General features: G+C 41.5%; 2 protein-coding genes and 2 pseudogenes across 2 annotated transcripts; 1 reads left to right on the top strand and 3 right to left on the bottom strand.

The window, feature by feature from the left end:
* Nucleotides 1–8,276: 8,276 nt before the first annotated feature.
* On the bottom strand, nucleotides 8,277–21,917 carry LOC8036254. Its single transcript, XM_029987324.2, has 4 exons — nucleotides 21,869–21,917; nucleotides 18,756–18,805; nucleotides 12,003–12,392; nucleotides 8,277–8,510 (listed from the first exon to the last, which is right to left on the bottom strand). Exons 2-4 carry the CDS (start codon nucleotides 18,790–18,792, stop codon nucleotides 8,299–8,301), a joined length of 639 nt encoding a protein of 212 aa, XP_029843184.2. The 5' UTR covers nucleotides 18,793–18,805; nucleotides 21,869–21,917; the 3' UTR covers nucleotides 8,277–8,298.
* Nucleotides 21,918–36,970: 15,053 nt separating this feature from the next.
* On the bottom strand, nucleotides 36,971–56,836 carry LOC120848824 (annotated as a pseudogene).
* On the bottom strand, nucleotides 45,104–91,143 carry LOC115326465 (annotated as a pseudogene).
* Nucleotides 50,648–55,416, top strand: LOC115326444. The gene is made up of 3 exons (XM_029987322.2): nucleotides 50,648–50,750; nucleotides 53,330–53,441; nucleotides 55,323–55,416. The coding sequence occupies exons 1-3, from the start codon at nucleotides 50,648–50,650 to the stop codon at nucleotides 55,414–55,416; spliced, it is 309 nt and encodes a 102-aa protein (XP_029843182.2).
* Nucleotides 91,144–102,999: the final 11,856 nt, after the last annotated feature.

Here is a 102,999-nt window from a genome sequence, read left to right on the forward strand (position 1 = left end):
TAGTTACTGAAGACGAAGAATTGGTCGTACCTTGGCGAAAAGAACCTCTACTTGCTTCCGACTTCCCTGACTGGCTCCAAAACGATTTCCTCCAATGAATGAACTATTTACAACAGGCAACAAAATTACCGCCAACTTAGGTATACAAAAGGTTAAGAATCCAAACTTCGCAAAAAGCCCGCGTACGGAATGCCGTTTCACAGCCGGTGCATGACCTTCCATACAGTCCGCCCGAGAAGTTGGCGTACTCGATTTCACGCCGGCTCTAGCTCCTTTCCAAAGTCCATCAAGCGACATTCGCGGTTGCCGCTATTTCTTGGGCATGAAGCGTGTGATTGGATCCGGGTCCTCCCCGAACGCTGACGTCACACTCGTTCTCGATGCGAGCTGAGCCGAGTTCACGCCGAGCGCTAAAGCAGACTTTCTGTCCAGTTCATGCTCAGAGTAGGTGACCAAGCAATGGCGGACAGGCCTTGGCGCAGACTTTTGAAAATGAGCCTATGGCCGAGTTTCCCGCAATCGCGCTGACGAACGAATCGCGAAGCAAGGAGCGTGAAAATACTAGCAAGTCCTACCCCCTACGTTTCTTCAGCTGTCGCTGTTTGTAAACGAATTGATAAAGCTCTAGGGCTGGCTAACTCCCGTCAACGGCTTGTAAAGATGGCGAGCGATCGCACTTTTATTGAATCTCAGCGCTCTCTTGAGCCGCTGAAAATTTGAATATATATAAGGTGTCTCAAGTCACCAGGCTCGATCTAAAAAAGACCGTGACCATCGACGCGTGCACGTAGCAATATAAACTTTTTGCCAAACGTGTATTTCAGAGGTCGTGTTTTTCTTGTAAAATTACAAAGCGTAGCCCTCTCTCTGTAAAACCTAGGGCCAAGAAACTTGCCAGGGTCAATGACCAGCGGCGACGTAGACGACCAAGTCGAGTAGCGGGGCCTGTTTGGAACTCGTATTGATAGATGGCGCTACTTCCTTGTCGAGACTGTTCGCGACTGCCGTGGTCTATTAAAATTAACATACTATTTTTGTAATGTACCTTTAGTTAAATAATATATGCCGACAATAACAGCCAAACTGAAAGGAAAAAAAAAACGATTTTGCATAACGACGGCGCATTTGCTGCCAACGGATTTCGTCTGCGTGTCGTCTGCTTTCTTTCACTGGTCGGCTACACCATCGGACGCTGCTCCCAACGCCATCTATCAATACGCGCGCCAAACGCACCCCGCAACTCGACTCGGTAGTCTGCGTCGCCTTTCGCCGTTGACACTGGCAAGTTTTTTGGCCCAATGTTTTACACAAATTGAGCTACGCTTTTAAATTTTGACAAGAAAAAACCGACCTGTTAACTACCCCTCTCGCGAAAAGTTTAGATTGCTACTTGCAGGCGTCGATTTTTAGGGTTCATTTCAGATCGAGCCTGGTGACTTGGAACACCCTTTACTACTTTCAAGACACGAAGCGCCGCCCAACGTCACCGAAAAATGTTCTGGGAACTCGTTATACAGAAACAACTACAGAAGACGACAAATTGTGTTGTATAGTCACCGACAACATTAAGAAACACACGGCGGGAAGAGTACAGAGCATTTTCTTATCGCAGTCAATGGTATTGCGGGATTTGTCGATTAGAAAACTCGTGAGGCAATCACAAAGCGGGAAGCGGGAATTTAGTAAGCCACTCCCTGCTTTCCTTATTAAGTTTCAGTGATTATAATACGCAAGTATAGTAAGTATAGTTTAACTCTGAGTACGCTGACTATACTCTTATTTTAGATTAGACTACATACAGAGATACGTGATGCCAGACCTTTCATCAGCCTTCTAGGAACAACGTGGTTTAATATTTCTGACCTAAGTATCAGTGCGCCGCTTTCAGGCGCACGGCGAAGCAATATATCATGTGTTTTTTAGCTGGTGCGCGATTGGACGAGGAGGTCCAACTCTGGCTGGTATGGCGGGACATAGCGTGTACCATTCTGAAACTCGCATTATGGGAAAGGCCTTCGTTTTTGACAGGCCTGTGGAACGCGTTTCCAGCATACGCAGCCGTTCTTTTCTAGGAAATATTATTTGACGCGCACGCATCTAAACGCCTTATCCTTAAGACAAAAAAAGAAGAAAGATGCCGGGTCACATGGCTGTTGACACATGCGTGGTGTCTGGTGCTTCATAAAATATAGCTGTTAAATATTAGTGTTGTACTGGTTCTACAGCCGCCTCGATGGCTCCGAGGCAAAGCGCCGGCCTATCGGCCCCATAGGTGGTGGGTTCGAATCTCTCGGCCGAGGTGCCCGCCATCTGACGGGGGCCCATTGCGGAAAAGGCGCCGTGTAACCGAGATTTCGGTCGCACGTCAGGAGGTACCCAGGTGGTCGAAATTACTCCTCAGTTCTCCGCTGGGGAGTGTCAGATGCCCTTCGTTGGTTTGGCACGTAAAACCCCAAAATTTGACTTTAAATACTCCACAATGAGAATACACTCTACCCCGCTCATTTTCATTAGACAGTACGGCTACAGGACCAAATCCTCCCTCGTCGGAGTGTACAGACAGCGTCCGAGAGATCGCGCCTACGCATCGCGCCCTTGACGGTCTCACGCTGTAGTGTTACGCAGACGGAAAGAGCTGCCGCCGACGCTACGAGATACCGGATTCGCCAAGACAGCAGAAACGGCGGCCTTCGCTGTCTCAAAGGCTGTCCACAGCGATAAATGGCGGCAGGTGCATTTCGCTGGATGCTCAGCAGCCTACACTTGAGCGGACTCTCGAGGTGACAGTGTTGACCTCGAGGGCACCAGCGTGGCCCTGTCCCTCGCTAAGACTAATCATATCATGGTAGCTGCCCATCAAGGACTTGGGCAACCGATTCAAATTACAACTTCATGGAGCTCCCGTCGAACGCCAGCCAGCCTCACTATCCTGGGACTCACCACTGATCAGAACGGTACAGTGCTAAAAGCTGGCGCGCTACATTTAAACCCATCGTAGACAGTCTCTACATCATCCGTCTCACCAAATGTAGGCAAACCCTGGGGTGCACAAGAAAACAACTACGCCGGTCGGTCCGTCCACTTATTTGTTAAGCTGTGTACGGGCAAATCCATCTGCACTTGACCTTAGCGAGCGAAGAAGAACTCGAAATCCTTAATCGTGAAGCCATGCGGGTCATCACTGTCACAAATGACACCAATCGCACAATTCCCTTCGGCGACACAGATTATCTCCATCAGGGAGATAGCAGCTGAAATGCTCAGCAGCAAAAGATATCTCCTGCAGGGGACCCGTGATGTAAGTAAGGTGTGGCACGGCTTGGGGCAGGGGCATGTGTTCCGCACGCCACATAAGGGTTGCACCCGGCCAACGAGAATCCTAGTAGGAAGCCCTTAGTTAGATTGTAAAAAAGGCACTGCGCTGCTCGCAATGTCTTACGTTTCTATTTTTCAGTGAATGAGCGAAAAGACTTACAAATTAAAGATGAAACATCATTTTTAGTTTACATAGCAAGAGTGAATTCGACTGGGCAAGGAACCATCTCAAAATAGCAACACAAACGCGTATCAACCGGGATGACTGCTCTTAATGTCTAGAGTTAACTTGTTTGTTTGGCCCCTACAGTTTCCCAAACGAGGGCTGAGTTTAGACACCGGAATTATTAGTTCCTGCTTGATGTTGAGCTCCGACCTGTATTTGGTTTTTATCGACGTCACAGCAAAAAGGACAAGCTTGAATTGTTTTCGAGTTCCCGAACCGCTTCAACGACCACCCATTGATTCTGTCGAGACCCACAGTTTGTCAAACACTGCTCTACTGTGTTCTCACTTTAAAAAAAATACCAGAACGTTCTCTGCTCGATGGTCGCCGCCATGTTTGTGTACGCTGGCGCCACCCCACAGTAAGGGGACTGTGGTATAGTTGCACGGCTGCGTTCTTTTGAGAAGCTTTGTACAAAGTGTAGTTCATAAATAGCAGAAATACATGGTGAGAAGGCCAAGAACAACAACGTTGCTTGCTGTGCTGCAAAATCCAAACACCTATCACCCCCCCCCCCCCCCCCCCCCCCCCGGTTTTCCGCTCTTCATAAAGAACTGCGAGCGCCTCGGTTTCTTTTTGTCTTTCTTTGGAGGTACTTCAATAGAAAATAATAAATACTAAACTAAAACCAGCGAGAAGTGACGGAAGAGTAGCTCTTGTGCAGCCGGGTGGGGAAATTACGAGCTGCTGATATTTCACGGCTTTTGGAACAAAGTGCTGATTCGCACAAACCGCGTTTAAAAAAAGACTGCAAAATTAAAAAGAAAGCTAACTTTCACGATGGAGCCTTAGACATGAAAGCGCCCTAAGATTATTTTTATGGTGAAAGAGAAACGCTGGCAGGCGAGTCACTTGATAAAGAGCTTTGTATCTGAGAAGAGTGGGGAATCTATTTTGGGAGGTGTGCCAGATGAAATAACAAGAAAATGCTGGGAGAAAATATTAAAGGAAACGGCTTTGCGACCGAGCAGGAAATAAAAAAAAGTGGCATAAAATGTAGACTCGATCGTCGTCATATAAAAATCAACGAGAGGTTTACTCGCCTGCACGACGCCGATGCCGTGTTTGGTTTCCTCCTGGATATCGACGGACTGTGCTACGGTACCGACAAGGTTGACTTTAAAAAATTGTGCAGTTTCGGAGAAGTCTACAACTGTGACGTCAACGCACATGATTTGTATAAAGAAATTTTAGAGTGCACATTGTTGCTCTCAAAGCGAACTGACCTGGAAGTATCAACACCCGAAGAACTCCTTCACTTCATTAAAGATTTGAGAGGGTCTTACCCTATCGTCCTGTCGTTGCATCACCATTTAGATACTGATAACCAGTACCACTAAGTAAGCCACGCTTCAAAGTAACGACACATAACCATCTTGTGGCTTAAAATCGGGGTTGCCAGTTATGTGAAGCTTTATCTGAAATGACAGACAACGATTTTCCTTCCTCCACAAATGTTTAAACAGTCTGCGACAGAGCAAAGCAATATTACATGAGCTTTTTAACATCCAATCTAATGCTGAGAAAGTTGCCCTTTTGAATCCCGACGATCGGCAGTTGCGTCCGCTCTGGACAACCACCAAGATGTGGCGCCCACTACAATATTGGGGAACAGAGTGCCGATAAATTAATACTCTTCTATTTGCGAGATTATTTGCGCCAGGAACGATTTTGTGATATCGCTCTGCTAAGCTCGTGACGTTTTAAGAAAAGTCATGTTGTAGTTGTTATACAGTCTCCCGATGCATTACTTTCTGTTTTAAACGTTTTCTTTGAAGAATCATTGGTGGTAAATAATGTGTACTCCATGGTTTATACATTTATCTAAGTGTATTCAAGATTTATAAAACTGTTAACACGTCCACTTTGCTTTAATTTTCAATCTGGTTAAAAGTTATTTAGAGCCAATGCTGCTTCTAAAGGGGTACTCCTGCCTTTTCTTCGTAGTCCTCGATCTCCCTGAACATTTGCTAGAAACACCATCAAACATCGCTGAATTTGTAAACCAAATATTGAACCAACGTATCTTTCCTCGCGAAGTTGTTGAATTTAAAATTTTGGTCGTCGCCGTATTTTTCTAAATTGAAGTCTCTACTAGCAACAAAAGAAACCTGTTCTAATGGGAAGGCAGGGGTTCGATCTTTGGAATGTAGACTTTGTTGCCAACTAAATACAAGCAGCTTCACGGTTTCAAATAAAAGCTCTGGAAACTCTCTCCACCACCCATGCAGCATCACGAAACAAATGCTCGGCATAGTCCATTTTTAGACTCTCCGGATATATTTGCGGGAATATTTGAACGTTGGTTTTGGAATCACATTTATTTGTGTATTTCTCAATAACTATTCGTAATTTCATGCTACTAAATAATATACCAGAAAGTGTAAAAGCCGGTGACTTCAAAAGTATAGTTTATTAGGGTAGCGCAAAGAATATCGTGGGAGTACTCCCTTAAATATCAACTTTTTTTTCGCTGAGAGCAGGAAGACGTTAGAATTCCCCTCTCCCTGTGTGTAAATAGAGTTTCGTAGGCAATGGCTACGTCGCTAGCGGGAGCTCGTGCCGTCGCTTTGAGCATGGATTGAGAACGCGCCTGCAACGCTCGCAATCCTTAGCGTACGCTGTACTAAAATGTTCTAGTATATTGAACGAAGTGCATTGAAAGACTCGGCTTCACTCGAGTTAGGCAAATAAAAGACTCCATAACGCGTACAAAACCAGAACCTTTCGGAAATTTTCAGCATTACAGACCGTTTTGCCAAACCAGTAGCTTGGTTTAAATCGTACACATTTTATAAGCGACCAACACTACCTGCAACTGTGCACATACGCCCGAAGAATATGCGACGCCTGCTATCTACACGCCTCCTGCATTTAACTATCTATCAAATGCACTTATTTGCTTCTCCTCAGGTAAAACAAAATAAAAAATAGCGCGTGTTCGGTTGCCTTGCCAGCGCGTTACCTCATGCGTCTCATTTATTAACGAGCCTTCTTTCATCCTGTGTTTCGAGATATTGTTTTGACGTTCTCACGCGCAAGGTACGTCCTTGAGTTCACTTGCAAAGCGTATTAGACTTGCCGCACACCCGCGGGCGTTCTGACTGCGTGAGTCACAAATGAGGACAGAGAGTTCCTTCAGCATAGCCTTCAAGAGACAAAATCACTTTTTGTCATCAATGAACAGTCTTTCATCATTCACACAGGACAAATCACATACAACGATGAAGACGACAAACGAGTTATTTCTGGTAGAAAAGCCCAGAGACAAGCAGCTAAAAGGACAGAACAACACCGTATCATAACCCGCACAACAATGATTTAATTTGACGCAGTCTTCCTTCTTCTCTTCACATCCCCTGGTCTTTTCAAGAAAAGGTATTTTCAAGGTCATCTTTTCAAGAAACACTACTGTTCAACTCGAAAGACATCCGTAACAAAATACCTAACGCACATTTCTCACCATACACGACCTTCTACAAAACAAATCCCAAGCACAGCGAAACAACCCTTTTTGTTTAGGACTTCGTCATATATCGCACTGTTCTCATCTCATGAACGTATTAAGCAATCTTCATGAGCGAGACCGAAAGAGACAGGTAATACGACCCAGAGGTTTAGAGACTTACCTCGCAAAGCCTCCCTTAGAGGCAGTCGGTAAGATAGCTTAGCGTCTCTGGTAAGAGAGCTTGGCGTCTATATTGATAGCATTCTATCATTCATTGCGCACGTTTCTAAGATCGTTGGATCAGCGATAAGAAAGTTAGGTATGATCACTTGGTTATCACTGAGTTCTTTCAATTCACCATAATCTGTAGTGCGTCTGTTCTCTAGCCTTCTACGCTCAAGCCTGGAATTTGGTGCAATTAGTTGGAATTCACTATCTTTAACACAACTGAAATGACTGAGCGTGTGCAGAAGAAATTTATGCGAATTATTTATATTATTTATGACAGATACATTTGTGGGAAACTGTTTTTAGTTACGATTTGTTGCTGTCTTTATTTAGCCTTGAAAGGCTATCAACGAGGAGGGCTGTTAGCGCCATTCCTTTTTTTTAACAAGGTATAGTGCATGGCACTGTTAAAACTGATAATTTACTGATGATAATAGACCTTCTTGTACTCTCCAGAGCTAGTCGCTATTTTTTAATATTTTATTATAATATAATTTGTGAATCATCGCTATTATGCCGTATGCAGCCTCTCTCTCTAGTATTATATACGATTGTGACGTAGATGTTTTTCTTGATTTTTTGTTGGTTTCAAGTTGGGCTTGCAAAAGTGTATTCTTTCTAACCAAGAGTTAGTGTAAGGCTGTATTCGCTCTGAAAACTTGTATTTGTGCCCTTACAAATCTCTGTGGAATTGTTTTCATGTTTGTATTTTAAATTGTGTTGACATGTAAACACGAAATTACAGTGCACCCCACAAAAGGTGTTACAGCTGTTTGTGGGCACTAAAGAAAAATAAAATATTAATAATTTTGTTATTTTTATTATACCTTTCAGTACCTTAGGAAGTTGTCTATTCAAAGGAGAAAACCCCGAGGCTGTACTCGTTCAGCCAATTCAACTACTCAAATCTGTCGGATCCAAGGCCTTTGGATTTTCGTTCAGTAAGATGTATTCCCTAGTGCCATATCCTGGCTCTGTCTTCCCTCCTCTGTGTTCTCTAGTCACACGTGGTAAGTAGTATCCGTAGTTTCGCGTGGATTCAGGCGCAAAGGAAGCAACTGGAAGGTGTGCATCAGCTTTATTAGGGGAGGGGGAAGTTCACGTGATCCATCGCAAAGATTATTCGGTCAGCCAGAATTTCGGGGATAACGTTCGACAGCGTCTCGTTCATTTTCGACTGCACCGCATCTCGAAACATGATCTCTTGGGGAACGTATTTCACATATGGCATCAGGTGTCCCAGCTGTATGCCGACTTCGTCCACAGTCACTCGCACTTCCTCTGTCTGGTTTCCTGTAACAAGATAAAAAAAAATGGAACAGGGAAATCAGCACCTCTAGTTCTTGAAACTATGCCATTTACATGGAGCTGTTAAAGAACACATATTTATATTTTATTCCAAAAGTCAAATCGGACGAAATAATTTGTAACGGTTCATAACGACAGCCACTTTTGTAGAAACTAGAAAGGGGAATTGTCCCCTGAAGTGGTGATGTCAAAACATGGCATGATGTGCTCAAAACAAACCGTTGCTATAGTTAGTTTCAGCATAAGTTCAGACGCAGCTGAAGCTACGAGCTAATCGAATTAATCAAGCTGCATCAAGAGTGCCAATCACTTGGCTTTTTTGTTTATGATTGGCTCAGCGATGATAGAATACGTACAGAAACATGATGAACATCATGACGGTTCATGATGATGCGCTTGATGAAACGAAGCATATTAGGCCCTTGTTATAAACAAATGCATGAGGGCTGTACCTGATATTATAAATTGTCTGATAAAAAAAATGTTCGTAACTGTTGTGTTCTTACGATATCTAATCATGAAGAGCTTTTAGGTTGTCTCACTGTCATAAAGTGATGATAAGCGCCCGTAACGAAGTTTCAGAGCCGGTTTTGTCTTGCTAGCTGACGACACGATGGCTTCGCTGGCTCAGTGGTTCCTTCTGAAAGATTACTCGACCGGGTTCAATGAAGTTGCTGACGTGCGTGCAACGAAACTTCTATTCTCGTGGTCAACTTTTTGTGGGCGTTTAGAAGTGAAGAGGTGCCCGTGCACATCGTTAATCCACGCTCGAGGTGTGTGCGCGCGCGAACGCCTGTCCGTGGAGGGTTCCGCAAAATTTAAGAAAGGTGAAAACTACACTGTAATGAAAACACTGTGAAGCCGAACCACGTAGGATGACGATGTGAAGTGTATTAAGGTCGCAGTGCTGGCCAAGACGCATTTCGAGAAGTTGTAATAGCACAAAAGCTGCTTCACCGCACATTTCAGTGATCAAACGAACAGTCCGTAAGAGGTACTTAACGAACCCGATGTTATTCTCCGCCTCTTTCGCTACTTGTTATCTTACTGAAAACGGAAAGTTTAGCGAGATTTCTTTTTTGTGTGTTTAATGATAACAAGCAGGTACGAAACACACTCATATTGCATGACTGAAAAATAAAGCTTGATATCTCAAACCGTCAATGTCAAAGTCGAAAAAACTGCTCCTTCATTACAATGCACGTCAACTCAAAAATCAAAAAGGGGGCCTGACGCTACTTTTATATCATGTTCTAAAGAGATGGTTCCCTCGAAGCGTTTTTAGCAAATCTCCGTAGGTGTGGAGAATTTCTTTAGACAGTATCCCGCATCGCACGCCAATGCAATTTGTTTTTATGAACCTAATGAGTTTTCTTAGACCCGCCAAATTCCCAATAAATGAAGGATCAAACTCGTATCATTATGCAAACGATTCCATCTGTTGTAGACGGCATATTTCAGTCAATTCCTATGCGTCCATCATGCGTTCGTCGCCTACAGTAGGCATCTCGAGACCTGTCAAGAAACGGACGTTTCCGTCGCAAATGTTTGAAAAACGGCCGATTCTCGAAAAACTTTTGTCGTAGTAAGTGTGAGTGAGTGAGACAATACTTTATTTATCAGAAAAAAAAAAATAGAAAGACCGGTAAAAGGGGGGGGGGGGGGGCGCAACTTTTGATTTGAAGGCTCGTTCACACACGTCGGTTACATGAGACTGCGTCCGTTGCAACCGGAGTGACCGGAACGACCGCTCTGCGCCGCGCGTACACGCACCTGCAACCACTGCAACAAGCGCAGCGGGTCGTCAGCACGGCGACCGCTTCTACGTCGCCGTCAGCTGTTTCAGTGGTGCCTCTAAAAGGGGACGCACTGCCACTCAATGCAGTAACAGAATATAGAGAGACAGATTTTTATAGCCTAAAGCTTTATTATTATTTTTTTTCATGATAGGCTTGCGGGGTATAGAGTATGAAAAAAAGAAAAGAAAAAGATGCAGTACGCCGTCTTGGACGTTCAAGACTCTAATACACGACTTTGCCAATAGTACAAATCTCGCCACACGCCTTTTCAACGATTATAATAGACGATGTAATCTTAGCAGTGATATACCAACGTAAAAATGTGATTTCGTGATCAGATAGACGTTGCGAGCGTTCAGGATTGCTAACACTAATCACTTTTCTCCGGTAATGAAAACGCGCGAAAATTCGCATCGTTGTACGCGCCAGTAATACCTTGAACTTGAGCACACGCATGAAATGCGTTAAATAAGAAATCCGGGCGATGTTCGAGGACACAAATGCTTAGAAAGCACCACCGTAGTCGAAGTAAACAAACGCGACGGCAAGGGCGTTTCTGCTGTCTTGAGAGTGCCGCCACGACATCGCCGCACGAGTAGGTGAATCTTCCCTTCTAGTACGTGCTGGGTTATCATAGCGACACACGACGAAAATTCACAGTCAAGGATAGCGCTTTTACGCGGAACGATGAGCTTTCACCACGCCGTCCACGTCGACGATCACCACCAACGCCGTGTTTGCAGATAGAAGGAGCGCGGCACGACCGGCATGCAACGCGCGCGACCAGTTCTCTTCGACCTGCGATTGGTCTGTCGTTGCGGTTGTCTCGGTTGTTTCCAACGCAGCGGAAAAAGTTGGGCTCGCTCCAACTCCTTGCGTCGTGAACGACACGTGCAGTGCGTCTCCCCGTCGCTATGGCAACTGACGGTTGAAGACCCTTTTGCAACGGTCGTTTCGGTTTTGCCTGTCGTCGCGGTCGCTACGGACGCATTTGTGTGAACAGGCCTTTAGTCATCGCTTACGGCGAGGGAGTTGAGTGCCTTCAATAGGGAGTATCCACTGGACGCCGTATTTGTGGGTACTGTTTAGAGCGCATGCTCAGAACGAGCTCACATTAATAGGCTGCTAAGATGGCCCGTCTTGATGGTGTGCAATGCAGGTTGCAAAAGAACTGTAAAAGCTCGCCCTTCTCATGCTCTCAGCAGTCGCGCACACAGCTATGGCCGCCAGTGAATAGTCCCTATGAGCCCGGCCTACTTCATGTAGGCCGGGCTTATAGGGAGTGTTCACTCCCTGTCCTCGACCCGACACAATATACGTCACGATTCCGGCAGATGTCACGTGCTCTTCGCTGGCTGCTCTCGGAGCGCTGGCCAGAGTGGGTCGTTTATAACGAAAAATACAGCCATCAGGCTCAAAATACAAACGTGCGATTGTCATTTACGGATCTTGTAAATCATTTTCAGCCTATTTCTGAACGCGGCTGTTATATTTCAATTTCGTTGAAGTATACCGGTGAAACGTTGTATTAACCTTGCCCTAAATTCAGAGTATGTATTGCAGAACTTTCGGCGGTCTGGAAATGCCCACTGATAATGCGTAGCTATTCTACAAAAGCACGCGGATAGGCTTTTCCTCGGAACGAAACAACAAAAACAAATGCCAAGGTAGCCAGTACCTTTGAAATGACGAAATTCCACTTTGGCCTTGGTATCGAGAATGCTTGCATCCACGCTTGCAGGCCCTCCTATTGACGTCCCAAAATGGAACGTGTATTCGCCTCCGCGGTAGAGTACTTCGAAACTTCGCAGCAGCACTGTGCACTTGATGTACGCCGATCCGACCAGTCTCACCGGACCCTCGCAGTCGCCGCGGCGTTCCAAGGTCCCACAGTTTAACAGACTTCCGTCTCTAAAAGTTACACTCAACTTCGGGTTCACAACTCCGTACTTCCTCACGGTTACATTAAATTCGGGGACTTCGAAATAATCCTCATTTCCCGGGGGCCCGTCGATTTTCAGCAATGTGTCCATGTACAGATTGCTTACGGAAGTTTCGCTCGCCGTACCTGCAAGCAGAAAAGGACAGTAGAGAGTGTTAGGCAACCGTGTTACATTTCCTATCGGTACGAATACGATCGCCAAACGACGTGTACAAAAACGCGTCCTCGCCTCGATCACTAAAATGCATATAATTGCTCAACGAAACAGGACGTAGAGGCTGGAAATACGACGGACACGAACCGCCGTTACGCACATAAGGAGCGGCGCCTTCAGTTTTTGCCGAAAAAGATTGTAATAAATGGAGATGTACTAAAAACAAAAAGGTCATATGCATAAATCGGCGAAGAATGTTAAAATCAAAGAAAAAGTCGTTAATTGTTTATACAGCAGGTGTTTAGTCTGCCAGAACATGGTGACGTTGTTATCCACTGTAGATGAGCAATTTTGCCAGTGCAGTACATCTGCTAGCCTGGGGCGTTCGACGTGCACCGCGCAGTAGTGATACACGACCGCACGCCGGTACGGCGCTCATCCAGATCAAAACGGCGAGGAGTGGGGATTGAATACCCGGATCCCTGTGTTCTGCAGCGCGAGCTTTCGCTCTACGTGTTCCAAGCTGGTGTCAATTGACCACTCGGCCACCGATCTCCTAAACAACTGTAAAAAACGCCTGCGCACTGGCCGAGGAGGAAGACGTGACCATAAGTCAACGTAACTAGAACTTCAGTTAGAGCGCTCAGTTCGGAACAAGAATGTTAGAAGACCTCAAGAGGCCATGGCGTCATCCTTGCAGCTTTTGCAAGCTACACACTCTTGACGCTCGCCCCTTTCGCACGTTTTTTCACTCCCCCGCGCCAAACCAAAACAAACCTTCTAAACTGAAGGCCTCTATCCCGTGACTCTCGCGGTCGTAGATGGTTCTACAGTCAGTCACGTAGCTTCTATCGTCCTTGCCCGCGCCAAACTAAAACAAACCTCCTTGCAGATGAGGTCCTTCCCATGATGCTCGCGGTTGTTGGTGGCTTATAGTGGCTCTCGACGAGTGCAAGCATGCGTGGCGTTCGCTTCTCATCGCCTTTGTTGATAACTCGACAATTATCTACGATTGTCTTCATGCTCTTAGTGGACGGAGCAAGGCTGTTGATAGGTGCGCTGTTGGACACCCACGCAAAGCATGATCGCCATGAATTTGCTCGCGTACGTCGACTGGTGCTCGCGTTGGTAAGCTATCGCAACCGAAGAAAAACATCGAGCGCCGATTGCGTGTGACCTCACGGATTTGCGAATGAACTAGATAGTTGTTCCGAAACCAGAGCGGAACAAGCGTGTGGCTGTATAAAGATATCATGACTGGCGTAAAATATGTAACTCGGTTTTACGCTTCACATATATTGATTCCTTAGCTGAGTTTGAGACGTTTAGCCAGCCAACGACTGAAAGTCCGGAGCGTCAGCTTCCTTTCTTTTGTAATTTAGTTTTGTGTGTGCGTGTGTGTGTGTGTGTGTGTTTCAGTGCTGTACATGTGTCATGCCGTCTGGGAAGCGCGAACCTATCGTGTTCGCACCCGATGTATTTTTGTAAGTAACAATTACATCTTTCTCCATCACCCAAACGTCCCAGATATGTTATTTATTTACCATCGGGTAGGGGGGAAGCGTTCCTGAATAGAAGAAGTGAACGTATAAACTGTCCCTAAAAGAGTCCGGCTCTACAATTACTTCGATACGCTCTTGTAATCTGTATTGAAGTGCACAGGGCCACGGAGTCCACGCACGGGGATCCTCTTCGATGGGTAGTCATTGCATTGCAGCGACGGCAATCGGGGAATGAAACTCATCGCTTACTCAGTTCGGCGAGCGGCGGAGGATCACTAATTATTTCAGCTCAGTGCAAAATTCGGAATGTAATGCACGCGGACATTACCGATGAAACGAAATCCCTGCGGAAGAACAGCCGATTCAATTTTTGCTGCCGCTCACACAGCAAAGCCTCATCACGGCAACGCGCAACGACATACAGATTCCTTTCGCTCCACAGCCGCCCTAAATACCCCGTGCGTCTGGCCGTAAACGAAACTCAACTAAAACAATATATATATATATATATATATATACATATATTTACGCGTTATTAGCACCAGGCCTCATGGTGTTTAACGAATTGTGTTCTAGTGAATGTTCGCCTTGTTTACTTTCTTTTTTTCGTTTTTTGGCTAAGCTTTAAAGAAACGACTTCCTGCCCTCTTCATGCCTTCTAACCTTCTGGGTTGGAAAACGCACCCTTGAAACCCGGAAGGTTTGCGTCCCAAGCCTATATGTGAGAACAGAACAGCCCGTTACGGCGAGTCAAAACATGAAAGTTGCTTTATATAGCTACTGCGGGATGGCGCTCCGAGATGGCGCCACCTAATGTAACTGTATATGCAGAGTATCGCACTGGTGCCAGTCTGGATATGGTGCCTGGATCGCGTCTTCGACTGGTTTGTTTAGCGTCCTATCCCGCCCATACATCAAAAGTGGTCCCCGAGTGGCAACAAATGACGTCACAGAAGCCGGAGTGTCATGTTGTTGCCTGCCGCGATCCTGGCGGTTGGCCGTAGAAATGCTGGGGAAAAGCACGAGCGAACGCGAGTGTCGCTGCCATCACGGCGTCCCAGGCGTCCCAACTTCCGGCTGCTCTAGCTTCCATGAGCTGTCACAGTGGAGAGCGACCTGCAGCAGAACAGGCGTCTGCTACTTGTACCACAACTGTTGAGACGCCGCCAGGGTCGCGACCCGCGACATCATGACACTTCTATGACGTCATCAGGCGGAAATCGGGGGACCACTTTTTTGGCCGCGGTAAACACACCAGTCGGAGAAGCGTTCCAGGCACCATAGCCTGGCGCCAACCACTGCGGGAAGCCACGGTCGGTTTTGCAGGGGGCACGAAGGCACAGACGCGAGGTGACGGGATGCGGCGTGCTGCGGCGTGCTGCGTCAGGAAATTAGTGCGCCGTGCGGTGACAAGCCGCGCATGCGCCATCATCGTCGTCGTCTTATTGTTTCCTGTTTCCCACTCATTCGCAAAAAGCGTGCCCGCCGGTCGCACGTCGTCGTGGTGTGTGGTCAAGGAGCGGATGCAGGAATTTCATGAAAGGGGGGGGGGGGGGGGATCAGGTGTTGGTCAGCGTACCATATGTTTAGGAACCCCCTTCCCCTCTCCTTCGTTTTACGCCCTAAAATTTACACAAGCAGAAATCTAGAGGGGGGTCAGGACATCCGGACCCCCCCCCCCTCTAAATCCGCCCCTGGTGGTGTCCACGGCTCCGCGGTCGTGGTGGTGCCGTGTCGTGGTGAAATAAAGTCGTCAAGTCGCTGTTGCCAGAGCATAGCATAGTGAGCCCGCTGTCTGCCCAATGTTTAGAGGACCTTCTCCCTCCAGGCGATTCTTGCGTTTTTGGGAGTTGGCTATCTCCTCGGCCATACGCAAAAGCCAGACGAGTCGGCCGTTGGAATCGTGTACAAGCTTTTGCCACTTCCTCAGCCAAAACGTCACGCATCGCTCCTCAAGCACGCAACGATGGTTTATTTCGGGCATATTTCCAGCCTCTTCTTTCTGTTTCAGTGAGCGGAATTGCATATCTGTGGTCGAACCAAGAGCCTGTTTTCGCACACGTCGTTTGGCAATCATATATGTACCAATCAGAGATGCAAAACGGTTCCTTAAATTTCTGCTAATTATATACGTTTTCAAGTCAGTAGTAAAAAAAAAAATTGGGTTGTGTGTATGTTTATACAGCCTACAACTTGGTCTGCCTCAACAGGCGACGAGTCTCCCAGCTGTAGAGGAGAAATTTAGCCAGTGCAGTACAACCGCTAGCCTGTGGTCTTTAACGTGCACCACACAGTAGTGATACACGACCGCACGCCGGTACGATGCTCATCCAGATCAAAATGGACAGGGGTGGGGTTGAACCCAGGGTCATGTGTTCTGTAGCGCGAGCTTTCGCTCCACGTGCTCCGAGTTGGTGTGCGCTAGCCCACTCGGCAACCGATCTCCCAGTTCAGTATTCACCTGACCTGTGGACAGAGGGCGCTGACACTTGCGGCGCCATAAAGTGGCTTCAAATTGGTTGGTTTCGGGTTCGGCGGGTTCGCGGCTTTGTTGTTTGTGTTATGTCGTTTTCGCTTAGTTTTGTGAAATAAAGATATTCCTTGTAGTACAGAACCAATGATACACTGGTAATGGGACACCCTGAGAACTACAACGTAGTTGCGAGCCTAAATTGTGAACGTTATTACTAACGCCTCCATTTCATCATATTCTTCGTTCGGCCAGGTTCAACGGCGAAATGACTGAAATGATGCCGGGGGAGGATTACAGTTGTCTACAGCCATACTGGATGGGCCCGCTAATACCAGTTTCTATAAAAATAAACTAATAAAGAGGCTAACTCTGAAGGCACAGCAAAAAATCAAGTCGACGACCTGACTAAAAATGTGCTCAATCGCAGATACCTGATGTACTCGCACCACCATTTTATGCTCACTTTTCGGTTTCCGAGGAACACTAACGTTTTGTGAAAATTGCCAACCGGTGAACCCCCATGTGAGGACGCATTGTATGCAAAAGAGAAGTGATATGGTCTACATCGGTTTCTTTAAAAATATTAAGTAGTCGAGAGATGTTTTGAGGGTCCATCCTAGGCCCTGTTGAAAAGTTTTAACTATCAGGGTTCCTAAAGTATTCATTAGCAGCATTTCACAATGTTGACCTTAGAAACATATTTGTTACACGGACATTTTCTTAGAACGTACCGAGAATATGAGATAAGGGACAAATCCGCCAATTGAAGTCTGCTCGTCTGTATTCCGTATGATTTACGAAATAAAATAAATTGAGCAAGAAAATTAACCTCCAGCAATCTTGACTCACGTCAAATGCCATGCACCACGTCATAAATTTGTGTAGGCAGAACTTTATTTCTTTGAACAAATACGCTGGTTACTTCTGGCGACGTCGAGAGTAAATCTGGCATCGACAACTCTGCACTCGAGCGATTTCCATACAAACGGCTTCTTTTCGGCGTCAAATATTGCGTGCCTCAAGCGCTTTTGTCAGGCACTCGGAAGCTGTTTTTGATTTGAAATTGGGCAAAAAATTTCCCCACTAAATTTAGCAAAAACTTTTACCGCTAAATTTAGCGGGCAAATTTTCCAGCTAGCGGCGTTGCCGTCGGCGACGGCGTAACCGTGCATTGCATTATGGGATCGCATATTTTTTTGCCGGTTTCGAAACGGGTCTTTTGTGCAGTTTATGAATAGAATCTCCGGATTAAGAACTTCTCATTTTCTAAGTCCACCACTTTTGGTAGACCGTGTCTCTTGTCGGGGACTTGGTCGTGGAGATTCCTTGTAGCGAGGTTGTGGAAACAAACAGAGCCATAAGGAAGGGGAGAGGAAACTAGGAATGGTCAAAAGTAATTTTAGAACTTTTAAGAGTATTCCGACTAGCATCGTGATTTCAATGTAATAAAAGTGCTCGACTGATCACAATACTACTCCCGGGATTAATCAATTACAAGTAATTCGGTTACTTGTAGTCAATACCATACAAGCCTGCGTATTGCTTCTACCCGGAACAAAGTCCGCGCTTCGCTTTCCTTGAGACTGCTTTCTTTGCAAGCCAGATTGATTATCTGGTTTCATCCTCTTATCGGTACAGGGGCGTTCTCTGAATGTGCGGATAACGCGCATGTTCCCTGAATGTAGGGAGATCCTATGCCCGTGATCTGTTTTATCGGACAAATAAGCCCCAATAAACGCCAAATCTTTCCGACGCCAAAAATGTACACCGGAAAACATCACATCTATGGGGAAATAAACTCCACAGAAAGCCCCCCGAACTAAACAAAAATAAACAGAATCCCCAAAACACGAAACTCTATTTAGGGTTAAGGCTGTTGTTTTGATAGCGTACGCGACCGTCTTTCTTTCAAAGACAAAGATGATGGGTCTTTTGGGCGTTTTTCTCATTAATTGTTCGTTAGAAAGGTGGAGTTCAAAATTTATTGCCACTAAAACAACTAAAAATTCGTACGATCTGTTTGCATATAGAGTAACTTGATGCGTTAGATGACTATGAAGCAACCTGAACTCGTATTTAAGATGACATAGACGTGTCATTGAAAATACGTAAGGTACGACAACATAGTCGTGCAATATACGCACGATGTACAGAGACACGCAAAGACAATACCGTATATTAGCAATCAGCCTCGAATTTTTTTTTTTTTTTACTTTCTTCCAGTACCGTTTAATTTGCATGTTTGGCTCTTATAATATTAGATAATACTACGGGTCACTTCGATAACTGAAAACCAAAAATAAACTAAATGATATTCGACAATATGTTGTTTCAAGATCACTGTATCTCTGTGTACTTACAAACAACGAAACAGCAGAACACAATTATCATCCACATTTTGCGTGCGAATCTGCAAAGGAACAAATAAAATTGTATTGCAGGCTTTAAATGCGAGTCAAGAACAAAGAACGCGCACACAAAAGACAAAACAGACAGAACAGCGTAGTTTAGAGTTCCATCATGAATAACCAAGCTTCCCGGTCTCAAAGAAAGTGAAGGAGTTTTCAATCATCATAGTGTTTATTTGCGGCTTTGCAATCATTTATATGTCATCATTCATTTTAAGATTTAAGTCGCATAGTATAAAATAACCAATTATAAAAGTAATGTTCGTTTACCAGTTTTACGTTAATTTACAATTAAAATTACATTAATGCCAATTATCATGTCCTCCTCAGTGCTCGTCCCGAGAAGGAAAGTGGGCATGGCCTGCGTGTCTTTACTTGAAACATTTGGGAGTGTGTGAAGCGTTATTTTTGCGTTCTGGTGCTGTCTAACCTGTTTTATTAGATATTGTTTTATAGGATCGAAAATATTTATTTATTATTTACTTCAAGATACTGTTAACCCCTCTTGGGGTCATTACAGGAGAGGGTAAAAAAATGAACGGTAATAAACAACAGCACCAAACAAGAACACCGCATACATTACAGAAGAGTGCAAAAATATACAGAAATAAACAGCTGCAGGAAAACGAGAAACACCGCGTCAACAAGTATAATTTGCAATCATATTACAAATACGACATTATTAAACTAGCAAACGGCATGCACCACTCAATAGTAACATGAACAAACTAGTTCTGCAAGCGCTTCAAATTATTTAAAAACTCTGTAGGGGAACTTGAGTTTACAATGGCCTGCGGTAGAAGGATCCATTCATCCATTGTTTTAGGAAAGAGAGAACAGTGAAATACATTAACTTACTTTGAAAAGGCTGGGTCATTTTAGAATGGCTATTTCTTAGAATGCGAGTTATGCGGGGTTTTATATACAGGGTGTAGTCAATGTTGAAAAACCATGATACATCATAAAAATATACTTTAGTCTTGCATTCCTTCGACGCTCAGAGAGAGGTATAAGGTCAAGCTGTTTTAAGATGCCGGTGACAGAGTCCGTTCGTCTATATCATGAGAGTATATACCGAGCTGAAAGTCTTTGTACGTTCTCTAATTTCTAAGTGGGATTTTTCTGACGGTCCCATATTACATTTGCGTACTCTAATACTGGTCGTATGACTGTTTTGTAGACCATCAGCTTAACACTCATAGTCGCATATCTAAAATTCCTTTTCAAGTATCCTAATGTACGCTAAGCAGAACAGCAGATGTTGTTAACGTGGCTCCCCCAATTTATGTTATTTTCAATTGTTACACCCAAATATTTATAGCTATTCGCTTCTCTTAAAGGAGACCCGTTAACTCTGTAAGCATAAGGTAGAATATTTTTCTTACTGGATATCCTTAGAAGTACAGTTTTGTCAATATTAATTACCATCCCCCATTCTTGGCACCGTGACCCAATTTTTTATAGAGCGCTGTCCAAATTAGTTTGATCCTCGCTAGTTTTGATATCTGTGTAAAGAAGACAGTCATCGGCAAATAATCGTATACCATAATCGAATCATTATTGGCTTGCGCAATGTCATCAATATATATTAAAAATAAAACCGGACCCAAAACGGAGCCCTGTGGGACTCCCGATGATACTGGTAAAGCGCAGGATGCGGTACTATTGATTTCAACAAATTGTCTTCTTTCCTTGAGGTATGCACTTATCTAATTAACCGATTCCGAGCTGACTCCAATTAATTAAAGTTGTTTTGTCAAGTGTCTATGCGGGACTCGATCAAAAGCCTTCGAGATATTTAGAAATATTGCGTCAGTTTGTCCCCCGGCATCAATAGATTTGCAAAAGTCGGGAGTGCATTCACTTAACTGGGTAACCGTTGAAAGTTTTCGTCTAAAGCCGTGTTGGTTTTTATAGAGAAGTTTATTGTTTTCTAAGTGGTCGTATAATGACTTTGAGACAATGTGTTCCATTATTTTACAGCTGGCACTAATCAGTCGTATTGGCCTATAATTGGTTGGGGATGATTTGTTGCCAGCTTTAAAAATAGGCACGACTTTAGCGCATTGCCAGTCGGAGGGTACGGAACTTTGCGATAACGAAGCTTTAAAGATAAGCGTTAGATATTTTGAAACCCACTCAGCGTACCGTCTTAAGAATGCGTTTAGAATGTTATCGGGTCCCCCAGACCTCTGCACTTTAAGTTGCAACAAAAGAGAAAAAAAAAGAGCCTTGTTCTGAAATAGAAATATTTGTCATTATAGGTCCGTTGTATCCAACACCGCCTCTCACACCGTGACCAGGAAGTTTAGGCACGTTACTTGAGAACACGGACCGAAAGAGAGTGTTGAATACATTGGCCATAACCTGTGGATTATTAACGACCTCACCGTCAACTTCAAGATTTGATAAGGGTTTTTTTATGGGACAGAGATAACTCCTAAATTGCTTGGGGTCCGACTTCATGAAATTTTTCATAGTGATTTTGCATTGTTTTCTGCCTTATGTAACTTTGCCTATGAAATGAAAAAGCAGCTCAATATAAACCTGCAATTATAAGTTCGCCAGCCCCAATAAACGGCTGGTGTCTCAGCTTTAGCAATTTAGCCAGTGCAGTGCAACCGCTAGCCTGGGGTCTTCAACATGAATCACTCAGTAGTGATACACGACCGCACGCCAAAAGCCGCTCAACCAGATTGAAACGGGCAGGGGTGGGTATTCAACCCAAGCTGCTCGTGTTCCCAAGCTTAGGCTCGTGTTCTCAAGCACACGAGCTTACGCTTCGCGAAGATGCAGCACCGCGTTATTCTGATGTAAATACCATATCCAATGCCTATTTCAAGGATTTGATATAGACCTTAGTTTTGCGGGTATTTTAGACTCTGAATAGACATGCGAAACATACGTGATATAAGCCAAACAAAAGAGGAAGTTCATTGTAATAGTTAAATTTCAATATGTTTTACGCCATGGTTTAGTTTTTATCTCCCTTCGGAGAGCTTGTAGGCTTCCCTTTACTGCGTTAACAAAATATGTTTGTTCGTATAGCTAAAATCAGTACGTACCTTGCGACCGTCACGGTGTGTAATATGGGCACAATTGCTGGGGAGCTGAGGTGTCACCGAAAGATAGCATTCAGGACACGGTGGGGCTTGATATGGAGCGCCATATCATATCTTTGCGGTAGGAGCGTGACCGGAACGGCCCTGTCAGAGATAATACGAAAAACAGAGACCTTCTTCTCGAAACTATGCATCTTCGCAGATAGTTATATTCAAATTTTCGCCACTTACAATTTGGCATGACTAAAATGTCAATCATGATTAAACTTGGTTTCACTCCGAGTTTCAGTGCAGCCGATGCGACGCTCCGATGAAGTGATTCGAGCAGCTCTTATAATTGCATCGTCAAGGCGCTCGTGGTTTTTGTGCGCTTGCCCCATCCGGCCTCGCTGTAAAACTTCAATTCACTGTAAGGCTGGAGGCAGTCGACGCTACGAGCGTATTGGACCAATCAAACAGCGTCAAAAGAGCTCCAACGTGGCGTTCGCCTTGATACGATGAGTGTTCTGTCATCGTTGAACCAATCAAGTACATTCAATGCCCGCCGACCTGCGGTGATGACGTCGTTACCTTCGTCACTCCACGTCGTAGCGTCGCCAACGTCCGGACGTAAGATAAAACGAAGTGTGCGAACAAGTTATGGTCCTTGAGTTGTCATACCTCGGCCGGGTTAGTTGTTTTTTCTCACTTTCTTATGTACTATTCCGCAGGGTATCGGGGCGCTCTTCTACGTAAATAAAAGTTGCTTCAGCGGTGTGCCTGCCAACGTGATCGGAGGTCGCCTCGCGGATGCGCTGGACCAAATCCAGGTTTCCGGTAAGGAATAAATGAAACCCCGTAAAAGTGCCAGCGAGAGGGGCTACGAAGGGCGAGTCCTCTAGTTGGTAACAGGTTAAACAGAAAGTGGAGGAACCTCTCATTTCATTCCGCTTTAGTAGAGCGAATGGTGGAGAGGCGGCCGCCTCCTCTCCAGCGTTGGGTCTACTGGAGTGGAAAAAAGATGGGAGGAGCTTCCACTTCCTTCTTCATCTGTTACCGACTATAATGGCACTCCTCAGAGTCGATGGTGTGGGAGTTGAATACCTGCACAGTCAGCGACTGCGCAGGGGATTATAAAACGAAACAAATCACTTAAAAAACATGAGTGCCATTGATTCTGAAAAATTCATGCAGAGCACTTAGGTTTTTCATTACTGATACAACAAAAACGAAAGAACATTACGAACCAGTACATCATTTATTAAAATAGCTCTACGATCTGAAAAAAAAAAGAAAGAAAAAACATTTAAAAGTAACCAACTTTGCGATGTGCCATCACGTCAACCTTTTTATTGTCATTTTATGTTTGGTTCGACCTGACCATCTAATCCGCTTGACGAGGTGTCATGTTAGGAAGGGAACTCTATTCTATGCTCACTGACCACGTGAAGCGTGGCCGGTCCAGAGCATGTCCTTATCCCTTCGCACCCGACAAGATTGCAGAGTTTGCCGATCACGGTATCGAAGAGCAAATCACGAAGCAAGGTCTGTGAGTATTTTAATAAGCGGCTCCCTGTGTTTGTTAAGTTGTCGGCGATTATAAATGAATTGACAGGACTCCAGAGCCGGCACTTCGGTTAAATCTCAGTACTCTCCTTGGGCTGCTGTAAAATGCACAGAGATGCACGGCGAAGTGGATCCCACTATACGTAGCTCGCTGTCGAAGACTGCTGTAGACTCCGATGGAGTGGGGTCGACTCAGCAACGCAGTGATTCCGAAGAAGCTGGTTTTATTGGCGCTTCGCCACCAAGCTTTTCCCGTTGGACAAGTGATAAGAAATAAACTAAAAGGATTGGCGCTGCCTTCCTAGGGAGCGTGATGACGAGGCGAAAGAGATGCGTATGACATTCTGTGCGTCTACTTTCCCGCACAGCACTCGGAGAGTCAATGAGCGCAACTTACGGAGGCAGCTAAGCGAATGACGATGCCGAAACATATGTTTAGACCAAAAGAAGCAGTCTGAGCTGTGACATTAAGCAATGTTTAAGCAATGCAAACAATGCTTGCATTGCTTGAAGGGCAACTGCACTCCATTTTTACAAGTTTTGGGTTATGATCTGTGGAAAGACCAGCCAAAACGTCTTTATCGTTCCTGCCCGGCCCCAGCATCGTGCAGCACGCTCTTCCTCTTTCCTCGCCGGCTGGCCCACGCCAGCGCCTCGCTCGGCCGTCCTCTCCTCCTGACGCCCACAGACACTAAAATAAGATGTGGGTAATTAGAACCAAACTCTGCATACTACAGAACCGTATGCACATTGCAAAGTCTGGTGTAAAGAGGCGACAGGCCACAAAATGTACGTGTGAGAAAGATATTTACGCTTCGCACGAGATTTTCTAAAGAAAAACTTTAGCATCCTGCTTTCTGCACGCCGTCACATTTGTTACCAGACTCAGCATTACATTTCGTTGCTGAAACAAACGAAACTTTGTGCTACTAAAATCCGCTATTGGAAAACTCATAGGTTTGGAAGGTTTTGGTTGCGACCACACGTGCCGAACGGCATTAGCAGTGCCGGAACGGGCCTCGAGCCTTTTGCTACAAAAACCTGATCGCCCGATTCTTGACGTCACAGCGAAGCAACAATCGGCTCGATTGTTACTATTGTATTTTCCTATGTGGCTGTCAAAGCGACTCGTAATACAACTTGTATAAATATGTTATTTTGCCGAGTAGTCTGAAAACGAGTTCGTTCGACCACTTTCCGAGCCTGCACATATATTTTCGTTCACATCCCCCCAGCAATTTCTGCAAAATTCACTTACTTGATACGTCGCACCGCAGTAATCCACTTCTGTCGCCGTGCCGCTTCCCAAAATCTCGAAGGGAAGCGGTGAAGTTTGACGCTTGAGTCACCTTCGTGACTGTGGCCATCTTTCACGTAGCAGAAGCAATGTTTATTTTTCGGGGGAACTCTAGGAGTTGGCGAGATGTTACAGGAACCCGGTGAGGCCATAGAGACGTGAAGTTGGAAGTTACTTTTACGAAAAACGGTTCCAAGAAGCACACGCCGATCCGAAATGCAACGTTCACACGTGGTTTCTGGATGCACCCACCCGGAGCCCCCGCGAACCGCGCAGGCCTAACCTACCCAGTTTCTTTATTTTTCAGCCGCTAGATGGCGCAACGTGTAGCGCCAAACTGCATTACAGGTTGTCTATGTTTGTGACACTTTTTGACTGAATTATACCACGCAGAGTTCCAATAAAGAGTTCCCTACGTGAAAAAATGCTTTCTTGTCTGGATGTGATCGCCTGGAAATGGTGTTCTGTGACGGGCGCTTCAAATTAAAGCAATATGCAACGGGAGAACGCGAGGAACAAGGGAACCAAAATACCATGGGGGCCGCCATCTTTGAAAGCAAAAAAACAAAACAGAAGCATAAAAAGCTGTTTAGTCCGCGATATGTGGTGAGGGGCGCTGCATGCAAAAATACTCTCAACACCATGTCTCCCGATTACCACAGGCTTAATCTACAGTGGGCAAACTGTACATGATAAACTGTGGCCAGTGTTGCTGCATCTGTAGGTCGTCTTTAAAGGGGCACTGACACATCAAAATCATATTTTTTTTATTATCCGAAACGATTGAAAACGATGCCGGGACATTACCCTCAAAATTTGAAATTTGGGAATTCAGTATTCGTGAAGTAAAAAAACAATTTCCAAAGTCCGAATTCGAAGTTCCCGCGCGATCGGCGCCGGTGCCTTGACGTCAAAAATTCCGGAGACCTGAGAGTCCCCTTTCTTTCACCACTCCCTGCTGTTGCCATGGCGACCCAAAGTGAGGGGGAAAGGAGCGAGCGGCGGCGTTCCGGCGGACCGGTTTTGAGCGGTGTCGCCTGTTTTCCGCTGGAGGATACAAATCCAGGAGACGGCACCACAACGGACTCCCGATTTTTGGTATTTCAAAAAGAAGGGCCGTAGTGCGTTCGCAATTGCGTTAAAAAACATGTTTTAGGATTGCCGTAATTAAATGTTATAGAGATGTCGCCTACGAAGCTTCTAAATTTCATGATTCTTGACGTCACCGATCAAAAAAAGCGAGGAGGCGAGAAGCGGGAAAATCAAACGCCAAAAATAAAAAGGCACGCGCGCGTGCGGGAAAATATTTTTGCGCGAAGCGGTTTTTTTTGCGTGTCTATGACTGCAACTTGCATTGTTTTAGACAAGAAAAATAAATACGACCTTTGGGGTGTCAGTGCCCCTTTAAGTTAGAGCTGACAGAGAAAATCTGGCCACGGCGCAACGTCCAGGTACGCTGGAAGCTAGAGCCGGTTTGCTTTAGTTGTTTTTATTTGGTCGGAGAAAATCTAACAACGCACGTTTAACATGGCGCCGGTATTGTTTTGGTTGGACGGGAAGGGGGGAAGCTGCTCGGTTTGCGAGCACATGCAGCGAAGACGTGACCGGAGAAGTGCCCCCGTGATATTCCCGGAAGGCGGAAAGTATCACCCGTAGTCATCGTGTGTGCTTGGAACGCGAAGGGAGTCACTGGGTCCACGAGTGCGCAACCACAAGTAAAGGTTCACGACAGCGCTGCGTTGACTTCGGCGATCTCGTTCTGTTTAGTGCAACACGGCGATGCGAAAAAGAACTGAAACGTTCGTCGTGCGTGGTGCGGTGCTTGAAGGTAGAAAGCCACGCTGACACGGAGCGCGAATTGGTTGTTGTGGGGTTGTTCTACGGGTTCAGTCCCGTCGTCGTCAGCTGATCCGGTCCAGCTGGTCCGGAGGACGCAGCGAGCGTCTTTAAAAGTAAATCTTCCTTCGTTCCGTTTCAAAATGTGGAAGTATCCCGACGCATACCGTGAGTAAAAAGCTGCGGGCGTTTTCAACAAAATTACGTCTTTTAAATTGAACAATGGACTCCGGATTGTTGTCCTAGATCTTCCGCTTTATGTTTCGTGTTGTTGGACTGCGTTTGCACAGCGACGTGTTTGCACAGCGACGCACACCGCTTGAGTAGATGATTCGGTCCTGCAAACGAATGGTTAACCAAATTTCAGGGAAACTTAAGTTATTACCGATATCTTCCTGTAGATCTCGTGCGAGTTTGTTGCGCTCACCATGCGGTGTGAATAATTTAGGGAAAGATTTCCTACCTGCCCGCAGATGCATGAACTGAGATCATTTTTTACGTAGTGAACATAGTGCTTTTTCTTTATTTTGGAATGAGGCGTTGTTGCATTTATTACTGTACAATCACCTGAAAGTTGAGACATTGGGGAGAGCGAGCAAGCTTTCCCAACTTTGTCGCTTTTCTCTCTGGCACTGTCCCTAGTTTCAGTTTCAGTAGGTATTTCTACTAGCAGGTACAAACTGCTCTAAAGCAGGTAAAAGACAGGGGAAGTCAGGACGGTGCGGACTCCGTATTTTGCGCTTTTCGCTAGGTGACTGGGTAAATGCTTTTGCGAAATGTGTGAAATATGCAAACGATTTTGTTTTGCCCGTCGTTTGCGTCTCCAGCAAAACGAAGAAGATGATCTCCAAAGGCGCAATCACAAGCCAAGATTTACGATAACTGCGTTTGGTTCGGTGGTCCATGTAGTTGTATTTTACCCTGCGCTCTGCAACACCGTGTCATGACGAAGAGCTGGAACGGTCACGGTTTGTGCTTTCCTACCGTTTGACAGAAACCCGCATCGCCCGCATCGGCACCACGAGTGCACTTGGGCTGTCGATGCTTAAAGGGGCCCTCCAACAGTATTTGAGCGTCGACTTTTTTTTGCGGTTTCTACACGCTAGTGGTCCCGGAAACCCAGTGGACAACGAAAGAGTTTGAAAATATTAGCGCATCGTATTTTAATTTGACAACTCGGAAACACCCCCTCGGACGGTGGCGCCGTGAGATGCCGAATGCGCGCGCAGAACGGCGCTCCCTTTCACTCATAGAGATCATACATACTAACTCTAGAGGAAAAGGTCCGCCATTTTCCCATACATTCTGGCTGCCGCAAGCGGCGGATCATGCAGGCAGACCCTCGGGGTCCCAAACACGGTTACATCATCAGAGCAGTTTCGTGAACTTCAACAATCCACGAACTTACCGGTGGAAAGATATTCGCGTTCCTTTCGAAGCTTTCTTTTTGAAAAGCGCGCAGATGTACGGCCTCGCGTTAACGCTAAACTAAACCATATACCCGGCTTCGCCGGTGGGGCGCGGCTGGGCGCGGTTGAGGAATACGATACTGCGCAACCACCAGATTTCCGAGATTTCGACAGAAGGGAAGTTAATGCAGCGTAATGAGTTTATTGCTTTTTATAAGCGTTAGAATAGCTCATAATTTAGTTTACAACGTTAAATTATCACTGTTTATATTGATGAGAGTTTTCACTCTTTGCGTTTACCATGGCAACGTTGCTTTCTTTCTCTCGTGTTCTGTCGCTCTTTTGCGTTCGTTCACTCGGCACCCAGGATGTCGGCGCACGGGATTTGCCACTCCTCCTCACCCACCTTTACCCCCCTGCTTTCACTATACGTCACATTCTCTGGGTTTCGTGATTGGCGAGAGCCGTCCCAGGAATTTTGAAGCGAAATAAAGTATATCACACGTTAACCGTCATTATTTCTCTAACAAGACATTTTTATAGAGCTAATAAAGTTGCAAAGTAAAGTTCAAAAAGGGCGAAAACAACGCCTCGTACGCCTCGTCAGAGCGCCATGCGCGCCTCCCAGCGGCGTCCGCGACGTACCATCGCGAGCAGACGACAAGTGATCCGTGCAGACAGCGCGCATCGTATTTTTCCTTGTGCGCCACCGGTCCCGGTCGACTAAAAGCAGTAAGAGGAGCCAGGGGAACCCTTATTTTCTTTTAGTGCTGTGACAGACTATTCACTGTTCGAGTGAAGTGCGGCGACGGGACCCAGTTTATATGGTACCCAACGGTGCCGCTCACCAGTTTGTACCTCCTACTCGCCGAGGTGGCTCCGGCGGCGGAGTTGCGGAAGACGAGTCTTCCGCGGCTGTCGAAGCGGACTGAGGCAGAGACGCTGCGCTTGCGTGAAGTGTCCTCGTACGGCGCGACGCCCAGATCCGCACTCAAAATCTGATAAGCCCGCTAAATTCATCGATGATGTCAACCCGATCCCAAAGCTACGATGGTTGCAGCTAGGCCTAATGGCCGACGAGCCGACCGGGCCGACAGGCTATCAACCAAACTCGCGTCCAATTGGCCAACCGCTTTGCTCCAATCGCCAAACTGTTTCATTTTACGTCATGAAGCGCAATGTTTTGCTTATTTAAAGTTGTTTTCTGCAATATTTAATTTGCTAATAACTCACAAAATATCGCGAATTTCTGTAATATTTTTTTTTCTCGGTGTTCCTGCTTTCATGGAGCTCCGTTTAAGCGCGAACTTCAAACCGGTCAAAAAACTGTTGGTGGGCCCCTTTAAGCCTTTCATCTGCGGTTTGTCGCCAGCTGATCCTGCTGGTCAACGGTGAAGAAGCGGCGAGAGTGACCTCTGAAGTAAATGTAAATCCTTGTTTATTCAGTTATCCGGAGTCAAAGGGTGGAAGATGTCCACTTTGTACTGAGGGCGGAAACTACCAGCGTTTTGCCTTGCTTTTATAACCGAAACCAGAGCAGCGAGCTAACTGCATGCCTTGCGTAGTCCAAAATTACGAAGCAATAAGTTTCAACAGGTCGAGTACGTCACCGGGGATGTTGGCGAAACGGTGCACCCTGTTTAAACGCTTGCAGTATTCACGAGTGGTACCAGGAAAACGACGTCAACGGAGAAGGAGTCCGCGATTCAGCATAATGCAGTGCCACGGGCCCGTAACGTTCCGAAATTCGGGAAAATAACGGTATAAAAAAAAACGCATTAGCGTTACACCAGTAATCACGACTAACACCGGTCACAAACTCCCAAACCCCACCGCTCCACTCAACACCGACACGACATACGACAACAAACTGCATCAAAACGCCCCAAAAGTGAAGGCGTCTGCTCCCGTACTGCAACTAGCGGAAGTGAAGTGTTGGGCGGATGTCCTTCACAAGAATATATAAAGAATGCTTTGCGCAAGGATCATTTTCATTTATTATTAATTACATAATGATAAAATCCCAATAATCTGTTTATCGGATTCAAGCTAGTCGGACCGCTCCTAACACTGGTCTAGCAAGGAAATAACAAAAATTTGAACTTCTTCACGACCGGTTTAAGATTTATTGTTAATACATCGTTATTTTTTGCAACGGACTAATATTATAGATTTTGCCTCCATACTTTTTAAATGCAAACAGTTCTTGCATACGGCTGTCCATTGCGCCGTGATTTGTGTCTTCTTCTATAAATCTGTAACGATCAGCGACTAAAGAGCTCACCCGCACATGTCAAGCTCATATACGCCGCGGGGAGGAAAGTACGTTGAGTAGGAAGTGTCGGGCGCTGTTTTGGGGGTGTTGTGTTTGTCTATAACTCAGGGGTGGCCAAACCTCGGCTCGCGAGCCGCATGCGGCTCTTTGCTATTCCAAGTGCGGCTCGCGAATCCCTCGTAAGGGAACCCCCCCCCCCCCGCCTCCCCCCCCCCCCCCTTCGCCCCTTTCCACGTTTCCCCAGGAAAAAAAAAAAGAAAGGATTCCAGAATAATGCACACTGCAGCTTGCAGTTTGGCAGCCTTGTAGTCCCATACGTACAGTCGTACAGCCTTGTGCCCCCATACGTACAGTCAGACTCTGACCAAAAGTTAAGTTTGCCCCCCCCCCCCCCCCCCCTCCCCCCGCGGCTCTTAGAGGTTCCGTGGATTTGTTTGCGGCTCTTAGGCCAGGCCTGCCTGGCCACCCCTGTATGTAGGGTTGCTGTCTCCTCGTGATCGGTCGTAGCGTATTAACAGACTCGTTTTTTTTTTTTTTTTTTATTCTATAAACTGCTAAAAATCTCTCTAGGTGGCGCCAAGTTACCTCCATTCCCAAATATTTTGCTCGAGTTATTTCTCCATGTAAGTTCGCCACTCGTTTTTCTGTCTAGAGGCTCTGTCGCACTGCCGCACTGCGTCGTAGCTACCGACGCCGCCGACCGCCGACGACGCACGTACTTACTTTTGCACGTAGCTACGTCCGCCGCTTGGTGACTGTTTACTGTGTATGAAAGACATCGACCGAAAACAAACGCGTCCTGTGTGCCCTCATTTGAACTGAAATGCGCTCGGCTCGCTGGGCTCGTCTCGCCTGTTCTCGGCTGCTGGCCGCCATGTTTTATGAGCAGCACGCTCAGCCAACACGATCAGCCGTGTTTAGCGGAAGAAAAACACGGTGTAGCGTGTTAAGTTTACACGGCACCTCTTGTGTAGTAGAATAACACAGATGGCTGCGTGTAAAACGAACACGTTATGACGTGTCCGCTATGGGACAGCGGTTTAAACGTCTGGGCGTGTTATTTTTGCTAACAGTGTATTGAGGAGTTTCAGCGAATATAGGGGGCGCTCCGATCGTTCCAACATGGCGGAAAAAAGGGGGATAGATTTGCGACGCCCGTAGACCGGTAGCGTATAAATTAAACAGAGCGTGTCGTTCTCTGTTTGTCGCCGTGTGCGCGACGATCATCGCTTCAACCAAGACCTACCGTGATGCAACAAATGAAATGTTCAAGCCAGTCAAAGGCAAGAAATCTTGCCATAGTCAAGATATGTGTGCAAGTGTTCGACGTGAGCTCTCACGCTGGTGCAGCTGTCATCAAGTTGAACCGAATGTACGCGGGTCCAAAAAAAGGTACAGATGGTACAGATCAACAATGCTTGGGCGTTGAAACTATGACGCGTACTTTATCTAAAACTAAACTTATTGGTCTGCGGCTACAAACATTTTCGTTTACGTTGCTTAGATGATGTAACCATTCAGGCCCCGCATTGAACGGTGTTGCGAACTCTTCGGTTGTTCTAGTTAATTGTGCTGAAAAGCAGTTGGATGGAAAGTATGACAGCTACAGCATACAAGGGACGATTGAGGTCTTTATCCTCCGTTCTATGTATCGAAACATCGGTATCCTTGTTGTTATATTGCGATCAGCTGGCCACCGATCGTCTTGTTTTTACGCATTATTTAAACAAGGCCCGGGAGCGCCAATCTCATTTTGATGTGTTTGTGCACCCCTACAAGCCTCCTTTTGGCTCTTGTGGAAAGCTTTATTGTAATAGCAATAGTCTCATCGGTCGTTCGAGTTGTATGTGCCACGGTGATATCTGCTGTGTGTGATCTGCTGACAAACAAGCCTGTATTAAATGGCAGAAGGAAACAAAGGTAAAGGTTTTTTTTTACTTTTTTCTTTTTATGAAACAGGACAAAGCTTCTAAAACAAGAGCAACCTAAGCTGATATTTGAGTCTGCCCAAGAATGAATGGCAAAAGGTGCTTATGCTAAGTGGTCGATGTGCACAGTTGGTTTTCTTTTTGCCTCTGCATTGTAAATTGGAATATATGTATCAGCAGAAGACACGTGTCCTTTTGAAAATGTCCTTTATTAGGGCAAAAATAGGTTTTCATTAACAATCAAAAAGTTCGCAACACCATTTGATGAGAAGCCTGAATGGTTACATCATCTAAGCAACGCCAACGAAAATGTTTGTAGCCGCAGACCGATAAATTTAGGTTTAGATGATAACGTATGCGTCATAGTTTCAGCTTCAAACGCGCAAACGTCGTTGACACGTACCTGTTTTTATGACAACTGCGCCAGCGTGAGAGAGCCCATGTCGTCGAACACTAGCACACATATCTTGACTATGGTATGGCAAGATTTCTTGCTTGAAGTGAAGATCATCTCGCTACGACTAGCTACGACCACCCACCGCAGCGATGCAGGCGTCGAAGGGGCGCAACGCAGTCAGTCGCCGTCACCCGACGCTGCTCGTTTGGCATTGACGACTTTCCGCCCAGGTGTTTCGTTTGTACTTGGCACCGAGTGTTATTTGCTGTGCTTGTGTGTGTGCTCAGGAGTTGAATATGGGCCTCAAAAGCAGTTCTTCAGGCTCCATAGCGTTCGCTGAAGAACTTCTGAATAAAATGCCACACAGGAACAACAGCACAAAGACACAACGCGCTAGCTTGACGGACACTGGGCGCGGAAATCAGGCCCTGAGGATTATACACCAATGCAAACTATATAAACAAAACAAAAACATTTTTAGGCTCAAGTTGGCTTCTGCGGACTATACGCCTGGACACTGGCGCCTGTTATTATGCATTGTATATTGACTGCAGTTTGTTGTGGCTTGAGGCTGCCTTCCTGTAATGATGTAGAGGGGCCAACTGGAACCTTTAAATAAACATATTTAAGCACATTTAGATGCGATGTCCCTTGAAGCCACATGGTCAGGGAAAAGGTGCGCCTTTACCTTATTTGCCAACAGTACACCAATGGTCACGATCAAAAGTCACCGAGTTAATGAGCAGTTTTCCACCACAATATTTATTGCGGTGTAATCACCAATTTGGTCCGTTAAAAAACCTTGAGGCTGTAGCCTATAGAACACCCATTCTGAATCTGCAAAGCTTATGCTGTAGACATGCATCTTCACGTGAGCTTAAACGTAAAACGCTAGTTATCCAACGAAATTCCCAGATCATCACACTTTTAGCAAATTGAATGGTCCCACCAGTTACACATTTAGCTTTGGAAGTAAACTGATTCAAAATACCACCTGTGGCATACATCGTGCCAAGCATTAGCGCCGCATGTGGCAGCGAAATGTCTTAAGTAGGGAAGCAAATCTAATCGATCATGTGGATTAAAGCACCTACATACGGGAGAAACTATCAGTCAAAGACGGTCACTCGAAAGGGAAGTTTTCTCGCTGAACGAACAAGACTTCTTATTCGGCGTTCCGCAATGTAAGACCGAAGACATTCACTCCGTGATCGGTACAGAAGCATTTGCTTAGTAGTCGGTCGTGCGTTATAAAAACAACAACAAAATAAAGGTGGATTAGGAACGCGATAGATTCGCCTTTGCACGGAGTACTTACACTTAAAATCGTGTCAACATAAAGCGACAAAAATAGATTGGGTGGTTCATTTGAATTCCAATAAGCTTGCCGAAAGTAGGTTTCGATTTTCTAAAAACAAATGTAGGTGCAATATTAGCCCTTGCCAGCATAAGGCACCTTTTAAAAAAAATTGGGCTATGCACTTGTGGAAAAATAATATAAGGAATCTCATGATATTTTACAACTGCCAAGTTTTGTAATTATTCCTATAAACAAACGCTTTACTAAATCAGGTAACGTCTATTTATGTTCGAGGAAATATTGGAAAATATTACTAAGCGAGAAGTTGTTTTTCTAATTTTACACTGACTTTTGCAAAATCAAAACTGTCAGGCCGACAGAATTTTTACCTCGAAATAGACTGTCATCCAAAAACAGACATTTAGGAACTATCACATGATGGAACATTCATTGTTTCGATCCAAATATTGTAAGCTGTCAGGTCGTAAACTCTTATCTCGGTAATAATAGCAATTATGTTACACAAACAATTCATAGAACACAAAATCTTACAAAAACCCTGAAAATATATATAAATTTTTAAACAGTCTGTGTGGGACACGCGTGTCAAAAAATTACCTTTACGTGAAAAAAAAAAACTGCAATATTGACTGCGCGAGACGTAATTTAGTCGGTAGTCACTTCCTTTCCACTTGTTTTCTTCCTCGGCTTGGCCATCACGTTGAGGGGGGGAAGTGTATGACCATCTCGTTGAGGTGGAAATACTGTATGACCAATCTGTTATATCATAAACTTTGCGCTCAGGATTTAAAATAAATCTCGTGCCGCCAATATTGCTCTAAATTTCTTTTTCGCGAAAAAATAAATGCATTTGACCGCCTGTCCCAACTTTACTGATTATTTTTTTTTTCTGTTGAGGGGCTTCTTAAGCTATTTTCTATTTGCTTTGTCGGACAGATGTCTGTTTAGTTTGTTCATGCCTTTTGTTGGTTAGCTATATGTTCAAAAATAACTATATAAATATTGTTCTACTTTTTTGTTTTATTCATGAAACATTAAGTTTAATAAGTTCCAGTCAATCCTTATTTGGTTTGGTTCGGTTAGCCAACTTTGATCTAACACGTGTTACACGGGCACCCTTAACCGCAGTTAACTCACTTTTAGCTGCTCTTACGTTGCTTCACAGTTACGACACTATACTTCTGGACTGCTATTTCAGAAGAAGTGAAGACTGCGCGTGCTCTGCTTTGATAGGTGCTCAAGATGCTCAAGCGCACACGGGACTAATAGCTTTGACTCCATTGACACAAAATGTTGTCCGCAACTATTGTGAGGAAGCAGTGGCTTAGCGTCACTGCCGTTCAGTGTGCCCATGTAACAAGGGGATACATGTCTTTCACCTACGTCACACGATGGCGTCGAACACCGGTATCCACCATGCTGGTGGTTGACTCGACGGCTCTTCGCAGCGAGAGCAATGGTAAACTGCGCCGCGCTCGGCTGTAGTAATTAGTACATATACCGACGATCGTCCGACTATTTCGTAAACATGCCACGCGAGACAGAGTATCCGTTAAGTTAGAGAAAGTACGAGCGGCAGGAAAGGGATGCGGCCGCGGATTACCGAGTTTGCGGCACGGATTTCATAGCGGCGAGCCAAGGCACTTTTTTACCGTTGTTAACGAATTCACGCACGCCTTCACATCGGCTTTTGCCCATTCGTGGTGTAGATGGCCTCCACCTTTCGTTACATTAGGCCGTTCCCACGCTTCGGGCGTACCTTCGGGGCTCCCGATTGAGTACGGGCGATTGTCGCGCCGCGAGCCCGGCCAGACGGCGATCGGTCGGCGGCGGCCGCCGTGTCCTAGTTCGCCGAGACGCCGCCGCGGGAACATCCCGGTTTGTGCCTTCCACGAGAGGGTAACCTTCGCAAGGAGCGAAAGTATGTGGGTGAGCCGGTTAGGAAAAGACAGTGGGAGTTGGCTTGTCCGTTATTTGACGTATCCTTGTCTCAGGGTTTAGATGACGGTAACCTTGTTTTGTTCATCAGTGTTTCGCAAAATCGTAACAATTTCTCTACAAACGACTCCTAGAGCCGCTCGTCAAATTTGGGGCGTGCAATCAAGCTTCTTTTTATTCTTTTTGTGACATGACAGCTTTTTTCGTCAAAACTTCGTCGGCGGCATATCGAAACTTTCTGCTCGCAATCGCACCAATGCCTAAAAATTCTGCTTGTACTGGCTAAACGTCGTAATCGTAAGCTCGGTCCGCTTCTCCAAGTTCCCGTGTAGCACAACCAGGTACCCCGTCCTTCCCTAGAGTGACGTCACTTGCCAGGCATGTAGAAGTGATCAGAACAAATGATGTCGCAATTAACTACTTTAATGAAGCCATTCCGAAGTTTTTACTTATCACAATATTGTTTTCACGTCTGACAAAGACGGTCAAGTCCCATGGTCTTCAAAATTTAAACAAAAAGAATCACGAAACTCAAATTCTGACTGCTGCTCCCAGTTGGAGCTGCAGTCAGAACTTGTGGTGGTAAATATGAAACACCGCTGTCAACAGGGCTGTAATGTACCTAGTGAGCCTCAATGAAAGCGCCACGTTGAAATGTGGTGGCAGCTTCGATCTGCGCCGGGACACCACCCTTGAATCTCTGTACAGAGGTGTACTCTGAGCACCACTGCACTCCTAATGCATGCCATCCATCGAACGCTCCATACAGATTTGTCCATCTGCATGCGAACGATGTATTTCCAAAGCTATCATCATTTTGCGGTTAGTATGGTATACTAACATTTATTGCTACACCAGTTAATCGTGATATTAGAGAAATCCCATTTTTAAATTTGCGGGAATATGCAGATAAGCTGATGAACTAATTTCATATGAACAACCCGAGACTGGGAACACATACAATGCCGAACAAGCACGCACTTGTTCGTTATTATATTTGTTCCCAGTCTGGGGTTTTCTTATTATGCAATTTCAATTTTTATTGGATTCAAATATAAAATTCCCCAGTTGCCCAATAAAAGAATAAATAAAAGTGCACTCGATTTTCTTAAATGTTTTATTTAAACATTTCGCACTTTCTCGGTCAACTAGAAGACCGTCAAATAACCAGATGAACTTCATAAGGTGGCAGACCTCCTGCTGCAACTTGAACCTGGAACCCCAAGAAGCAGCTCCATAGGGCAGGGGTTCAGCACCTGATACCATGTCAGAAAACATTAAATATGAAGACATGCTTTGGCCCTACTCGTTATTCTATGGTCTATGTCCTTAAATCTTCCAAATGTGGAAACATTACATACTACTGTCATTAGAATGTGATAAGAAAGTCATACGTGGTAGTCCATTCTTGATAAACAGACAGTTCTGCATCGAAAATGGTTTGTTCATAAGTGATGGCGGAATATGTAAGTGTAAACAGGTTTTATGCGAGTTTACAGCTGTAAAGCAGCCGTTAAAGCGCATAATTCTATTAACATCAAACGTAACAGCGTGGCTAACAGGCTAAGGACATTTCATGTGTGAAAATAAAATATTTTATACTTATTCCTGCGCGAAACGTCGCTTTAATATCGACAGCTGCACTCATGCCATGGCGGAAGAGAAAGACAAATCTGCCAAAAACTCAAAAGACATCCAAATAACTAAGAAGTGGAATGATACACCCTGTGCAAGACAATCTATGCAGCGCCAGTGTTAGTAGGAACAGGAAATCTACGTTTTTTACTGGTTTTCGTGTTTCTATAATTAAATATCTCCAATTAAAACTAGCGTAGTAAGAAGACTTCGTGCTTTTCATTGCGTTGTTTGAGTAAAAAAGTAAGAAAAATGTTGATAACAACAGATCCTTTATTATATAAAGATCCCTCGGGAAGATTTTTTTTTTTCGAATATGGAAGCATTGTAATTGAAGAACGTTTTTGTTTCAGGGAATCAGAGGAAAAAGGAGAAAAAGAAGAGAACGAGGAAAATAACCAGGTCAGAGAAGAATTTCGACACACGTGCATAACAAAATAAGAGTAAAATATACAGGGACAAAAATGCACAAAATGTACACACACAGAAAGCAAAAGGAAACAGCCAGCCAGAACGGAAAGGACGAAACATAGAGAGAAACGGAGACATACACACCGCTGACTGTGTGTACACACACACACACGAAAAAAAAAAAAGAAACATGAAACACAGCAATAATTGTTTAAAAAAAGCGTTTTCGACTCATTCCCCATCCTCCCTATAAAATTTATGTAGGTAACGTTCGTGCTCTCCTGTTCCTCATTTCGTCCGTGTCGTACTGTAGCGATATCAACAGGTACGAACTCGCCATGTTATCCATTCTGTTATGTAAAGAATCGTCGATGTCATGTTTGCACTAACTTTGTCGGGTAGTGTACAATCAAAGAGTAGATTTTGTTATCTGGTATAATTGGCTGATTCTTGAACAGTAGTACTTAATTTTATGCTGCGTCAATTTAATTTTGAATGACATGCTCTTAATAAAATCGCTGGAAAACATATTAATGTAAAAATGGGCTTCCAACTGCAGAAACGGTATCGTGGGTTATCGGAGCACTTTGCTCAGAAAACACATAAAGGCCGTAGAATTAAATTCCTGAGAATTTTCTCGCGTTAATTTTTTTGTACAATCAAACACCTCAATGGGCCGTAGACAGAAGGTTTCGTGTTTACTTGTGAAAGACTTTACTATAGGATCCCGAGTAAATAGCTTGTATTTTGTTCTCCAGACTTTTGCCTGAGGGGCGTCATTCCCTTCATATCTTCGCAATGTTAATCTACCTCGTAACCGCACGTTCCTGCGGTTAGGAATTGATAGTATGATAAATGAGGTGCGGTGAACAAACTGTAGAGCTCGTACTTCACAACATGTGTTTCGGGACGATCCTAACTCGGCGATATGATTTTTAAGTTTTACTAAAAACGTTTTAGATTCATTTGGCTCGATCGATATGAAGGTTACGTCAACTCACCCTTGAACTAGCAGCTGAGTCTGATTGGCCAGGCACGTCCATTTGACACAGGGATTTTGCAGAGTTTTTACTTCTCCGTTTCCCATTTTGTAGCCGAGGTATCTGCACTCGTGATCTAGTTGTGAAACGATCGAGTTATTAAGAAAAGGATATCTCACTATGAACAGAAGTAACTGCAATTTACGATAATCGTACAGATACGGGATCAGTGTAAATATCTGATCATCGCATTATTTTTAATATTGTAAGGATGCACCAATATTTACACAATTACAGCTTTTCAAGATAGGCAAACCCTACGACAGGAAACGTACTTCTGAGGCAGCTGAATATTACATTGCCGTAAAGCCTGTGAGATAGACTTGACCATTACATATGAGTAACGTTTCCAATGAGGTCGGTCATATATATTCGATTGATCACTAAATTGAGTTTCTCCATGGAAGGCACTCGCTGGTATGTGAAACTTTTGGAATGGTCGATTAAGTTCACGTTTATCTAAATTAAAGAAGACAATTAGGATGCCTCCTGATTTCAATATTGCAACGAGGGCGTCCAGGCTCGGTGTAGAAAAGTCTATTACATTGCGCAATTGTGTATATTTCCAAAAAAAAATAAAACTTACGGTCAAATATGAGAAGTGATCGTTCTTGAATTTGAAAATTGTTTCTTCCCTCTTCCTCCACATTACCTTGGGATATTACTACGTTGGCTATCACAATGCAAACAATCAGAATATTCATTGTAGCCACTTGATAATCTGTAAATGAATTGATACTGGATATCAGGAAGTGTATTTCTACGCTAATATTATGTTTCAGATCACTTAGCACATTTATTTTTACCATGATGTGCCCAGCAATATGATGTGTCATTTTTATATAAGAATATTAGGCGCCTTTTTAAAATTATTTTCAGCGTATAACACAAAAAACAGATTGCATTTATGGTTTCATCAGCTTCCTACATGAAGATTGTAAAACTGACTTCAAGATGTTGACTTTACTGCCATTTGTAGAGTTTACTTTTGGTACAATGCCTTCATTACTCGATAAGCACCATTTCAAACAAAGTAGGCATACTATATATCGTACGATTTATCACATTTATCTGCAATCGTGGCAAATGTAATTCAAAAACCATTGAATGCCTGTGACTGTTATCTTACCTTCAAGGCAAGAAATAAAACTAAATAATATATTCAGGCACTGGTCCACAGGTATTTGTGCATAGTTCGAACGTAATTAACTTTCGGTTGTTATACCCATTAGTAATTATACAGCAAACATTCAAAGTAGGGCGCGGCCATGGGGGGGGGGGGGGGGGGGCTTATGAGGGCCGAGCCCACTTGATATGTAGTTGACTCCTTAAGCATATGTATGCCCTCCCCCATACACACGCGCACACTAAGTCACATTGAAAGTCCCAGCGAACCCCCTCTTTCCCGAAAATATTCCAGGCTTCGCCACTGCAATCAGACTAATATACGTTAGGCTTTTAGTATTACAAACCGCTATAGTAAAATACAGTATAGAACGAACCAATATTAGGCTTGCATAAAAGTAAAAAAAAAAAGTTCGCAAAGGAGGCAGTTAAATAGAATATAATGATATTACCACACGTTGACGATGCGCCGGTCTACGCTTGTGCCTGTCGAGAACAAACTAAAGCAGGGCATTTATATCTTAGTTGTTGGTTGTACGTGGGAAGAGGTTTCTGAATTTCGACCTTTCACAAGATTTTGAAACAAAGATGTTTTTAAACATCTAGCCTGACGTTTGACTTTATCTGTTTTCTGCCATGCGTGAGCAACATATAAGGCTAACCGGATATGTTTTTCATCGTGACATTTTATTTTGAGTTCTTCTAAAAGTATTCACCCGGACGTACACGCATTACAAAAAATTAGTCACATTTATTTTCGCTTTTTTTAATATTATGCTTTCCTTGTGTCGAGAGTCAAACATAGGCTCACATTTGCGTCATCGCGAAGTACTAACTGCATGTGTTTATTTAAAAAAATATTTTTTTTTATATTGCCGTTTTTGTTGGTTTATTCCAGAAGTGACGAAAGGATCGTGCAAAACATTAAACAAAATGAAACAATATACAAGTAATAAATAGAAAACATCCGCAATAGTCAACTATGGTGGACAACAATCCACGCAATGGTAATAAACGAACATCACCGGGCAACTACTTCCAAATTTAATGGCATAAGGAAAAATCATTTTAAACACACTGGCACGTGGATGAAGATGTGAAATATTTAGTTCGCGGCATCTTCTGCTAGGAAGTGCTTTTGCAAAATTTAGATGCATTTTTAATGACGCAAAATGTAGTTAGTTAATTCAACTGTGTAGGGTTTTCAAGCATCCGGTTTACTACGCCCGTGAAACTTTTCGCAAGGGAGATAAACCTCAGGTCAGGCAACACCACCGGTTTACTGTGCGTGGAAAGGGGGCGAAAGTGTTAATAAAAAAAATTAGAGGGGGAAATATCTGGCATACCGGTGAAACATAAAACGTACTGCTTTCTTCTGATTAGCTTCAAGCTTGTTGATATCAACCAACCACGTGGAGCATAGCCTAATAGATAATCAAAGTGTATCTGGTGAAGCACTTGCCGAAAAAATAAATCAGCACTTTGTTGATATCGGCAAGTACGCTGAACAACACGACTACATAGCTGAATACACAACGACCGCTAATCCGTCTGGGTCTATAATGCTAGCTCCGACAACGCCAAGGGAAGTTAATAAAATAATTGACAGCTTAAAAAATAATGTTGCCGCCGGTGATGACGAAATAAAGGCACTGCCGATTAAATATAAAGCAGCTCTGCTGAGTTCATTACTATCCGACGTTATAAACAAGATGCTTGTGAGTGGTGACTTTCCTGACGAACTAAAATTAGCAAAAGTTATTCCTGTATACAAGGGAGGTAGAGCAACAGATATTCATAATTACATACCAATTTCTCTTCTGCCAATATTCTCAAAAATTTATGAACGCGTTATCAATGATAGATTAACTAGCTTTTTACTGAAGTATGACATAATAACGAAAGAGCAATATGGCTTTCAGAAACATAAATCAACCGAGCAAGCACTCCTAGACATTAAGGACAAAATTGTAGAAAACATTGAAAACAAACAGCTCACGCTTGGTTTGTTTTTAGATTTTAAAAAAGCATTCGATACTGTTCAACATGATATCCTGCTAAAAAAACTTGAGAGATACGGTATAAGAGGAATAGCGCTAAAACTAATAGAATCGTATCTACAAAATCGTCAGCGGTACGTCTCTATTAACAACATAGCATCTAGTAAATTGAGAATACAGCACGGCGTTCCTCAAGGTTCCATTCTCGGTCCTTTATTATTTCTAGCTTACGTGAATGACATAACGATAATACCAGGCTCCCCTGAGTTAGTAATGTATGCTGATGACACAAATGTCTTTTTTACTGGTGTGACTAAAGAATACCTAGAAAATGCTTGCAATGCTTACCTCATTAATTTATCGAATTCGTTACGAGTAAATAGATTGAAGCTAAACGCAAGTAAGACAAAATACATAATCTTCAAACCTGTTAGTAAGCGAGACAACAGCTCTATTAACATTATATTTGAAAACACCGTTATAGAACAAGTTGCAGAGCAAAAGTTCTTGGGGGTCTGGTTTAGCGAAGAGCTCACGTGGTCCACCCATGTAAATAGAATGAAGGCAGAGCTGTCTCGAGTTGTTGGTATTATATATAAAATGCAAAATTTGATACCCACTTGGCTTAAAATGACGTTGTATTATTCTCTCTTTTATTCTAAGATCAGTTATGGTTTGTTGGTTTGGGGTACAACCACTGCATCTAACTACAACAAACTAATCATCCTTCAGAAAAAAATTCTTCGTATTTGCGAAAATTACAGAGGTAATGTCAGAAATTTGAGCACTCCACCACTTTTTGTTAAATATAATATATTGAAGGCAGACCAGATATATCACTTCAAATTATTTCAATGGATCTACAAAAACAACCTCTATTTGACACAGACACCTCCTTCTAGTGCCTACACATTACGAGACCCGAAACGTAGAATCCCAAGCATACGAACAAATTATGGCAGGCAAAGTTTATCGTACATGAGTACTAAATTATTAAATTCCCCTGGCATTGATGTTAATTTCACTTCCCCTTTTCCAAAGTTCAAAAGAGACTGCAGACGAGCTCTGGTTTGCAGTGATATCGCATTTTCATCTATTTAAGGCATGCATATCTATTTATATTTATTTTCAATAAAACGTAACGTACTACGAAACTTCGGAATACTCAATTTTGGCTCTGTAGCCTGATTTTTGGTTTTGATTTAGCTTGTTTTTGCTTTCTCTTATAAGTCCTTGTTTCTAAATGTTTAGTGGATATGTAAAAAAAACGGTGTCTATTTTTGTCTTTATCTTTATTTTTATTTTGTTTGACTTCTGGGTTATGATAAGCATATCGCCCCGCATTATTCAAGCAGTGCCGCTTGTGTAGTTGTTTGAGCTGAGTCATTGTATTTCATGTGCTTTCAGATATTTCTATAATAATTGTTTCGATTTGTTTTTATGACGATGGCTGTCTTGTTATTTATTATCACTATGACTTCTTTGAAATGCAATTTCCGCTGTATGAACTGCAGGGGGCAGAGGCGCTGTCAGGCATCATGCCTTTATCTCTGCCCCCTCTGCGGATTGAAATCCGCAAAACCAATAAAGAAAAAAAAAAGTTTTTTAAGGGTTCCAACGACAGAGCAATATTCAAGGGTTGGTCGTTTTAAAGTTTGTAATATCAGAAGCTTTGTATGTTGCATGACTTAACGTAAAGTACGCAGCCGGTATCCGAGTTTGATAATTGTTTAATGTGAAGTCAAAATGATCTATCAGGTCACATCAGGCGTAAAAAGAAAAGACAAAAGGTACATCTAAATTCCCTTTAAAAGAAACAAAAATGGGTGACTAGAGAGATACGGATGTGAATGAGCGCTTGGAAACTGATTTAAAAGCGGATTTTGCGAAAAGTTATTGACATTTGCCAGGTGTTGCACCACTCACAGAAGCTGGCAAGGGGATTGTTAAGAAAACAGAACCCCGAGATGACTTGTGATATAATACACGATCGCCTATTTATAGACTATTTTAGTGATATTGTTACGTGGAAAATCATCGATGTAAATAAAAAAAGGCAGAGCTCCAAGCAGTTTGCGAACCACCCGATGACACATTTGCCTCCGAAGGATTGAATAAATTAAAAGTTGCACACTCTGAACGAACGGAAAAAAACTATGCACCCAGTCAGTCAGGGATTATTCTTTAGTATAATGTTAAGCTTATGTGTGAGTATAGTTGTCTTATTGGTAGGATGATATCATTATCAAGGTGTTCTACAAGAGGCTATTGGAAGCTTTATTTTTGAATGATTTGATTATGACACCACAGCCGTTTTACGAGAACCTCAGACAAAGTAATTAACTATCCTCATCGTGTGAACCCAGAGCTATGAACAAAAATGAACATCTTTGGAGGTTTGATGCTATTACGACCGACTTCGCGTGTCCGAGCTCGGTTGCGGGTCTTTCTTATATCGGTCATTCAATACTCGCCTTCTGCGCACTGCCGTCTTTGTTTACGAGACTGTGGAACGCGTTCTGAGCATGCGCAATAGCTCACCTCTTCCAAGTAGCAGGGGAAGCGCATGGCTCAACAGCGCAGTAATTCGGCATTTTTCACTTGGGCATTAAGCTTTGGTATAATGTGTAAACCAGAAAGGGAAAATAGGAGTCATAGTTGAGCTTTGTACATTTGTGTGCTTCGTTCCTATTTTTGTTCAGCGTTGGCTTTCCAGAAGGCCGAAAGTTCACCAGTAAGACTCTATATTTTCTTCTGTTTCAAAACTTACACATGGGTTTCGTTCTTTCCCACATTTGGACTTATTCACTCGAAGGGTTTTCTTTCGTGTTGGTGTTATGACCAAAGAAAAATAAAATCTAATAATTATCGTTAAAATTGTGACACTGAGCGCAGTAACGAATGCAGCTTTTTTTTTTTTTTTGACAGAATAATACGCTTTGAATTCACTGAAACGGAACTCCAACTTACCGAAAATTTAGGTTTTTCTTAGAAAATTTATAATATTTTTTAGAAGAGAGCCTGACATTATCGCATTTACTGTGTTGTTTTTAATAATAGTTGTTTGAAATGAGTCTTGATTTGGTTAGGTATACTTCTCACCTGTGTAACAGCTTCAAAGGTGCAAGCAGCATGAATAAAATGTATTATTTGCTGTCCCCAAAGGGCTCTCAAAAATGAAAAAGTCAAAATCAATTATATAGGCGTCTAGACAGCTAGAGGCTAGCTCTGTCAAAAAAGCGTACCACATGTTTGCCCTAAAAGTCCAATTTTCGCGGTTCAGCACGACAGTACTGGCAATGTTGAAATGGAATATGGGATGTATAAATACCTATGCATTATAGCATATATCGAATGTCTGATATGCCTCTAACTCGGAGAAAGCATTACTGTCTTTTTGTGTCTAGTTCGGAAAAAAAATTAAAATGAAAATTCGCGTTTAGATGTTTCGATTATAGATCTACCATCTAAACACGAAGATTTCTAACGATTTCGTGTACTGAATGTTTACCTATAAAAATTTAGTTCATAAAATCAATGTAAACATACCATGAAATAAAAATAGAAATGCCATGTATATCTGGAAGTACAATAAAAAACATAGACTGGGTAGTTTGAGTATGGTGTTTTTATAAATTCGCTTTAAAATAGTATGAGCTGGCCAGGTATTTAAGATGAATAATAGCCTTTCAGAGTAGGAATATATAAGGTGCCACAAGGTGGAATGTTTCAAAATGTCAATTCTACTTTCTCTTTTTAAAACAAGTTAAAACTTCGGTAATAATGCTTATGTTTATTTATGTGTCCGGAAATATTACGAACAATTTCTAAACAAAAACATTTCAATTCAATGTTCAGTTTTGTTTTACAAAATCACAAACTTGCAACTTACAGCAAGTTTGCCTCGAATTCACATTGCGATAGCTACATAAGGAATTAGCATAATGTCCTCAAACAACTATCACTTCATAGCTACAGATGGAAGGTTTCTATGGGGGTGTACTTTTATGTTAGTAATGCATTTAGCAATCATATTATGCACCACATGTTTATGCAAGTTGAAATTACATATGTAAGAACTTATTTTAAAAAAGAGTGGTGTTCTTTGTTTGTTTTTTAAGCTGTTCTATGGCTGTTGTTATGGTCGAAAAAAACACAATAAATGTATATTAACATTTTCGGTTTATTCTTCAGACAATTAAATTCTCTAAGCCTCTGGCTGAAGATTGTGCTTACGGCGTCACAACGTTACTAGCAGAATGACCATTAATGCATGTCAGAAAAAGCTTCCACTACCCTGCTCTATCCTTCTCAGAATAAGAAGTATATTCCAAAATATGATCGAAGGCAAAAGAATAAATATGTAAGATTTCATATGTTCGAACGTTGTCCACAAAATTGCCGAAATAAAGTTTGTACCCGTAATACTTTCAGCAAAATATGGCTCAATAATAATCTGATAATTAACACGCTAATTGCCTTCCGCTAAAGATCTCAAAAGAGGGAAGATATCGCCATTTAATTTCATAGAGCTAGCCACAGATTACTATAGCACTCCTAATTCGAGGCAGGCTGTGATTTGTAAGCCTGCGATTATGTAAAAATAAAATTCAGACTAATCGGAAACCTTTCCTTGATACCTAAATAAGAATTTACAGTGCATTGTAAAGGACAACGAAAGCAAGAACAAAATTTAATGGAGAATTGAAAAATACTACCGCATAGCAATTTATTTTCGCCCTCCCAAATTGCACTTACTTCAAGTTATTTTCTAGTTGAGATTCCGTTCCGCTAATGCCCAAGGACCGCACAATCACACGCTTTTTCTTTCAAGCGAGCTTAAAAATCCAACTCGAACATGGTAGATTTCAAATAAAGTGCCACACAATCCGGGTCTTGAGTGCGTGTTACGTTAAAAAAGAATGTGAACCAAAGTATTGACCTACTAAATTCTTTGTTGGATTGCCTCCTATTCTTGGATATATATATATATATATATATATATATATATATATATATATATATATGTGAACGCGGTTTGCTACCTACAAAAGAAAAAAAAACGGCTTTAATCTGCTGCTTATGTATTTTAACCTGTATTTTTCTTTTCGGCTGCATAACTGCCCGTGGATCTCATTTTGAAGCAAGTTACCATTATTTATTATATTGTGTACAGTTTCTTCACTTGAGAAATGCCTTTCATTAAGAGTGTTCGTTAGGGCTCTTAACATTTATTCAACATTTCGTCTAGAAAATTATATTATGCTATATATTCTTGCACTACCCTGCAAGCTGATTTCGGTAGTAATTTGCTAGAAGTAATGAATTAGTTGTAATAATTCACTATTTCAAGTAATTCTATTGGGAGTACAATTTACAATTTTCATTTGTGTTGTGGCGTGGAAAGTCTCAAGCATCTCATTATGTCTCGGCAGCCAATGAAATGTCGGCATTAGCCGATAACACAGCCGCATGACGAATCAGGTAGCGAACATATGCACGTGCAGAGGCAAAACCAAAACAAACATGGCCGCACTTCCGAGGTGAGTATGCTGCTTCCGGTTGGGCCTTTTTTTGCTGTTTTTGAGGACTCGCAGTGATAGATTACTTTAAAATATACAGTGCGATAACTGACTGCGGTGCCACCTAGAATTTACTTATACTGAACCGACATGCCTTCTAGATCCATTGGGTGAAAAGAAAGAGCAGTTGCTTCACAAGTCCATTGAAGCTCTGATGGGCTCATCGTCACGACTACCTATTCGAGCCACCATGTCCATATACCCGAGTGTCAACTACTTCGTGAACGGCAAGGCATCGGCAAGGGTCCCTACCTGCCCCAGGTGCCGAAGTTACGTGCCGACCCGCGCAAAATTGTAATAATTATATAATTCCGCGAGCCATCCATAACCCACTCTTAGTTTTCTGATAATTCATAGGCTCGCACCTCTCCCTGCCTCGGCAAGTGTGTAGGACTTGACTGGAGTATGAAGAACTAAGCTTGCACAATGGCTGATGATAGGCTCTACTTCTATATCCGTTGCTCGGAAGCTTAAGATATTGCGTTGTCACGGGGGTCGCAAGTTTAATGAGTTACCCTTTCGTTTCGTTTTACTTTGTCGCGTTTTTGACATGTTTGTGAAACCTTTGCGTTCAATTTCTGGATCTATCATTTGTAAATACTGAGTGTGAGAATTGACTAAAATTCAGAGAGCGGCATAAACATAAGTGTATGCATTCTAAAAAAAAGAAAAGCTTTGACGCGCAGTTGTTCTAACAATATGCCCAGATAATCGCCCAATTTGGCCCAAGTTGGCCATTTGTTGGGGAGTAATATGATTTTGCCCCAAGGCGTTAGTTCTAAAATTTTGTTCTTTTACTTTTTAATGGCTTTCCTTTGGCCTGTCATATAATTGCCAAAGTGCCGAATTTCAGGTAAAGATTCCACGCATCAACCGAGCAACCAGCTGTGCAGCCTAATTCGAGCGCTTTTCTAACTATCTTCTACCAAAGTTGCCATATAAAAAATAAACGGCTAGTACTGAAGCCTAGCCTTGGCACTTGTTTGTCCATTAGGCACAAGGGTGCCGGGAACTACCAGGCAGTGAAGATTAACCTTGATATTTGTTTGACAATTTAGAGTCAAGATACCCAGACTCGGGCCAAAAATGGTCAAGTTTGGTTCTAACTGGACTATTTCGGGCCTATTAAGACCCTAAATTCCCAAACCAATACATATTTCGGAATAGGGAATTCAGCTACCCGGACTGCTGTCGAATCTCTGCAAACTTCTGCCCGCTGGTGTCGGTTTTTCCTAACAATAAAAACACTGAACACAACTCATAAGAAGCATAGCACGTTGTTTTTATTCGTGTATACAAATTTGTTATACAGATACCACAAGAAACGTAATGATGGGATATCGCAAATACGATTGGCATATTTTCAATTTAATTATTAAAAATAGCACCTTAAATTTGTGTTGAGAATTATTCGGGCAAAGGAATGGGCAAGCAATTTCTACAGTACCAAGTAAAGCAATACATTATTTTAGACGTAATTGGTAACGGTAATTTGTTCATCTAGTAATTGAAATCGATAATTCTTTTTAACGAGCGCAGGACCGCAGGCTGCAAACCCTTGACTGCAGAGAAGCGCCGAAGGACAGGGACAAAGAGAAGGATGTAACGCCCACACGGACTTGTGAAAAAAACAAGATGGGAAAGTTCAAAGCGTTTCATCGACTCAAAGAATAACGATTTCGAAAGGTCATGCAATAAACGCACTGCAAAGGTGACCACAATTGACGAGGACTGAAGTTTGCACAAGTCGCGAAATTAAGTGTATGGAGGAATATTTGAAGTTCACGCACAGCTGAGTCAAAGAAACAGCTGCCTCTTTCGACTCAAAAACAAGTATGATTTCTCTTTAGATTTTGTTGACTAATTAAAGGTCATTTGCTTTCGCGCGAAATCTTTTTTTTTTATAACTGTTGTTTGTTCTTCCTGTTTCACGAATATTTTAAGCTCACACAACTCTCCTACATAAATAGTCGTATCGTTCCACGGCGTTCGCACAACACAACCCTGTTGGTTCAAGGAAACATCTAATTCGGTAAGAGTTTCTTTTTTTACCTAAAAGTTACAGAAATATCTTTACCTCTAAATTTTTCGGACCGCGAGAGTCTCAAGTTCTCTTCTGGTTAAAATCAATCGAGCAGAGCAGATAAGAATGTTAGATCGCCACCTGTCAGCTGCTCTGTGGCTCCGCATGCATGAACGTTTCTTTATGTTAGTGTACCTTGTTTTACATCAAGCCGTAGTGATAAAAGTGCATCGTTACGAACCTTGTTGTCTTGATGCGCTTGAAAATTAGAGAATACAACTACTTAATTTTAAGGTTTTTTCTATGGGTTCTTATATGACATTTTATTATATGGGCTCTATGGATGCTTGTGTTTTTTCCATTAGGGCATATTTTTATACGCAAATGCTTCAATCATAATAAAATCAACGTTTACTGCGCGTGTAGATGTATCAAGTTTTTGACGGCTGGCACAATTAATATATTTCTTTGTTATTTAGCTAAAAACTTCTATTATTCCTTACAATGAATATAATAGAACTGGCATACAAAAGCATTTCAACAAGAGTGTGGTCACACTTCGCCAGGGTCTTGAACACAAATGCTAAACAACCACATCTGTCAATAGCACGTTGGGAGTATTGCATTTTAAAAGATTGCTGTGTGTACAAAATGGAATTAGAAACCTAATTACCAGCAAAGCAGCAACAGTGTTACACCCCGAACATATAGCAAGTTACACAAACGATGAGAGCTGGTCTAGGAAGAAACATTATTGCAATCAACTATGTGGCTTGGTAGTGTATTCCAATCGGATGCTGCTTGAGAAAAGAAAGAACATTTGTATATGTCGACTGGGTTGTGGAGTTTTAGGATTGTTTTTGTGTGTGTAAAAATTTGGTACGTTTTGGCTGAAATCCAAAAAAAAAGAACTTCATGGTCAAAACCCAGAATTAACGAACTAAAATCATATACAACACTGACTTTCAGTGATATACATTACTAACTGCGATAACTTGCAGAGTCATTTTTGCAGCAAGAATGAGGACAATTGTTCTATTGGCCGTGGTCGCATTGGGAGGTGTGTCAGTAATCATGGGAGACACTAATCACCGCCACCATTACGGAGTTTCATTTGAAGACGGTAGTACACGATTTTCATTATCTTCAAAATGTTCTTCGGGCGATTTAATGTGTGGCATTGTTAGTTATTCAAATCATATTGAAATTGTTAAAGTTCCTTATTTAATTAATTTTTCATATATCATTTAATTTAATTATTTATTACAGTACCTTTAGGACCCAAATGCATTTTTTTTTGTAAAAGATGGAAGGAAAATCTGTAGTTGGAATACGAAAAATATCAGCCACATCTATAAACCAAATAAGAAAAATTAAAACAACAAATAAAAATCGCTCGTAAGGTTTAAAAAGTGATAGACTTTTGTGATGGGTATCAATCACTATATTATTCGGTGCTTAGAACACTGGTGGTACAATCATGTAAAAACCGACACGTCCTCTGTACTTAGCCAATTTTATTGGAACATTTTAAATTGTTTGATTTGAATATTGTAAGAAATATTTAGGATTGTTTAAATATGATTGTGTTCCCTGTACATGCAAGGGCACCGGACCCAGTCAAGCTAGCTTCTGTTAGCTTTTTGTCCGGTGTCCTCGGCATAATGTTGCTGAAATAAAGTTCAAAGTTCAAAGTTCAAAGTTCAAAATTCAAAGTTCAAAGCCTACTCGTCCTTTTTTTTCCTTTTATAAATTCACTCCCTAACTTAAACCAAAACAAAAATAAAAATAAAACAAAACTTTTATACTTCTACTCTAACGTTTCCCTCCTTCCTGTAAATAGAACTCGCCCAAGTCACATTCTTTCTTTCTTGATTTATTTTGCTCTTATTTCCCACGATATGTTATGCGTTGAAAAATATTGTTTTTGTTGGTGTTAGCCTTAAACCACTTGTAATTGGGAAAGGAAACCGATGCCTATTGCGAACAATGCGAAATATTTGTTTCTCTATTCAGTGATGTGTTAAATCAATGTGAGTGAGGACGGGAAGTGAAATGTAAAGTTACGAACTCCGGGTGTTTCATGAGTGCGCTTGTCACTTCCCCAGGAGCCGATTTTAATGCATGACCACATATCGAGTCAAAAAATCAATTAGGCCGGAGGTAAAAACAACACCGAAAATAAAAAGACTTACCTAAAATATACAGAAATTATAAAACCACGTTATTAAATCACGGCTGATCAATTCTAACAGCATAGGTTGAGAGCTTAATGCTATTTTTGCCATATTTTGTTTCTTTCATCTGAAAATAGTAGCAGGTAATTTAACTATACATAGTGCAGATAATTATTCACAGTTCACCTCTTTACTTCCTATTTCCAAAGCTAAGCCGTACCAAAAATTGATTTGCTTTGCCATTGATACTTGCCTTGAGACAGATACGGGCACTCTGCATGGGAGCAACCCATAGTATAAAAACATGATTTTCCTCCCAATACCATACTGCGAGTTGAAGAGCGTCATACGACTTCTTGCGACGACACGGAGCTTTTTCAGAATCGAAGAGGCTACCGCTAGAGTCACTGAAAGGTTATTATCTTCACAGTTTTGTGAGTGTGATTCCTTTATCGCAATCCTTATGAGCTCAACACACGATCTCATTGGCTGAGGAACGATAATCATAGACTGCAGACGCACCACGCACGAAGCTTAAGCTAAGAGCCACGAGGGTCAACAAGGAGGTGGTTTCAAAACAACTTTCAAAGGAGGCTCAAGAGTTAGAATAGATCAACAAACCTTTTCCACGTGTTACAGTATTGTGCTTTGCACCCTGTTTTCTACTTCCTTGGTTCGCCCCCACGCCCATCAAACTGGCGGGGCGGTCCATCCGTAAATGCTGGATGGATGGATGGGTGGATGGATGGATGAATCCGGCTGAAACCTTTGGATCGGGTGGTAACTTACGCCACCTAGCCATTTCGTGCTATGCTATGAGACGGATACAGCGCTACCTACACACACTAGAATGCTAATACGAGTTTCTAGGGGCATCTAATAGAACGACTATGCCAGAGCAAGTCAGCTTTAGAAAGCGCGACCAGTTGTTTGGAGAGACATCTGATATATAATATTCCAATTTGCTTTACTGCAACATTACCTCACTGGGTTGACTATTATGGAGACGCCAACATTTTCTCCGGTACAAAGGGTATCTTTTTTACGTTTTTCTAAAACCTTCGAAGCCATGTCGTCAAAGCATTCCCGGCATTGTATTGGTGTTTCTTGGCACCGTCGTCTTTTTAATGAGCCAATGGGGATTTTACACCTTCCGTGCCGCTATAAGGGTGCTTCTCATAAATTCGCAGAACGCGAGAACGTTCCCACTAGAACATTCAAGACGCAGCACCACAGAAGGTTGTCCCTTTCGCTTCTCTGCTCGCAACGAGGCTCATCCCACGGGATCTTTTCTGCACCACTCACTTCCGAGGGATGCGACAACATAGTGTTTCCGCCATGGAAGTTTTTTTTTTTTTTGTTGAGGATATTTAGACTAAATTTGTGATTGTCCGAGATTGTTTAGCTTGTATTGAACTAGTTAAATTTACATATGTGACGAAACTTTGAGGTATATGAATAGTGATAATGTGAACATTGATGTATATTAACGTTTTAACGCATTCTTTTACCGTTCATTCTGCAGGTACATGCAAGTACCGCAATAAAACACTTAAAGATGGAGGCTCTGAAAGATTTAAGTACCCTTGTGAACACTGGCGTTGCGACGTAAAGGCAAAAACACTTACAGTTCAAGGGTTTGTAATTTATATTCTCAGTGTTTGCAGGAAGCCATCGGGCGAAACCGTAGCTGTTAATTTATTATAATGCGTGTGCATGTCTAATTTTTATGTCTTGATTAAATTGACGGCTGGTGTTGTAATACGTTAATCGTTACGAAAATATAAACATCAATAAAGATGTGACAATGGCTAGAAAAAAATAACCTTTTTTTCCCCCGAATTTCGTTGCATCAGCAAGACTTCTATATAATCACGTTCAGGTTACCAAGAAAAATCGTTGATTTGCTGGTGCCAGCACTAGCAAATACGTTTTTGTTGCAAAAAATATAAACAATTTACTTAAATTTATCTCTCATACCGGATATAGATGTTTACACATTGTTTACCTTTAATGCGAATGCATTACCTGCCCCATGGAACACAGCCGACGTTGGCTGTTACCGCAAAAACGGGCATCTAAGTAAACGGAAAGTTAAAATGGCTGCGGCGCGTTCCATTGGCTGTGACGCGTCATATCAAATGCTTCGTCCCGGAAGTCAGCGGGGCACGCAAGGTCAAAGCGGACGCGCCTAAAAAAGAAAACACAAAGAAAAGCACAGCAACACGGATGCACCGTCACGGAAGGCGTGGAGCCGGCGGATTTCACCGCACATGCGCAGTGGGGGAGTGTGATGTCACCGCCGGAGCGCCATGTCCGATAGGAAGACGCGGCGCTGTGTTTGTAGGAATCCACTGCGTGTATGAATGCTTTCGCATTCCTTCACGTAAGCAGTGTTAAGTGTTATTCCTTCAAGAAATAAACATTTCCTGTTCTACGGGAATTTATTAGTTATATAAAAGACCTTAACGAGTGCATTACATGCCTAATCAGTTCACATCTCATAAGCTCTCTTTCGCTGGATATCTGAGCTGTGATACGCAGGTGGTAGTTAAAGATGATGGAGAAATAAGTTCAATAATTTGCCATTTGAAAGACATATTTTATAATCAACTGCGTGGCAGAAAACAAATGTTGCAGTCGGTCTTGGAATTAGCCACAATATTTCGGCGAACCCAAGAAGTTTAATAAAATTTCTATATAAAAGCCTAAACATAAGCACAATTAACTAATGTATGGTTGGAATTGTACATGTGCACACAGGGTATCTATGAAAAAAACATTAACTTTTGTCAAGTGTCTTATGTTTGGTGCAGAGCCACACCGTACACTCATATTTGTATAAGTATATTATACAGTAAATTCAAAATTGACATTAATAAATAATAAGGATGTTTATGCATTATTAACAGGAACGCTTAATTCGTAGGAGTGTTTATTATCACTCATCTTTACAATACGTTATTTTATCCATGCCCGTATCTAAATACAATGGGGTATAGAAGATGTTAATTTGCGCCAGTTTGTTCAATATCGAGGAGAGGCGCCAAAAAAACACGAGGACGAGAAGAGACGTCAACACTGGCGCCAGCGTTTACGTCTTTTCTTTTTCTTGTGATTTTTTCGGCGCCTGTCCTATATCGGGGTTATAGAAGCCCAACATTTAAATACCAAAAGGCGCACTTCACTTTTTCTTGGCGTAGGCAGACTAATCGTTTAGAATTTTAGACATCGTGATAAATTCCGGGAAATCATTGCACTCGTTGCACACGTTATAGAACTTTAGAAAGTGGGCGAACTTAAAATATATACTAAAAACCCTCAAGCACTGCGAAAGAGAAAGAACAGGCAAACACAGAGGCCACTGTGTTTGTGTGTGCTTTATTTTTCGCAGTCTCGGTTTATTTTTACACTGTTCAACTACCACCAGCTTGTTTGCAGCCTAACCTTATATTCATTAAAATATAAATTCGGGTTCGGGATTTAAAAAAAAAAAATATTTCATTTTATTCCTTTAGGTGCAGTGTCAACACACCCGATGGAAGTTGCGTCCACGTGCACAACCCCCGTTTCATCTGGCCACATTGCTGTCCAAGGAATCCCATCTGCTAACGTAATTTCGAAGTTAATCGAAGTTACCACTTTTGCGAATAAAATTGTTTTCCTACAATTTTTACAAAAAACTCGCTGCGCTTTCTTATAGGGACACTGACACTCTCCAGATTTGTTTTGCGATTTCCTGTAAGGCAATTTATTTCAGTGTCAAAAGATTACGCAATCAATATCTTGTTACAGTGTCCCGTATATTTTTAATAAAGTCATAAAATGCAACTCCTGGATACCGAAACCGAACCTGGATAGGGATGAAGAAAAAATATAGATGAGTATGATACCGGAAATCATGCAACTGCACAACTTTTTTTTTAATCAACGTATTTGCAATTTTTTGTGGCTTTTAGAAGCCACAAAAATGGAAATGACATTTTTTATTCGTTTCTAGTATTCACTGTGTATCTTCGATGACCCACGACTTTGATTATCTTTGGTGGTTGTGTTTAAATCACACAAAACGGTACCTGGCCAATGAGAAGAAAATGAGCGCGGCTCGAACCGGCCAGTTCTCGATTGCTGTTTTCGAGTGGAAAGAAAACGAATTTCAAGTCTCAAATTGTGTTCTGGGTGGTTGGGCTCTCATATGTCATGTACCTATAGAAACCTTGAAAGCATAAATGCTCCCGTCCGTGTTCTTTAAGTTCCAACTTCACGACAATAATGAAGAATAAAAAAGGGTAATCCGGTAACCCCTTCACTGCTCCTATAATTTTTTTTTCATCTCTACACCCCTCACTCAAATAAATCAGATGTGGAACCAGACACATAGCCAGGGGGGGTGCATGATTGCCCGGGCTCCCCCCCCCCCCCACGATATCGTCCATTGTGCTGGGGCCTCCTCTCCCCCCTGCACCCCATACATCATTTTGTCATAGGTGGGCCCCCTTCGCCCCCCCCCCCCCCCCCCCCGGAAAAAAATCCTGGCTACGTGCCTGTGTGGAACTAGTGCCTAACACCCACAAGCTTCTCCAAGTTGCACATGCTCAGAACCAGACCTAGAGAAGCCATCGGTCTGCTGAGGACTTGGCAACTGATAACAATGTATCCCCGAGTACTTATAAACATTTTTCGCGTTATCCATGGGCGTTTTTTTTTTTTCTCAATTTGTTGAAAAGTGTGAATAATGGAGCTTAAATTTTGCGTTTCATCTCTTGTTTGGACGAAAGCTCTTGCAGAGGTCAACAGATAAATCACAAAGGCACTAATGGCTCTCATATCGTCCGCGATAGTTAATCTAACACGGCTCTAGGGCTTTTATCGTGATCAACAATTTCGCATAAAAAAAGCCCAGGCTAATTGATTTCTTCGGGTGCCCAACGGACTGTATCAGGTGCTCCGCTTAAATACATACTTTCCCTCTGAGCAAACCTACCCTCGAACAATGATGATGATCCGGTTGGTCATTAACGGCGCTGTGTTGGCTGTGACGAGCGAGACAACAGAGGATGGCAGTGCTCCGTTCTAGTGCAAACACCACGGTTGAACCCACGTCCCTTCTTTAGTGAAGGGCAGCAATGAAGCTTTTCCACGGCCTGACTTCCGCCAGCGTCATGGTAGCCGTATTGCTTGATTGCGGGCCTATTCGAAAACGAAAAGGTGAGTCTTTTAACCTTGAACACTATGTGTCTAAATATAAAACTTGACTTTACATCGCACAGTCTTAAACTGGAGGCGATGTGATATATGTTCATCTTCACGGTAAGCCCCAAGGCTGGGTTGAAAAAGGGTGCAGACAGTTGATGTATAGATCAAAAATGGAGGCAAGCAACAAAACTCACACACTGTTGATGGTTTTCTTAATGTGTAATGCACATAAAGGACAGTTATTCTTTAAAGAAGAAGGATGCGTGAAGGGACGCTGAAGTTAAAAATATGTTTTTTTATGGATTTTATGATTTTATTTGTAAATGTTCCACAAAAAAAAATTGTTTCAGCGATATTTACGTCGCTACACGCCATTTAAGGAGGGTAAACCTGCCCGGTGCTTACGAAACTAAGCACCTTTTCTTGGCTCTCGTTGGTTGGAGAGATGATTGATGTGTGGAATACTGGTTGTAAAACTGTCTGTCCTTGCCGTAATAGTATTTTCATCAACAAAAGTTTTGTTTGAGAAGCAAAAAATCTAGATAGAGTCGTTACTCTTTTCAAAAATATCCCAATATTTCCTTTCCGCTTCGGTTTCAAACGATAACAAAACATGGCTGGCGGCGTCTACGGAGTGATCAACGAGAGCAGCTGGTCTAGCTCGTCTATTTTAATGAGTGCGAGTCGTTCTGCGTTCACCGAGGTGCTTAGACGAAGATCCTTTCGACCGATCAAGTTTGCAGCAAATAACTGTCGCAGGTAAACGTGTTCCGACGCGCTGTTGACGCTGTGCCGGTGCTTGAGTTCGTAGCGGGTGGTAGCGGGACTGGCCTAATCCTAGCGTCCCACTTCAACTATAGGGTAGTCCAAGTCACCAGGCTCGATCTAAAATGGACCGTAACATTCGACGGCTGCACGTACCCAATGTAAAATTTTCGTAAAAAGTTTATTTCACAGGTCGTTTTTTTTTTTGTTTTCTTTTGTAAAATTACGAAGCGTAGTTCTCTTTCTGTAAAAAATGAGGCGAAAAAACTTGCCAGGGTCTACGGTGGGCAGCGACGCAGACGACAGGGGTCCATTAGCGTGATGTGTTTGGCGTTTGGGTTAATAGATGGCGCTACCTCCTTATCGCGATGGCTCGCGACCACCGTGGTTTATTAAAATGAACATAATCGTTTTTGAAATGTACCTTCGGTTAAAAGTAAATTCGGGCAATAAAAGCAAAAGTTAAAGTAAAAAAAAAACGCGTCTGCATAACGGGGGTTGCTTTTGCTGCCAACGGATTTCCTCTGCGTGTCGTCTGCTTTCTTTCGCTGGTTGGCTGCACCTTCAGAATGCTGCTGCCGACGCCATCTATCAATACGAACGCCAAACCAGTGTTTTACGGAACGGCGTTCGAAGGAACGGCGTTCCTGGAACGCGTTCCTTGTAAAAGGAACGAAGGAACGCCGTTCTTTCAATTTGCATCGGTGGAGCTGTAACGGGAACGGGAACTTGTTACATTTTTCCTGGAACGGAAAGAGGAACGGCGTTCCTTTTTTTTCGTCCTGTGGGGTAATTTTTAATTTATTTCTAAGACTGAAATTCTCAGATGTATAAAAATTATAATTACAAAGAGCACAGTCTCGTTAACTTTCTTGTTTCTTAGGGTTTATATTGTGCGGTTCTCGCTTGGTAACAGTTGGGTGCAGGAGAGCTAATGGACATTGATACATTTTTTTAGTGCCCGAGACTGCAGTACCAAAAACCAGAACTTTCAGTCCAAGGAAGAGACAGAAAGGTTGACGTCTCAAACTAAGATACGTTCTTCGCTTCCACGAATCCTCATACGCCCAGAAATCTAAGATCGACTACAGCCATCACTGAACTTTCACAAAGAGGCCTACAGTTACAACTAAAGAACAGGTTACCACACATCGAACGCAACATCGTATGCGGAACATTGGTCACTAAAAATGTGCACAAAAATTAACCTTCATTCCTTCTCGCCTTGTTCCCCACCTTAAAACTGAACAACGAAAAAAAGGACTGGCAGTTTTCAAGACTGCCTTTGCTAAAGCCCTACCCTCTTCATCACTTGCTTGTCTTCCGGACATAAACATCAAGAAGCAAGTGTTGTTAAGTTCGGAGAAGGGACTTTGTTAGATTCAAACGTGTCCGGTTGTTGAAAAAATGTACGGTAACGGTACATTTGTTTGTTAAGCGGTATTTGCTCTGCAGTAGAAAAACGCGCGAACAAGGAAGACAAACAGGGGGAGAGGCCGTGCGGCATAAAACAGCGCATTGAGTTCGTGCCATGGACCTTGGGTGCAGTATTCCAGATACCCCTCACGTGCGGGAAGGTATACATCGGACAGACGAGGGGGTGCCTCAACATTCGCCTGCGGGAACACCGTAGTTTTTTTAACAGGAACAGCAAGCTCCTACTTGGCGTTATACTGCAGGGACAGCGCCTTCACACCATTACTATACAGGGCCATTGTGTTGTATAAACACAGGGACCAAAAAGCTCGAGAGATTGTCGAAGCTCATAAAATAATGAAGGAGGGGCCAGCCTGCCTGAGTCAGGCTTCCTTGAATTTGCTGGGCAGTGAGGTCGAATATTTAGATCGGGGATGACGCATATAGAATTGTGTAAGATACAGCACCCAATTCTGTGAGGCGCATGCGCACTTCCATATTGATTAGAGTCGTGTTGTTGTAGGTTTTCTTCGTGGTTTCCTTATAATAAACCTTTCAGTTGTTAGTCAGCGCTCGTCCTCCCTTAGCGAAAACTAATACGTTTGAAATATACCACATTCTAATTTGAGTGTATTTGAAATACAGTTCATAATTTTAAGTACACGAAAAATAGACCGAAAATATAAACTTCTTTTTTTTTACTTAGTACTAAAATATACTTCTAAAAATCATTTTAAAATACCTTTACTTAAACTACATTTGAAGTTCCCTTAATGCGTTTTGAAATATGTAAATACTAAATTAATAGGCACAAAATACCTTTCACGTATATTTCTTGAAATATTTATTTAATTCATGCAAAATATACTCCAACCCTAAAAAAATGGAGCAATCAAAAATACGTGCAGAATACTCTTATAATACCTGAAAATCGTAAATACTGTTGTGTTATACTCTAAGTACCTTTTGACTGCCATACTTTGGTAGTTTGACTTATACTACCAAAATATTGAAAAGCTCCCCTTCTAGAAGTTCACTTCAAGCAGATATTACACTGAAGCGCCTAAATACAACATTTGATTAGTTTGTCAACTGAATTGCGGAGCATCGCACTGATAAATCAGCCCAGTTTATGTTATTTTTTTCCTTTTTTCTATCAAGGACACACCTGATCAGTTCATTGCACACCAATCACAAACGGGGTTCTGGGACTACAACTACAACATTTGCTGATGCTGGATAGCTTCAGCAGGTGCTGTGAACAGATACGTTTAGAGTGGTTTTGTTAGCAAAATGTTAGTTCACTGAACGTGTATACTCACCATTGTACGCGATGCGAATAATGACTTTAATATAGTGATATTAACTACCATATTAAATAGTCAACTACTAAAATGAAAAGGCAAAACAACTACTGTAAAATATTTATTTTTCGCGGGCTCAATATTTCGCGATTTAGGTCAAAGTTGGAGTTTTGGAATAATTCGCAAATTCTAATTTTCGCGACGCGCTGGGATCGCAATAAAGATCTTAATATTTTTCCATTTTGCCGGAATTGTTCACGAGACCTATTTTTCGGAATTGTTGGCGATTCGCGAACTTTGCGAGAATTAGGTCCTCACGAAAATAAAGTCGTTTACAGTATTTTAAAGTGAAGATACTGCCTTGATTCGCTTCGCCCTGAGTGGTGCTACGCAGAGAAGCAATAACATGTATTTTATGAGCCGTTTGTGTGGATATTGTTCTAAGGACTGCCCCGAATTGTTATTAGTTGTACCAATGCCTTTTACTAAGAGATATCGTCCACGAACTTCAAAACACTGTTTCCCCTTTGACAGACTCCCGAGGAGAAGATCGAATACTTGGAACCTTAATAAGCGCAGAGGTGGTCACCGAAAAAATGATTACCTTCAATATGTAGGCTATATAAGGCTCTAGAGCAGTTAACGGGACTGTGAATGAGCTGTTCAGTGCGTCATGGTGTTTGTGTTTGTGTTCGTTTCTAATGTAGCTTTGTGAGATGTATCTAGTAGTGCCTTCAAATACCACAGGGACACCATTTGCTGACAAAATCGAAAATATTAAAAAAAATTGTGTAACCCGTTTTTAATGCACAAATGGCATCTTGAGTGTGAAGGGATAATATTTTTGGTATATGTAAAATATTTTTTGATTCATATTTATAATGTATTTTGAATACATTACGCGCGTATTTCGAATGCGGCCAAAATAATACAGAATAAATACAAAATGAATATTCGTACTAAATATATTTCAACTTCTTTTGAAGTACGGCCTCTTTTTGCTAAGGGCTGTCCAGTTCCTTTCTCTGTTCTTGATAAATTCGCACTGTTCCATTATGAGTACATATGACTCGTCTGAATCGCTCACCAGAAAGATGAATATAGCCTAAGGCTGAAAATTTTAAAAGTTAATATAACAACAAATGAAACTTTGTTTCCGCTTGTTTTCTTCTAACGGTGTCTCCATCACGGCATTCAAATTCGTATGATCCTATTCCATGGGATGGATAAAGAACAATCAAAATAACTTTGTTCGAACTAATTGAATATGGTAATCATAACAATACAAGTGTAACGTATATGTAACGATATGTTAAATTTCGTGAACTGTAACGGGAATGAGTTCCTTTACACAACTGGAACTTGTAACGTGACGCGTTCGAAAAATTAGAAGGAACATGGAACGAGCTTTCGTTCCTTTTTTTATTTATTTTTATTTATTTATTTATTGTACATACCCTCAAGCGCCGAAGCATTGTAGAGGGGAGGGGCAAAGCAAACAAAGATAAAACAAACTGACAAAACAATAAAAAACAAACAACAAGAAATTGAAATATCAAAAACACACAGCCATTGGCAAAAGCGGCAAGCAATATATTTTACGGAAAAAAATAAACAAAATAAAATGACTCATGTTGGCTCACCAAACAGAAATGTAGACAAAGATTGGCGAAAAAGAGAATAATCAGGTATAGTTGCGATATCTGCTGGAAGGTGGTTCCAGTCGTTTGATGTATGCGGGATAAATGAATAAAAAAAAGTGTTTGTTTGGCAACGTGTTAATCCAACTTTATTCCGATGGTCCAGACGGGAAGAGTAATAGCTAGGCAATGTAAAGAAATGGTCTCGCAGCGACTGATGATGATACACTTTATGAAACAGGCAAAGTCGAAAAAACTTTCTGCGCAATGACAAAGAGGGTAACGATAAACTGGATTTCATTGATGATGTGCTAGCTGTTCGATTATAATTAGACAGAATGAAACGAACGGCGTTATTTTGAACTAGTTCGAGAGCTTTATGCAGAAACGTGTGGTTAGGATCCCAAATAGAGGCTGCGTATTCCAATTTTGACCGTACAAGAGTGTTATAAAGAAGAAGTTTTAAGTTAACTGGGGCCGTTCTGAAGTTTCGTCGTAAGTATCCTAACATGCGGTTAGCGTTGGCGATTATTATATCAATATGAGGCTTCCAGGTTAATGTCGACGATATAGTAACACCCAGATAACGGTATGTGTTTACAGATTCAAGTTGAATGTCGGTTAGTGTATATTTTGAAGGGCGTGCGCCTTGCCGGGAAACGCGCATTAGTTTGCATTTGTTAGGGTTTAGTTCCATACGCCATTTTTTGCACCAAAGAGTAATATTATTTAAATCAGATTGCAAAATGCGTACGTCATCATCATCATGAACTTCCCGATAAATTACACAGTCATCTGCATATAAATGCATGGAGGAAGAAACACAACTTGGTAAATCATTAATGAATATTAGAAAAAGAAGCGGACCTAAAACTGAACCTTGGGGTACGCCCGATACAACATCAGTCAGGGATGAATTAACGCCATTTAGAGTTACATATTGTGAGCGGTTGGTTAGAAAGCATTCCAGCCAGGTTAACAAGTTAGGATCTAGGCTTAATGAAGAAAGTTTAAGCATTAGTAACTTATGATTAACCTTGTCGAATGCTTTAGAAAAATCGAGAAAAATACAGTCAGCCTGATGGTTTTTGTCCAGTATAGCATGCAAACAATGGGTGAAATGAAGCAGCTGCGTTTCACAAGAAAATGAGCGACGGAAACCATGTTGAGCAGGAGCGAAAAATGAATTGGATTCTAGGTAATTGAAAATATGAGAGTACAAAATGTGCTCCATTATTTTACAAGGAATACTTGTTAGTGAAATGGGTCGATAATTTAATGGAGAATGCTTGTTACCGGACTTATGCAGTGGAACCACCTTCGCAGTTTTCCATTCTATTGAGAGCGTTCCACACTCAAGAGATCGCTGGAAAATTTTGGCCAAAAAAAAGGATGAGTACATTTTAGTTTGCCTTAGAAATTTTGAGTTAATATTATCGCTTCCACATGACGATGATACTTTCAAAGAATCAATTAACTTTACAATTCCAGTAGGTTCCATGGAAATTGGAAACATAGGGCTAAACTCACAACGTGGAACGTCATACGATACATTTCCATCAGCTACAGAAAAACTATTTGAAAAAAACATTATTAAACACTGATGGATATTCTGCTGGAGGGATTAACGCCCCAGACTCATCGCTAAGAGAAATTAAGCCGTCGTCATTTATATTAACAGTCTTCCAGAACTTTTTGGGGTCATTCAACAATAGACCCGGTAAAGTGTTCTTAAAAAAATTCTCTTTGACGTCAGATACAGCTCGGGAATATTCGACCTCAGCTGCAAAGTATGCTTCCCACCTATCAATCGTGTTACGTTGTTTAGCTGAACGAAAAAGTCGCTGTTTTTTATTGGAAAGACGTTTTAGGGTGTTAGTATACCAAGGTGCTTTAGCATCAGATTGAATACGCCTGACGGGTACATGCGCATCAATCAGTTCGTTTACTTTTAAACAAAATAATCTCCAATTTTCCTGCACGCTTCGCTGATCAAATTCTGGCAGATATGTGTCCAGATAGCTGCACAGTTTTTCATTAATAAGATCAAAATTGGCTTTATTGTAATCAGAAATAAGCTTTACTTTTTTACTATTGATTGGGGGAGCAACTTTGAGATCAAAATTTAACAACGAGTGATCACTTAAGCCTGGAAGATACGTAAGGGAAGATAGAAGGTCAGGGTGTGTGGACAGAATTAAATCAAGTGTGTTCGCTGTATCATTGACATACCTTGTTGGTTTCATTACCAGCTGTGTCAAATTAAAACACGCACACGGATCCAAAAAAAGTTGACTCTGAGTTGAAACACGTTGAAAAGAAGGTGGGTCAGACCACATGATATCAGGAAAATTAAAATCTCCTAATAAAAAAATAGGAGAACTGGGATACTGACAAACAATAGAATTCATAACGTCATGTAAATCATCAATAAATGTCACTGCGCTGTTTGGGGGGCGGTAGCAGACGCCCAATAAAATTCTTGTGTTATTTAAAGTGATACAAGCCCAAACAATTTCTAGATTGGAAGGAACATCTACGCAAAATGAAGGTATGCTCTGTGATACGGCTATGAGTGTGCCACCCCCATGTCTACCATCTCTGTCAAAACGATATACATTATATGTTTTATCTCCTTGGAAAATTTCAGAGCTGCAGACATGTTTACTAAGCCATGTTTCCGTAAGAAAGATTAGGTCTGCGTTCGTTGAGCTGACAACAGAGTTAAGCTGATCTCGTTTATTCATAACACTTCTTATGTTAGTAAACGTAACTGAAACAAATGGAAAGAAAGTAACATGTTCGCCGCCACTTCCTGCACGTAGCTATGACGCTTCTGACAGTGTCTGCGAATTCGAAGATGTCGCTGCCTGATTTTTACGAGCACGGGTGGAATACGCTTGTTCATTTGAACGTACTCGGTCACGGTCGCCCGAAATAGTTTTGGCCACTCTTTCGCGTGTGTGTTCGCGCAGCCTGTCACCGTCCCTACCTCTTCCGGACTGGGAAGTGCTAGCAAGATGATCTTGTGCGTCGTTCACGTCATCAATCCCAGAGCCCGTTAGCTTACATCTTCGACAATTTACGTCATCCCACACATACACATCCTGATTAATAACCAGGAACGTGTACAACACCGCCCCAAACACGCCCCACTACTGGACTTGGTCGTCTGGGTCGCCGCCCGCCGTGGACCCTGGCAAGTTTCTTGGCCCAATTTTTTACTAAAACAGAGCTACGCTTTGTAATTTTACAAGAAAAAACCGACCTGTGAAATACACCTTTGACGAAAAGTTTAGATGGCGACGTGGAGGCGTCGATTATGACGGTCCATTTTAGATCGAGCCTGGTGACTTGGACCACCCTATGTAGCTCTCAAGGTTTGCAGTGCACCTGGCCTGGCAAACTGAATATTTTTAGGTCGCGTTTTAGTTGTGCGTCATGACACCCACCCACCTTGCTCGCGGATGCCATGTTTAAAATAATAGGGACATAAAAGTTGGAAGGACTACAAATTTGTCGACTTTTTTTTAGTCCTCTCGGTCGTTTTTACCGCACTTTGATGGACGCTGACAGACGCTTGTCAAATACCGTTGAGAATAATACAGGAAACTCCGGGGCAAAATGGGAGACGGAAGTAGAAAGCGATCCTGGCGGTATGGAGTGGACAACTCACCACTTTCCCCGGAAATGAATCAAGTGGGTCTGACTTACTAGAGAAATTGATAGTCCATGAAATATTCCCATTTTTTATGGAGAATAGTGAACATAAGCTCGTGATATTGGACCCCTTGGTATTTGGATGTCAAAATGCAGTGTGTTGTATAGACCACTCAGGATTTGCATAGCCGATTTTGTACAATCTAAATAATTATTAACCTTTTCTGAGCTTGTTCATTTATTTGTTTTATTCCTACCGAAACATGTCTTATAGAAGCCCTTGGCTCCGAGTGACCATAATTGGCAATAGGCATCAATTTTTTATGAGACCGACTCCAAGTGACTAGAAGTTATTATTATTGATAATTATGTGGTTTTTTTTTGTTTGCTTACTCTTATCATCGGCTTCAAGTAGCTTTTGTTGGCTATTAGCATCTTCTTTGACCAGACTGACCTTAACTGGATGCCAATGGCCATAGATGAGATAATTCAAAATTATCTATTTCGGCGTTGGTGAATGCATATGGTTTCAACCGGCTATCCGCCTCCACTTTTATATATATTTGATAGATATGGCTACAAATATTAATAAGTAAGGAAAACTGAGCTATTTTTGTTTATAAACTGAAATGACTTCAGGTAGCTATTGTTGGCGATTAGAATATATTTATGACCAGATTGGCTCAAAGGCTACTAATGGCTGATAGTCAGTCCAATAGCAATTATCTGCCGTCTGAGTTTTTATGAATAAGAATGGCTTCAAGTGGCTATTATTGGCTATACGCACCTATTTTCGAATAGATTGGCTGCAGATGGCTACAAACCGCTATCAGTAGATAACTATTGCTTGAGCTATTTTTACAGTTACGAAATGGAATGGCTTCAAGTGGATAATGTTGGCTATTTGTATTTATTTTTGACCAGATTGAATTGAAATGGCTGCTGATGGATATTGATGAGATCGTTAAAGGAATACTGAAGCGGAACTTGAAATATTATGGTCAGAAATAGATTCAATATGATCAACGATATCCGTAAATCATAATCGCGCGTTTGTATTTCGAACGGATGGCTATATTTTTCACCCTGAGGGGTCCGATTGGGCGCGCGCTCGTAAATCAGCCATCGGAGAGCGCGATGCGTCTTGGGATATTGGGCGCATTCGTAACGTCACTTGTGCCAGACGGGAAAGGCTACGGCGTGGCTGTTGTGGTTACGAGCGTTGCCACTTGGTGGCGCGTCGACGATTTACGACCTGTGACAACGTGGCCGTTTGAGATGTGCAAGTTCTGCACGCAGGCTGCACCACGGTAAGTCGGCAACCACGGCACCACTGACAAAACACAAAACTAGCTCTGAGGCCGGATTGTCAAAGCGAACTTACGACGAAAAAAGTGCGTACGATAAATTTGAGAGAAAACCCGTATTCTCGAAACGAAATTGTCGTAACGTTTGCGCAGGTTACGACAGCTCCGCAGCTGTCTTACGCACTTTTTACGATCAAATCAACACGGCCGACAGCGTCGGCCGTGTTGATTTGATGCTCTTCTCGTGCGTCCCGACTTCAACCAGCAAGAAAAAAAAGGAAGGATTACCTGAAACAGACCACGACGATCAAGAACGCAGGATCCACAAACACCCGAGAAGAGCTACAACGGCCAAGATTCTACGGACCAAGCGAGCTCGGCAGAATATAGTAGGCCTAGCAGAAACACCGACTCGGCGCACCGTTGCTCCGGCGGTCCTTAGCCAAGACCGCCTGCCCGTGACCGGCTGGCCTGCTGAATGGAATATGCCCGCGTGACACTTGTGGACCCTTCCCGGATGAATAGTTTGATCCCTGAACTAAATTTCAGAGGTCAATCTTTTCCCCTAGTCATCTCGATCTCCTTGTTCTCCGAGACAGCGGTGACGAACGCTATCGTTGAAAAGGGACTCTCATTGATTCTATCTCCTTGTTTTGTGTGATATAGAGCTCAAATAAACGTCATACGGATCAGCTTCGTAACACGGTATGTACACTTTGTTATTAGTATGCCATTTTTATTCTGACACGACGCTACGTCACTGTGGGAGCTACGCGATGTCAGTTCAACCGTGGTCCAACCTTTCTTTGCCGAGCGTAGAAGGTCGGTCCACAAGCGCTTACCGAAACGCGGTCTAGAGCGAATCCAGCACTTCGATCAAACGCGCGTGTCCGCTCCGAGTGTGAACAGGTATTTTGTGTGGCTTTTGCTGACACTCTTGTACTTCAAACATATCTTTTTTAACGTCGGCTCGCAGCTCACGACTCGCAGCAACTAATACCGGCCGTGCCAGAAGCATGCTCGGGTCGTGTCGTGCAAAGAGCCGCAACGAGAACGACCTCACTGTGGCCAACTACACTTTGGCTTTCTCCGCCAAAGCTTTGCAAACGCGTTCAGGCCTCGGCTAATTCTGCCGGCACGCCGTATTGCCGCAGAACGGCGCTGCTCCTATGCCACAAATGATGTGACGAGAACTTCCGACCAGCCACCAGATGTGACTTTGAAATCGTTTAATTAGTTTTAAAATTAGTTCTCCTGTGTTTTACAGCGCGATATTGATATTTCCGAGCTGGTGCCTGTCCCTAGCCCATATTTATGCAGAAAGATCGGCGCTAAAATTTCGTTTCGTACCCCTTTAAACAATTATGTGCTATTTCGGTACTTAAAGATGATTATGGCTTCAAGCGGCTATTATTGGCTTATGCATCAAATTTTTGATAAATTTGATTCAAATGGCTACAAACGGCTATTAGTGACTAGTGTTGATATTTATGGGTGTTTTAGTGTTTACTAACTGTAATGACTTTAAGTGACTATTGTTGGCTATTAGCATCTTTTTCTGACCAGATTGGCTTCAAATGGCTAGCAATGGCTATTAGTGAGTATAATGGAAAATTATGTGCTATATCAGTGTTTATGGATGAAAATGGCCACAAGTGGCTATAGCTGGCTGTAAGCATTTATTTTTATTGCAATGGCAAGATTTGGCTACAAATGGCTATTAGCAACTAGTGTTGATAGTTATGAGCGATGTTTCTGTTTAGCAACCGAAATGGCTTTAAGTGGCTATTGTTGGTTATTAGCATATATTTCTGACTAAATTGGCTTAAAATGGCTGGGTAGCATTGGCTATTAGTAAATATGATTGACAATTATGGGCTATTTCAGTGTTTATGAATGAAAATGGCCACAAGTGGCTATTACTGGCTGTAAGCATTTATTTTATTGCACTGACTTGATTTGGCTGCAAATGGCTACTGTTGATAGTTATGAGCGATTGTTGTGTTTACCAGCTAAAATGGCTTTAAGTGGCTATTGTGGGCTATTGGCATTTATTTCTGCCCAGATTGGCTTCAAATGGCTAGCAATGGCTATTAGCAAGTATAATTAACAATTATGGGCTATTTCAGTGTTTCTGGGTGAAACTTGCTACAAGTGACTGTTACTGGCTATAAACATTTAGATTGGTTTAAAATTGTTACAAATGGCTAGTAGTGAGTAGTGTTAATATTTATAAGCAGGTTTTACGTTTACTAACTGAAATGGCTTCTAGTGGCTATTGTTGGCTGTTAGCATCTATTTCTGGCCAGATTCGCCTCACATGGCTTGCAATGGCTATCAGTGAGTATAATTGACAATTATGCACTATTTCAGTGTTTTGGATGAAACTGGCTACAAGTGGCTATTACTGGCTATAAGCATTTAGATTGGCTTAAAATTGCTACAAATGGCTAGTAGTGACTAGTGTCGATATTTATAAGCAGGTTTCATGTTTACTAACTTGAATAGCTTTTATTGGCTATTGTTGGCTATTAGCACCTATTTCTGGATAAATTCGCCTCAAATGGCTTGCAATGGCTATTAGTGAGTATAATTGACGATTTTGTGATATTTCACTGTTTATGGATGAAACTGGCTTCAAGTGGCTATTGTCAATTTAATAAAGAATAAACATTTATTCTTTATTAAATTCGCTTGAAATGGCTACAAATGGCTATTAGTGGCTAGCCTTGATAGTTATGAGCAATTTTAGTGTTTACTAACCGGACTGGCTTTTAGTAGCTGTTGTTGGCTATTATCATTCATTTTTTACCAGATTGGCTTCAGTGAACTAGCAATGGCTATAGCAAGTATAATTGTGGATATTCATGAATAGCTATTCATAGCCATTCAATGGATATTCATGAATAGCTATTCATAGCCATTCAATGGATATTCATGAACAGCCACTCATAGCCATTCAATGGATATTCACGAATAGCCATTCATAGCCATTAAAAGCCAGTCTAGTAAAACAATAGATGGTAACAGCCAAAACTAGCCACATGAAGCCATTTCAGTTTGTAGACAAAGAAATAGCTGCTAATTATAAATACTAGTCACTTTAAGCCATTTGTAGCCAATTCAAGCCACCGATGTCTGAAACAGATGATTATAGCCAATAATCGCCAATCCAAGCAACCAAGTCAAGAATAGATGCCTATAGCCAATAATATCCAGTTGAAGTCATTCGAATCTATACAAACTTTAATTGCATAAATTGCAAATAATAGTTGTTGATAGCCATATATAGCCACTTCAAGCCGATTTGGCCAAGAACTGCCCATAGTCAATAATAGTAGACACTCGAATCCATTCATATTCAAAACATCATGAATACTATGTCACTAATATTCACTAATGTTCATTCTAAAGCGATTTGAGGTGATATTGTTAAGATTATATTCTATTGCTAACATTAGCCACTTGAAGCCATTTTCATTCATAAGTATAGAATAGCAGAATATTACAACCAATTAGCACAAATAGCCATTTTTGGCAATTCGAGCCAACCAGGTCAATAACAGATGCCTATAGCCAATAATGGCCATTGGAAGCCAACTCAGCCTGCATAAAATCAAATAAGTCAAAATAGTGACTGATCATCATTAGTAGTCACTCGAAGTCATTTGGACCCCCAATCCTACATATAATGTATAAACATGATAATATAGCCAATAATAGCCATATGAAGCCAAATCAACCTGCACACAATCAGGTAAGTCGAAATATTCACTAATAGCCATTGATAGTCTCTAGAAGTCATTTGGACCCCGAATCTGCCATATAAATAAAAAATATGATTGTATAGCCAATAGTAGCCATTGGAAGTCAACTGAGCCTGCATAAAATCAAATAAGTCGAATTAGTGACTGATAGTGATTGATAGTCACTAGAAGTCTTTTGGACCCAAGCCCACCTTATAATTTATAAGCATAATCATATAGCCAATAATAGCCATATTAGGCCAACTCAGTCTGCACACAATCAGGTCAGTCGAAATAGTGACTAACAGCCATTGACAGTCACTAGAATCCCTCTGAACCACGAATCTGCCATATAAATAAAAATATATTGTTGTATAGCCAATAATAGCCATTGGAAGCTAACTCAGCCCGCACACAATTAAATAACTCAAAGTTGTGACCAATAGTCATTAATAGTAAGTATAAATCATATGAACTCCGAATCTGCCATATAATTTATACATACAATCATATAGCCAATAATAGCCATATGAAGCCAACTCAGTCTTCACACAATCCAATAATTCGAAATAGGGACTGATAATCATGGACAATCACTAGAAGTCATTTGGACCCTAAATCTGCCATATAATTATAAATATGAATGTATAGTCAACAGTAGCCATTGGAAGCCAACTCAGTCCGCACACAAGAAATGAGTCGAAATAGTGACTGATAGGGATTGATAGTCACGGAAGTCATTTGGACCCCAAATCTGCCATATAATTCATAAACATGGTCACGCAGCCAATAATAGCCATATGAAGCCAACTCAGTTTGCACACAATCAAATAACTCAAAATAGTGGCCGAAAGTCGTTAAAAGTAACTAGAAGTCATTTGAACTACATATCTGTCATGTCAAATTTTGATCAAAAAACTAAAATTAGCCATTCAAAGCCAACTCAGTCCGCGCAGAATCAAATAACTCAAAATAGTTACAAATAGTCATTGATTATCATTAAAAGACATTTGGAACGGAAATACGCCATATAATTAGAAAATAAAATCAAATATCAAATAATAGTCATTCAAATTCCCCAATCTGAGCCTAACATTACAAATATCACAAAATTATCACTAATGGTAGTTAAACTCTACCACAAGCGGAGTCTGACTGGAGTTTGACTGTCGGTCAGAGTAACTTGTTGGCCAATCAGACACGCTTGACGTACAGTCAGGCACAGTCAGCGGTCCACTAGAAAACATTGACTGCCAAACAGGGTTACACTGATGGATGTTTCCTTCGAGTATATATATATATATATATATATATATACCCTCTCTGAAATGTCATTGTCACAGACGAAGATGCTTCCAATGGTATTCGCCCTAGCACAATCTTTTTTTTAAATCCAGGGAGCACGTCAGAGCAACACCTAACTTTGCCTTTTTTTTTAAATTCTAAGGGCCTAACGTCGGCCTAGCAAGGAGAACACCTTGGGAAGAAGCAGCGCCAAAGAAACTTGGACAAGAGTAAAGGAAAAAACACGACAGGACGGCGCTGAAATAACAAGTGTTGTTTCGGAATGAAAAACAGCGCGAAAAGACGAGGACCAGATAAAGAAGTGACGCGCACGTAGCGCTGACTTACAACTGAATTTATTGAACGCAAAATCGCAATGCATATTTGCGGTGTCACGAACAAAAGAGAAGAAAATTCAGCCCGTGTGATGCATCACCAATAAAAATAAAACAATGACAAAAAGAATATATATATATATTTAAGTGCGCCATGACACAGCCGTACAGAGTACGTGCTAAAAAACGAGCAAGTGAGGGAACCAGAAAATTCATCTCTTTGTCCTATCAGGCAAAGAGATGAATTTTCTGGTTCCCTGACTTGCTCGTTTTTTAGCACGCACTCTGTACGGCTGTGTCGTGGCGCATTTTTTTATATATATATATATATTTTTTTATCCTTTTTATTATTGTTTTATTTTTTGAAAGGCAGTTGCTTTTCAAAATTTCATTTCATTTCATTTCATTTCAGTTATTTACCTCAAGGGCGTCTTTTGAGGACGCATTACATGAGGGGGGGGGGGCAATAAATGGGAATACAATATAAAACATAACGTAAGAACACTAACACAACCACATCTCGTCTAACCACAAAATAAAACAAGATATATATATATACACAAACATACGTTCCCTACTCATTGAACAAAAGCACGCACATTTCTTCAAACGCTGTAATATCTAAGTTGGTTGCAAGATGATCTGACAAGTTATTCCATTCTGTAATACATAATATTAAGGGAGAAAACATGAATGAGTTATTATGGGAGCGGTATTGAAAGAGTTTACATGTGTTGTCGTTTCGAGGAGATATATAATGGGCTTTTTGACAATAAATATTTCTGAACTGTGAATTACTATGGTAAACTTGATGGAAGAAACACATGCGTTTAATTTTGAGCCGTGTGGCTAATGAAGCGAGACCAAGTCTCGATTTTAAGGCGGAGACACTACTTTGTGGAGAGTAATCGTTTAGGATGAACCGGGTAGCTTTGTTTTGAATGGATTCTAGGTTAGATATTAGATAATTTTGATGTGGATTCCACACGACGCTTGCGTATTCAAGTTTGGGTCGAATTATTGTTTTATAGGCGAGTAATTTTGTCGCAGCAGGGGCCAGATAGAGGTTCCGCCTCAAGAAAGCTAATGATCTCGTTGAGCTGGCGATTATGTTGTCGATATGTTCATGCCACGATAATGTTTCAGAAATATGGACACCCAAGTATTTGTATAATGAGACACTTTCTAATTGTTGTGACAGTAATGAATATTCGCGAGATGATTTGGTCGAGTTGGTGGTAACGGTCATTTGTTTTCATTTTCCGGGGTTAATATTCATCTGCCAATGGGTGCACCAGGAGCTTATGGTGTCGAGATCGTTTTGAAGAATCTAATGATCTGTTGGGTCAGTAATTTTTCTGTGCACAACACAGTCATCGGCAAATAGCCGAATAGTCGAGTTAATTGAGGAAGGAAGATCATTAATATAGATAAGGAAAAGAAGGGGGCCGAGGACGCTGCCTTGGGGAGTACCGGAAGTTACTGCGACTGATGCTGATGAAGAACTGTTGGCTGAAACTGACTGCTCTCTCTCTGTTAGAAACGAAGCTATCCAACTGATGACTGAAGAATGGATGTGGAGAAGAGAAAGTTTAAGAAGTAGTCGTTGGTGCGGTACGGTATCGAAAGCTTTCGAAAAATCAATAAAAATAACGTCGGTTTCTGCTGAGGAATGATTATTAAAGTGAAGATCCGTGGTAAATTCAAATAGTTGGCTGATACATGAATGATGTTTTCTAAAACCATGCTGGTTGGGAAAAAAAAGTCGCAATGGTCCAGGTATGAAATGATGTGAGAGTAAAGTACATGTTCCATGAGCTTGCAGGGTACACTAGTCAACGAGATGGGACGGTAGTTAGATGGATTTGATTTGCTGCCCGATTTGAAGATGGGTCTAACTTGGGAGAAACGCCAATCGTATGGTACCTCACCAGAATTCAGACTTTGTTGAAACAGTATGCTCAGTATTTTGGATGCTGAATGATCAATTAGTTTAAGAAATTTGGCCGATATCCCATCGTTCCCAGGAGCGCTATTGGAGGACAAGTTTGAGATAGTTTTAAGAATTCCTTCAGGACTGAAAATAATTGGAGGCATCAACGCTTCATGAAAAGGTGGGCAGTATGGGGGGAGTAGAAAGATTTCGTGCGTAAAAATGCTGGCGAAGAATGAATTCAACGAATCGGCAGCCTGGTCATCACGGAGTGTTTCACCTTGGTCATTTTTGAACACTCGCCAATCTCTAGATTCTTTTGGATTTATTATCTTCCAGAATCGCTTGGGGTCTGTAGATAAGATCTGTGGCAAAGTCACCGAAAAGAAAACTTTTTTTGCTTTCTTTACTTCGCTTTTACACAATTTTGTGAAGGAGTGGTATGACGACCAAACATCAAAATTATTTATTTTTTTTGCATTTGCGAATAATCTTTTCTTTTTATTTAACATACGTTTTAAATTGTTATTAAACCAGGGAGATGTGCGATCACAACGAACTGAAGTTTTGGGAACAAATTTTTGAGTAGTTTCATGAAAGTATTTTTAATGAGTATCCAGTTTTCACTTGCGGATCGGTCACAATTTGACGAAACGTAATACCTTTCAAAGTTCGTTATGGCTATTGTGAGTCCTTCAATATTGGCTCGTGAAAATGCGAATATCGTTTTCGGCGTATTTTTGGAGCGCGTTACTCCTAATGATGTTTCGATTTGAATCAAAGCATGATCACTTATATGCTCCATGATAGTGACGGACGTCACACATTCGGGTTTATTAGTGAAAAACAGATCTAATATCGCGTCACGACGGGTGGCCGAGGTGATAATTTGTTGGAGACCATACACACCAGTTATTGAGAGGAACTCTGTACACTGTCGAGAGTTTGCGCAGTCAGGGAGCGGCATTAGCGTTGACCAGTTTATTTCGGGATAATTGAAATCGCCACCAAGAAAGAAGTCGTCAGTAGGAAATTCCTTGGTGACAGTTCCAAGGGCATGGTGCAATGGGATGTTGAAATCTGAGCGATTAAAATGGGGTGGACGATAACAAACACTTACTATGACACAGCGAAAATCCAGTTTAATACGAATCCACAAAATTTCAAGAACAGAAGAACATTCTACTTGCGAGCATGACATAGGTTTTTTGACAGCGGTGATTACGCCACCGCCTCTAGCCAGCAGTCTATCTTTACGAAAAATATTGTACGATCTGTTTAAAATGAGCTCATCATTTCTTATATCGGTAGTTAACCACGTTTCCGTTCCAAGAATGACGTCTGGCTGGCTAGAGCAAGTGACGTTCTCAAGTTCATCCTGTTTTGACAAAATGCTTCGAAAATTTGCGACAAAAAAAGAAAGGTTAAGAGAGACAGCGCGATTTGGACGTTGTTGGTTTACAGCGAGTCAGTTGTTTGATGTTCCGTCTTGATGAGGCGCACGAAGCAGAACAACTGAGTCACTAGCTGCATCGTAAACATATGTCGCTGTTCCGGAATGTAGTTTATTGTAACTAACCTTATATTTTGCACCACTATTTCTAAATTGTTCAGCAAATTCCCACAAATTCTGCCACGCAATGCGCACCCTATCAAAAAAGTCCTCTGATATCCTGATTTGTGGAGACACGTTCTTCAGTTTAAAACCATTTTAAGAACCTCTTCTTTACTTTGATAGCGCAGAAATTTTACGATTATCGGTCGGCTGGATCCTGGTCGTTTTCTACCCAATCGGTGAGCCCTTTCAATTTCGCCCATTTCTATGCCAAGCATTTTTCGGGCGAAGCCAGTGACGATGGTTTTAGCATCGTTCCATGACTCATTTTCTATTTCGGGTAAGCCTTTGAATATTAGATTGTTTCGTCTCATTCTGTTCTCCATGTCGTCGACAACGCTACTTATTCCAGACAGGTGGTCCCGAAAAGAAACCGAATCGCATTTAATACTATGCACCGTTGCTTCAACAGTGCTCAAATTCACCTGCATATTTGTGATTTCGTGCGCTTTGAGTTCAAGATTTGTCACCCGGACTCCAAGAGCAGCGATGCCGCTGTTGATTTGGTCCAACTTAACAGAATTTTCAAACTGATTCTGGGTGGACGCCGTAACCAAACTATCAACAGTTCTTTGCAGCTTATCAATTTTTTCGGCATTCGTGGTGGGTCCGCGGTTAACTTCGACGTCACCGGCGGAGGTCAAAAGCATGAACATCACAATAGCCACAGTTAGCAACTTCACTGACCCGAACATGCCTCTGACATGAAGGCGTAGAACCTTTGTGTGTAGAAGCGAGGTCGTTCTCTTTCTGGGTACAAAGCGGCCGATACAGGCTCGGTAGGTAACTATGTCAACGGCCATCACAACAACCAGGCGTTAAAACAGTAACACAATTTGGGGGATTCACAGCCACTACAAAGTAGAACAGAATCTCGCACAGGAAGCTCACCGCTCACCTGGAACGATATCGACGGTGTAAGCGTGACAGTGTCAGGGCCGTGAATCCCACGCTGGTCTTCGCTGCGCTGGCTTATGTAGTCCCGATGCTTGCTGCAACGACGCCCGTAGCACGTGTCTGGTCACGGCGTTGGCCGACTCGCTGAGTCAGGCTGGTCCAGGCGGTGTTTTCTTCGGAAGCGGTGAGTGGGCCGATCGTAGACACCAACTTCTGAGCAGCCCGTTCACGGAAAGTCTGGAACGATATCGATGGTGTAAGCGTGACAGTGTCAGGGCCGCGAGTCCCTTCGCTGCGCTGGCTTATGTAGTCCCGATGCTTGCTGCAACGACGCCCGTAGCAGCCCGTTCAGCCCGTTCACGGAAATGCCGCGGGACTTCCAGTTGAAGGCTTCATGGAGCTCCTTGATTTGTATCTGAGGTCGACCTTTGCGACTTGGGAGAGTAAGATCTATTTGCAACGGCAAGGGGTATGCATTGGTTCTTGCATTGTCCCCGTGCTTAGCGACTTGTTTTTAGCGAGCCTTGACCGCATCATCTTTGAACGGCTTGGGGGAACCAAAGTTGCAAAGGTCTTCCGGTATGTAGATGAATTTCTGATTTTGTTACCATGCCGATGCCTTATCCTTTCTTTCGTCAATGACTCAAGTTTTAGGCCTTTTTAGTGATTGCATTTCGGCACTTGTCCTGACTCATGAAGTGCCTGAAACCGGATGCATCCGTTTTTTGGATTTGAATTTAACTATTTGTCCAGGTCATGTTTGTTGGAGCTATGAACCCCGTGCTGGAAAGCCACTGTTGCCATTCGAGTCCGCTCACTCAAAAAACAGTCAAGCGGGCGATGTCGAGGACTTGCTATACACATGCGCTGCGTAAGTCTTGTTATCATAAAATTAAACATAGCTTTGACAGGCAAACTGAACGCCTCGCAGATGCTGGATTTTCCTCTCATGTGTTAACAACGGTCGCCGAGTCTTTGCTGAAAGATATCAAGAGCAGGCCTATGACAAGTGAAGAGGCCAACAAGAGAAAGGGAAGGGAAAGAAAAAAGTTTGTGGTCATTCCCTACATACACGGCTTGTCCCACAACCTAAAGCGCATTGCGGGCAGGTGTGACGTCGACGTTTTATACTCTGCGCCGGACAAGTTGTCCAGGTTGTGCAGAGCTGTTAACCCTTCTCCGAGGGCGGCCACGGCTTGCGGTACGAGGCATCGAGATCGCTTCATCACGTGTTCTGAGGGGGTGGTTTATTCTCTCCTTCTGACGTGTGGCAAGCGCTACGTTGGCCCGACGGGCCGCTGCCTGAATGACAGGTTAAGAGAGCACGTTTACAGTGTCTCCACAACCGTGTCTGGTCATCTTAGTATTCATGCCGCGACTGTGGTTGCCTAACCGACTTCCAACGGTGCGAGGTTCTTAAGCGTCATAGGGACCAGCTTACTCGGGAAATTCTAGAGGCTGTTGAGATAGCGAGGTTGGGTGCAGCATGTGTAAGCGTCCTTCTGTGGCCCTATCAGGCAAATAAATGAATTTTTTGGTTCCCTGACTTGCTCGTTTTTTTTTAGCACGTAATCTGTACGGCTGTGTTATGGCCCATTTTTTTTATTTATATACATATTTTTATCATTGTTTTATTTTTATTGGTGATGCATCACATGGGCTGAATTTTTTCTTCTCTTTTGTCGTGACACCGCAAATATATATTGCGATTTTGCGTTCAATAAGCTCAGTTGTAATTCAGCGCTACGTCCGTGTCACTTCTTTGTCTGGTCCTCGTCTTTTCGCGCTGCTTTTAATTCTGAGGTATGTACCAACTCGCCCAAGCCTCAACTTTAACAAGTGTTGTTTATTACACAAAAGGGGAGGGACAAAAACAAGACGCATCTTAATCAGATAAAAATATATAGACACACTCAAACGTACCAACCAAGCAGCATATTATGTCACGAGAGGCCCAACCAGTTGTTAAACAACAGTTGTTAGTTCAACGCCGTCTTGTCGTGTATGTTTCTTTACTCTTGTACAAGTTTCTTTGCCGCTGTTTTTTCCCAAGTTGTTCACCTCAAACCAACTAGCCGAACACGTCACAAAGTTGCCTAGTAAGGATTTTGCCACAAGGCGTTAGTTGGTGCCAAAGTCATTCTTATGGCTTTTTTCTGGTTTGTCCCAAAATTGCCGAAGTGACAGACGTGAACCGAAAATCTACGTATCAAGGAAACAACCAGTTATGAAGCCTAATTATGGCAGTAGTTTGTCTGTTTCAAGCCCAAAAACCCAGACACTGGTAAAACAAATATCAAGTTTTGTCATACCATGGTTCGTTTAAGCATTCGGGGCAATAAATTGACGGACAAAGAAACAAATTATGGCGCAAGGAACCGTGCTGCCTATTGACTACCTTGAAGATTTAAGAAACGTGTGAGGATTCCGATTTAAACAAACCAGAATTCCAGGTCAGTGCAACTGGGCATGTTCACAAGCACGACTGGTGTACCCTAACGTCCGACTGCAATACTTAAAACAATTGGCATAAATTTCTATTTATTTAATTTCTGACCATACTATGCAAAAAATCTGACAAGCAGTGTAAGGCAAATACGCTAAAAAAACCTTTCTTATATAATAATTTTACAATGCGAAGGAATGTTCACTCCCTTCACAGTTTACGCTCTAAAAATGAACCACAGAACGGTATTTAACGCTCATTGTTTTCTCGGGAGCATTTTATTTAGATCAAGTACATCAATAAATCAATAAGGACATTAAAATACTTCTGAATTTCAGCTTCTGAATTGTGGAAGGATGAAATTGCAAAATAAGGTATGGACAGTTTCTATTTCTAGTTTTTGAGGCAAGACACGAAGCACGCCTCCCTGATTATTGTCCACGCACTGCTTTTTCATGTTTCTTTTTTAGTCTCGCCCAGTTCATGTTGATTTCCTCGGAGTGCCCATTGTCGTTGAAGAGGGTGAAGACCTCGTTGTAAGTCAAGTCAAATCAAAATGTGTTTTTGTTTTTATACAACTTGTTAATTCCTGATATACACCTATACACCTGATTAAAATATCTTAATTCGAACATATTTTTTTTAAAGATATGAGGTGACAGTTAGTCAAGTTCTGTCTGCGCGATAAATTTATATGGCACAGACCAGTTATCTGAGACCTCTTAATTAACTTTTTTTAATTATTGGTTTTAGGGTTTAGGTTTAAATCTCGGTATTGGCGGCAATTACCATCAGAAGCGAGAGAAATTAAAAAAATGCGATAAGTTAATCGTGTGCCTAGGTATTATTCGATCAATTTTCACATTTTTTCCATCACTTCTAAAAATTGGAAGACCGACTATGTCGTTTCAATCCTGTCGTCACTATCTCAGCAGCGTGGCTTTTGGTGAGCGCGCCGACGACACAAGTGACGACTTGGCCCAAACGACCACGTACTCTTCCTAGCGTCATTATGGACAAGGACTGAAGCGCTCTTAAGTTGCACAAGCTTTTAAATCAGGAAAAAACACGCGAAAATTTATTAAGGAATATCTAAAAAATGGTACCTTTTTGCAAATCATTAAAGTTAAACTGGCGTCTAGTAGTAATTCTTGACAATACTAAACCAATATCTAAAATTTTAACGAACGAATTTTAGTAAATTAGTTATCTTAGAACGATGACAATCCCGTCACCGAGTGTCGGCCATGCCTGATAAATACATGGTGAAAACGGAACGTGCCTCGCCCCCACCTTTTAATTAAAATATACATCTTCGAGTTAAAACGAAATATTTTGCAACGTGATACCTTTTCTGCACTTTAAACTGTATCTTGTTTTTCGTAAACTACGATAGCACCCGAACGGGTGTTTTACCTATAAATGCCTATATATGAACAGCTGAATATGTTAACATCTGCAAAAGTCTTGAGAGCTTCCTGATTTCTTTTTCTTTTGTTACCATCAATCCTGCAGGTACATGTACGTACCGAAATATAACGCTGAGGGGTGGATACTCGGAACCCTTTCAATTCCCATGTGAATATTGGCCTTGCAATGTTACCGCAAAAACACGAACTATTTAAGGGTTTGTATTTTCTGGCAGTGCATTATGCACAAACTCTGTATTGCAAAGCTTCGTGTCTTAATTCAGTATCGTTTTTTAAACGGATGCCCAAAGTCACATATTCAATTAGACAGGTAGTTGCGCTAACTGGAACATAATATCAAATCGATAACTGCCCATAACAGGTGCCCAAATAAACATAAAAATTCAACCGATATTTTATTAAAAAATTACCAACTAATATTTTTACTTTGCCATTAACTATTGAATGTCATTTAAAATATATTAACTCTCGAATCGGCAATACATACACCAGGAAATGCTTTTTATAAGGTATGATGAAAACGAAACAGATTTAAATGGAGTGGCTATCGGTGAACATAATCGTTTAAAGCACTTTTCGCCATGTTAGCTTCTTTAAAAGAATTGTGGATTTCTTTCGCTAATGGAACACCCTTAAATGAACGAAATAAGGCATTTCCAAATGTTTTGTATTATTTATTTCTAAAGTCATTTAAATTGCGTAAATTTTAGATTAGTTGGGTAGTGATTAAATACTTAAAACATTGCACTTAAAACATTGCATTATAATACAGAAATATCAGTGATGTAATATAGATTATTCTGTTCTGAGTTTTGTCCTGAAACAAATCATAGCCATTTCGAGCAACAAAGAAAGTTGGCATGTGTCTCAATTAGCAAAAAAAAAAAAAAAAAGAGCGCCTATACTACCATTTCATCTTCGGTTCGAAAAAATAATCAAATGATCAATCGGACAACGAATATCTTGCAATGTGTTTAAACTGGTTAAATAACGACATTATTAATATAATTTCTATAATATTTTATAAGCTTCTTCAGTACGACTCACAAAGAGTAAAAACGTCTCTGGCATAAATGTTTAACAGCTCCACTTGTTCATATTGTCTCATCATTCCATCAAACTATGTATTTTGTTAACATACTCTATTATAATTAGACAATGTTTATTTAATTATTTATTTCAAATACCCTCAAGTTAATAATACACTGCAGAGGGGATTGGACATCAAAATAATAATTACAATGTGCACATGTTAGAACTCTCTTAAACAGAACAATATCAGTAATATTAGCTGTTGAGGCGGGAAGAAGGTTCCAATCTAATGATGTTTGGAGAATAAAAGATTGTAGGAACAACGAAGTTTTAAAATTTGGCATACCGACTTTATGACTATGATCAATGCGAGCAGAGATATAGTTTTATTTGTTGTAGCATTAAAATATCAAAGCAATTCTAATGTATCAAAGGAAAGACAACTGGTATAAAAAATTACTACTTCGGTATGCACAACCAAGTATAGTAGACAACGAAGCCGGTGAGCTTCGAATATATCCTAACTTTGCGGTTTTCAGACATTTGCTCTTTAATTTCATTCTTTCAGGTACAATATGCCACGATACGGAAGCTGCCTGTATGTGCAAAATGCTAGACTCTACTGGCCAATTCGCTGTCGCATGAGTCGTATCTGCTGAAGCAATTAACTAAATTACCTTGACTTCTATCAGGACACTTTGCTGGTAAATAAAAAAGAAACATTTTTAAGGTTGCTGTTTCTGTGTTTTTTTAAATACATGCCATATTGAGTTAATAAAATTAAACTTCACACTTAGTCTAAAAGTACCTCAATTGGTACAATGGATGTGTCATCTTTGTCCTCGCGCTTCGAAAGATATATACGTCTCCGCGTACTACGAGGCTTGTTCAAGTTTGATTGGGATTTTTGTTCATAGAAATTGTTCAGCAAGTTTAGCGTGATAAAACGCAGGTGATGTAGTCTATGGTCCCGGTTCATCTTCTGATGAATTTAAACTGGAAATTCCATCCGTAATGTTATGACTCGCAATCATTTGGTTTAAAAAACGAAATTGTAATTAAAAGCATGATATTTGGTGCCATAACATATACAAGTAGTGTTTAACAAACGCTCGTATCGGTCGAATATTTTATATCTCTATTTAGGCCGTGTGAAATCAGTCTGCTTAAAATAGAATCTTGCCAAGAGGGTCAATATGACAAGTGCAGTACGGCTGTATAGTTGCCAAGTTGAAATTTTATGTTTTATATCTAAATTAGAATGTATTACCACGTCCCCTTTGAGGTAATTGCAGCTTGATATGAATCTGCTGAAAATTACTCAAGACTGTGGGTCGTTTTTTGAGATAAGATCGAACAACCATGTCCGGCGACCAAATTTAATTTTGATGAAAAAATATATTTTGCTAACGTTATGCTCAGAAGAACAAAACCAATCCTTGTTTTTCGCAAAAAAACACACAAAAAAACAAAGGTTATACATTCGTAAAAAAAATTGTAAGAACCATCTCTGTCACGTGCGCGTTTTTGCGAATTGCAAAATGTTGGTATTTCGCGAGGCTTGTCTCCCCAAAAAAAAGCTGTTCTGGCTACGGGTCTAGAAATATCTACTGACAAATTAAGCGTAGGAAGGTTCGATAAAAAAGTGTCAATCACCGAGTATTAGGGTGGTTATTTTGAGAAAATCGAAAACACGACACATGGCGCAATAACGATCTGGATTCAACTTCTTTTTTTCTCTGTATCTGTAAATGCGAAGGTCTTAAACTTTGCCAGTGGGTTGCCCTGAATATAATTATTCTTTGCATGAAATATTGTTGTCCTGGTTGGCGGCAGAAATTTCGAGGAATTGCTCATACGGGGGCATTTGACTAAATATACATTATTTTGAAAATCGTTTAAGAAAAGCCATCATTCTTTAAACTCTCCAGAATTAACTTTTATCATATGTGCTAACAGAAACTCCAAAAATATAATGCAATATTTGTGTGGCTTTGAAGTTATAAAGCGAGAAAAATGGCCGAATTAACGCTAACGCGGTTGCCACAAATGGGGCGTTCACATAACCCATTATTGACAATTTCATTATTATTAAAAAGCGTAAAAATGCTACGGGGTGGTGAGGAAAACACCTGACAGCACAGACGTGGACGTGTTTTTGGAAAGAAAATTCCTAATACATTTCCGTACAACCGACCCAAAAATTCCCATGCGCCGGAGCGATCGACAGGCGACACCCTGTCACATGCTTCGCGGTGCCTGTTTCAACAGCCGGTGTGTAGCGTCTCCGTGAATGCGACATAAAGGAAGCGAATGGGGTGGCTTTGCAGACAGATCACCCTACTACCTTGGCGATAACATGATATACATGTAGGGCGCGAAAAAACCTGCGTTGCCTGAAAGCGCCGATGGATCCGCCGCCGCGGAAAACCCCACAATGCAAAACAAAACAAGAAAAAATTCCGATTGATTGATATTGTTTGTTTGGGCGTTTTCAAATAGGATCGAACGACTCTGTCCGGTTGACATTTCTTTATTTTTTACTGAAAGAAATATTTTACTTGTTCTGCAACCGAAAAAAACATATAAACGTTTTTTTTGAGGAAAATGAGCTTCATTTTGAGGAACAAAAATTGCGAAGTCCTGGTCGATATACGAGCACGTGTTTGCAACTTGCGTGAAAACGTCCCTTTGGATACTTATAAAAGAAAAACTGTTGTCGCGTTAGGTTTAATATCTTTTTGTGCAGAGACAGCACATAATATAAAAGGAGGTAAACGTGTATCATCGATTACAAACCAATTCAGAGCTTTATGAATCTGGATCTTAAAATACTGGAAACTGAAGAATTGCAACATGATTGCGACGCGTTTGTTGAATATTCGGATAAACTTTCATTGAAATTGAAAACGACAACCTTTCTAAAATATACACTAAAATGTAGACAGGTTACTGATGATGGAATAATTAGAAAATTATTTTAAAAGGAAGGCCATCTTGATTTTTATTATACTTTTCACAAATTAAGGCGCATAGTCTTTCCTATCAGGCCCTTCAAAAATGAGTTGCAATACTTTTTTTTTATTTTTAATTTACACAGCGCTAAATATACAGAATCGCCGTAGAGGGAGTAGAGAAAGATATGGCGTTGGCAATTTCAAACAAAGACAAGAAAGGGGTCGAAAAATGTGAAAGACTGTTAACAGAAAGACTGTCCTACCCATTAAAGCAGGAGTACCGCAAGGTACCATTTTAGGTTCTTTGTTATTTAATCCATACATAAACGATATTGTTAATATCAGCAAAGCCCCATCCTTCATCATTTATGCCGATAATACCAGTCTATTTTTTCAGGTACGGAAATAGAAGACCGTGTTAAAGAAACGAATGCCTCACTAGAGGAGCTGTATGATTGGAGTGAAGTTAACTCACTAATAATCAACACGAGCAAAAGCAAGGCTGTCCTTTTTAAACCTAAGATTATACATGTTTCTTTTTATTTTATTATCATCTTGGGCCCCTCTGTCATAAAGATTGTGCCGAACGTCAAAACGCTCGGGGTCTACTTTAATGAACAGATGTCTTGGGATTATCACGTTAATAATGTTGTTAAAAAACTATCAATAGTGCTTGGGAAATTATGTCAATTCAGAAATGTATTGCTTCGTCACATAAAAATGCTTATATACAGGGCCCTTTTTTACCCCATCTGAACTACTCTAATTTAGTGTGGTGTACCACATCTCTGTCGAATGCTAACAAATTACACCTTCTTGAAAAAAAATGGCTGTTCGCACAATACTCAATGTTCCTTTTGATATTTAAAGAACTACGTCTAATAACTGTCCCTAACCTATATGAGTATAGTCTACTAACACGATGATATATCAGCCCTCCGCTCTAACGAGCCTTTCCAAATGCTAAGGTATAATCTTCCATTTGTTCTAAATAAATTTCAGAAGCATAATTTCACAAATATCGAGAGACTGAATCTTATTCCAATTAGAAATTTTTTCCTGTATTAAAATTTCGCTTGTATTGTGGGGATGTGTGTTCTGTATGTTTCAGTTATTCTTGAGGTTGTACGATTATTATTTTTAGTCCTGTCATGTTCCTAAATATGCTATGTGTCTTATATATATATATATATATATATATATATATATATATGTATGTATATGTATGTATGTATGTTTATGTATGTATGTATAAATATATATAATATATACATGTACAGTCTCCGGCAATATGAAAGACCCACTGGGAGCGCGTGGCCGAGGCGGTGGCTGGCGGGGGCGCTGCGAGCGCTCCGGACAATTCCATTCTGCTTCGAGGAAAGGACGCTCACTCGGGCTCAGCGAAAGCGAAACGCGCTTATCAGATTGTGCTGTGCCCCGAGTGAGCGTCCTCCCCTCGAAGCAGAATGGAATTGCCCGGAGCGCTCGCAGCGCCCCCACCAGCCACCGCCTCGGCCACGCGCTCCCAGTGGGTCTTTCATATTGCCGGAGACCGTACATGTATATATATTTTTTTGCTATCTTTGATAGCGTGATTAACTGAAGCTGTTCTTTTGGTACTTTTTTATTTATTTATTTATTTATTTATTTTGCTTAATGTTGAAAGCTGAAAACCGAATACTATTTTTTGATGTGTAGTATGTCGCCGTGTGCCAGTTGTAAGGCTGCAGAGGCCTTGTCAAGTCAAACGTTTGACTTTGTATTGCGCGTGAAAGGTAATCTAATATCGACAGCTGCACTCATGCGATGGCGTCAGAGAAAGACAAATCTGCCGAAAACTCAAAAGACATCAAAAGAACTAAAAAGCGGAATCGTTCATTCTGTGTCAGATAATGTATGCAGCGCGAGTGTTAGCACAAACAGGAAATCGACAGTTTTCCCTGGTTTTCTTGTTCCTACAATTGAATATCTGCAATTAAAACTAGCGAGGTAACACGATTTTGTTCTTTTCATTCCGCTGTTTTAGTAAAATGTTAAGATAAATGCTGACAACAACAGACACTTTACATTTCTACAGAAACCACTCGGGGAGGATATTTTTTCGCATGTGGAAACACTGCAATTGAAACAATTGAAGCGAACGTTCTTGTTCCAGGGAGGCAGAAAAAAAAGAGAAAGAAAACAGAACAAGAAAAAAAAACCAAGTTAGAGACGAATTTCAAAACGCGTGCATGAAGAAATAAGAGAAAAATGCACAGAAGTTAAAATACACAAAACGTAAAAAAAGAAGAATGAAACATTAACTAAAACACAGCAAGCATCGTTTAAAAAACTTTTTTGACTTATTCCTTTTCCATATAAATTATATGTAAAGAACGTTCGTGCTCTCCGGTTCCTCGTTTCATCCGTGTACACTTGTGCTATAGCAATATGAACACGTTCAAACTCGCCCAGTTATCCATTCTGCTTTGTAAATAAGCGTCGATGTCGTGTTCGCATCAACTTTGTCGGGCAGTGCGAAATCAAAGAGCAGAGGTTTGGTATCTGGTATGATTGGCTGATTCTTGAACAGTCGTACTTAATTTTATGATGCCTTAATTTTAATTTTGAATGACATGCTTTTTATAAAATCACAAAACAAAACATTAATATCAAAATGGGCTTCTGACAACAGAAATGCTATAGTGTGTTATTAGGAAACTTCGTTTACCAAGCAATAAAAAGCCGTAAAATTCAATTCTTGGAATTTCCTCACGTTCCTTTTTTTTTTGTCCAATCAAGCGCTTCAATGGGCCGCAGTCCGGAGATTTCACGTTTACTTGTGAAAGGCTTTACCCTGGGATCCCAAGTAAATAGATTGTATTTTGTTTTCCAGACTTTTTACTGAGGGGCGTTATTCCCTTCATATCATCGCAATATTAATTTACCTCGTAACCGCACGTTTGTGAGGTTAGGAATTGATAGTAAATATAACAAATGAAGCGCGGTGAGCAAAATGTATACCTCGTACCTCACAACTTGTGTCTCGCGACGATCGTAACGCAGTGATATTATGCAGCGAAAAATCGCCTCCCAAAAGAGAAAGCACAGGGCGTGGTCTACAAGATACCGTGTGCGGAGTGCCCCGCCCCCTACATCGGTGAAACTAAATCTTTTCCCGAACGCAAGCGCCAGCACCAGAACGATGTGCGCAATTTCGATCGCGAGCGTAGCGCCGTCGCGGAACATTGTGAGGTGTTTGATCATCGGATCGACTTCGGAAAAGCACACGTGATAGACACGGAGCCACATATTCGAAGACGCCTGTTCTTGGAGTTGTGGCATATCCAGATTACACCGGGGAACATTAACAGGTCCCTCGGGGCCTTACCATCTATTTACGTCCATGGCCTGCGTCACGTTCAGAAAACAACACCTCGGTAGAAGAAGAAGGAGAGGTCGAAGCTCGCGCTGTCCCATTCCATTTTTAGTCACCCCTGAAGAAGGAGTCAAGTCGACCCCGAAACGTTGGGAACTCTTTGTTTCTAAACTTTTGGTTTGAGTTTTCTTTTTTCGGATATTATTTTAAGATTTAGTAATAACGTTTTAGATTCATTTGGCTCGCTCGGTATGAACGTTACGTCAACTAACCCTTGGACCAGCAGCTGAGTCTGATTGGCCAGGCAAGTCCATTTGACACAGGGATTTTGCAGAGTTTTTACTTCTCCATTTCCCATTGTGTGGCCGAGGTATCTGCACTCATGATCTAGTTGTAAAACATTCGAGTTATTAGGAAAATGATAGCTCACTATTCACAAAGGTAACTGCCAATGCGGGATAACCGTACAAATAAGGGATGATCGACAATACACGATCGTCGCATTATTTTTACTTATATATTTGTAAGGGTTCGCTCATAATTACAAAAGTACTGTTTGTCTTTAAGTATAATGCCGGCCTACGTTTGTGGGCCAAGGCATGTGAGTACACATGTGACATATACAACAACATAGCTCTAGTTATACATGTTTTCAAAAAACATAGTTGAGAAAAAGTTAAAGGCATATAGTGCAAACGCTTCCAAATAAACAGAGGTACCACTTGGCAAATGATTTGTCAAATGTATCTAAAACTCCATCTAAGGCGCTGACAAACGAGTCGAAAGTGACACTGCCTGTAATGTTGTGAGGCAAGCCCTTCCTGTCTCGGACAGTTATCGGAAAGAAAGAGTAGTTAAAAATGTATTTTCTACATTGAAACTCTCGAAGAACATTCTCATGCTGCTGCCGTATGACTCGACTGAGATTGTATACCAGATAGTCTTCGAAGTTCATTCCAATCTTATCGTGTATTAATTTATACAAAAAATTGAGACGCTTCACTTTTCTCCGGATTGATAACTGGGTTAATCTGGATAACGCCTAAAGGGGTGACACAGACGTATATGTGCATTCCGTATGCATTATATATAAATCGCAGTGCCTTTTTTTCACTCCCTCAAGTTTGTCAATCAATGACTGTGAATACGGGACCCATAAAATGTCCGCGTATTCCAATAATGAACGTATCAAAGTAGTGTACGCAACAAGCTTATTTTACGGGGTACAATGTCGCATAGTCCTTCGAAGACTCCCCAGTTTACGAGACGCTTTTGCGATAATATTCTCTAAGTGAACAGACCAGCTTAAAGTAGATGTGATGGTAATGCCCAAATATTTATAAGAAGTGACAATTTTCAAAGGGTACTGAGTTGATAGAATAGCAAAATAAAGTTGGAGGCTTCTTTAATGTTACTGTCATTTGCACTCAATTTTTTACGTTCAAATCCATCTGCCATGCTTGACACCAGGAAAACACAGATTGTAGACTACTGTCCGAACATAATTGATCGAAAGGACATGACACTTTGGCAAACAAAACACAGTCGTCGGCAAAAAGACGGCACTGAATCCCGGGCTTATCTATAACGCAGACCATTTATAAACACACACACAAAAAAAATGACCGAGCTCCGAGCCCTGAGGTACTCCTGACATGACTGGCAAATCCAGGGAATCCGCTTTCCGAATAGTCACGTACTGTCGACGGTTCGTAAGATAGGAATCAACCCAATGTAAAAGGTAATCATTATCGAGTATCAGCTTAAGTCTGAACAGTAGTTTCCGATGCGACACCCTGTCGAAAGCTTTCGCGAAATCTAAAAAGATAGAATACACTTGGCCATCGTTATCCACTGTAGCAGCAAATTCATGGAATGTGTGGAGAAGCTGAGTAACAGTTGAGTTACCACGCCGGAACCCATGTTCGTCTTTTACCAAAATTCTGCGGATTCTAAAAAATGTTACAATGCGTTTAAAGAGAAAATGTTCAAAAACTTTGCTACATGTGCCCAGCAGCGAGACAGGTCTGTAATTCGAAACGCACATTTATTCTCCACTTTTATGAGTTGGCCCAACTCTCGCTACTTTTCAGTCTTTTGGCACTTCGCGAGTTTTTTAACCTGCACAAGTATATTTCATAAAGATACTTCCCACTCTATTCCGCATACCTGTGAAGGAATATTTTAGGAATCCGGTCCGGGCTGCATGACGTTTTAATGTCCAGTCGAGAAATCTATCAAAAATGCCACTTACTGACACTACTAAGTTGCCAATTTTACAATGGTCATGAGTGAATGGTGGCATTATGGAATTATCCATGGTATAAACAGTATAAAAAAAAACGATTCTTCTCGCTTTCTATACTCGGTTCATCGGAGGGCGTGTTCCCGTTGTGCCCAAGTTCCTTGATAGCTAAATTTGTTTTTCAAGAGGGGCAAACCCTAAACTGAACGTACTTCTGAAGCAGCTGCATATTACACTGCCATAAAACTTCTGAGGCAGATTTGACCGTCACATATGAGTAACGTTTCCCATGAGGTCGGTCATACATATTCGATTAATCACTAAGTTTAGCTTCTCCATTGAAAGCACTCGGTGGCAGGTGAAACTTTTGGAATGGTCGTTTAAGTTCACATTTATCTAAATTAAAGAAGAGAATTAAGATGCCTCGGGATTTCAATATTGTGCTGAGGGCGTCAAAGTTCGGGGTTACAAACGTCCATTGCAATGTGCAATTTTGTATATTTCCATAACAATAAAACTTACGGTCAAATATTAGAAGTGATCGTTCTTGAATTTCGTAAATGTTTTTTTCCAGCTTCCTCCGCATTACCTGGGGATATTACTACGTTGGCTATCACAATGCAAACAATCAAAATATTTATTGTGCCACCTTGATAATCTGTAAATAAATTGATACTGGATATTAGGAAGTAAATTTCTACGCTAATATTATGTTTCAGATCACTTAGCACATTTATTTTTACTATGATGTGCCCAGCTATATGACGCGTCATTTCTATATAAGAATATTAGGGTTCTTTTTAAAATTATTTTCAACGTATAACACAAAACACAGATTGCTTTAATGGTTTTATCAGCATCCTACATGAAGACCGTGCAACTGACTTCAAGATGCTGACTTTAGTGCCATTTCTAGAGTTTACTTTTTGCACAATGCGTTCCTTACTCGATAAGCACCATTTCAAAGGAGGCATACTATATATTGTACGATTTACAACATTTATCTGCAATCGTGGCAAATGTAATGCAAAAACCATTGAATGCATCTGACTGTTATCTTACCTTCAAGGCAAGAAATAAAACTAAATGAGAAATTAAGGTAGTGGTGCACAGGTATTTGTGCATAGTTCGTACGTATTTAACTTTCGGTTGTTACACTCATTAGTATTTATACAGCAAATATTAAGGTAGGGCGCGGCCATGGGGTGGGGGGGGGCGGGCTTATGAGGGCCGAGCCCCCTTGATATGTAGTTTGCCCCTTAAGCACATGTATGGCCCCCAACACACACACTTAGTCACATTGAAAGTCCCAGCGAACCCCCTCTTCCCCCGACAATGTTCCTGGCTTCGCCACTGCAATCAGGCTAGTATACCTTAGGCTTTTGGTATTACAAACCACTATACTAGGATACAGTATAAATGCACCAATATTAGGCCTGCATAAAAGTTTAAAAAAAAGTTTGCAAAAGAGGCAGTTATATAGAATCTGATGATATTACCGTCACGTTGACGATGTGCCGGTCTACGCTTGTGCCTGTCGAGAACAAACTAAAGCGGGGCATTTATATCTTAGTTGTTGGTTGTACGTGGCAAGAGGTTTCTAAATTTTGACCTTTTACAAGATTTCGAAACAAAGGTCTTTTTAGACATCTAGCCTGACGTTTGACTTTATCTGTTTTCTGCCATGCGTCACCAAAACATAAGGCTAACCGGAAAGGTTTTTCATCGTGACATTTCAATTTGAATTCTTGTCAAACTATTCACCCTGACGTACATGTATTACAAAAAATTAGTCACATTTAATTTCGTTTTTTTTTTTTTATATTATGCTTTCCTTATGTCGAGAGTCAGACGTACACTGTAAGAAACGTATGTGCGTCTGCTTTCACGCACAACGCTCGGAAAGCCAATCAGAGCAACTTACGGAGGCATCTCAGCGAATGACGATGCTGAAAAATCAGTTTAGACCGAAAAACGCAGTCTGAGTTGTGACATAAGCAATGCCAAACTTCACGCTTCGAATGCGCAATGTACCAACTCAGTCTGCTTTTTTTTCGGTCTAAAGATATGTTTGGGCATCGTCATTCGCTGAGTTGCCTCTGTAAGTTGCGCTGATTGGTTCTCCGACTGGTGTGCGTGAAAGCAGACGCACAGACATTTTTTTAGAGTGTAGGCTAAAATTTCCGCCGTCGCGAAGTACTGACTGCAAGTGTTTATTTAAATATATATATATATATATATATATATATATATATATATATATATATTGTTGTCCACCAGTGGTGGACAACAATCCACGCAATGGTAATAAACGAACATCACTGGGCAACTAATTACAAATATATTGGCATAAGGAAAAATATTTAAACACATTGACACGTGGATGAAGATGTGAAATATTTAGTTGGCGGCACCTTCTTCAAGAAGGTGCTTTTGCAAAATTTAAATACATTTTAGGACGCCAAATGTAATTAGTTAATTAAACGGTGTAAGGTTTTCAAGCATCCGGTTTACTACGGCCGTGAAACTTTTCTACAGCCAGTGAGAAATCCTCAGGTCAGGCAACACCACCGGTTTACTATGCGCGGAAAGTGGGAAAACGTTTAAAGCAACAAACAAATTAGAGGGTGGAATATCTGGCATACCGTTGACAAATAAAACGTAGTGCTTTCTTCTAGATAGCTTCAACCTTGCTGATATCAAATGGTATTTAAGGTTTCCAAACGACAGAGCCACATTCAAGGATTGGTCGTTTTAAGGTTTGTCATGTCAGAAGCTTTGCATGTTGTATGACATAACGTAAAGTACGCAGACGGTACCCGAGTCCGCTAATTGTTACATGTGAAGTCGAATTGATCTATCAGGTCATATCAGGCATAAAAAAGAGGACGCAAGAGGTACATTTAAATTGCCTTTAAAACAAAAAAAACAAAAAAACTAGATGACCTGAGAGATATGGATGTGAATGAGCGCCTGGAACTTGATATAAAAGCGGCTTTGCGAAAAGTTATCGACATTTGCCAGGTGTTGCACCACTCACAGAAGCTGGCCAAGAAATTGTTGACAGGACCCGAGATGACTTGTGATATAAAACACGATCGTCTGTTTATAGACGTATTTTAGTGATAATGTTACGTAAAATATCATCGATGTAAATAAAAAAAGGAAGGGCTCCAAGCAGTTTGCGAACTACCCGACGACACATTTGCTTCCGAACGATTAAGTGAATTTAAAGAGCCACACTGTGAACCAAGGGAAAGAAAACTATGCACCCAGTCAGTCAGGGATTATTTTTTTTGTGTAAAGTTAAGCTTATCTGCGAGTATAGTTGCCTTATTGTAGGATGATATCATTATCAAGGTGTTCTGGAAGAGAATATTGGAAGGTTTCCTTTTGAATGATTTGATTATGGCACCATAGCCGTTTTACGGGTACCTCAGACAGAGTAATTAACTATCCTTATCATGGGAACCCAGAGCTATGAACAAAAATGAACATCTTTGGAGGTTTGATGCCATTATGACCGACTTCGCGTGACTGAGCTCGGTTGCGAGTCTTTCTTATGTAGGTCATTCAATACTCGCCTTCTGCGCACTGCCATCGTTGTTCACGAGACTGCGGAATGTGTTCTGAGCATGCGCAATAGCTCACATCTTCTAGGTATCAGGGGCAACGCATGCCTCAACAGCGCAGTAATTCGGCATTTTTCACTTGGGTATTAAGCTTTGATATAATGTGTAAACCAGAAAGGGAAAATAGGCGTCATAGTTGAGTTTTGTAAATTTTTGTGTTTGGTTTCTATTTTTGTTCACCGTTGGCTTTCCAGAAGGCTAAAAGTTCGCCAGTTAGACTCTATATTTTCTTCTGCTTCAAGACTTACACATAGGTTTCGTTCTTTTTCACATTTGGACTTATTCACTCGAAGGGTTTTCTTTCGTGTTAGGGTTAGAACCAAAATTAAACAAAATATAATAATTATCGTTAACATCGTGACACTGAGCGCAGCAGCGAATTCAGCTTTTTATTTGGACAGAATAACACGCGTTGAATTCACTGAAACCCAACTCTAACTTACCAGACATTAAGGTTCTTCTTAGACAATTTATAATGTTTTTTAGAAGAGAGCCTGGCATTATCGCATTATTTGCTCGAAATGAGTCTTGATTTGGTTAGGTATATTTCTCACCTGTGTAACAGATTCAAAGATGCAAGCAGCATGAATAAAATGTATTATTTGGTGGCCCCAAAAGATATCAAAAATGGAAAAGTCAAAATCAATTTTATAGGCGTCTAACAGCAAGAGGCTAGCTTTGCTAAAATAGCGTACCACATGTTTGCCCTAAAAGTCCAATTTGCCCAGTTGAGTACGACTGTATTGGCAATGTTGAAATGGAATATTGAATGTATAAATACGTTCGCATTACAGCATATATCGAATTTCTAATATACCTGTAACTAGGAGAAAGCATTACCGTCTTTTTGTGTCTTGTTCAAAAAAAAAATTGAAATGCAATTTCGCGTTTAGATGTTTCGATTATAGATCTGCAATCTAAACGCGAAGTTTTCTGTCAATTTCGTGTACTGAATTTTTACCCATACAAATTTAGTTCATAAAATCAAGGTAAACATAGCGTAAAATACAAATAGCAATGCCATGGATATCTGAAAGCACGATAAAAAACATATAGTGGGTAGTTTGAGTTGGCTGTTTTCATAAATTCGCTTTAAAATAGTATGAGCTGACCAGGTATTTGCGATGAACCAAATAGCCTTCCAGAGTAGGAATATATAAGGTGCCACGCGGTGGAATGTTTCAAAATGTCATTTCTATTTTGCTCTGCTTTCTCTTTTCAAAACAAGTTAAAACTTCGGTCATACTGCTTATGTTTATTTATGTTTTCGGAAATATTACGATAATTTTCTAAGCAGAAACATATTTCAATTCAAGGTTGATTTTATTTTACAAAATCACAAACTTGCAACCTACAGCAAGTTTGCTCGGATTCACATGGCGATGGCTATATAAGCAATTAGCGTCCTCTCCTCAAAAAACTATCATTTAATAGATACGGATAGAAAGTTTTACTGGGGTGTATTTTTATGTTGGTAATGCATTTATCAATAATTTTATGCACCACATGTTTATCTAAGTTACAATTACATATATAAAAATAATTTTGAAAAAAGTGGTGTTCTCTTAGTTCTTGAAGCTGTTCTATGACTGTTGTTATGGTCGAAAATAACACAATAAATATATATTAACATTTTTGGTTTATACTTCACACAATTAAATTCTCTAAGCCTCTGGCTGTAGAATGCGCTTACGTCGTCACAAGGTTACTAGCAGACTGACCATTAATTCATGTCAGAAAAAGCTTCCACTACCCTGCTCTATCCTTCTCAGAATAAGAAGTATATTCCAAAATATGATCGAAGGCAAAACAATATATATGTAAGATTTGTTATGATCGCACATTGTCTACGAAATTGCCGAAATAAAGTTTGTACCCGTAACACTTCCAGCAAATAATGGCTTAAGAATAATCTGAGAATTAACACGATAAGTTTTTTCCGCTAAAGAGCTCGAGAGACGGAAGATATCGCCCTTTAATTTCATATAGCTAGCCACTGATAGTTGCTTTACGTCATAGTACTGAACCGTTTGATTTCTCTACCACTCGGAATACGAGGCAAGCTGTGATTTGTAAGCCTGCGATTATGTAAAAATAAAATTAAGACTAATCGCAAAACAGCTCTTTCTCGTCTAAAGTTTTCCACACCGTTCCTTGATACTTATATAAGAATTTACAGCCAATTGTAAAGAACGACGAAAGTCATAAACAAATTGTAATGGAGAATGTAAAAATACTACTGCGTAGCAATTTAGTTTGGCTCTCCCAAATTGCTCTTACTTCAAGTTTTTTCTAGTTGGGATTCGGTTCCGCAAAAGCCAAGGACCGCGCAATTACACGCTTTTTCTTTCAAGCGAGCTTAGAAAGCCAACTGGAACATGTTGGATTTCAAATAAAATGTCCCACCATGCGGGTCTTGAGTGCGTGTTAAGTTAATAAAGAATATAAACCAGATTACTGACCTACAAAATCCTGCACGATTTCATCTCGAATCGTGCAGGCAAAAAAGGGTCAAATTTTTAATTTCGCTTGAAAAAATATATGTTATGACGTCGTCTCTAAAAACGCAGTCACAACAAGCCGCAAGTCCGTCGGATTTTTGTTCTTGACTTACGAATTTTAAAAGAGGCCGCGGCGTAAGCCAGTGTTTTGTAGATCCGTGGTGGGTCGGATGTTTCGGTCGATCTCCCCAAGTGGATTTCCAGTCCACATTATATTAACTTTTTTCAAGCGCTCTGTGAGTACAGGTAAAAGTTTCTAATACCATGAAATAATTTCAGACGTTTTGCTTTTTTCTGTAAAAATGTCAAATACGCCCCCTCGGTTAATTGTTGACGAATTTGAAAATTAGATAGTGGCGATCTACTTGGGTTACATCAACATTTTTTATGTCTATGGAGAGCCCAAAACACGCGCTTTATATATATTATAAAATGACTCAGCAGTATAAAATATTCTTTGCGGTACGTTTACGTTAATGTTATGTTAAACCAAAAAGTATAAATTTTGAAATCGATTTTCTCAAAAAGCCCAGTGTTTATTTTTTTTTCTTTTTGATAAAACGTAGATATGACAGTTTTCTACTCAAAAAGCAAGTCAAGAAAGTGCGTATTTTGTTTTTATGCTCTATGTTTAAGCCTCTATATCGGAAAAAAAAAAAAACCTCTTCGTATCGCAAGACCTAAGCCCGTGTGTTTCTATGAATTCTGAAAAAAAAATTCTCGAATTTTCGTCTGCGTATTGTAATCGATTATAGAGAGAGTTTGTGGCATTTAATAGTTATTTATGTTTTGATAGGAGCGGTAGACCACGAGCAACATGTCCAATCAAATCAGCAGGCCTGGTAGACCTTCAATATCGAAGAGGCACAGACGCTGTATTGTTTCGATTCATAAAACTTTCACTGCAAACTAGCATGACTAGCTATTAGGTGTCATATTACTAGGACATAGAAAGTCACCACATATTGATATACTATATACAATTCTTTCTGAAATCATACGCTAGGGTATGTTCACCGCAGATCGCACAGATCACCAGGAAATGGCCTTTCACTTCCGTAATACTCAAAAATGAAGACATAGAAACAATCCGCAACACGGAGAAAATGTCACGGAGATGGGGCAGAAAATAAAAATAAATAATTAATAATAAAATTACCCAACTCCGATCTCAACGAAAATTCCGTTAAAAAAATAAATGATTTAGGTTCGAGCGGTGGCAAGGCGATAGGTTCACGCCTGGTGGAGAGTCCGACAAAGAAGCCGACGACACGTAAAAGTAAAAAAAAAAAAAAAATTAATCAAGACGGAAAAACTTAGTGGCCACACGGCAAGAACAGAAACCAACTCCTCCGGGCATTCCCTGAACGAGACACTACCGAATGCGTGCGAACACCCTCTTTACAGCACCTTCAGGCCGCTACGCCATGACGAAATAAACCCAACAAACAAACAATGCTAACAACAAAAAAAAACATTAAAAAAAAAAAACGTTCAGCGGAACAGTACCCAAGAAACAAATTTCAGCGGAGCGAAAAAACACACACGAAAAAAAAAAAAGTTTTAATTGACCGTCGCCGAGTCCAGTCCCGCGACACTGAAGCCTGGCAGGATGACGGCGTCCAGATGATGCTCGAATCTTTTCATAACTCTGTTCCGCACAGCCACGACGGCTGTGCGGAACACTGGCTGTGCGGAACAGAGTGAAGAATATATTCGAGCAGCAATGCGCGAGAAGGTAACCGAGAGTAACATGCCTCGAGCCTCATATCGGGAGAGGAGATTTCGAGGTAGTTACTGCAGTTACTCAAGCTTTCTCTTTCCTCTTCCGTTTTTCAAAAGAACACCTCAGTCGGCGCTAACTTTTCATCTCGGGAGAAGACCACTCATCACAATCGGTTATTGTTGGCAATGAGGCTGACTTCGACCCAACTACCGGGCTTTGCTGTTTCCAAAAGAGAAAGCCTTTCGGTACTATCAGAACCCCGCGGAGAGAGATAGAGCGCGGCCGTTTCAATGATAAGGCGCTCGAAGCTTGGGCAAAAACGCGGTATCGTTTCACACGTGTATGGATGGCTGGTTTCAAAATTTCCCCACATCCCTAACGGAACCTGTCCATCTTCGTGTGTGAGTCTCCGGGATTGTTGTCCCGCGCCGCCGGTTTTAGCTCGCACGCGGCATTGTTTTGACCGGCAGAACTGTTGTTGATCGTCGATATTGTAAGGCCGAGGTGTCCTCATCCTCCCAGGCAACAGTTATTTTGCTTTCCCTTCTGCAATACTCTGTCTGACTGACTCCTCCTGCGTGGCCGTCACTGTTCGCCGCGTCAACGACACATTCGTACCATTTCACTCCTCGCGACACAGGGTGCGCTGCTCGCTTTACTGTCACGGGCCCTCCTATCTAACACAACGAGCGCGAAATGTCGGGGTCATCTGGTGGTTCCGGAAGGGCGGGACGTTCATAATGGCCAATGAGGGCCCGAATAAATACGACGTCTGCCGATTTCTACACATTAAAAGTTTACGACGCCTGCTGCTCTGTTAAGAAGTGTTGCTTTCTCATTTGAACTACTCCAATGTAGCTTATCGCCTAGAATAAATTTAAATGATCAATAATTAAAACAAGGTGGAACTACTGTATTTCATTTTTATGTGAGAACGCTGAAAAAAGGCAAAAATATCTCCAAGTTTGTGAAGACGCGCAATTCGCAAGTCCGTTTCGAGCCGCAAAAACACGTTTTTCTACGATATTGATGCTCAAATATAGAACATACAAACAAAATACACACTTTCTCGACTTACTTTTTGCGTAGACAACTATCATATCTACATTTTAGCAAAAAAATGAAAAAAATAAAAAAATGCTTTTTTTTTTTTAGGAAATTGATTTCGAAATTGGTACTTTTTCGTTTTAGCATAGTCCTTTTATAATATATATAACGAGCGTATTTTGGGCTCTCCATAGACTTAAAAATTATTGATGTAACCCAAGTAGATCGCCAGTTTTTAATTGTCAAATTTCGTGAAAAATTAGCCGCGGGGGAAGCGTTTTTGACATTTTTACAGAAAAAAAAACCCTAAAATTATTTCATGGTATTAGAGCCTTTTACCTGTGCTCACAGAGTGTTTGATAAAAGTTAATATAACGTGGATTGAAAATCCACGGCGGCAGATCGAGCGAAACATCCGACCCACGACAGATGTGAGAAACACTGCTTTCCGCCGCGGCCCCTTTAAAAATTCGTAAGTCCAGAACAAAAATCCGACGAACTTGCGGTTTGTGGCGACTACGTTTTTAGAGACGACGCCATAACATATATTTTTTTCAGCGAAATTAAGAATTCGACCCTTTTTGTCTGCACGATTTGAGATGAAATCACCCATATATATATGCATATACATATATACAATGGGCATGGTGGCGGGAGGCCGAAGGCATGGGTATATGTATCCGAGATAGAACCCTTAGTGAAAACAGCAACAACGGACGATTTATTCTTCGACGTTTCGGCCGGAGTCCGAAACGTCGAACGTTTTTGGGACCCGCAGTGATAGATTACTTTAAAAGATTCACCGCCGATAACTGACTGCGGTACCACCTGGAATTTACTTATACTGAACCGATATGCCTTCTTGGTCCATTGGGTTGAAAGGAAGAGCAGTTGCTCCACAAGTCCACCGAAGCAGTCATGGGTGCATCTTCACGACTACCTATCCGAGCCACCATGTCCATATACCTGAGTGTCAACTACTTCGTGAACGGCAAGGCATCGCCAAGGGGACCCTACCTGCCCCAGTTGCCGAAGTTACGCGCCGAGCTTCATCGCATGGGGTCGCCGAGCTGGGTCATGGTTTTAGCACACAATCTTATTTTCATTACGCTTCCTTCAGCGCTACGCGAGTCTCTGTAACACTGAATTTTTTAATGTTTTGACGACCTTGGGGCTTTGGCACTCAAGGCTTCTTTCCCAGAGCACCATGCCAGCTTGCAATTATACGTGCCGTAATGGCGCTGTTTGCGTCTGTCATTGTTAGTCGGTTGAGGGCGACGCTGGCGCGGCATCTTCGCTAGTGTCAGTAATCTTCTCGTTTGTCGCGTTGCGCCATCTATCGGAAGCACATCGAACTAGGCAAGTACCGTTTTCTTAGCAGCGATCACGGAAGCTTGGCGGCGTCAGTGGCATCCCTCGTGTCGAGAGAATTAATTAACTTCACTTGCGGCATTTTGTTCGTGCCGGTGAGCATAGTCAACTTAAAAGTACGGGACTGTGGCATTTTTAAAGCGCAGCTTTCGCGCAGTTTCTCGCTAGTGACCCAAGAGTCGCCGAGCATCCACCCAAACACAAGGAAACATGGGAGAAACGGAAGTATCTCCCTCCCCCGGTCTTGACGGCCGGAAGTGGGGCGAACACCATGTATAATCTGACCAAAGGCGGCTAAGTAACCACTAAACAAGAACGACCCGCGCAAGATTGTAATAATAATATCATTCCGTGATCCATCCAGTAACCCACTCTTAATTTTCTAATAATTCATAGGCTCGCAACTCTTCCTGCCTCGGTAAGTGTCTAGGACTTGACCGGCGTATAAAGAACTAAGGTTGCACAATGGCTGATGATATGCTGTACTTGTATCTTCGTTGCTCGGAAGCTTAAAACATTGCGTTGTCGCGTGAGTCGAAAGTTTAATGATTTACCGCTTCGTTTCTTTTTACTTTGTCGCATTTGTGAGATGTTTGTGAAACCTTTGCGTTCCATTTTTGAGTCTATCATTTGTCAATACTCAGTCTGAGAATTGACTAGAATTTAGTGAGCGGCATAAGCACAAGCGTAAGCATTCTAAAACAAAAATAAAAGCTTTGACGTGCAGTTGTTCTAAGAGTATGCCCAGATAAACGCCCGATTTGGCCCAAGTTTGCCACTTGTTGGGGCCTAATATGATTTTGCTACAAGGGTTTAGTTCGAAAAATCCGTTCTTTTGCATTTTAATGGCTTTCCTTTGGCCTGTCATATAAATGCCAAAGTGCCAAACCTCAGGAAAAGATTCCACACATCAATCGAGTAACCAGCAGTGCAGCCTAATTCTAACGCTTTTCTGGGAATCTTGTCCCAAAGTCGCCAAATAAAAAATAAACGACTAGTACTCAGGGATGGGCAGTATTTCATATACAAGTATTTGAAATACATATTTCAAATACTTTATGTATTTTGCACTTGTATTTAATTACAAATTGGGTAATGTATTTGATGTGTGTATTTAAATACTAAAGCGTGGGTATTTTAAATACAATTGTAATTAAATACAATTTTGTGGGCGAAAATACATCCCTCAAATTTATTGTCACTGTCCAGAGCAGGAAAAAAACATGTTCTGCACCGAATGCAGTGTCTCTCAATCAAGCACAAGCGTTTAGCGACTCTGTGATTACGGTGCTAGTCCAGGGCAAGAATAGTGACGAACCGACGTTCACAGGCAGACTGGCTAAATAAGTGCCTGTGACAACTTGTGATGCTTTCCAGCCTGATTTCCATCCATATGTTTGCCCGGAACATTCTAAATGCGCGGGTCGTCCAGAGTTTCGTAACTGGTGCGAGTTGCAACAATAAAAAAATCTCTAGCTAGTGCTGCGCGTCTTGGTCGTCTCGGTTCTTTGTTGGTCTATACCAAAAGGTAATCGACAAAAAAAGCTTCCTGAAGCTCTGTACTTTTTTCACCTATTACGTCCAAGCTGATTACTATTTTTTAATTATATTTCTATTACGTTACTAGAGGCTCGCGCACTAACTCCCGAGTTTGTGATGCAAAATTAAAATGAGATACCCAGAAACCCGTTGCAGGTGCCCTGAAGTCGCTGACGCAAATTTTGAGGAATGTATTTGGGAAAGTATTGGGAGGACACCAAATACATTTGGTTGTATTTGTATCTTGTATTTAAATGCTTTTTGGGAAATGTAACTAGATTTGTATTTAAATACATTTTGGACGAAGTATTTTTTATTTGTATTTCGATACATATTTGCATGTATTTTGCCCATCCCTGCTAGTACTGAAGCCTAATTTTGGCATTTGTTTGTTGATTATGCACAAGGGTGCCGGGAACTACCAGGTAGTGAAGATCAACCTTGACGTTTGTTTGACGATTCAGGGCCAAGGTACCCAGACTCTGGCCAAAAATGGTCAAGATTGGTTTTACCTGGACTTTTTTGAGCTTATTAAGACACTAAATTCCCAAACAAATACATATTTGGGACAAGAGAGCAGTGCTACCCGGACTGCTGTCGAATATCTGCAGACTTCTGCAAGCTGGCGTCTGTTTTTCCCAACACTAAACACAACTAATAAGAAGCGTAGCACATTATTTTTATTCGTGTATACAAATTTGTTATACAGATACTACAAGAAACGTAATGATGGAATATCGCAAACACGATTGCCACACTTTCAAATGAATTATTAGAAATAGCACCTTAAGTTCGTCTTGAGAATTATTCGGG

This window comes from Ixodes scapularis, unplaced genomic scaffold (genome assembly GCF_016920785.2).
Source record: "Ixodes scapularis isolate PalLabHiFi unplaced genomic scaffold, ASM1692078v2 PGA_scaffold6__148_contigs__length_123643588, whole genome shotgun sequence".
Lineage (NCBI taxonomy): Eukaryota > Metazoa > Arthropoda > Arachnida > Ixodida > Ixodidae > Ixodes > Ixodes scapularis.

What these genes read in the sequence shown, in the direction of transcription:
- LOC8036254 (XM_029987324.2), bottom strand. Translation starts at nt 18,792, where the DNA reads ATGTGGATGATAATTGTGTTCTGCTGTTTCGTTGTTT. An exon ending in GTTCTGCTGTTTCGTTGTTT is followed by an intron (nt 12,393 to 18,755) that starts GTAAGTACACAG and finishes TTCTGCTTGCAG; the next exon opens with GTACGGCGAGCGAAACTTCC. An exon ending in GGAATTTCGTCATTTCAAAG is followed by an intron (nt 8,511 to 12,002) that starts GTACTGGCTACC and finishes ATCTTGTTACAG; the next exon opens with GAAACCAGACAGAGGAAGTG.
- LOC115326444 (XM_029987322.2), top strand. Translation starts at nt 50,648, where the DNA reads ATGAGGACAATTGTTCTATTGGCCGTGGTCGCATTGGGAGGTGTGTCA. An exon ending in CGGAGTTTCATTTGAAGACG is followed by an intron (nt 50,751 to 53,329) that starts GTAGTACACGAT and finishes TTCATTCTGCAG; the next exon opens with GTACATGCAAGTACCGCAAT. An exon ending in AAAACACTTACAGTTCAAGG is followed by an intron (nt 53,442 to 55,322) that starts GTTTGTAATTTA and finishes TTATTCCTTTAG; the next exon opens with GTGCAGTGTCAACACACCCG.